General features: G+C 33.5%; 5 protein-coding genes and 1 pseudogene across 29 annotated transcripts; 2 read left to right on the top strand and 4 right to left on the bottom strand.

Annotated features, from left to right (window-relative positions):
- Positions 1 to 4,033: 4,033 nt before the first annotated feature.
- LOC147064910 (uncharacterized) lies at positions 4,034 to 22,691 on the bottom strand. Of its 3 annotated transcripts, none has more exons than XM_085958215.1 (7): positions 22,603 to 22,691; positions 12,730 to 12,862; positions 11,917 to 12,059; positions 8,216 to 8,344; positions 5,991 to 6,046; positions 5,613 to 5,820; positions 4,034 to 4,368 (listed from the first exon to the last, which is right to left on the bottom strand). In XM_085958215.1, exons 2-7 carry the CDS (start codon positions 12,806 to 12,808, stop codon positions 4,171 to 4,173), a joined length of 813 nt encoding a protein of 270 aa, XP_085814341.1. In that variant the 5' UTR covers positions 12,809 to 12,862; positions 22,603 to 22,691; the 3' UTR covers positions 4,034 to 4,170. The 3 variants fall into 3 exon arrangements, with proteins under 3 accessions (XP_085814341.1, XP_085814340.1, XP_085814339.1); XM_085958214.1 differs by lacking the exon at positions 22,603 to 22,691 and adding an exon at positions 18,540 to 18,677; XM_085958213.1 differs by lacking the exon at positions 22,603 to 22,691 and adding an exon at positions 18,631 to 18,677.
- LOC147064911 (F-box/WD repeat-containing protein 7 pseudogene) lies at positions 13,073 to 17,944 on the bottom strand (annotated as a pseudogene). Its single transcript, XR_015071942.1, has one exon. The product of XR_015071942.1 is annotated as an F-box/WD repeat-containing protein 7 pseudogene (transcript).
- l(1)G0196 (inositol hexakisphosphate and diphosphoinositol-pentakisphosphate kinase) lies at positions 18,799 to 92,310 on the top strand. 22 transcript variants are annotated; one of them, XM_085958206.1, is made up of 28 exons: positions 18,799 to 18,915; positions 19,203 to 19,367; positions 42,835 to 43,014; positions 48,753 to 48,893; positions 50,417 to 50,507; positions 51,852 to 52,006; positions 53,327 to 53,414; positions 56,079 to 56,283; positions 56,965 to 57,246; positions 58,754 to 58,942; positions 59,641 to 59,744; positions 62,598 to 62,741; positions 69,885 to 70,119; positions 71,197 to 71,405; positions 72,909 to 73,135; positions 74,579 to 74,715; positions 75,242 to 75,356; positions 75,902 to 76,029; positions 77,393 to 77,510; positions 78,708 to 78,788; positions 80,039 to 80,130; positions 80,412 to 80,605; positions 85,177 to 85,476; positions 86,652 to 86,849; positions 87,178 to 87,334; positions 87,615 to 87,760; positions 88,083 to 88,189; positions 90,027 to 92,310. In XM_085958206.1, the coding sequence occupies exons 2-28, from the start codon at positions 19,260 to 19,262 to the stop codon at positions 90,789 to 90,791; spliced, it is 4,896 nt and encodes a 1,631-aa protein (XP_085814332.1). In that variant the 5' UTR covers positions 18,799 to 18,915; positions 19,203 to 19,259; the 3' UTR covers positions 90,792 to 92,310. The 22 variants fall into 22 exon arrangements, with proteins under 22 accessions (XP_085814332.1, XP_085814337.1, XP_085814323.1 ...); XM_085958198.1 differs by lacking the exon at positions 18,799 to 18,915 and adding an exon at positions 35,213 to 35,335 and having other exon boundaries at positions 19,231 to 19,367; positions 42,835 to 43,002; positions 84,799 to 85,476; XM_085958194.1 differs by lacking the exon at positions 18,799 to 18,915 and adding an exon at positions 35,213 to 35,335 and having other exon boundaries at positions 19,231 to 19,367; positions 42,835 to 43,002; positions 53,327 to 53,426; positions 84,799 to 85,476.
- Positions 63,428 to 67,529, bottom strand: LOC147064909 (gustatory receptor for bitter taste 66a-like). Its single transcript, XM_085957628.1, has 4 exons — positions 67,510 to 67,529; positions 65,208 to 65,658; positions 64,069 to 64,137; positions 63,428 to 63,595 (listed from the first exon to the last, which is right to left on the bottom strand). Exons 1-4 carry the CDS (start codon positions 67,527 to 67,529, stop codon positions 63,428 to 63,430), a joined length of 708 nt encoding a protein of 235 aa, XP_085813754.1.
- A 1,792-nt stretch (positions 92,311 to 94,102) lies between the features above and the next one.
- Arl6IP1 (ADP-ribosylation factor-like 6 interacting protein 1) lies at positions 94,103 to 97,269 on the bottom strand. The gene is made up of 3 exons (XM_085957403.1): positions 97,135 to 97,269; positions 96,663 to 97,031; positions 94,103 to 94,666 (listed from the first exon to the last, which is right to left on the bottom strand). The coding sequence occupies exons 1-3, from the start codon at positions 97,159 to 97,161 to the stop codon at positions 94,466 to 94,468; spliced, it is 597 nt and encodes a 198-aa protein (XP_085813529.1). The 5' UTR covers positions 97,162 to 97,269; the 3' UTR covers positions 94,103 to 94,465.
- A 291-nt stretch (positions 97,270 to 97,560) lies between these two features.
- Positions 97,561 to 120,823, top strand: LOC147064906 (uncharacterized). Its single transcript, XM_085957402.1, has 11 exons — positions 97,561 to 97,690; positions 97,810 to 98,630; positions 101,382 to 101,535; positions 104,235 to 104,464; positions 105,511 to 105,786; positions 107,182 to 107,535; positions 111,448 to 111,595; positions 113,067 to 113,293; positions 115,531 to 115,743; positions 117,555 to 117,808; positions 119,766 to 120,823. The coding sequence occupies exons 2-11, from the start codon at positions 97,810 to 97,812 to the stop codon at positions 119,948 to 119,950; spliced, it is 2,862 nt and encodes a 953-aa protein (XP_085813528.1). The 5' UTR covers positions 97,561 to 97,690; the 3' UTR covers positions 119,951 to 120,823.
- The last annotated feature ends 1,744 nt before the right edge of the window (positions 120,824 to 122,567 follow it).

Below are 122,567 nucleotides of genomic sequence, written 5' to 3'. Positions count from 1 at the left end.
CCGGACTATTGAACGTGCCGGATTGGTGAACGCTAGATTACCGAGCGTTTACTATACTTTATTTTTTTATTTATGTTCTGGTGAGATTTTAATCATGAATTGATTCATAAAATCACTGAACATTATCTACCTTTATGCAATGACAACCTACAAATAACTGTTTTGGCAAACTTTTTTCACTGTTTTGTGCATTATTTATGTTAATTAGGTACTTCATAAATATATTTTTAATGTGCCTTTAGCCGAGCATAACAAACAATAGTTCTGTTTGTTATTCTTAACTGTTCTTTTAATCAAAAGGAAATGTCCGTAGACATTTTGGATATCACACTATCTAAACTCAACTTTGTTGAATTTTAACACTTTCACTTCATTTATACACTCCAAAAATTAATGCCGGTCAAATCGAACATATTCCCAATCAATATTGGCATGTCGATGTGTCAAAATTCAAACTAAGGATTTATCACAATAATTATTATTTATGATTACATATATAAATAATGTTCCCTTCTTTTGTTGTATAGCTGTTCACAATAAATTTTTTTTTTGCTTAGAATCACTGAAAGATATTAAAATTTAATTACCTAATATAACCCAAAAATATTTAAAGACCATTCTACAACACTGGTGATATGATATACATATTTTGTATCATTGTCATCAGCCTAAATAAATCCATTCCTGGATGAAAGCCTCCTTAAGCTTATTCCACTATTGTCAGTCCTGCGAATTGCTATATAAAAAATGTGATATTGCTAGATAGCAACACCATAATACATAATGTTGATTTTTTTTGTATTATGGCTGTTAACAATTGACTGTTTTTTTGAACCAATGAAAATTATTTAAATTTAATTAGCTAATATTACCCAAAAACATTTAAAGGCCATTCAACTTACTACTGTTGTGGGTCTATTCTGTACCTATCGACCGCTAAAGTGATAAAGTGATAGATATTATTAAACTTAGGGTAGGTTTGTATCAAAGTATTAGCACTTATTGTAACAATTACAATACGTTGGTTGTAATTGTTGCAATAAGCGTTACATTTTAACAGCGCCTCTCTTGCTGCTGTTAAAATATAGCACTTATTGCAATAATACAACCAACTTATTGAATAATTGTTACAATAAGTGCAAATACTTTGATACAAACCTACCCTAAGTTTGATAATATCTATCACTTTAGCGGTCTATAAGTATAGAATAGACCCACTGATATAATATACATATTTATATCATTCTCATCATCAGCCTGGATCAGGGGTTCAGAAATGTGTCCCACGTGACTTTTTGATGTGTCCCGCGAAATTTATGTTAAATCTGTATTAATTATGATATTTTTCAAGATCCCTTTTCATGTAACCCGGACGCTGTTCCCGTAAATATGTAGTTTGAATTTATAGATTTGCAAGAGAACGTGGAAACAAAAGCATCTTATCGTGATAAGAATTTATTTGAATTCTGCAAAGGACTTTCACTTGAGGTATATCTAAATATAGTTAAATATGGGCTTCTTTATTTGGAAGTACCTATATTTGCGGAAAAAAAAATTCTGCTATGAGCATTTTGATAAATTAAACTTGGGATCAAAATTAACTGACATTCATATCGCATCTGTTTTGCGTATTCACACCACAAAATTTGAGCCTAGATTGCAGGATTTACTTTCAAACAAACAATTGCAAACAAATCACATGGTGAAAATATTATTTTTTAGTATATTAATAAGAGTAGGTACTTAATAATAATGTATGTTTAGTTAAAAATATAAGTACTTACACAATGAAATATTTTTATATTTTGTTACCTTATGTTTTTTAAAAACAGAAAATATTTACAAAAGAAAGGGCAGCCCACCAAATATTATTGATTCCAAAATTGTCCCTTTGACGGAAAAGTTTATGAACCCCTGGCCTAGATCAATCCATTGCTAAATGAAGACATCTTTAAGCTGATTCCACAATTGTCGATCCTACGAATTGCTATATAAAAATCACGTGATATTGCTAGTCGTCACTATAGGATTTATTTGTCGAATATCCGTTTTTGTTGAAATCGACCTTTTAATACAGAATGATTTTTTGTATCTAAATGGACCAGAATTATAATGAATACAGCATTCATATGCTGCAAAAATAACAATTTAAATACCTCCATGTTTTTAAATAAAGGATAATAAACATTGTTTTTCGTCTCCTGAACATTTGACATTTGGTCTATTCGACAAACCAATCCTATAGCGACGAGATGGCAACAGCATAATACATAATGTTGAATTTTTTTTAATATTATGGCTGTTGACTGATTTTTTTTTGAACCAATGAAAATTATTTAATTAGCTGATAACTCAAAAATATTTAAAATATGTGATATAATATGCATATTTAAATCATTATTATCGTCGGCCTAATTAAATCCACTGCTGGATAAAGGCCACGCTAATCGAATTCCATTTCTCTGGTAATATAGTAATTATGGTAACTCACTGAGATAAAATTTTGAACATTCATTGAAGTCAATTAAATCTCACACTTCTGAGATCAATTCTCTTTCCCCAATAGAGAAATGTGGTGATAAAAATAACTATTTTTATTCCCTTGCCTACTTAGGAAAATATAAAGTCAACCCATTGTGATTTATTCAGTAGGTACAATACTGATATTCAAAAAAAATACTATTTTCTCTCCTAAGCAGAACATTTCAAGGCCACAGGGACGTTTTCTTAAAAACTTTTGGGAGAAATAGTAGTTAGTTATTAATTTGTCAACTGTCAAGTGGAAAACTACTGCGATATCAATGCATATAATTTTTATTTGATTTACTTCACAATTTTATCAATCCTTAATAAGGCCCCAAGAACTTATTTATAATAATATATATAGCCTTTATTTATATGTGAATTATATGTACGTACGTGTTAATTTCAGTAAGTATAAAAAAACTCCTGAAAAACTATTTTCCCATAGCCTGATTGTGGGAATCATTAAACAATAAAAAAAACGCCAAGCTCTCTGCAAGACCTAGTGAGACAGCTGGCTCTGCTAGTATATCATTATTTTGAATATTTTTACCTGCCGTGTCCCGTGAACAATATTAGAAACAGAAGAGATTGACACTTCTGTCAAATAGGTTGTGCACTACTACTGGTTTCGGCTCTATCTATATAGAAGAAGCCCTTCTTCAACATCTTTGGGCCCTCGTATGAGAAATTGTTGTCTTATGACTAGTTCTGTGATTTTGTTTCCTAATGTATTTTTCTTTTTGAATAAAATGTTTTACTTATTATTTTTTTTACTATATTTACGCCATATTATGATTAAATAATAATAGGTAACTATTACCAGAAAATGTTAATTGGTATCCCAAGATGATAATTCAATAAATAGTTAAAGCATTTCCTTCTTCTGTCCTTTTTTTAACTCCTGTTATGACACACCTTAGGAAATACCAATACAATAATAGATTGCCGCTAACTCTTGGTACATAGATCAATATTTTGCTCTTCGAGAAATCTTCATATTTTATCATTCAAGAACATAATCTAATGAACCTGACTATTTAAATTGTTTGCATGTTTATTTAAATTTATAAAAAAAATATTGGGATAGATCCTACGGGTAAATATAAATTTATTGTAACGCTCGAAAATATCCTTGACTGGTCACATTACCAATGAGGTTTTAAAGCCAGCCAATAAGAGCTTATAACTATGTACTTATAACTGCATAATTCATCCATATTTTCCACAATGAAAAGTATGATTTACTCCAACATAATGCAGAGGAAAGTGGAGAGCAGCATAACCAAAGGTAGAAAGAGATTTTGTTGGCTATGCAATCTCCGTAAGTGGCTCAATCTCGAAGGCGCTGTGGGGATGTTATAAGACTGACCCATAACAGGGAGGTGCACTGCAACTTGGTCGCCAAACCTTCGATAGAAAACGGCACCAAAAAAGAAGAAATGCTCCATATATTCGTAGTAAGATACATTTTGAACTTGCCAATAATAGATTTCAAACAAAAATAATATTTATTTCAAAAATATAAATTTTTATTTCAGATCTTTCATGTTATTAGATAATACAAAATTATTAAAAAACGTCTCAAAATTGAATGAGATTAATTATCAATTACATTGTCACATATAAAATAAAACAAAAAACATTTTATAAATTTGGACAAAGATTGTCATCGGCATCTGTGGATACGACCTCAGCATGCACGAGGAAAGCGTGCTTGTACTGGCCATCTCTGTGAGTATGCTCCGCACCTTTCAAAGCAGACTCTTTGATAAAGTCCACGACAACTTTCTTCGATACTACCGACATCTGTAAGTGACTTCCCCAACTGACAAGAGCGAAGGGCTGAAAATATGAACAAGTAATGAGTATAACATACCCAGTGGTGCAGTACAAATTAAAATAACTATGTGTTAAAAAGTAAAATAAAATCCATTTTTCCTCAGTGTTACATTTTTTAATGTCTGGTCGAACATTATAAGGATTCTACTGAGCTTTTCATATTAGTTATTCCAATAAACAGAAAGAAACGACATTTCTCGACATATATTTTTTTACTATGGATTGTTAGCCGGCTTGCACATCTTAACTCTTCTCGTCTGCGACACAGCCAAAAATCAAACCTTGTAGGATTGTCGCATTGCATAGTCGGCCGCGCACATAGTAACCTAGCAACAGTGACGATCACAACCTCTCGAAACGTCATTGCGTAAAAATGCAATCAGACGCCGAGACAGCTGTTATTATGTATTGAGTGCAGAAATCTGGAGTGGACAGATATTAGTGCGCTCGTCTATCATTTTGTAGTAGATATGGCGACCAGTGAGATTGATTTGACGTTTGAATTAATATGTCTTGTCTCGTAGTGGTTTGCGCGTGCGTAACTCCAATACAGACGACATTTGGCACGAGTTGCGTAAAATTTGTTGCTAGCGACACCAGATGTTTTTTCAAACTAAAATGACACATTCCAGCAGTGTGCAAAGCTCCATTAGGTAATGTGTATCTGCGTATAATGTATAATAATAACAACTGCGTCACATCGACGTACTCAAGCCGGCTTAGTCATTCATTCACCCATTGGGTCACTAGATCCAAGTAATAGTTAGAAAAACATTGTTTATTTGAGTAGATTCGAACATAATTTATTCAACCCATTGTTTGAGAGACAAGCCTTATAACATTTTCTCCATGGTGAGCTCTAAATTAGTTATAGACAACATTAATTCTTATAGATATATCTACAGTGGAACAACTTAATCTTGAAATTGCGCTGATTCAGATTACTTCTAATATGCACGAATTGCATAGAGTAAATTTAATTATTGTTTCCGACTCATCTTACATGAACCCTATTGCATTGTTTTCTCTCGTTCTAACTACGTCATATTTTCTATAAAATCTATTGAACTTCACGCTTAGGTGCTAAGTGTGTTTATCTTTATACCAATATAACTTGTCTGTTGTTTGAATATGGAACTTATTTCATCTCAGTATAAAAAATAAAAATACTGAATGATAATATGACAACTTATACTGGTAAATCTTATAACTATATTTCAAAATCATAATAAGCAACACAAACTTACACGTTCGGGGGTCAAAAGGTTGTAGGGCGTAATAACGTGCCTGTAAAGACATTTTCTCACCAGATTTTTTAATTCCACCATTTCTTTTTTGTTGGCACAAGGATGGTACAACATCACAATACCACCATGTTCCAGGTTGTGCAGCCATCTTTGCTTTGGAAGAAAGACATATTCACCCCACTTTGGCCATAAAGGTCGATGCGTTCCGCTGGAAAAGAGATGATATTCATATTATATTTATTCATTACCAATAAAATAAATTTATATATTTGGATCCAGGAATTGAGTGAATGGGATTACTCGATTACGACATCTAGTTGTAGCAATAGGAAGAAGATATTTGAATAATATATATGTAATGTACTTTTTAATACTTACAAAGTTGGAATAACATCATTGTACGATATTGATTCATTCATACAAGCATGTGCTGCCTGAAAAATAAGATAAAAATAATATTTAATTAACTAGATGTACATGCATTTCAATATACAAAATGGAAAATGCAAACATTTATTTATAATATCTGTGCAAAGACACAAAATAAAATATATTATTGAGTTAATCATGTATAAATAAATATGACTTGATATAACTTTAGTCTACAGATTATTGCTCTAGGTAGTTGTAGGTACCCAGAGCCCTGAGTTCCCCTTGCAATTAATTGTTTGGATATGAGATGTCTAATAACAAAAACCAATATCAATGATAAAACAACATTCTTGTACGTCATACATCATCGGTTGGTTTTAATGTTAGTTTCTTTTATATATAGTATGTTATGTTCAAATTGCTGATAAACGATGATTCAAATTAATTAGCTCACCGGTTAATTGGGGCAGTCGCTTATTTGGTCTAAATCTCATGGAACTGACAGTTAATTTAAGATCGTAACACATATTATGGTACACATTACATATTGTGTCACACCAGTTGTTAGGCCTGTAGGAGTCTACCACTACCAGTGGCGAAGGCTGTTAATATCCGCCATAAACGGTGCACACTAAACTTTGTCAGTCATAAGTATTTGTTTTCATTGAAATAAGACTACAATTAATTTACAGATGGTGTTTTAGTTTGGTTTTTAAAATTCAATTAATTAAACCCTGCGAAAATCAAGCCATAATAGAAAATAGTCAAAAAATACTCGTCTATCTATAAAATATCTAAATTTATGTAATTGAATTATACACAACTTTGAATATTTTATAGATTGATTAATATTTTTTATCTATTATAGTTTGGTTTAGGCAAGGGGCTTAATTAATTTAAAAAAATGAACCACCAACATGTGTATTATGTATTCTTAACCCAACGAAAACAAATAAGTACATATTATGAATGAAAAAGTGTGCATAATTTTGTTTCATAACTACTGACCACTACTGCACCATATTCACCATACCAATACATCGACTCGCATATGCAATATTTCTGTCAACTTTATTAAAAGAACATGACCCTTGATAAAATTTTATAGCCCTACATCTACAATGAATACCTGTGCTGATTTTGTAGAAGTGAAAACTTACAAAAACAAAAGACAAATTATACTCGATAATTAAATTGTATTGTAAATTAATATTTATATAGAAATAAATCAATTTTACCAAGAAAAATATTAATTTTTGAATTTGTAATGGAACTCTTTTAATTGGGGCAGCTGCATAATTGGGCCAAAATGCCCTAGTCCCGATGTGGCCCAATTAAGCGGAATTGACTGTATATGAAAAACAAAATTGGACATTTACTCATATTACTTTAAATAATCGGTTTCTGTAAACCTTTAGTTCTTTAAACTTGTTTTACATATGATTTTGGCGCGTTTTAGTTATGGAGCATCACATTATATTAAATTACACATATAATATGAACCTACGTGTACCTACTTTTCATTACATTTTGATGATATGTGTTGCTTATTAATTTTTTTGTAAGACATTGTACTTGTACATGTTAAACAGCAATTTATTTTAAAATTACAGCACATATTTATATTGTCAGGGTTTTTTACCCTTTTATTGATTCATTTATGCTCCGATCGATTTGTACCATCAGATTGTGAAAAATATGCATCTTTATTAGATTTTGGTACGTACTTCCTAACGAAGCAACCACGTCACTCATCTGCTTTATATTTCACTATATCGCAGTGGCAAATGGTGGAGGTAGGCCGGATCCGCCATAAATAGTGCAGTCTAAACTTTGTCAGTCATACGTATTTATTTTCATTGAACTAGACTACAATTTACAGATGGTGTTGGTTACTTTACCTGCGAAAACCAAGTCATAGTTTGTTTTGACATATTGTACGGTGCTGGTTTGTAAAATGTCCACACATTAGATAATCCAGCACGGAATGATTGTTTTGAACCATGGTTTCTTAGGCATTTAAAAAAAAATTTGATTCTAATAAAAAATAAATATGGTTTTTAAAGATTTCGATGCATTTATATAAATTGAGCTGGATTAAAAACTCAATTTCACTGGAAGGCACTCAAAGGCAATGATATGTCAAAATAAATAAATTTGAAAAGAAAACTAAGGAAAATGCGGATTTAAAATATTATTCATAATACATTAAAAAAACATCTCTTACAAACCTTATAAAGCAAGGGTATTGTTTGAATTTCGACAATTGGCCTGACAGAGAAGTCGGGAGTGTATTTCGACCTATCATCAAGGCAAGTGTAGTTTCCAGCATCGTCTATCCAATCCACCTCTATATTAGTCTGGAACAAAACCAATATGAACGGTTACAAATAGATAAAACACAACGATTTATTGAATAGAAAAAACAAGCTATAAATAAACCTTCAAAATAACACATTAAACGTTGGCTTTAGGTTATTCATTCCCAGTCATTCTAAATCATTTTTCGCACCAAATATCGTAAGCACATACAACTTTTCAACAGGGACAAAAGTGACTATTAGGCATAAATATAATAGGTATTGAATTATTTTTATCATTTGATGATGATTTTAGTCTGATGAATAAAGCATTGGCTTTTCATCTGGAAGTTTTTGTTTTGAGTCCCGGTGAAGGATATATAAATTTCGTAAATATGCAAGTGTCTTAAAGTACATTGTGAATTAGCAATCCTGAGATCTCACTCAATTTCTTGAACCCGAATTGAAAATACTGTGATTTCGGTATAAGTTTAATGATTATTTTTGTATACTAAATAAACATAGCTTAAGCGGATGTATGCCATAAGCCCGATAATTTTGTACGCACAACGCCAGCCATAGAAAATGAACTCGAATACACTCCTACTTTACACTCATTACACTAGCCTCAGGGCCCCGATTTCCTAACTATCGACTCGTGTGGCACCAGACGACATGACGTAATTGTGACGTCAGCCAATACACGCTCCAGGCATGCCGCCCGCGTGCAGTGCCCACCGTAGATATTACGATGAAACACCTATATGTGTATGGTGACAATGAATAGCGCCGCTGTCGGAGTAGCGTTATATTCTCGAGCGCTATTATCACTCCGGTAGTACGTCACAATGATGTCATGTCGACCGGGCAGCTGGCACTCGCAAGTTCTAACATAGGGCCCCAGTTGATTGTTTTAAATAATTTAATATCATTGTACGCACACTGCCATCTCTTGGAGTCATGGCAAATTACCTACCCGAAATACAAGTCTTTATGATATACTTTTAATATATTTCCAAAAAAGACAATATGTTTTACTTATAGAATTTCCTAGCCTGCCGGGTATCGCCATGCTAATTAATACGTCCTGAGATTTAATGGGTTAAAGGTTAAATCAAGTGACAAGTTTTTAAAATATATAAAACTCAATTGCAATTTATGTAGGTGCCTAAACTTTTATTCATGGTAAAATAATGATGATATTGTCCATATTTCAACGTTTTTCTAATAAACATGATTTTCTTGTAAGTACCTAACGTAAATTTTAGTAAAATATTTACTTTTCATGATGATAATAGGGTTTGCAACTGTATCATCATATGTATTAGACTTTTTCAAAAACAGTATTCAAGAATTCATAATGAATTTCTCACATTTATGGGACAGACAAAAATTTGGTTTCATAACTACAGATTCTCCTCATTTATAAAATTGTGTCTTCTCCAATCCCTAGTTAGAACTCTTGCATCTTGCTCCATGACACCGCTGGTTTAAAGCCAAAGACTTCATCAAATCCATGTTGTCTCCTTCACCCTTATGTGCAATGTCTGCAGACGAACCAAACGACAGCCACACCCCGTTACTTAAATTTATCCGCTGCACAGGGCTCCCCATGATTACTTTTTACCATGTCCGATCCTAAGATTATCATGAATGTGCCTTCAAAGAGTGGAGGTTGTATTAACAGATTTTGGTATTTTTTATGAAAAATGGATGTTAGCCACTTGCTTAACCCATAACTGTGTCCGAACACACAATAAAAAATAACCCAGGATTCGAACCCGGGACCCACGACATTATAGGCTGACACGAAACCCGCTGGTCCATCATGGTCTTGATTAGGAGGAATTCATTTATGAGTGATTTATTCATAACCAAATGTATACAAAAGTGAATTCGAGGTTTTGGAACAATATTTGTTTAATACAATTACCTTTTAATTAAAGACATTGAAGAAACCTTTCTGTTGTCAGATGGAGCCTCCTGTGGTTTCCCTATCAAAATTGCAGTTCCAATTTGTCGTGTCATTTTTCTATAAACCTCCTCATTTGTAATATGACCTTAATGTATGAAAATTTATAAAATATCACAACAAATGTCGCCTCGGTGTAATGAAGACGCTACGATCCAAAGCATTGAACCAACAGTCCATCAGATCCATTGTGTCATCGTAGATGGCTTGGCCATTTACACAGGATGGACGAATTACGAATGACAAAGATACTGACGTTGAAGACTTGGTCAACCTCACACAAGATGGTGTCGAATTCAAACTGGAGGGAAGCAGCTTTGGACAGACCTGGATGGAGGCTAAGACCCACATAAGGTAGGTAGTGCTAGGAAGAAGAAGAACAAGGGTTCAACCAAACAAAAAAGGTTGAGAATTACGGGGAATCTAAGCAAACGTACTGAAGTAAAATATCTGAGCATGTGAGTTGGTAGGTATGATAAACTATCCTCGATAGCAGCCTTTTGTACAGAATAGATGTGCAGGTATCGATACTTTTTCTTTCGATATGACGGCCTTTAATGTGATGGATATGTATGGAATGTAAGCGTATCAATTCATTACAACTTTGTTATAAACAGGTTTTTAAGTTTAATTAGTTGATCTGATACTTAACATTAGCATGATATGAGTAGGAATAATAAACTGTACCTCAGGCATATTATGGATTCGTGTAAACTGCAAGTAGTATGTGTAAATTACTTTAATTAGGAAATTGATTTAATGTGAAATATTGATTTCAATTCATTTAAGCGTAATATATTAGTTGTGTTTATTATTAAGAACTGACTGAAATTGGCAATGATTAGTCTGTGTAAAGAATATTGCTTCAAAATAAAACCTAACCTAACATCTAGACTTGATTCCCTATTATTTTCACTGACAGGAAGTAACATCTCGTCGCCCTAGTATTGGTTTGTCCAAAGCGACAATATGTGAAATGTTCAGGAGACGAAAAACAACGTTCATTACCTTATATTTCAATGCTTGAAGATCTTTCATATTTATTTATTTTACATAGTGAGAGATACATTATATTAAAAGAGTAATCCAGCGATATTACTCATTTAATTAAGAAGAATTTATTTAACAGCACTTTAGCAACGATCGCTTTGAATTCTCACAAAATTAATATAAAAATTATAACATATTCAAATGTGTAATGAGAACTTACCCAGCAAAGCTAGACAATGCTAATATTAGAAAAGGAAAAAGCAATCCATTGATCAATCACGTAGTAGAGGGGGCGTTATCCGCATAACAACCCTCGGCGCCGGTCCACACATTGGACAAACCAATACCGAATGATTGTTTTGTACCATGGTTTCTTGAACATTTTAAAAAATATATCTGTTTCTAATGAAAAATATATTTTTTTAACAATATCAAAGAAAATGAACTGCTTAAAAAGTCAATTTTGCCAAAAATAAAACCAATACTAGGGCGACGATGTGTGTAGATAAAATTGATAGACGTCTAAACAATATCACATGACTATTGTATTTATCTTCTTGCCCAATTAATGCTAACATCATCCCTAACTCAATGGTACTGGCTAAAATCACACCCTAATTATTATTACTCAGATTTATTTATAAACTATATTAAAGAAAATGTAGCATACATGGGCATCATCGCAGTCAGGGTTATAAACTCCCATAGGAACTCTCTTAGGAACGTCATTTTGTATCGAGTTGTCTGAAGTGGTTACCGTTGGCGGTCCAGGAAACCACTTACCAGTCCAAAGTTTTTCCGGATCATTGCTGCCTAAAATAATTCAGCATTTATGAATATAAAAGTATAGGGTGTATTGTACGTTTTCTTTGACAATCTTATACAACGTTCTATGACTGACACTGATGGTTTTGCAGTATTGTATTCAAAACCATGTATCTACCTAACAAATTAATTATAAATCTATTACATCCGAGAACACCTAATCAGTGGAAGGATTCGATTCAATATTTCATAGAAAATCAATGTTTTCCGTGTGCAAAAGAGAGATAAGTCTTAATAATTGAAAAATAAGTTGAATAATATGCATCACATTAAGGAAAATTACAGGTCGAAACAATGCCATTGAATTAGTAAACTTCAGAGAAATTTCTTCTTCGAAAGAATCTTCTTTAGCTCTCCTGAAAACTAGTGAATTTAGACTTATTACTCTTATTCTTTCGCAATACAGACATATTACAAATCTCTTCTTGGTGGAATGCAGAGGAATCTGACTTCATTTGGTGATTATGGATTTAGTATTTATGATTTTAGTGTATGTGAAATAATAAATAGTAATTACCTATCAAAAAGACATGGTGCGTTCATGTATACTTTAATCTGGTTGTCTAAAATGTCAGTTTCTTAAAAAGTTATCACCAATAAGAACTTTAAACATCTAGATATAATGTAATTCTGAATAGAAAAGGAACTAATACCTCACCTGAGTGTTCAAAATTCAGACAGGTTTGAAGGAACGTCAAAAACGCTATTAGCGCAATATTGAGCTTTATTTTAGACATCTTTGTCAGTTGAATGCAAAAATGACACTACTGCTATTTCATACTGGCAACTCACTGTAAACAATAAATACACATTGTAAGTAGTAATCAAATATGATTTTATAATTAACCAACCAGTTATCTGTAATTATTAGTCATGATTGCATTTTTATCTACATTGTCTGCAAGGTAAGTGAACGCATGCTGGCAGTGGTGGCAGGTGACTGCAATGTATGGGGGGTCGGGTTAAAGGGAAAAGAAAAATCATACATGTTTTTTGTCATGGTATATTATGAAAATAATTTACGATCCAGAACATATGGCGAACCATAAGAATTTTTAAACATAAATATTAAAAATGCTCAAATCAACTTCTCACGGAAATAAACAAAAATAACTAAATTCTAAACCAGGGATTGGCAAAACAGCATGGATGCATACGGGCAGGACTGGATTTATAATAGGACTAAAAGTGGCTGTGGCCCGGAGCCCCCAATTCAGTGGGGCAGAAAATAAATACGTATGACACCGATTAATAAAAGAATGCGATTTTATGCTAAAAGAGATAACCAATTTTTCTGCTACAAATGTTGTTTGCAATAATTGATTGTCATGTCGTGAAATAAGAAAAAGAGGTTGTGCAGAATTTATTCGGTTTCAAAAGGAATTATACTGTTGTTTCTGTATTATAAATACAGGGAAAATGCAAAATTTCTGAATCCCAATATTCCGAGGAATTTTATGAATCAATACAAGAAAACATCAAAAAATTAAAAATTGCACGTGTGAATTTTTAGAAAATGGGAGCCTGATTCTATTCCAAGTACCTTTCCAAACAATCAAATCGCTTTCATAATTATTTCTCTGTACGGCAAAAAGATATTTTCTGTATTGTTAAAAATTAGGGAAAAAACATGTAACACCACTGGCCAAAATCAACGAATTTAAATCATTTACTTGAATATCGGGTATATTAAAAATAATAGATTTTTTTAACAAGTTTGGCCCCTCTGAGCATAAATCTGGCCATGCACACGAGAAAATATAACATAAAAAGGCATGGTCTTTTTATAAAAAATTTTCAACAAGACAAGGCAACAAGACAATTGGAAATTTTAATAATGATAGGCAAAAGGTTTTGCCAACCCCTGCACTAAATAAAACAATACATAGGTACATTGAATACACGAAAAAAGAATATTTCATTTCATCACAATCATTATGAAGTGAGTTTATAACTTTAGTAACAAACAAAATATTTCTTTATTGAGCTGCTCTGTGCGGGACCACGGGAAATTCCATTTGTGAGATGGTTTCAAAATTTGCATGAATTATTTGAAAGAAATAAATATTTTTTTTTAACTATGAAAGAGTATCTGTTCGTTGCTAACAGACTGCCATTATGAATCACTAACCGTGCAATACATGAAATGATTGTTAGATACCATGAATTAAATAAAATAATATAATAATGCATTTATGGCAATGTTACTGCAAAACCAGCTGAAAGAGGAATGATGAAATATTAAAGTGAAACAAATGGGTTGTTGTGCTATCGCGTCCGGAAACTTCTACGTATGCAGTTCGCCGTATTACACTTCACCGTGAAATGTTGTATCGGAAATAGGTATATGGCCATATTTAAAGACCGTCCAACCTCTTTGGGTCGTATAGAACTGACATAAAATTCATGTCTAAATAAAACACGGTTCTTATTGGTTTACACTTTACAGGAAGCCAGCAGCGAACAAATTTTGAAAATAAACGATATACTGGATTATTTGTTAGGTTAGGTTAGATTTTCATTCTTGAATTTATGAATTTTGCCAAAATCAGCTATGAAAATTGATATTCAATCTAATAAAATTGGAGACTGTATAGTATACGGTCTTCTCTTTCGGATAGAAAGCTCACGGCGAACTGTGCCACGGTCAAAAGTTTTACGTACAATTTACATGTAACCCTGTGCTATACCAACACCTGAGAAGCTCAAATTTCAAATAAACAAACAAAACATAAAAGAACATTTATTATGCTAATATACAAAAATTGATTTAGGACATAACATGAGAATTCTCATTAAAATATACCATATATAGTGAAGAAATATCTTAACAGTAACAAGAGTATTCAACAAATGCATTCCTATCTCATAACAATCGTCGCATGAATAATTTATGGCACTGTTCAAAATAAAAAAAATTCAACTGTCACCTTGCCGATTTAGGATAACCGTAAAACTACAACAAATAACATCGTCTTCATCGGGTCACTTTTCACAATATATCACATCTGCGACAGGCCCCTGGGGTGTCGAAGTCCAAGACCATGAGCTTGGTCTCCTCCGTGCCGTTGCGGGAACCCACCGCGCACACCAGCTTCCTAGGGGAGGCCCTGATACGCCACACCACCCCGCCGGAACCGCCCGACGAGAGGGTCACTAAATTTCGAATAAACTCTCCTGTCTTTATGTCCCACAGTTTGACCGTGCCGTCGTCGGAGGAGGTTATCACAAAGCGACTGTTGGACTGGACGCAGGTCACCGCCGACTGGTGCTTGTTCTGGCCAGCGAGCGTGTGGAGGCACTGCCCGCTAATTATGTCCCATACTTTCACTGTGCTGTCCGCGTTTCCGGACATCAGAATGTTAGACCGCAGCTCCATTCCAGATGTAATCGATTGGTGGCCTCGGAGGGTGTGCTTGAGGGCGCCCGATTCAGCATCCCACACCATGATTGAGGTGTCCAGCGACCCACTGACAATGTGGACACCATCAAACTGGAGGCTGTACACCCTGTTGCTGTGGCCGGCCAGTGTGTGGATGCACTCACCCGTCTCGGGATTCCAGATCTTCACAAAGTAGTCATATGCTCCACTGACGACCAGCTTTCCATTGTACTGAACGCACCGGACGGCGGCCACGTGGCCGACGAGTACGCGCAGACACTTTCCGCCTGGGACTGACCACACACGGAGTGTTGCGTCACGTGACCCGGACACCACTTTGTCGTTGAAGAGGTGCATGCAGCGCACGGTAGAAGTGTGCCCGGTTAAAGTGCGCAAGGAAGCTCCGGAATTCGCATCCCATATGCGCAGGGTCCGATCGGTGGAGCCGCTGATTATCGTCCGGCCCCGCATCTGCGAGGACCAGACGCCACCCGTGTGGCCGACGAGGGTCCGGAGCCACCGCCCCGTGTTCGCCGACCACAACTTCAAGGTAGTGTCATCAGAGCCACTCAGAATCCTGTTACCGTGAAACTGCAGGCAGGTGATGACGTGGTCATCGTGTCCTTTTAAGATTTTAGGAGACGACGTGGATTTTTTTCGCCAATTTTTGTTAATAAGATGCTGCCTCATAAAGGCGGCCTTCCACGTGCTATCGGACAGAGGCTTGGAGCGGACACACTTCGGCAATACCACGATGCCGGTTCGCCTGCATTTCTCCTTCCAGAGAAGATTGTCATCGGCCAGGTACCTCCAGTATCTGCAGGTTTGGGCCGCCCGGAGAAGATCAGGCGGTTCAAGGTGTGCCAAGACAGCCAGAGCTAGCTCCCGGGGGAGGAGAGAGATGAAGTCTCGTTGGAAGAGCGGCTCAATGGCTTTCATCATGTAGCGGACTTGATCGGCGGCGCAGCGGCCTATGAGCAGATCAATGGCTTTTAGCCGTTCCGATCCGGACCATGATGTAAACTTGGATAGCCACTGCCGTGCTTCGGGAGGGTACTCCGGGACATCATTTGAAGCTTCATCATTACATTTTTTGCCTGAACAGCTCGACGGACTGTCCAATTTTCGTTTTCGCAGAAGCCTGAGACTTTCATCAGACAAATGCTGTTTAGCTTCGCAGTCAGACGCAGTCATTTCTTCATCAAGTGTCTGCTTGTCATCTCCCACGCTCTTGTCATCTTCTGATACGTGATTCGAAAGACAGGTGCATACGGTCTCATCTTCATCTGCTTCTCCCTCGTGATCGGAGAAAGGGATAATCGAAAAATGCGTCGAAGACGCGGCCACATCTTCGAACAGGTTTAATTCTTTAATCTTCAATTCGCTATTAGATTCTACTTCTAACGTCCCTCTATCATTAGAATTATCGGTTTGGTTGGATTTATCCGATACTCTTAGACAATCATTATTAGATGACAAATCATTCTCCTGAATGTTGAGACCGTTTTCTTTGGAAGAATCAGACTGACTATTGCTTGATTGACTTTTGCTAATATCACCCTCGTCCCGGTTATAAGAAGAGCAACCCTGTTCGTATCCATCTGGCGTGTCATCGGCATCGAATAATTTATACTTTGGTATACATGACGGCCTCATCGGCTTGGGCGGGGTGAAGGTCATGCTGTAGACATGATTTGTCTTGAGACAACAATTATCAGGGGTACTAGATTTTTTTTCGTCGCAAAGCTGGGGTTCTTTTTCCAGATTATTTACTTTAAGTCTTCGTGCAGGGTCCGTAGCATTTAAAATAAGGCTAGTTTCAGTGCCGGAGTTCAAATCGCCGTCGGATATATTCTCAGATACGTCTAAAGATGAAATAGGGTTCTGGTTGTCTTCTTTCATTTGCGGAAACGGGTTTATCAGTCGGTTTTCTTCTTCAAAGTCTTTCCGTTCTACGTCATCGATGAGATCATCCGGAGCACTGTTTGCGGTGCTTCCCATCTCATTTTCAGTCTTGTCATCAGTCTTTGTCTCGGTGAATTCTGCTGAACAGGAAACAGCATCATTCCCGTCTTTACAATCAAAGTGTTGTAAACATGGCGGCTCCATTATAGATTCAATTTTTGTTTTGTAATACATTTAAAAATAGACCAGAGTTTACGGTCTCTAATATGCTATCAACTCCTTGTTAAACATAATCTCAATTTACAATATAGAACGATTGAAATCATGGCTGTTTTTTTACTGAACACTTACAACCTAATCTAAAAGAAAATAATGTAATTTTTCATGTCAAGACTGATAGGTATTTATTTTATTACAATAGATAAAACCTATAAAACAAACTAAAAATATTTATCTCAGTTAAAAGAAATATTCACCATGTACATAACTTGAGTTGACATGGATTGCATTTTTCGCAAAACAAATAAGGCCTCAAATATTTAGAATACAATGTATTTGGGAGACAATTTTCCCTTTTATTCAGGCTAACACTGAAAACTAGGACTTGTTATTAATAGATTTAAAAAGAGAAAAAATATAGAATTATTCATATATTATATTATACTTGGAAGAACACTTAATTTTATTAAAAGCGTCATTCACCTTTTAAAGCACATTTTCTTTATATAGATAGAATAGGTACCTATGTATGTACAAAAACAAGTCTACACCAAAAAACCAAATTTACCAGTGCAGTGGTGTTATGCAAGAAAATGAGCCATGGTGTTATAATATTTACATGGTAGGTACTATGACTAGGAAAAGTTTAAACATAAAATTACGTATGCACCGGATAACTTAAAAACTTAGGTTAAGTAGGGTCATATTTCACAAAATATTTGGGGATGAAACAGGTGGCCAAATGTAATTTTGATGACCCTGTCACCTTACAACATATCAATTAACAGAATATGGGTAGGAAAGCCGTTTCGATTAGAAGATGCCATGTAAATGATGCGGAAATAACTTAAAGATAAATAATTGACAACAATGACGGGTGCGGTAGCAGAACAAAAACAAAGTTGTGAATTGTAATTGATTTTCTAATGATCAACAACGATTTCGAACTTAAAAGTTTATACATATCACTAGGGTTAATGTTCTTAATCTAAACGGTATAAGAAAACTTCTGCGAAACAATTGAATTTATAAATTACGAATATTATTTCACACCTAGTACGTAGATGATGTTTGAAGTTTCGTTTTTTTAATGCTGCCACAAGTAAATAAATTGAATTACCATTATTATAATGTTACCCGTTGTTAAAAGTTGAACCGCTGCGAAATAGTATTTTAATAGTTTTATTTAATTTCTTGTAGTCATTTGTGTAATTTTTATATTATAAATGCATTTTAATAAATTATTTCTTTAATTTGAAATTTAATCAACAAGGTTAGGTACATATATCGAAATACGTGGCGCTGACCATAGACTGGGATACAATACGCGGTCAGGAGGTTATATGAATATATATCTAATTAAATCAATTCAAAGTCTCTCAGCTGATTTGAATTAGGTATCACGCTACGGCTAATATCGAAGCAGTTTTTAAAAACAGCCTAGTTTTGTGTAGTATCGTAATAATTAATTTAATATAATATGTGTATTATTAAAACGAATGTATAAACCAAATTCATCAACATCACACCCACACCATAGTAATTAATCTGTATCCATAGATTGAGCATGTTTTCTCATCGATTCAACCGAGTATACATTTTTATGTTTTGACGTTTCTTGACAGGAAATATGAAAATCGGCAATATTACGCAAGCTCAGTCTAAAATGAATTCTTGATAAAATGTCATACAACGAATTAGAACATGGTTATCAAGATTTAAGGCATTCTTCTCATTCCCCCCAATTTTATGTCGGGGACGATGGAAATATTGTGCCTATAAGGTCATCGGTAAGTATACCCTCAAAATGACATGGATTCAATCAGTTATTGAATTTATGCGTTGCAAACTATCAGATCATTTTCGTCAAGTGTATATTGTCATTCAAATTGCTGCTTAAAATTATTATTGTATAGAAAATAACTTGTTCATGCTCATACCTTTACGCTAACCCTACATGCTTTTTTACAAGTGGACAGTGCTAATATGTCACCCTCTCACAAAACATTGATTCTAATAAACTAAAATTAGATAGGTACCTAATCATCTCATATAATATGTATTTATATCTAATAAAAAATATTTACAATAATGAAGCAAGTGGTTTTTCACACTTTGATAGATTTTTGGACAGTTTATCCTTAAATTCTAATGCATATGGACATGGACATCTTTCGTGTTCTGGGAGGTGAATTACTCGACTTTTACTAGGATTGGTTCTAAGTCATTTTAAATCATCAACCACTATTTATGGAGTGGGAAAGGTAGAACAAACCACCATTCTGTAGTTTCACATAATATTATACATTGATTGAGTTTATAGCAGTTTGTATACTTGAACCAGCTAATGGGATTAGAATCCTAGATCATGGAATCAGTAATACTAACCACAGCCTCTGCTACAGTGTGATTTCAGCAATTATTGCTTTTAAATTCTAATGGATTTAAGTTTTTTACTATTCCATTTGAGACGTTTTTTGGCCCGGGTTTCATGTGATCATTGACTTAATAGGTAGGTGATAAAGTTTTTACCTACTTTATTGTATTCATTTGTTATATAACTTAGAGTTAATAGTATTCATTGTCAGTGTGATGCCGAAAGGCGAAACCCGGGTCGCAAAAAAATACTCAAATGGAATAGTACAAAACTTAAATACATTAGAATTTGAATTCAAGTTCCATCAAGTACCTTCGGTCGATAGTGTTAATATTAAAATTATTGCTTTTTTTAAATACTGCTTCAATCGTGTTACTACAATTTCAACAAGGTATTAATTAATGTCTCATTTAGAATTTGCAGTACTTGGTATCATTCTATTATAACAATATTTCCACTACATAAATTGTTGATACTACGAAAATTCATTAATTTCCTGAATCATTTTGAGTTAATTATTATTAAGAAGTAATATAATATGCATTTATAGGTATAGTACTTACCTAAAAATAATTTTAAACTTAACACCGTGCACTTAGTTTGTTTAATTCTAACAGAAGATTATTATCGGTTAATGTATTCTTCCAAAAAATATGTAAGTCTTGCTTTTTACAGATTTCATTTAACAGGTGATCACTAATTCTTTTATCATTTAGTAAAATACACATTTATACATGACTCGAATAGAACATAATTCAAGTTTTTTCTAAATGTAAATAATAACTCAATATCGTCCATAAGTCACCTTTACAAAATATACCTATCATAAAACAACACATTGGAGGTTCATACGTTAAAATGGTAATTCTCCATAATTTGTAAATTATACGGTCATACTATCCATCACTATAATTAAGGGAATTTGCCCAACGGCTTTAGTACTATTAAATTTTATAATAAATAAAAGATCACTTCCCTGAGCTCTGAGCTCATGTTGGCGTTCTGCTAGAATTCACAAAAGGTTGTAAAAAAAAACCTCCCTAAATCAAAGACTAGAATATTTTGAATGTTTAGTTTCGTTTGATATACACATGTTGATTATCATTGAACCTGTTGGCCTAATTAATAGCGTGCCCATCTCTCAAGCTATGGGGTATGGGTTCTATCCGGTTCAAGGACTCAATGGGTTGGGCAAAAGGCTGACAACGATTCCTCGTGAGAAAGTCTCTAAATATAACCTCTAGGCCCATATGCTCCTCTGATTTAAGTGAAAATATTTGATTTTTTACCAGTGGAGGATTCCCGAATATTTTACAAAATATTTCAAGCGTTCATCCAACTAAAACAGAATGACGCACTGGTCTAATAAGTTATACTGAAAAGTTTTTTATTTGAAACTTGCATATTTTTTTTGTAGTTATCCAGTCGTATCCCTACGATACCTGAAGAGATGAGTGTCAGATCATAATGTTATAAGTATCAAAATAAATTCTCAAAACATTATTGATATTTCAGAAGAAATGAGAAATTGGTTGATACTGGTATTTGGTTACTATATTCTGACCGTAACCTTTAACTCAATTTCGGTTTGGAGTCATACTGATACCTACATTATGTCCTGTCACTCTTCATTCTATTTTCAAAAATAATTAATTTTGTTTAATATTGTCTATCGTATTTACAAATTGATAATAATATGGTATACTTGGATCATTCAAGTTATTCACTAATTCATTTATAGCCATTGAATTGGTCCCTAAATTATTTCTTCTATAGTCACCCCATATCATTTAGCAATACTTATCATATAAAATACTAATAGCATGCCTTAAATATAAATGATATTGCAACTATCCTACTCAAAATATCAAAAAGCATGGCGTAATATAAAAAGCATGTTAAAAAAGATATTTTCTCTTGTTTCCAAAAACTGAATTAATAAAACACAATAAATTTGTATATTTGCCGATACTGCCTCAGCCTACAGTCTCATTCTCTCATTTGTTTTTCAGTATGCATTAGATCTTTTTTCGACAATTAACTGAAAAATGTCAATAATTTGCTTCTTATAATTCACAATAATTGATTTTTATTCTCCATTTACCAAATATGTTAAATTAATGTTGTTTCATAAATAGACATTACAAAAATCATTGAGTCTACGTATATTAGAAAAATTGTGTAAACATTTGTAAATGGCATTGAAACACTGTATAATAGCGACAATTAAAATAATAATTATCCATCTTCTGTATATTCTTTTTTTTTAAATAATTATACAGCTATTTAAGAGGACATGACGCATTTTACTAGATCGAAGACACAAAAACAATGAATTATCAGCAATTTTAAAATAATTATACTTTACCATAAAAGATAAGACTATTATTTGTGTCTATGTTTTTAGTTCATTACAATCTTTCGTGTCATAGATAAACATACCAAATCAGAATTAAGTAGTTAGTTTTAGGCACATCTAAAAATTAATTTAATAAGAGTCTAGTACATAATTACAGCTGTTGTTTTTATCTTCATTATCTAGAATTAGGTACTCTAAAAACTATTTGCATATTTCCAATATCTTTGAGATTGGATGGACTGCGTAAACAAAATATGTAACATTCTTATCAATTGATTAGATAACGTACATTGTTTATTACGAACACATAATATTTAGTTCTATACAAATTAATAATTTTTTTTATTCGATCAATTACACACAAACTTTCTCACTGGTTTATAGACCTTCGAAGTCCCAACTGACTACTCAAAATTATTTTTAATGGCATAAATATATCTCTGAGATTTCTCTTTCATTTTAAGATTAGATAGTCATTTTGTCAAAGATAACATGATTATAAAACTGATAATATATTAACCATTTCTATGCAAGAATATTTGAATTTTTTTTTTCATAAATAACATACGTCACCGTTCAGGCAAAAGTCACCAACCCAAAAATCATCATTTAGAGATATTGTAATTTGAAAGTTTGGAGATGAAGGAAATATCAGATTTGAATGTTTAATTTTTTCATGTCTTCTTAATAAGTTATTTAAATTACTTTTACTTTTTGATGCTAATTAATACATCTGGAAAGTTTTGAAGGAGGCAAGATAGTTGAAATGTGATTTGGTGACTTTTGCTTGTTAATAATCTGGACCAAAGCGATCTTATTATGACAAACTAAAGTAACTATTCCTGTTTAGTTATTGTTGCCTGTGTCAGATGAGTATTAGAAATTTTCAAATGGCGAAACAGTAAGTCACCATATATAGTTTAGTAACTTTTGCTTCTACTTTTATAATGAAGGATTTATTTTTTATAGTGTCAATAATGTCTATCACTTATAATGACTTTTTAAGATTTTAACAAAAGTCATTCAGTGAAAAACAAATAATTCAGATTGAAGCAACATTTTACTAAATAATGTACCATGGTGACTTTTGCATCTTAAAGAACATAATTTTACGCTTCGGGTGACATACTCAATTCAAAACTGCCTTTTTGAGGGTTGGTGATTTTTTCCTGAACGTTGACGCATTCTCATAATACATAATTATCTACCTACAGTGCGTATAGCAAATTCCTTTAATTCTGATGATCATCTGTTTATCCTGATCGAGATTAATTATTTCATATTTAAATTGAATAAAAATATACCTACACACACTATTAAAATTACAAATTTTCATGTTAAGTAAAATACTAGCCTTTACTTTTAAATACCGGTAGCGAACGGTGGAGGTAGGCTCTGAAGATCCGACATAAATAGTGCAGACTAAACTTTATCAGTCAAACGTATTTGTTATTATTGAACTAAAACTACAATGTGTAGATAGTGTTTTGTTAGTTTTTAAAACTCTGCCTAATCCATGCCGTAGTAGATAATAGTAAAAAAATATTCATTTATCAATAAAATATATAAAATTATGCCATTAAACCATACATAATTTTGGTTATTTTATAGATAAAGAATATTTTTTATCGATTATGATTTTGTATAGGCAGGGCTTGTAATGAATTTAAAAAAATAATCAACACCATCTGTAATATTATGTATTCTTAATTCAACGAAAATATATAAGTTTGACTGAAAAAGTGTGTATTTTTTTTGTCGGATCGCCTATAGCATACCTTAACTATTATGGTTTAGTTTAAGCAGGGCTTAATTGAATTTTAAAAACTAACCAACACCATCTGCAAATTGTATTCGTAGTTCAATTAAAATAAATAAGTATGTCTGACAAAATTTAGTGTGCACTGTTTATGTCGTATCTTAACAGCCTATCTCTACCCCTCGCCACTACTAAATCGTAATGTGACATTTCTACATTAAAATATCTAGTGCAAAATGAACACTATCAATAATCCTTATTTCTTCATGGCATCATGGCCTGGGTTCATTTGTAATTAATTTCCATATACATAATAATAATTACAACTTATTGGTTCATGACATTTACAGCAAGATAACAGGTTCATAAAGAAAAACTTTACTCATTTTTGTGGCTATAAGTAGAGGTATATTATTTGATGGTAATAATTGTGGTTTCTAATGTTATTTTTCACTATAAAAGAATAAATGATTAAATATTTTATGTAGTAATAAATTCTATAAATAAATACTTACCTAATGATATAATTTTTAACAATTCCAAGGTTGAAATGACATCATTATAAGGTATTGATTTTTACATAATATTTTTTCATACTATTAGTTATTTGTTATTCATGAAATACCTGTGCCTTTTTTTGTAAACCATCTTTTGATTTGAAATCAAACGCTTCATTCAAAACTAGCATAAATTAGTGGTTACTGCCAAAAGTTGTTAAGTCCCGAAATCATCTAGTGGAATAATTTCAATTTGAAAGTTTGACATACCCTCTAAAATCAGTCATAATGCTAATTTCTTTCTGATTTTTATGCATGTTCTATATTATATCGGATGACCTTGGATTTTTTCACATAATCAGTTGTTAACTCTAAATATCTAAATTATCAACTTAACGACTTTGGCAGCAAAAAAACAAATAGACAGGTTTGATTTGAATTTTTTTTAAATTGCTGAGATAGACGATGCGACGCTTTCTACTCGACTATTCTATTTCTATGAATGTCCAGTCGGTATCACACTCGATTGAGAGATCGAAGTAGCCCGTTCAATCGAGTTGGATGTAGACGTGCGCCCCTCTACCTTCACCTCACCAGTCCACCACTACTATTTTGCCAGTTTACCTACCCGTTATGAATTATTATTGTCGAAGAGTTTTTTATGTTGTGACTTCGGAATGTTTTGAGATATTAAACGGTACCAGCAGTATCGATTACAATCTATGTAAGTTTCATCAATACAGTAGTTTTTGAACAGAGACAGAATATTTTTTAATACCATATTTTGTGCTTAGGTATCATGGATATAGTCAAAATGCCAATCGTTCATCACAGATAGGTGCTTCAAATTTTGTTATTAGTATAGATAATAAATGTCGTCTATTTTGAGACGCCAAGAGACTGACTATAAAATAACACATTAATTTTATGATTTTAATAAGTGAAATCTCTCCGATTTAAAATGTAATATTTTTCTCTATTTCACAATTGGCTGACCAACACTGTATGCTTTACAGAAATAGCTTTGCAATACAAACATACATGCGGTAAGATATTTGAGTTCAAATATTCACTTTGATAAAACTATTTGCTCAAGGTAGATTTTAATCAGGTCCATTTAACCTTCCAACATTAATCTGCATTAGGATTTGGTATCGGGAGATCCCATACATGGATATACTTGTAAGAAATTAATATTAATTCAAACTGACATTTACCTCGATTTGTATTTTTTGTGTATGCTATTTTAAAACGTGTAAACTTTTCCATTCTGACTAAAACTTTGAATGCTTGCTTTTTTGACTGGCTTCGATCCAAATTCATTTTATACAGTCGTTCGTCACCGGAAATGCTTGGCGTTACTAAAAAAATCATTTAGTTTATTATGAAATTCTTTTATAATATTGGAAAACATTCAAACGCATTTTCTGTTTTATTCAAGATTGGCTTTTGTGTACTATTACTTAAACTAAAAAAGAAAATTCATCACCACCGAAAAAATAGTTTTAACATTTTTAACCCCAAAGAAGAATTTTAAATAAACAGAATCATTAGAAATATGTATAAACAATATAATTTAATTCAATTCATCCAGATGATATTTATTTTGGTACAGTAGAACCTTGATATAACGGACTAATGGTATGGATATATAATTCTCCTTGGATAATCTAAGGAAGCTTTTATATGATGTGTCATTCGTGTCCAGAAAATTGTACGTCTGCAGTTCGCCGTATCACACTGGGTGACTGTCGAAAGCCAATAGTCTGTTTCATAAAAACAAACAAAATCCTGTTTATTCGTGTTCTGATAATATATCCAGAAACACCCGTTGTCTAGTGACGTTAATGTTCGACATCGACACCCTTGCTTTCGGTAATCCTGCTTTGAAAAAAGAAGTTTTGTTTGGACTTTTGAATTCTGCTATTTTTTTTGTAATCAATTCTATAAAATTACGAAAATGCGTGTAATTTAGATGAATTTCATTATCTGACGATTAATCAATAAATGTTATTAGATCATCGAGATGCCATCTTATCACTGATAACTCTGTTTTTGGGCGTGTTGTTTTTTCTTCCTCGCTATCTTCATCAAGTGCGAGAGGTATGACGAGATTATCATTCGCAGAACATTGTTTACAAGTGGTAACACTTGGATTTAAACATGTATAACATTAACAGGATGTTTTTAACAATTTTCACATTTACCGGATACTTTGTCCGTTATATCCAAAGTCCCTTAAATCGAGGTTATACTGTATTGTATTTTTTAATATTAAACGCTTGATTAAAAACCAATTTAATATTAATCACTTATATATCATGAGATCATTTCAATGAATTATTGGTCTATGCAACTGAGAGGAATTTGGCTTTCTCTAATATCCATTTCATCCACTTTGTGTCTTGATCACTCGGAGCTGGTGTAATATCTTCAAAACAGTGCTATTTTTTCAATCATTTTTTGTATGAAAGTATGTGCACCTTATATCTACCGAGTTTAAAATCAATTATATTATTAATTTAAATTTAAAATTGATTGTGATAGTATAATACTCAATTGAATTTTATAATATTGGCTTTAAGGCTATACCTCAGTTGAGGCATGGTCTAAAAAGAAAATGGATTACGGGTCGCGGGTGCAATTGACGCATGCCAAACGAAATATAATTTGTCATATAAATCCAACATGCGTTAATTAAATGTTCTGTTTATTGTTCTATTAGTAACAATAATAATATATTCATTTACATGTTTTCTTTTAGTAAATTAGTAGTTAGTAAATGGGTAACGTTTTTAGTCATCACGATTTAAGAATTAATACCCCCGTCGCCATCACGAAACAAATTGACGTGTTCTCGGCTCAACGTTCTCTCTCCGAATGGCAGCGAGTCCAAAATTTCGTCGCGCCTATAGTTGAAAATTATTTGCCGTTTCACTGATGTATCGCCTTAATCGTCAACGAGAAACGTGACTAAAGATAGCTTTGTAGACGTAAAATGGTATTCCTACTCTAATTAACTAAATCATATTTTTTAATCAACATAAAACACAATGCATAAATACTTATTCCATGTTATTTAAGGTTTAATATTGTTAGTTGCGAAGGTCCTGTTAATTGGACATAACAAATGATACATATTTATTAAGAGCCAGGGTGCTGTGTGAATTTTGAGTATCTGCGAGTTTATCCTAAATAATCTGTAGACTTGTAAGAAAAACGTATGTCATTTTTTGAATAATAAAGAAAGGACCTTCAGATGATGATTCCTATTATTAAATCGTCATAAGCTTGGTAATAATATAAATATTGGTACAGTTCGGTTATGAGGAATACAGCGGCAAACACATTTTGAAAATAGCCGATGTACTGGATTATTTGTTAGGTTAACCTAACCAAACCAAACCTAACCTAACCTAAACTTACCCAAACTAACAAATAATCCAGTATATCGGGTATTTTCAAAATGTGTTTTCCGCTGTATTCCTCATAACCGAACTGTATCTTGAAAATACGCTAAAGAAATTATGAGTCAGTTATAAAATCCATTGAAATATTTAACAAATGAATATGTGTATTAATTAAACCTGTCGACGTTGTAAGTCCGTTGGTGTGTTTTATTTATAATTGTGTAAGTAGCACTGCAGTGGTCAACGGCATTCAATATAAAATAGCTGACGATGGTGTCTTGACACTTGCGAGTTCTTAATACCTAAAATTATAGAAGCTGCCGTGATTGCTTCACACTGTAAAACTACATTTTTCAAAAAGTCTGCTTCATGAAATCTTACTGCAATGACTCTGTATTTTGTAACTACAGGCAATACTACTTTTTGGTACTTAGAGCCTTATTTAATACACGTATTCATTACTGATTTATTGACATTGTAAAAATGCGGAGTGAAAAAATCAAATGCCACCTACACGACGCTTGCATTCTGACGGCGCTGCTTTACGGTAGCGAATCATGTCACCTTACGAAGGATCAGAGCAACCGTATACTGAGCTTCGTTTAATACACCTTACGAGCCTTATTTAATACACGTATTCAAATGTATTTACTATATATAATGTTAAATTAGATGAATAGGTATTGAAGATATAATGAATGCACGTCTGGACAAAATAATAATTTAACCACTGTCATCTGATGTATTAAATATGATTTGATGTTTATAGGCCATTCATAGACTGAAACCGCATGTGTTTTGAACCGTGTGCCATTCTAAACCTATGATTTCTGTTCATGGAAATATATTTTCACTAGATATATGATCGTATATGTATCTTATCCAAATGGTTATGGTCAGACGCTTATATACATAATGAAAATATATTCCCATGAACAGAGATCGTAAGTTAAGTATGGCACACGGTGCAAAACAACATACGGTTTCCGTCCATGGATGGCCTCTTACTGTTACGGTATTAATATATTTTATGTTGTCATCAAATGTTAATTTCTAAAATGAGAAAAAACAAGGTATAATAATGACATAATATTTTTGGAAGTGTTTCCTACAAAGTATACAGATTTTTTTGGCTAATCTCACACAGTACTTTGGCCATTAAATATCGTGGAATTGATAAGTATTATATAATATCATCACTGTTCAGGCAAAAGTTACCAATCCTCAAAAAGGTAGTTTTGAGTTGAGTATGTCACCCGAAGTGTAAAATTATATTCTTTAAGATCCAAAAGTCACCACGGTATCATTAGTTAGTGAGATGTTACTTAAATCCGAATTATTTGTTTTTCACTGAATGACTTTCGATAAAATCTTAACAAGCATAAGTCATTATAGGCAGATAGACATTATTGACAATATAAAAAATAAATCCTTCGTTATAAATATAGAAGCAAAGTTACTAAACTATGTATGGTGACTTTTACTGATTTGTCATTTGAAAACTTCTAATACTCATCTGAAACAGGCAACAATAACTAAACAGGAATAGTTACTTTAACTTGTCGTAATAAAATCGCATTGGTCCAGATTATTAACAAGGAAGTCACCGAACCACATTTTAGCCACCTTGCCTCTTTCAAAACCTTCCAGATGTATCAATTAGCATCAAAAAGTAAAAGTATGTAACCTAAAGAATTTATTAAGAAGACGAGAAAATTATGTAATGTAGATAAAACTTTACAAACATTAAAATCTGTTTTTGGTAAATATGCCGCAGATGCCCACATGAGATTTTATATTTTTTTTTACAAAAACAGTTTATTCCATGTAGACAGTTATATTAAATACCTTTTCCTGTTGGCGCAGATGTTTTTCTATCCAATTGTTAATTTAAAATTTGTAATTATCTTACATTTTGATGCATCATTATCACACACTAAGATTATATTAGGTTGGGGTAGGTTAGGTTAGGTTTGGTTTGGTCTAAAAAGAAAGTTATAAAATCTCGTGTCTCTGCGGCATATTTACCCTGTTTTTTTCTTCATCTCCAAACTTTCAAATTGTGATATCTCGAAATGATGTTTTTGGGTTAGTGACTTTTGCCTGAACGGCAACGATATTGTGTTTTATTTTAATTAATACAATGCTATTTATTCCACCTAGAAATTACAGTTAAAATGCTATTTGACAGTGAATAAAACATTATTATTTATTGATACCAAAGCCAATCCTATTAAAGCAGAAAAGTTTGATGATTTTTTTTAAATAATGTGCAATATCTTTAACAAAAAAAATATCATTACTAACCAAGATTTCATTTGCTTCTCTGTATGTTAAGCTTTATCAAAGGCAATCATTGCATATCACAAGATAACATATTATTGTATCTCAGGAATGTTTGTTCGTAGCTCAGACTGTGTCGTAACTTGTCACTCATCATCACATATTAATTACTTGTTTGCATCTGTGATTCATGGTCTCTCTCAAGTACGAAAAGTATATTTTTTCGCATAGTAAATTACTGATTATTATTATTTATAAAATACAAGAGTACAGTGGAAAAGGATTAACTCAAAATGTTTGTGATATAATTATAAGTGCCTCGTATGTGTTGAAAACAGATGGATTTGTACGAAAACCAAAAGAGAACAATCTGTGTAAAAAAAAAAACAACACTTTAGAATAGTGTTGGTCTGTCAAAAAAATAAAGTACTGCCAGAAAGTTTAATCAGACCTCACTATTAAGATTTAATAAATTTGACTTCCATTTGCAAAAACAGATAAGTCCACAATTATGTTTAAACCGTAAATAGTTGGTTTTAATGTTAATATCTTATTTCCAGTGTATTATATTTTAAAATATATCAATTTTTATTAGCCAATCGACCCTTTATTACAATAAATAAAGTTAAACACAACTTTGACATACCAGCATTTGTTTTTACTGCTTTAATTAATCTATTTCTCTTATTTAGAATATATGTTATATAGATAGACTTAGATATAATATGTATGTATTTTTTGTTAGATTTTGATTATTTTATGTGGACTTATCATCTTTCTGGAAAAAAAGGCATACTAGTGAAATTCTTTTATAGAAAATGACAATGTTACAAGACTTAGGAAGAAAGAGCATTTCTTATTCAGCATGCAGTTGTACGATGCTGAAATTGGGGCTCTCCCATTTCACTATTGCAGAATTACTAAACTTCCCCGCAAATAAATGACAAATTGTAAAATTCAATGACTTGCTGGATCTCATTTTTTTTTTTTTTTTTTTTTGACCATGTCCGATCCTGATAGGATCATATGGGCCTCCACAGAGTGGAGGTTTGTATTGACAGATTTTGTTTTTTACGAGAAATGGATGTCAGCCACTTGCTCAACCTATTAGGTCCATACCCTGACACACAAATTGAAAAACAATATGTGTACTTGCCAGACCCAGGATTCGAACCTGGGACCCACGGCTTTATAGTCCAACGCTTATGCCGCGCGGCCACCGTTATTCAAATTAAACATAAAACTTTCTTACTTACTGGGATTCACAGGTCTGCCTGTAGATTCAGGTGGTTCCTGGATTCTGTCTTGATTTTTGACAGATTACTATTATTACATACATTCCCTCTTTATCACACCAGGTTGTTGACTCCTGCTATTATTATGTCCGGTGCCGTGCCTTCCGTATCCAACTAGTCCGGTAGCTAATCTTCTAATGTCACCTGTACATCTAGTGGGAGTTTTCCAATACTTGGATGGTCCATTAGAGGCCTCCATTGCAGTACCTTTCTTCCCCACTATCCTTTCGGCTTACGTAGCCAGTCTACTGCCACTTAACTCTTGCGATACAATAGACGATGTCTGTGAGTTTTGCTCGCTGCCATATTAATTTTATCCCTCAAATCAAATTTTTAACATTGATTGTCGAATTTGATTCTCGGTGAGGTCACAATATATTTATGTGATTTTCTCAAAGCCTGGGTGTTTGTAATTGTTTCTCTACTATTGGCCTCATGGCCTGTTACAGTGTTAAAAAAAATATATAAAATATTAATTGTCCTAGATCTCAGTACATGACATGTTTTGGTTTATTGAAAGTATCACAAGCAAAGCAAATATGGCAGTCTATTTCTTTAGCTGATACGAAATTGTTAAAGAAGATCCCTTTTCTATAGATATGGAGCCTAAACATATGAAAGTAAAGCATAAACATAGGACTTTGTAGAGTTTTTAAGGCACCATCTTTTATATAGAAAAATGATGTTTACTGCAAACAGAAACTGAACAAAACCACAGAAGGCTCTATTTGGTAGAGGAAGAATTTCTTCAACTTTGGCTTAATATTTGTCTCCTTAATTTAAAATTGCTTATCTGACATAATAATATTATTTTAGTATAGTGAAGTGAGTGTCTCAGTGTGTCTTTTTTATAAAATTTTAGTTATGAGGTCCTACTAAACTTTGGTCGGTAGTATATATGATTCTCGATTGATTTGCGTTGAACACATTCGGTTTACGCAAGCATAACATGCAGCAAGTGCACGTTTATATGATATTTATGAAGATTGTGCACATTGAAAACCTAATACTGCTACATTTAAAGCGTGCGTAAATCCCATGTCTTTAACACAATAGTAAAATTATAAAACCTAGTATTACTATTGTGTTAAAGACATAAAGGCTAGCCTATCTTATATTAGTATTATAAAATTTTCTCAGTTCATTATAGGTTTGTGATATATCCATTCTTTCGCAAAATAGTAAATCAATATTTTAGTACCAAAATGAGTATGTAGAACACATAATGATGGTTTATTAAGAATGATTTTACTGATGTTGATGTTTAGTCATTTACTCAACCTATTGGTACCATGCGTTAAATGTGGACATTGATTGAACAAAAATCGTGTGAAACCATGCAACAAGAGATTTAGACATTATGTTCAAACTGTATGTATTTAAAGGTTTTCTCTTTTAAATAAATTGTATTTAACCTAAGAATTATTAATTATATGAATACGTGTATTAATTAAGGCGCTAAGTACCAAAATAATAAAAACTGACATTTTTATAGAAAAATTTTCTACATACCAACGCCAATAACTTCAACTATAGTCTAAGTGCCTCAAGCAAGTCAAAAAAATACAGCAAGATAATTAAACCTGTCAACGTTGTAAGTCCGTTGGCGTGTTTTATTTATAATGATGTAAGTAGCACTGCAGTGGTCAACGGCATTCAATATAAAATAGCTGACGATGGTGTGTTGACACTTGCGAGTTCTTAATACCTAAAATTATAGAAGCTGCCGTGATTGCTTCACACTGTAAAACTACATTTTTCAAAAGGTCTGCTTCATGAAATTTTACTGCAATGACTCAGTATTTTGTAACTAAAGGCAATACTACTTTTTGGTACTTAGAGCCTTATTTAATACACGTATTCATATCTTATATCACTTTTCAATATTTCAATAATTACATACATTGAATTAATTCATTAATTGGGCAGATTTACTTTTTTATTAGAGTTTTTTCAACACGTGTTGAACCATCATTCAACCATCTGAGAAAGCGCCTTGTGAGATACTAAATGCATTATTTATATGGGTATACATAGTATTACATTATTATAAAATCAATTTATTTTATTTAATTCAGTGTAGTTACCATGAACTAACTAAAGAAATGGATTTAGGTAGTCGTACAAGAGAAATCGATTAATGTAATGTATGATAATTTGGTTGAGTGGTATAATATAGCACAGACCGATACTGAGTTTGAGACTCGCATGGTTGGTGTTACCATATTTGAATTTTGAGTTATCACTGTGTTCTTCCTCCTTCTTTGCTCATAAAGAGTAATATTATGTGTATAAATGCAAACGCCCTTCTAAGTTTTTTGAAAAAGGTTTGGTTTTGCTGATAACGAAAAAGGGCAGTGGCAGTTTACTGCGTTAATTACTCAGTTAAACCAAATGCTTTTAGACACACTTAGAAAGGTGTTTGCATTCATACATCTAACAGTACGCTTTACTATATCGTTTCATGAAAATGGTCTTTGCAATATGCCCAAAATGTCAAAGAAAGAAGAACGAAAAACACACAAAAACCTTAAAACCAAATACGTTGATACTGATCTGGAATACTAATCTAGTAATTAATGAAAGCAAGCAGTTTACTACTTTATTTCAGGCTGCAGCACTAAATTGTGAGTTACGATTATAGTGCTAGTTATTGCTTAACTTTAAATGCAATGTGGTAACTTGTTCGCAGTAAATGAATATTTTAAATATCTAATGTTTGAGACTTTCACCGTTGTTTTTTATCGTAATAGATTTTTGGGTTTCCACCGCGTGCACTTCCTTTTTTCCTCGACGTTTTGGGCTCGTTACAACTCGAAACGTCAAGGAAAGAAGGAAGAAGTACACGTGGTGGAAACTCAAAACTCTATTACGATATTTTAAATATCATTTTCTACAAATAATTTACCATATTGCATTCGAAATATAAGTAACAACTAGCACTACGATTGATATTTACAGTTTCGTGCCGCGGCATGACTATAGAGCGAAGAGTAGAGGTAGGCTGTTAAGATCTGTCATAAAAAGTGCAGATTAAACTTTGTTAGTCATACGTATTTGTTTTTATAGAACTAAGACTACAAGTTATAGATGGTATTGATTAGTTTTTAAAAATCAATTAAACCCTGCCTCAACCAAACCATAACAGTTTTGGTATATTTTGGGCTATACGACAAAATTGTGCACACTTTTTCATTCATACTTATTTGTTTTGTTGGATTACGAATACATATTCATTAATCCCTGCCTAAACCAAACTATAATAGATAAAAAATAGTATTCTGTGTATAAAATATCCAAAGTTATGTATGATTTAAATATAAAATTTTAGATATTTTATAGATAGATGAGTATTTTTGGACTATTATCTATTATGGCTTGGTTTCGCAGGGTTTAATTGAATTTTAAAAACGTACCAACATCGTCTGTAAATTGTAGTCTTATTGAATGAAAACAAATACGTATGACTGGCAAAGTTTAGTAAGCACTATTTATGGCGGATCTTAACAGCCTACCTCCATCCTTCGCCACTGATAGAGCGCCTTGACTTTGTTTACATAATACAAATTATTAATTTTTGAGTTAAACCTTTTCCACCGTACTTGCAAAAGTTTTGATTATTTTTTTAAACAACTTTATGTTAATGTATTCATAGTAAGTTGAAATGCCCAAAATGGAGTGGTCGTGGCTGAAAGATTGGTGGCGACTGAAAAAGTGGACAAAGACAACATCAGTTCCCGACGAGGACATTTGTTACTGTGACGAATGTTTTCAAAATGTCAGTTTCATTATTACATAGATTTATCATAGACTTAAGCAACCCATAACATAGTTGTAACATTTTTCATATTGCAACCCGTTCTCTATAAGAACAGATTGTGAAATTAATCGTAAACAAAAAAAAAATCATTGATCCAATAAATTTCAAGGTTTTGTGCATATATCAACTAGGGACAGCAGAAAATGTAGAAAATTAGAATTATGACTTCAATAACTGTGAACTCAAGTTAAATACTTTTTCACATTGATATTAAATACTATATGTATATATTGTCAGTGTAATTGCAATTTTGTTAAAGAACTAATTTTTTTCAATACGTAGTTTTGCTGCATTCTATTATAAGTGGCCGTGTCCGAAAAATTGTACGTATGCAGTTCATCGTTAGCTGTTGTATCGGAAACAGATGGCCATATAGCATTGAGATCAAATGCATGTCTAAATAAAACACTTAAAAAATATGTAATAACCATAACTAGAATACAAGGGAAAGACAGAAGAAAATAGGTGGGTAAATTAGAAATACAATCATATATTTATATTGAATTCAGAATGATTTAAAAGTGGGTTAGCAAGTAGGTACTCGTAAGTATCAAATCGTACTTATCAAATATTAAATTAATGTTCTTATTGAATCTAACAAAACAACAAGCGTCGTATCTAATTGGTTTTGGAACATACGCACAATTTGCTTCACCGTGAAATGCTCCACGAACAATGTGTATTCTTTAGATCTCAATGCTATATGGACATCTCTTTCCGATTCAACAGCTCACGGTGAACTGCATATGTACAGTTTACATGTAACCATAAGTGGCAAGATATGTTAATTGGTGTATGAGTAATAAAATTTCTGAATCAATTTTCTTGTTATTGGATTAAAACAATAACACGTAGGAACCACGCATATTACTTGCTAAAAAATACTGCATTTGAACTATAATATGAGGATATTGACTTCATAATCAGTTACCTCTATTTTTTTGTTATATTTTTCTTGATTCTGGTGTTCTAATACATAAACTTTCAATGTAGCTCCATTTGTTGGTAAAATAGTATTAAACTAGAAAAGTTGGTTTAAATCACCCAACTGCCATATTTCATATTTGTCAACCAACTTACACACAGTTTTTTTAATAATTTTAATGACTCTTAGGTCTTTTTATTTAGCTATTCGCTTTTTCTAATTATTTACTAATATGTGTATAAATGTCCTTGAGACTTTTTTGCGATTATCTCAAAATGACGGAATTTAAAACTAGTAGCCTCATATGGAGAGATAAAAAACTTTGTTACTATAAGTGGTTGAAATCACATTCATACATTACCTGGATTTATGTGAAAGTAATGCTAAGTGGCCACGCATGTTCTAGCTCGATGGTCTCGCTCGATCGAACATGTTGACTTGGAAGCATGCTCGTCATTGCGTCTACACGCTCAAGCAGCTCAACACAAGACGCTCAGTTAAAACGTCTCGAGCCATGGACGACAAGTGAATTTCTGTCGAACATCGAGCAAGAATTACGGTCCTTGAATCTTTTTTGCGTCGAGCCATTTGTTCAATATCGGAACAAACAAGCATCGAACAAGATGGTACACATGTTGAGACATGCTCGAATGAGCATAAAACCATTGAACAAGAACGTGCATGGGTACTTAGCATAAGCTCGCATAGTAACAAGTTATTTTTGTCTCCTGATCATTTTCAAAATTGGTTCATTCGTGATGACACTGCAGTTACACTGACGATATGGTACTTAATCCACATAATTTAATAATGATCAGGACTGATTTCGTCCACTTAAAGCAGTGGTTCCCAAGCTGTTTTATTTGGCGGAACCCTTGGGGGTTTTTTTTTTAAATCTCTGGGAACCTCTACCTGGTTAATGCATATTAAAATCCAGAGGGGTAAACTACAAAACAAACGTGTAAAGCAGTACCTACATAGTGACGTATCTAAGCAAAGTGCCGCCATTAAACATACTCAAAGTATCGTCCCTATTATTTTAATCTCGAATATTATTTGTCAATTCCACAGATTCTACTTACAAAAATTGTATTATTCACATTTAACCCATAATTGATAGCCTCTTAAGAATGCCCCTAAACAATGCATGGCCTATCAACCACCATGCTGTACTTTTTTATATTCTTGCAGAATCCCCAAAATAACTCGAAGAATCCTAGGGTTCCGCAAAACCTGGTTAGGAATCACTGGCTTAAAAAGAAATCATCAATTGATCAAATTATGCAGATTTTGTACTATATAATATATTGTTTTATTTCTTTTAATATAATGGTTTTTAACGCTGAAAAATTGATAGTTAAAGTTATTCTATTTCCTTTCTGTGTTCCCTAATAATTAATCAAGTAATACAGTGTTACTACAAAACGCCTTCACTGGAGTGCCGTCTCTGTACCATTTTTAATGTTAAGACATATGGGACAGACTTAAGACAACAGACTTAAGACATATGGGATTATTTGCCTATACGATTTCATAAACACAATGGAAGGAGACAGCGCTCTACTGAAAGAATTTCGTAGCACAGCTAAACTACTTATCTTCTATGGTAGTTTTAAAAAAATTTTAAATGTACAATAATTAAACCTAACAGAACTCTTTAACACCATTTATCATGTCATCTCAAATCCTAATAAAAATAGACTATATTTTTTCAAAAGATTCAGCGTCTTTTGCTATATAATTTTTAGTAGGTTTTCACATCCTATTCACCAAATATAGATATTGTTTCTACGACACGTGTTTTGTTTATTTAATTGACTTAGTATGTCTACTGTAAATTACATTTGAATTTATTATTGTCAATACTGTGCGTAGAAAGAGAGGTAATGATGTGTTGTAGGGATGGGATATGATTTGTATAATTAAATGGCATAGTGAAATGGAAAAGCTGGTTTTAATGCTTAAATTGTTAGTAGTGGGGAGCAATTATTGTTTAATATATTGTTTATTTATGTATTATTAATGTTAATTATACCAAGTATCTCTTTCCTACAACACATTACCCCTCTACCCCCCCACACAGTATTGACAATAATAATTATAACCCTACCCAAACTCAGATTAAATTGTCGATATCCATGCTTGAAAAAACTCAGTCAGTGAAACATTATTATGGAAACAATATTTATATGTGTTCAATACAAAAGATGATAACCCATTTTATATTATGAAATTATTATTTTTATTAAAATAAGCTGTGTTAAAATCAATATGTTTTTGTAAAAGAATATTGCTGGATAAAAAAAAATATAAATAAATATATTTTGACCCCCTTAAGTATTATGTATATTTTTTTGTTTTAACAGCTGGGCATGATTGTAATGTTGTGTTGGAATGTTTTACAAGTTATACAAATACATACAGAATTATAATAATATTATCATGTCTCTGTACTTAATGTTCCAAATAATTACTAGGTTTATCTAATTAAAAGAATTTTTAATATCTCTGTAAATCTATATAAAATTTAACATACTTTACTAAAACTATATATATTTTATTTGAATAAATATTACTACATTTAGAGAGGCTATCAGGCAGTCACTGATAAGAATGATTATTATTGTATTAAGTTTTTGGGTTATCACTGTGTTCTTTCTTCGATGTTTCAGGCTTGCCGTAAACATCGAAGAAAGGATGAGGGAAAATATACGAAGACAGCCCAAAACTAAATACAATAATGCGGCAAACACATTACAATTAAGTCAAGTGCTGGCACGTTAAGCTCGTGCATCGGGAAAAAAGTTTGTAATTATGTTTTTCTTAGTATTTAAATGTTACCAGACTAGTGCCGCCATCCTGTAGCACATTTTGAACCAAAGATCATTGTCAGTTAGTGAAATCTGCCGAAGTGGCCAAAACAACAATGTGGTACATCGCCAACCTCACAAGTCAGTGAATGTTTTTATATTTTTTTCTGCGTCAAAACACGTGCTCATTGTTTTTATTTGTTTTCTCTATTGATTCTCTATTAAATTATTATCTATCTCTGGTATTTACGTCTATTATCCATGGACGCAATATCGCAAGTAATTTTAACATCACACGCAGAATCTGTTACAATTGTTGAATTACCATGAATAATGAACATGACGTGATCGTAAAGTTGCGATTACATTGTGATCACATCACGTGCTGTCACAGCGACAAGTTTAATCTATGGTTTCGTCTTTCTGCAGAATATTTTAAATAATCACTATCTCTATAAATTCAATAATAATTATGGAAAGTGCCAACTCGTTAGTATTTTAAATTATTCATTATTCATGGTAATTTCAATTAATTATAACGGTTTTTACATGTGCGTATGTTAAAATTACTTGCAATATTGCATCCATAGATAATATTTTGAACAGAACCCAAACAGCAGACCATTGATAATAGACGTAAACATCAGACATAGATAATAAATTAATAGAAAATCATAGAGAAGAAGAAATAAAAACAAAGAATACGTGTTTTGACGAGAGTCGGAAATGTGCAGGAATGAAGAACATAATAAAAAACGTTCATGACCTCATTGCTGTTCGAGCCATTTCTGCAGGTTTTTCTAACTGACAATATTTGTTTAATGGTTCAAAATGTGCTACGGAATGGGAGCATCAATCTGATAATATTTTAAATACCAATAAAAACGACATACCACATTTTTTTCCCGTAGCGGCAGCTTACTGTGACAGCACATGATGTGATGATAATGTATTTGAACCTTTATATGTTCGCCGCGTAACAATCAACCGTAAAAATATCGAGCAATAATTATTATGTATTCAAATTATGAAGATATTTTAATTTTCTATACTTAAATAATTATATTATAAACATCCAGGAAACAAAAATTAGATGAACTAGAGTTGTGGGATGCAATATTTCGTTATGTGTAGTAAAAGAAATAAAATAGTTTTAACATTAGTTATCTCACACCCTGTTCAGAAAAGGGAGGAGTGAGGGTAAAGTCAAGATAAACAAACTTGTGAAAAAAAATTATGCTGCGGGAATTCGAATCTGTGACTTATTTGCTATATTGATATTTTGCTACAACGTTATTGATTTAGTACGGCAGACAGATATCTGTATAATATGTGATGGTTTAATTTTGAATCTGAATTGTATGGTTGTTTAATGACTGCAATATTCCGCCGGTCATGTTAATTGATTAATCTGAATATAGTATGCATGCTCGCTCAACACAATATAGGCCGTCCTTTTTGTCCAGTGCATAAGGCGCTGGCCTTTGATCCGGGGACTCCGGATTCAATTCCCGGCGACGTCAATAATATATTGAGTTTTTGTGATTGTTTCAATTCTATTATTAAATACACTACTGTCATTGGGCCTCGTGGCCTGTTGTAGTGCTAAAAGAAGAATATAGGTGTAAATAAAATGCATTAATTTCAGAAATAGTTGAAAGAAAATAATACAACATTATTTAATTATGTTTGTTTTTGGTTAATTTTTCACATTTTATACAATCCCAAGATGGCCGACTGGTTAACGTGTCAGCTTATAATGTCGTATAGTGTTATAGTATATATCACGTTTTCGTGTTAAATAATACATAACCAAATAGAACTGGCGATATTTTCACCAATCTGAGTCTGAGGTAGCTCAGTGGTAGGAAATTCGATTCAAATCAAGATTGGTAGTTCAAATCTATCTTGGGTTTTTTTTTTGCTTTTCGAGTCGGCTGTGATGCTTTTTCATTATGCGTCAGGCGGATTCACTACTGGTGACTGTACACTTGTGTCAAAAAACTTCACTTCATTGCATAATTAAATAGTATATTTTTTTTTCTTTCAACTATAATGTCTTTCTACATAGAATTAACATTAAATAAAATCAATTATACTGCGGAAGTGCAAGAGCGGGTGTTATTTTCAGCTTTATCAGTAAGCGTAACTGCTAGAATATTCTAGTCAGTTATCAACCAAAATGCGGCTACTTAGACTTCGATCGACTGCAATTTGGCAACTGCCACTGCATTTTTGCGATTCACTGGATAGTAGCCAAAGAAATTGAAGTTTAGTTTCTACTAGACGGGGCCTTTTCTACTAGATTTCAATTCACATTATAGTCAATTCTGTAAATCCATTATAATCAGCTGGGTTCAATCCATTTCTGGCTGAACACCTCTTCAACTTTTCTCGGTGCGTTGTTCTTCACTGATTTCGCATAATTATGGCAACCCTTAATATTTCATGAATCTAACATACCTTAGGGTGGCCCTTTAGTTGTTTTATATTCCTAGTATCACCGAATTGTCACATTCGTCCACCGGCCATCCTGTCTATAAAATATGTGTCTGACCTATCTCTGTTTAATAGTTTTGACATTCTCAATTAATTTGTATACTCTCGTTTGCTTCCTTATCCATTCAACCCTTTTTATGTCTTTGCGCATGATGTCCAACATACACCTCTTCGTGCCACGTTGTGTAAGTCAAAATTTCTGAATTACTCTGTTACTAAGAGACCAAGATTCACTTGCATACGTGAGCACGGAAGCATACACAGGTTTTTAGGCACAATGGGAGGTCATTCTTAAAAATTACATTCAGAGGTTCAAATGTTCTCCATGCCAATTTCGTCATACATCTATTTTGTATTCCATAAATTATTACCAATATACCTATAAACCCTGCAACTTGCATTTATCACGTATTATCAAACGTTAACTGCTAAAAATGAAACTGCTATAAACGATGCCACTATATCGTTTCAATATGCCAATTTACAGAATATTATTTTGATGTGGCTACCAACTACCAACAGGTCGGCCGTCATCAGGGAGATCGTAGCTTTGTCATTACGCAGGTTCTTAAACTACACAATCCGGCTTCGTCCTCTGCTACGCTTTCCATTGATCATTCCTTGGATGACAAATTGGGTAATGCTGCACTTTTGTCCTCTCATAATATGGCCGAGGTACTGTAGTTTTCTGGTTTTGATACTACGCAGAACTTTCCTTTCCCATTCAATTGAGAACTTCATCATTTGTCACCCGCTCAATCCAAGTAGTTTTGAGGATGCGTCTATACAGCTACATTTCGAAGCTTCAACTTTTCGTGCCAACTCTTGGTTTGGCGTTCATACTTCCATACCACAGAAAAGAATTGAGAGACCTTAACAATGCACCATACGTAGTCTCAGACCTAGGTTAAGGTCTCAATTGCTAATGAGGCGCCTCATTATGAGATTGATTTTTTTAACCATGCTAAAATGATCCATTGAGTCAAATAATATTTAAATTTCATAAGACTCCCTTTAGTATAGTCCAAGTTATATCACATGACCATTTGAAGTGGCACTCAGGGTTGTTTGATTTTTTAATGTCATGTAGCAGCCAGTAAATTAAAAATTGGAAAATACTTAATAAGCAAAAATACCCCCAGCGCATCACTGACATAAATAGACTGCAAATTAAAATGCCGTCTGCATTGCGGCCCTAAAGTATTTGTTTCGTTTATTCACAGGGCGAGCTGGACACCAGTGGAGGGAGCGACTCTGATTGCGATGTGGAAAAGAAGGTTCTGGTGGGCGTTTGCGCCATGGCCAAGAAGTCGCAGTCCAAACCGATGAAGGAGATCCTCACCCGCCTCGATGAGTTCGAATACATTAAGATGCTTGTGTTTCCTGAGGAGGTTATCTTAAAGGTTCTCAATAAAAAAAATCTAACGAAACCGGATGCAACAAAATAATCGTCGTCAGGCGTCTTGTCCGTCCTGTGTATTGTTTGCGTAGTCACAATGAATCTCTTGAATTGAAGGGAAGAATCTAGTGGATAGTTTTACTCAGTAGAAAATAGGAATCACAATCCGGAACAGAATACTAGATACCGGAATTAATATTTTTTCAATCCCGGGATTAGGAAAATAGTGAAGTTTTTAACAAAATTTTTGTGTCCTGTTATCAACAAAAAACAAATTAAATCACTACTATTGTTTAGCATGTTCTTGATTGGTGGTTTATTAAAAACAACAGTTGTATTATGCACATTTTTTCAATCCATTGACAATCCCAAAGAATCCAACATTTTCAATCTCGGGATTTTGAGATAAAGAAATAGAGCAGAATCCCAGAATTACAAACCCTAGTAGATTGCATTCTCATTGGAACTATTATAATATTCGATCTTGGCTAATTAATTTCAAAATATTCAGCATTTTTTTTGGAAAAGTAACAAAAGTCGGTATCCCATTTCTATCATTTTGTAAAGAGATCTTAACATTCATTTGATTTGTGATCAGTTATCACAAATACTCGATAATACCCACTTCGTTGGTTAATGATTGTCCGTAAAATGTACATGACCTAATCAGCAAAGTCTTCCAATCTTAATTAGTTAAACTACGCATATTATTCCACAGACTGTGAAGCTCAATATTGTGGTTATACTTTCAATTATTGCCGTCTCAGGTTGGCGTGTAGAATTTTTAGATGATGATTTTTCTTTTTTGTTTTGGACCAGTTTACCTCTTGGAGGTAATTTTCCAATTTCAATGTCGTAGATGAGCAATTATTTGTAATAAGTTATAAATTGACCTACTCAAAGTAAAAACTAGAATAATTTATTAATACAGAATAAATCTTACAATTTAATGAGATTCATTGTGTCGCAAGTAGCCGTTTGTTCATTTAAAAATATAGTAATTTAGCTTTTTGTGTAGTTGTTTTTTTAACACTTTACCTACCGCGCAAAGTAGGTAGACCAAATATTGGTTATGTTTGATAAAAACCAGAAAGAATTTCACCGTTAAAAATAAACATATCATTTGGTTGAAGTCTATTGAATGGATTTTGTGATTTAAATCAGTTTATTTAAAAAAGTTATTAAATTTATCCAAAGTACCTTTTTTAAATATATTGAAAGACATTTTTATTACTAAATATCACTTTGACACTACGATTTATGATTATATTAAAAAATTTACACACTAGCGTGTCATATAAATACAATGCAATGACACATGCCCTCCAAGTTTTACGCATTTAAAAATAAGTATATATTTATTTGAGTAAACCCATTGAAGACAGATTAAAAAAGATATATAGTGGACCAACATTTTGACAAGAGTTTACTAAAACTGTTACAACTTTTTTATCATATTATGTTTAATTTCAATATTTAAAAAAAATTTGAGTATGTATTGAAACACTTCAAATTAATCTTTTAAAATATTATGTAAGTTTATTTGTAGGGTTATAAGAAATATATTAGAAATGAAACATTTTTACTAAGGACAAACGGTGTTAAATTAACGCCGATTGTCCAGAAGCACAGCAACGTCAGATTACCGCCAATTGTCTTCAATGGGTTAAACCAAATAAAACAAAATTCTAAAGTGACTGACATCTTTGAAATAAAATGCGAAACATATTTTTCTTTTATTGTGAATTCATATTTCGTTTCAACCATCTGTTGATAAATATTTACAACGAACATTATTACAAATTTATTATGTGTGGAAAAGTGACACGTAGTTGGCGGTAGGTAAAGCGTTAATATACATAATCACATTTATAATACAAACTGAGTATTGTTGTATCTTTGATTTTGTTGCATCCAATGTATGAAGTAGTGTATTGACCAAACGCATGCTTAATCTACTTAATGCTTCACTAAACATTACCATAGGTAATATATCGCGGTGGTGGTGAAATGCCCTAACTCACAAATCATGCCCTCAAACTGAAGTTGCATTCACAGTAGCTGTTATGGAATAAATGAGTCATTTTGATGCAGAAACAATTTTTTGTGTACTTTATTGATTGTAAAAACATTTAACTAGGAGGGGAGGGGGACTGTTCGAACACTCACTCTAGTGTCAGTTTCAATATTGCCAACATGCATGCTTGTAAACATTGTATGTATATTTTTTTATTCGAGTATCTTATTATATCTAACAATTAGAGTGAACATATTATCAATATTCAACCTTTCCGACATGTGTATGTGACATGTGTAACAATGCAATTGACAAATAAAGATAATTTGACAGCATTATACATTTGTATCTAAAGCGATGCTTATGTGGAACTTAGCTTATTTTACAATTATGTAATTTTTTAAATATGTATCCAATCTGCCCACTGGCACTTCGTTAACTGACTTTCAAATGAACATGGATCTACAATGTTTTTTTTATGGTTAAATGGATTATTAGGTAATGCATTTGATGGTTTAAAAGCAGTTCATTCATAAATCATTCTTTTTTAATATGGCTGAAGAGGTGTGAATTTTTTAAGTGGAGACCTAATCTTGCATGCATATGCTTATACAGTACACTCTTAGTAATCCGCTGCTCGATTATCTGACAACTACTATAATCCACCGTTATTTTTACTAGTTGAAAGCACAAAATCAAGCTCTATAATTCTTCGGTATTCGATTGTCAAATTCAGTAGTCCGCCGCGTACAAGTGTACAACGTAGATGAGACAGGTTTATTTTGTCAACTTCTGCTTCGTAAAACGTACGTTCATCGCGAAAAACGTAATGTACCAGGGAGGAAAGTACCCGAGGACCGCATCACAATTATGTCGTGCTCCAATGCAACTGGGACACATAAACTGAAGCTTTTGGTCATAGGGAAAGCCAGGAATCCTAAGCCATTCAACACTATCTGCCTCACTGAACAACTGGTTGTGTCAAGTGATTTACTGTTTAATATTTAGTTAATAAACTTAGTTTATAAATATGTATAATTTAGTAAATACTTGATTTTGATTATAAATAAAACCGTAGTTTGCTAGTACGAATTTCTCAAAAAAATTTTAACGAAATACCTGTTTTGATTTTTACCATATTTTGTATGTGTGCACTATAATCCGCCGCTTTCACTAATTGGACACTTGTCTGGTTTTTGGGGTGGCGGTTTACTGAGAGAGTACTGTAGTGCGTATTATTATATTGCATGATATTATTTATAATTTTCGACTCGCCAAACAAAGTTTCTGAAACTGCAGTATGAGTACCCCTGTAAGAATTAATTTCATTTTGACAAGTTGTATGCCTAGATACAGAAATTTAAATACATATTGTAGAATTACTTATTATTGTTTTGTTAAGTACGACAAATGTATGTCGATCAATAAAGCGATCTCCTTCGAAGCCAGGTACTATTATATAACATTGAAAAAAGTATATATATACTATAACTTAAGTAAAGTATATGTATATATATACTATAACTTAAGTAAAGTATATGTATATATATACTATAACTTAGTATTGACACGAAAATCAATCAATTTATTGTTGCATATTAAACATCTCGGAAGGTAATATAAACACAATACGACAAGGCACTGGAAATTCTTGCATATTATGACCTCACTCAACAGTTTTAGTTTTCTATGAAATAATATATATCGTGGGTATACTGCGAATAAGCATTAAGTCAAAAATACTAGTTTTGAGATAATCGAGTTTGAAACTTTGGACGGTCTTAACTTATTTTATATATACAAAAGGTAAATTCCTTTCTGCGATATTGCTTTGAGTATGACTTAGTGCAGTTTCGCACGCAGAATTTTGTGAATATAGCCTGAGAATGAGAGAAGTAAATGCACTAAGTCCATTTAGTGCCTTTTCTCTGAATAGATGTATGTCTTTTTGACTTATAACATAAATTATCTTCGCCAGTTTTATAGATATTACAGTGTGTGTTTTTGTAGACTATAGAGCGTACTTTTAATAAGATTACCTCATCATTAAGTCAAAACAGCAAAACTTTGACTTAGTGCTTTTTCGCAGAATAACCACGATATTATGGAATCAATACACATTCATGATTTCTCTTGGCACCAATCTGACTCTGCATACAGAATTATCCCTATTTTTGTGGTGGAGGTAAATATTCTTTGATGCTAAATTAGTTGTTTTTGGTGGGGTAAAATACAATTTGGGAATACTGGCAAACTGTAAGAGTAATTTACGTCAGTAGTGAAGGATGGAGGTAGGCTGTTAAGATTCGCCATAAATAGTGCACATTAAACTTTGTTAGTCATACATATTTGTTTTTATTGAACTAAGATTACAATTTACAGATGGTGTTGGTTAGTTTTTAAAAATTAATCAAACCCTGCCTAAAAGAAACCATAAAAGTTTTGGTATACTTTTGATGATTCAACAAAATAGTGCACACTTTTTTGGTCATACTTATTTGTTTTTGTTGAATTAAGAATACGTATTACACAGGTTGTTGGTTAGTTTTTTAAATTCATTGAGCCCTGCCTAAACCAAACTATAATTGATAAAAAATATTATTCTACCTACAAAATATCCAAAGTTATGGATGATTTAATTGCATAATTTTAGATATTTTATAGATAGACAAGTATTTTTTGACTATTATCTATTATGCCTTGGTTTCGCATGGTTTAATTGAATTTTAAAAACTAACCAACATCAAAAAAGAAATACGTATAACTGACAAAGTTTAGTATGAAATATTTATGGCGGATCTTAACAGCCTACCTCCAACCTTCGCCACTGATTTACATAGTACATTATGTAGAACCGGGAAAACGAGTTTATTAAGTGTAACTTTTGACTTAGGGTTTCCTTCGAATGGATGAAGGATCAAGTGAGATTTCAATGTGGGAGTTTTGTATAATGATTTAAAAACGGACGTTCTCACGTGATCACAATATTTTTTTTTACATTTTTACAAAACGGGTCTTGTGATTACATATTATATTAAAAATAAATCTCAATTCTAGTTTACTTCCAGGCAGATAATAGTATGGACCGGTGCGGTGTACACCGTTGACACTCGGTTCGGACTCCCGAAAAAAGGTTCAAAAGTGTACAACCAAGTCAACCATCTGCACTTATATGGGCGTCTAGAAGTATTTTATTTACTCTACTCTCCCAAAATGATACAGTATTTGAAATTAAAAATTCCTGTTTTGGTGAAATTTATCAAATACAAAAATAATTTTACATACCCTAATTATTTTACCTGCGGAAGCCTTACATTTGGATATCCCGATAAGTGATTGACATTTCCGATTCACACACCGACGACGTATGTCAAGATAAAATCAGCTGTGAAAAGGCACCAGGGGGAGACGGCATACATTCTGAATTACAGCTTGACTGCAATCCAGCACTTTTTTAGTATATTTCATCTGATGACAAAGGTGTGGGAAGAAGATGCGCTGTCCAAGCGACTAGGTGAACGGTGAAATCATCACATCATCCAAGTAAATGGCGGATATGGGCAAAGAAGAAGAAGAATGATGCATTATTGTGTTAGTAACGAAAGGTTCTAATTATCACCGACTTACAGGTTGCCAGTATCCTCTATATATAATCCATACGCATGATAATTAGTTGAAATACCTGTCATAGAGTTGCTTTAATCAGGTAATTAATTCTATTTCAGATGCCAGTCGAAGAGTGGCCCATATGTGATTGTCTCATCTCATTTCATTCCAAAGGGTTTCCGTTAGATAAAGCTATTCAATACGAAAAGTTAAGAAACCCCTATGTGATAAATAATCTCCATATGCAATACGATATTCAGGTAATGGTTATAATTTTATCATTATTTTATTGCTGTCAATGTTGAACCTAGAAAGAATATAATGTAATAAGTAGATTCATAATCTATCTATTCTATGTATGTATACAAAATTCAAAATATGTTTGTGTAATTTCGTTTGTGACCCCAACTGACATCCACATAAATAAAACAATTACAAGATAAAAAGAACTTCTGATATACCACATTTTTAAATTTTCTGTTGAATCGTAATATAAACTTGACAATTCTATGTATTAATAAATGCTTTTTTTGTACTTGATAGAAATACTGAATAAATATAGAATACTGAAATGTCATTTTGACATTTCATATTGATTTTCATAGTAACGCACGTATATATTAATAATTTAGTTGCTAGGACCCCCTTAGCAACCAATAATAGTGTTTTACTTTTTACGAATTTTTTCTGAAAAAATAACTTTCCATACAAAACAGAATTAACTGAAAATGAATTCAGTTCTGCTTAACGGCCCACATGCTCGTCGTAGGTCAAAATTGAGTTTTTATTGTATTTTCAAACCATGATTCTGGACACTCCTTAAACGTTGTAGATAATCTATTTATATAATAGATAAGCCTTATTATCCTTTATATTTATTTTAAACATTTGATGACTGCATAAAGTATTTTTGTTACATAAAATAGTATTCTTTTAAACCTCTCGCTCTAATGTTTTAGAATATAGTCATATTTCGGTACATGAATGTGCAGTGGTGTTAAGATTTTTTACATTTATTAATTTTTAATCGCATTTATAAAACCATTAGTATAATTTATGACGAGATAATTTTAGTAAAATATTCACGATAAAAAATTATACTTATATATATTATAACTCCAAAAAAAATACTTTACAGGTGAGTTTAAATTGTGGAGTTAAATCATCCATAATTTAACAATGCTTCAAATTTTTTGGAATTACACCATTTGCATTAGGGGTAGATATTAACAACGGCCACTAGATAGCATTTATTATTAATTAATTAAAACGAAGTTACACATTTTTCTAGTTTCAATGACGATATGTGAAATGAACCACTATGCATACATTAAATATAAAATGCCTCTGAATTATTAAATTCTACACATAAACATAGGAGTTTGCATACAAAAATCAGTCTTCTTTTGGCTTTCCTGAAAAGTTGTGATTTTAGACTTATCTCCCCTTTCCTTTCGCATACAGATTTTACCAGTGTATTTTTGGATAATGATCACCTTCTGCATGCATTTTATGCGGAAACATTTCTTACGGTGTAACTCACGAGTACTGAAGTTTTCACCATTTTTTTATTAATAATTTTAGAGTTTGAACATACATAATTTTGAAAAACTCTTGCTGAGAAAATATATTATAACCAATAGAACAAATCTTTTTGAAAAAATAATCAGAATGGTACATTCTTAAATCTTGTGAATTATTCATTGAATAAAAGAAATAGTTATAAATTTTAGAGTTGTTTGTGGAAATTGAAAAAAATCTTAATTAACGCATGTATTTACAGGATCGCCGGAAGGTATATTCAATATTGGAAAGTGAAGGTATTGAAATTCCAAGATATGCTGTGCTAGATCGTGACTCGCCGGATCCTAAACGTAAGGAATCTGTCTTATCTGATCATCTGACTCTACCCCAGTAAAATACTTTTATACGTCATTATGCGAGCAATTTAGTTTTTGAAGTAAAACTTTTTTTAGTTGATTTATAACAAAAAACCGCCTCAACTGTTTTGAAAGTCGAAAAAGGGAAAACGCCAACGGTTGGCCTTGAACCACCTACCTTTTGGATGACAGCCAAGCTTGCTACCGATCGCACCATTGTAAAAATTTTGATGAATATCTACACACAAGCTTGACGAGGTAGACTGGAGTAAAGTGGATTACTTAAAATTAAATCGCTTGATGCTCATGTGTGGTAATGGAAATTTCAACAAGAACAGAAATTACCGATTTTTACTTTGATTTCGTACATCATGCATTCAATTCATCAGCAACAATTCATAATACATATTACGTACTTCTACTATTTTGTCTTTTACATATACAAATATGTCACAAAGACTATGTACTAATGAGTAACTTTGTATATACACAGAGAACTCTAGTGAAAGTGAAGATGCGATGGATAAATAGTGATGATTCGTACAGCAGTATTCAGTATTCGTATGAATTTCGTACAGCAGGCATGTCCAATTTCAAGTAGACTGTGATCTTCAATCTACCACACTCTCCCATGTCTTTTGGTCTTCTTTTGGGCATGTATTGCACTTACAAACTATCCTTCTATCGTGCAAAGATCTTACTGCATGACTTAATGGGAAAGTCGGCTCCGTTTAAACCACGGGGATTCACAAATTCTCTTTCGTTCACTCCTTGGCAGGCCGTGAATGGTGCAATAAGAATCAAGTGACACAACGAAGTCATGCAGACTTCCTCCTGGTATATTTGTAACCGATTTTTATGTAAAATGGTTAAAGAAATAAAAATATATTGATGTATGGTACGATCAACTAAAATTTATTGAACAGTGTTAAAATATAGAGCAAAACAAATAGTTTCAATTCTGTTGCTTGTGCTCACCATACACACTCATTTTTTTTAATAAAATTTCTGATGTTCGAAGTTCGCACCGTGAGTGTAAAACCAAGGCGTCTGCAAAAGACATTTTGGATATATTAGGGTTTGAAGTCTTCGTTTTGTTAGGAGAAATAGGGTTTCTAAAAAAAAACCATAATATTTGGTTTCTATCTACATTATATTGCATGTTCTTTCAGTTACTTTACTTTTAAATTATCAAATTCACGACTTTTGCAGTTGTTTTGCATTTAATCTCGAAATTGAAAAATTTGCAGATACCTTGGTTTTACACTCACGGTGCGAATTTACCGTGTTTGCATTAAAAATGACTCTTATTATGTTGTGTTATTTTTCTAATTCCAGATCATGAATTAGTCGAATCCGAAGACCATGTGGAAGTTAACGGAATAATATTTAATAAACCATTTGTAGAGAAGCCGGTTTCGGCCGAGGATCATAATATTTATATTTACTATCCCACATCTGCTGGCGGTGGAAGCCAGAGACTCTTTAGAAAGGTACGCATAAATATTGGTACTGTACTTTTTTTTAAAAATAAATATTGCATGTAAGGTTCTTATAATAATTGGTTGATAGAAAGAGTGGACTGTATTGATTTGGATGGGTTGTAACGAAACAGTGGAAATGAGAGAGCACGGGCACTAACCAGATTGTCTGTGGCAGAGGAAGTATCTCAGTCTGAGCGCTGGCTGGTCACAGCTTTTAATAACACTTGGATCAATTTGGCACTCGCTTGTTTTGAATCAACCCATAGTTATTATTATCGCGTGTAATGCTAGAAACACATTACCATCACGTCCCAGGCTATAAACCATCAGAACATTCAATAATAAAAACTATCAATCTGCAAAAACATATTTCATGTCCCCAGATGACTTTTAGTGGCAATGAAAATATCAATCAATAAATGGCACTGCAAATATGTCACTATCCATGAACATGTTACGTAGGAGTTAAAACGATTTTGAATTGCCTCGAAAATATCTGAAAGAAATACAATAAAAACCTTGGACCGAGATAGATTCGACCACTCACATTTCAGTTTCGAGTGATTGCTTCATGCCCTGCAGGCCAAGATCTTTGGCAGGCCCCCCTACCTATCGCTAAGATTAAAGGCAGTGTGACCCTCACTGGTAGCATTTTCTAAAAGGTGTTGAAGTTAATATTATGGGTATTCATTGTATTTTGTAATACATCAATTTGAATGTTGGAGGTATAGAATATCGACACACAATAATCAAAAATTGCATCGCTCAGCCATTTATTTTAAAATGTTAAAAAGTAAAGTAGCGCTGCAGGCGATTTTTTTCCTATTAGAACAAATTTGTGATTTATCAGTGACGAGGGGTGGAGATATGCTGCTAAGATCCGACAAAAATAATGCACACTAAACTTTATCGGTCATACTTAAATTGTTTTCATTAAGTAAGAATACAAATTGCAGATAGTGCTGGTTTGTTTTTACAAGCCAATTAAACCCTGCTTATACCAAACCATAATAGACCTAAACAGCCTACCTCCATCTTTCGTCACTGGTGTTTATCTTACTTATCTGGTTGATCCGCCACACTGGACCCTCCCAAGCTAGAGCCGTGTCAGTCCACCCTAGTGGGAGTCATGGATTGCTCCTAACCAACTAAACTACCGACCTGATTCTTCTTGCAAATAATTCTTAATAACAGTGCTATCTGAGGTGTTTCAAATTCCTATTTTGTCAATAAAAACAGTGCGTCATTCTTTTGTATATTGTCTTAAATAAAAAATAATTTCATTACATAGGGGTTTAGTAATGTGTGTTTTCTTTTTAATCATTACAGATTGGTAGCAGAAGCAGTATATATTCCCCCGAGTCGCGGGTTCGGAAGACGGGCTCCTTTATCTATGAAGATTTCATGCCCACCGATGGTCAGTATGAAAGTACAGTCCTTGTATAATTTTTTATTTCCGTTCGCTTTACTTTTACGCATTTAACGGTATGGCTTACGGATTATTTTTCTACTTTCAATAAATCATTAACTCATTATCACTAAAAGTTTATAAATTTATCACTTCTATTCTGAGATAACAAAATGTTTACCAATTCACCAAAACATTAATAACGTATGTAAATTACCTTATAATAATTAGGTTCTCACTTTTTTTCGTCTTCCTATCCAGACCTATCCATTTTCAAAACATCATTTTGTAAGAAAAGATATTGAAATTGCCGAAACAAATTTTAGTTTGTCAAAACCATGAAGAGCATAAACCATCTCAAAACTCACCGCATGCTACTCTACCTACCAGTGGCGAAGGGTGGAGGTAGGTTGTTAAGACCCGACATAAATAGGGCACATTAGACTTTATTAGTCATAGGTATTTCTTTTTATTGAACTAAGACTACAATTTACTGATAGTGTTGGTTTGGTTTTAAAAATCAATCAAACCCTGCCTCACCAAAACCAAACCATAATAGTTTTGGTACATTGGTATAAATTGTGCATACTTTTTCATTAATATTTATTTGTTTTCGTTGAATTAGATATACATATTACACACGTTATTGGTTAATTTTTAACTAAACCTAAACTAGCCTACACCAAACTATAATATTGATAGATAAAAAATATTATTCTCTCTATAAAATATCCAAAATTATGTATGATTTAATGGCATAATTTTAAATATTTTATGGATAGACGCGTCTTTTTTGACTATTATCTATTATGGTTAGGTTTAGGCAGGGTTTAATTGAATTTTTAAAATTAATTAACACCATCTGTAAATTGTAGTCCTAGTTTAATGACAACAAATACGTATGACTGAAAAAGTTTAGTCTGCATTATTCATGGCGGATCTTTATAGCCTACCTTGAACCTTCACCACTGGTACCTACATACGGTACATTTCAAAAAATTTATTTTCAAACTTGCCCTTTTAATTAGTAATGAGATAACTCAACATAATACCCGTTTATACGTGCATGGATTTACCTACTGACAATACGTATTAACTCGGCAATAACAAGAAAATGCAAGTGTGAACACGTATTACAGTGCAAGTTGTAAGATTGCATGGATCAAAAAATTTCAAAGGCTTCTGAATTTTTACGCGATAGTTGGAATTTGTGAGTTATCTGCGCCTGCGCAGTAGAACGATGGTGGCAAAATTGCCCAAAAAAAAATTAAGTACACAGAGCATTTTTGACGTTTACCAATTTCACAACCAGTCAAATAGCACCATAAAATGACAACAACACGTCTCACTTACGCTTGAAGAATGAGATTAGCGAGACAGTCAATAGCCAAAATTTGCTAGCACCATGCATTTCGTCATCATCATCAGCAGTCTGTTTCAATCCACTGCTGGATGAAGGCTTTTTAATTATCTTCAAATGTGTTAATCTTGCCCATTTTTTGAATAATAAAATGCCTAATTCTTATCAAATTTGGGATCACAGAGATTATCAATATAATTTTTTTATCGTAAATATTTCACTATAATAATGTCGATATAAATTATACTGGTGGTTTTATAAATGCGTTTAAAAATTAATAAATGTAAAAAATCTTAACACCGCTGCACATTTATGTACTGAAATATGACTATATTCTAAAACATTAGAGCGAGAGGTTTAAAAGAATATTATTTTATGTAATAAAAATACTTTATGCAGTCATCAAATGTTAAAAATAAATATAAAGGATAATAAGGCTTAAAAATTATATAAATTTATTATCTACAACGTTTAAGGTATGTCCAGGATCATGCTTTAAAAATAGAACAAAATCTCCATTTTGACCTACGCTGAGCATGTCCCCCCTTAAGTGTGGAAAAGAAACTACAGGCCTGTTTATAAATTTTTAATTGCGCGGTGCTATTTGATTGGAAAGATTATTAATTGAATTTCTAATGACCCGCTTCTTTAGAAAACTAAGCATGAACAAAGATTTTTTTTTCTAACTAATGTTGATTAATTTGATTCTAACATTTTTTTTTATTGAATGATCATAATTTTTATAACCACTAGCGATTACAGTTTTCCTTGGTTTATTGGAAATAAATCTATGTATGTATTTTAATGATGATTGGTGAAATAATTGAAATGTTACATGGTATACTATTTAAAATGTGCCAAATTATAAAATATAGTGTGGTCTAAATAAATAAATGTACTTTTAAAATGTAATGCAGACATGGAAAATTGGTATGTACATAGTAAAATATTATCCAGTCATTTTATCAATAATGCTTAATTAAAATTAATAGTGTTCCAGTATTACAATGCAAAAATAATATCATACTAGAATACACCACTAAGATATTGTGACCAGCCATAAAAACTTTTTGTATGCATTGGATAAATGTGATTCGGTTATTTAAATCTGTACAATCTTACGACATCTTTCTTATGAGCATAGTGAATAAGTTAGTTATGCAAAACGGCCACATTCAAAAGCCTTACACAGACCCTATAACTATAATTCAGAGACTAGTAATATTAACAGTCCCTATCATTTCTGATCCCCTTTTCAGGACATAATGTACGAGTAAATCGGTAAAGTTGCTATAATAATGATGTGATTGCAGGAACCGATGTGAAAGTGTACACGGTGGGGCCTGACTATGCTCACGCTGAAGCCAGGAAGAGTCCGGCGCTCGACGGGAAAGTGGAAAGAGACTCTGAAGGAAAAGAGATCCGATACCCGGTCATTCTGTCGAATCAGGAGAAGCTCATTTCGCGTAAAGTCTGCTTGGCATTCAAACAGACTGTCTGTGGATTTGATTTGCTAAGGTAATTTTATTTAGTTATTGGTAATTAATTATAAAACATACATAATATGTTATTTGAAAACACTTCTGAGATATATATTATAACCACTACAAAAAATCTTTTTGAAAAAAATACACACTCGAGAATCACGCCCATGTGCACTGACCACAATGCTATAGATATCTTATCTAGTTATGACAAATTTTAACAATTGGCTTTTTACAATACTCTCTAGAGTGCTTTCTAAATTGCCTAAAAGTCCTACTGTAGTTGGTATATCGCTACCCGAAAGCAACAGCGAGATGAAGTGAAAAAAGTTGATTTTGAGACAAGTATGCCAACCGATTGCTGAAAGCTATACCTACATAATGAATCACTGAGATTTAAACAAAAAAGTTGTAACACCCCATTAAAAATGTGCTGTTAGATCAAGGCAACAGTGGATAACTGAAATAACCTAATGTTAATAATGTTATCCAAAAAATCTTACCATTATCATCTAGTATAAACCGCAGAAAAAACTAAAATAGACACAATATAGTTAACTATTTGATTTGTATTAAACATACGTTAAAGTTCAATTATCTCGAAACTTGTATTTTTTACTTATCCCACTGTTGCGTTCAGGTAGCGATCATATTATAATATGTGCAGCTATATACTGTCATGCAATATTTTAAATGAGGCAATTTATATTTTTAGAGCCAATGGAAAATCGTTTGTATGTGATGTAAACGGATTCAGTTTCGTGAAGAACTCGAACAAATATTACGATGACTGCGCTAAAATCCTGGGCAATATGATCCTGAGAGAGCTGGCCCCCACACTTCACATTCCATGGTCGGTGCCCTTTCAGCTAGACGACCCGCCCATCGTGCCCACAACTTTCGGGAAGATGATGGAGCTGCGATGTGTGGTGGCAGTCATCAGACACGGCGACAGGACTCCGAAGCAGAAGATGAAAGTGGAAGTCAGGCATCCTAAGTATGTTGAGTTTATTATTATGTCTTGCGAGTGAAATCAATGATTCCTAATACAGTCGAACTTGGTTCCTACAAGGAAGATGGGACCGACTTAATTTGCTCGTTGTATTGTTATATAACATTTTTCGCACCACGTTCTATTTAAGCATAGAACATAAAAAATCTGAAAACCATTGTAAAAATCCCCGAAACAAGCATGGCATTCATACACTACAAAAGAAGTTGTTTATTGTAATGAAGTGCTGAGCCGCCGGCACTGGTAGGTATCTACTAACTTCACAAAGCTTGGATTTACATGCAATTTCAACTTTTTCAATGTTATCGGCGAAAATACCAATTAGGTACTTGACACTTAACTAGTGTCATAAACGTAATCCGATCCCGGCGGCATCGGTCTATTTAACTGCCCGGTTAGATTTTATTGCTTTGGGTCGAAAATATTGTTTTTAAACAATTGACACATTAACAGTTTTGCTCGGTATACCCGAGAAGTAGCTCGTTGTAAAAGTGAATAAATGTATGGAGAAAATCATAAATTAAAATATCAATGAATGTTTCCTCATTACATCCGAGATCTCGCTATTTCCGTGATCCTAATAACCAAGTTTGACTGTACTTACTTACTGGTATTTAGTCCATTTATATCAATCTTGATTTATTATTATCCCACATGCTTATACACCTATTTTAAATCTGTGTATGTATTAGACTAAGCAGCATGGACGATTAATTAATTGTACAATCATACTCAGCATTATAATCATATTGTATTATCCATATGGAATACGCGCTGGATTATAAAAAACAAGGACGTAAGGCATTATGCTGGTTGTTGTGATCAGTGTTGCCAACTGTCGTTGACAAAAACATGCCAGACGGGATACGAAAACAAGCTATTTGGCAGGAAAGAACGGTAGATTTTGTAAAAATAAAATTTCAATAACTTTTTTTACCTATCGAAAAAAAGTGCAAAAAATCACAAGACATTTTCCCAGAAACTCATTTCAAAAAATAATTAATTAATCTAACAACCTACGATAAGTAATAATTAGGTAATACCAGAGAGTGGTCAATCCGATGGCATATGCCAAAGCACACATTAAATTATAATATCTGATACCATTATATCACTATAACGCCAATAACGCTCCTATTGTTTAATTGTTTTATTTCTCAAGTACACCTTCATTAATATCTGAATATATAAACTAAATATCTGGCTTATTTTCTTCACATCTAAAGCTGTTAAAAGCATGAAATCGCTATAAGCTAGATGCAATTTTTGCAAACTATTTCAAAATGCTAGACCTGGCAAGAAAAAAGCTAAGTTGGCAACGCTGGTTGTGATCAGTCAGAAATCTGCCAGTCTTCTGATTGTTCATGCACACCCATACAGCGCTACGGCCATAATTTCCAGATTGTTGATTGGCCGATTAATTTGTTCATGATATTTCCTTTCTGAGGTTTTACAAAGTTATGTATGTTTTTCATGTAATATGTTTATTTAGGTTTTTTGAAATATTCGAAAAGTATGATGGCTACAGGCACGGTCATGTTAAGTTAAAGCGGCCGAAACAGCTTCAAGAGATCTTGGACATTGCTCGAGGCCTGTTGGCGGAAATCCACACGCGGCATGCTGATCCTGAAATCGAAGAGAAGCAAGGAAAGCTCGAACAGCTCAAGGGAGTCCTGGAAATGTAAGTCTTATCCATCAGTAATTTCCGTAAATGGCGACATCGCGACTTTCCAAAATTATTATTGGCTTTTTGAGTCATCAAATCACCGATAGTTATTTCGGTTAAAGTGTTTTATAAATAATCAACCACTTTCATTGTCAATTGGCCAGAATAGTTTTTTGTGGCTTGATAATTTCGACTGCTCCAGCTGATTATGACCATATCATCAATGCGCTCCTTTAAAACGGGTGTTTTTTTGTAATTCTTTATATGAATGGCAACTCATAAAGTTTGGTGGATGATGTGGCACCAAAGACCTAGGGACCGAGAAGAGTGGAGAGTGCTAGGGTAGGCCTTCATCCAGCAGTGAATCGACCCCGGCTGGTGATGATGATGATTATGGTGATATAAAACGCAGAAAACTTTGTGAGGGGGATTAGAAATTTAAAAGAATTTTATTTAAATTTGGGACGCCATTTAGGAATGAAAATTAATATTGTACCTTGATTTAAAATTTGAATGTAATTTAAACTAGTTCATATGACGCATACTTCAGAAATTTCTGCATCGATCATAATTGTATCAGTAGCTTAATCGATCAAAGATCAAACTCACCACCCAAATTGCGATGGAGGCGGGATCAAGTTTCATTTTTTTCTAATCGGTATGTTTCTTATGTTTCACTTTATATTATTTAATGTAATCGTGTATGTATGCAGGTACGGACACTTTTCGGGCATAAACCGCAAAGTCCAAATGAAATATCAGCCACGCGGCCGCCCTCGAGGGTCCAGCTCAGACGATGGTAACACCACTATAAGCCGTATGACACTTTCCTTTTTATTATTTTATGTGTTTCTTTTTATTGTGTAAAAAAGGTTTTTTTACAATGTGCAAATTTTACCCTTTCATTCTTTTGTTGGGCTGTTTGATTTATGTGTCATGAACAATCACTTTGAATACCTGTGGTCTCTGGTCTCTGGTCAATTTATGATATAAGTGCAACACTGATATTTTTCATCGGAAGAGTTTGAATACTCCTCTACTGAGAAATGAAATTGCAATAGTAAATTTGATGGAATTAAACATTAATTACTATCAATTTTGATTAATCAAATGAAAGACATCACAAAACGTACTAAAACTGTATATTATGTATCACGAAATTATCAATTGAAATTAAACAATTATCATTAAGGGCCTGATGCATAGATGGCATTTTACCGAAACAGTCAATAACAACATGGCAACATCGCTTTCTGCAATCAAAATTGTTGCCATATTTTTAATTAAAATTCACCATAAATTGTTGAAATGTTTTTTAATTGACAATAGTAGAAGTATGAAAATTGTACAATATAAATTGAATAATCTTAAATTAATAGTCAATATGAACTTTTTATAATTCAATGGTTACTTAATCAATGTTTTATTTATAATTGATATGGCAACACGTTCTCCGTGTTCATTACTATTATTCACAAAATTCTTCATTGATTGAATGCTCGCAAATCGTTAATTCTTGTGTTTGCGTAGATAATCAGTACTCAATACAATCTTTCTTTATCTGAGACTACATTTATTGCTTCTTTTTACAAAATTATTTTATTATTTGACAGTGACTGTCAATGTAATATTGGGCCACTTGCGGCGCCACTTTTATTGCTATACGTTTGTTATTAGTTCATATTCCTAAATATGTAAATCGACTGATAAGTATATGGACTGACTTATTTAAATAAGTTCCATTATGCATAAGGCCCCAATTTACCAGAGATCAGATATCATTTTTACAATGTCTTTGTTACAATGCAATCCATAATAGGCACCTTATTAAATTATTGTGTAAAGCATACCATACAGTGAAACCTCATTATTAAGGACGCGGATAATTCGAAATTCGCCGTAATAAATGATAAAAACGTCACTTCAACATTATTTTCATATAAAACCATACCTTTAATTCGAATTTCATAATACTAAATGATTTCAGAGTCCTGGTATTTAAAAATATTCAATAATTCGTAATAAATATTTCATGAGCCAGTCATTGAGACTTTTTTTAAAACATAAATTGATTATTTTATGAAGGTAATAAAAATTATCCTGACATTTATTACCCATAAACACACCAGTGGCACAACTGCACTCCACTCAAAGAAAAAACAATAACTCACATGTTTCAGGGCTGTAGGTATTTAATTGTTGATTGTTTACTGGATTTTCACATAGTTTTACTAGAAAACAATAATTGTGTTGACAAATCGGAAAAATTAAAAATATTTCATATTTTTTTATAATTTTAGCTCAACGCATGGTGGTAAATGCCTACCTACATTACTTAATGGATTAATGACATATGGTATTTGCACAGATTTTAATTGGAAAGAATTGTATCGAAATAAATGAATTTTTTTTTCAAAATTTTAGTATTTTTCCACATTTCATATTTTGTAATACGATTTTTTTTCGATTTACGGTCCCGTGGAATTCGTATTAACGAGGTTTTATTGTAGTAAACTATGACTAGGATGGGTCAAACATTTGCTTATGTTACTAGCAGAACAGTCGACAATCTCTGGTTGTGCCCGCCAGTTTAGAATAATATTATCACTAACATTAAGTTTTTTCTGTAATAATCTATTCACAGATACGGCATTTGAATGGATAGTGCATTTGCAATAATATGCTATATTTATTTTTATGAATGGAGAGCTGTATGTTACGCATGGCAAATTAATCACAATATAATAAACATAATTTAATAAATTTTGTTTCTTAATGCTATCGAAAAAAAACTCTTAATAGATAATTGTCAATGCACGATTTACCAATTTATGGCTGTTAAGTTTGTTCAATTATTGTGTTAATGGTTGAATTTATATAAATATATGCAAGTAGATTACAAATATATAGGAAATGTAAATAAATTGTGGTCTAATAATCTAACTATGTACCTACATATAAAACATTTTGAAATTAGCATAAAAAATGTCATTTTGTTTCATTAAATGTTTCTGACCTGTCATGATTTTTTTATTAAGAAACATTATTCTGTATTAAGGCAATGTATAGCGCTACTCTACTACTAGTAGAGTAGATTCCCAACCTTTTTTGAGGCATTTTGTGAAATCTCAGGGAACCCCTACCTTGCAGACACATTAAGGTCTAGAGGAGTCAATTACAAATGATATGTATATGTCCATATTTGCCATGCCATGCCATGCCAAATTTGGATTTCTAAGAAAAATGCTGGCCCTTAAACAGACTCAAAATGATGTCCCTAACTGTTTTTCTTGTCAAATTTAATGTAAATTATTCATCTTAAACAGGTAGGTATATACAAAAAGCTTGAATTTTTACAAGACCCGCATCTGTTTGTGTCACATGCGAAAATTTTATGCCGTTCCTAAGCAAGCTTCAACATTATTTTAACCTGATAACCAAAAAAGTTTCAAGGTGTAACGTTTTTTTGGAAACGTTTGCAAATTCTCGCGAAATTGTTAACATACTTCATGAAGGCTCAGGATTCCGCAGAACCTGGTTTAGGATCACTAAACTGGAGATATCATGCGACAGAATACGTAGCATGCAATTTATTTTTTTTAAAACCTGTTATAGAATGTGCATTTGTTAAAAATACTAATGAAGATGTTGTGTATTATTTGTTGTGAAGCAGCTGACGGCCCCGGGGATCCGTCTCTAGTCCTCATCCTCAAGTGGGGCGGCGAGCTCACTCCTGCGGGAAGGATACAGGCCGAAGAGCTTGGAAGGATTTTCCGCTGCATGTATCCTGGAGGGCAGGGCAGACATATTGGAGGTTCGTTTTATTTATCAATGATAATGTTGAATGTATTTGTGATTTCTATTAAATCGATCAGCATTTAATTATCATAATGTACCCATTAATCCTTGATATCGTAAGAGAAATGTCTTTTGGAAATTTTGTATTACGGTAGAGATACCAGTAGTTGACACTTTTGAATTAAAAATCAGTTTAATTAGCTTATTATGCATTTAAAAGTAGTGACAATTATTACAACTTATAACTAAGTACTACCGTCTTGTGAATAACTTTGAAATAAATAATAAAAATAATTGTCCAAGGATAAAGAGCGAGTCATTTTCATTGTGTTATGTGTCCGCGTGGATTTTAACTAAAAGACGTAATTGATTGTCAGAAGTTCTGTCTGTATTTTCAATTTTATTTTCTAAATAATGTTACGTGCAAAAATAATTATTTCGTTATTCGTAAGTACCGAAAGAACGTTGATAATAAGCTTGACTATCGCCGGATGTTAGTTACAATTAAGTTAGTAATGTCATTTACCTTAATTGATTACAAAACTTATTTTTAAGCAATATCATTGGTCGATTATCTCTTAAGCGTGTAAGTGAATAGCAAGCGGATTACAGAGGGATGGAATTTTAAATGATTCTATACAATTTTCAGTGTCAATTTTTTATGTGATAAATTTTTCGCCAATGCCTAAAGTATCAGTGTGGTCAATTTTTATTTTGACTTCGAGCGGATATATCAAATTGTATCAGGAACACAAGATACGTTGTGACGGCTCCCATTACCATGTATAGCACGGAGAAATCCACATCGAAGAATCCGCACGCTGTGAATTCCACTTTCTGGTGAACCATTTGCAGCGAAAACAATTCAACCTGTAACAAATGAGATAAATTGACTGGTAATGCTTTTAAATTTAGAATTTTTAAATTTAAACAGTTTATTGGTGAACAGAACTGGTTGAAACCGCATTTAAAGTCACAATGCACGATTGAAGTACGAGAACAAATCTTATTATTGTTTGTAGAAATAGCAATTCATAACAATTTCCGAACCGGAGCGATATTGTTCCATTTCAAGCGCTGCTGCAATGTGTAGTCACTCATAACTAACTTGATGAGTGGACCAGTGGTCCTATTTATTGCTTCAGTTTTATACATTTAGGCTCCATCTGTATAGAAGAAGGTTTTTTCAACATCTTTGGTTTTAATACTAAAATTAATCTAATTTACTTTGCTTTCTAGAATACTAATACTTACAAAGAAGACTAATAATATTAATACTATAAACCGAAGGTACTTGATGGAATTTGAATTTAAATTCTAATGGATTCAAGCTCTGTACTTACACTCGACCGCAAATTGTTGTCTACCATATCTATATCCATCTTATGTAGCGAAATACTTGCTTCATCAGCCTGTAAAGATTAAAAGTCTATTTTTACCAACACATAAATTAACGAAATAGCATTATTTTGAAAAACCTCAGAATCATACAAATTAGGAAAAATTGGACCGAGTGGGATTCGAACTCACGGCTTTCACTTTCCGGGTGAGTGTTTTGGCCTCTAAGCTCTGTTGGTCCGTCTATGATTCATGCGAATTATTTCTTATACAGTCGAACTTGGTTATTACGAGGAAGATGGGACCCACTGAATTTGCTCGTTATAAGCGTTACTCGTTATATCAGAGAATAGGTATTTTTAAATGAGCAGTCACATAACACAAAAACTCGAAAATAAAAAATAGAACGTAAAAAATCTTAAAACCATCGTAAAAATCCCCGAAACAAGCATGGTATTCATAAACTACGAAAGAAGTTGTTTATTATAATGAATGCTGGTAGGTACCTACTGACTTCAGCTTGGGTTTTTTACATGAAATTTCAACCATATGCGTGGATACTTTTTCAAGTTGTCTGCGAAAACACCAATTAGGTACTTAGACACTTAACTAGTGTCATAAACGTAATCCGATCCCGGCGGCATCGGTCTACGGCCGGATTTTATTGCTTAGGGTCGAAAATGTTTTTAAACAATCGACACATTAACAGTTTTAAAAAAGTTTTTGACGATCTTTTTGCTCGGTATATCCGATAAGTAGCTCGTTATAAAAGTGAATAAATGTATGGAGAAAATCATAAACTAAAATCTCAACGAATGTTTCCTCATTACATCTGAGATCTCGCTATGTCCGTAATCGTAATAACCAAGCTCGACTATATTTAATATTGAATCTCTTTATGGCTATGCATCACGGTACGATTCAACGATCTTAGTTTCGGCTGTCCAGGTCTTATCTTGGCCTTGGGGGATGCATACATACGGCGCCTCGCTGGTAACGCTTATGGCAGACGAGAAAGTGTACAGCAATACAATGACATCAATACCATTTCTATTTTACAGATTGGTCAGGCTTAGATCTCTAACATGAGATGGGTAATTATAGAGAATATCACCAAATATCAATATAATCAATACGCTATTACCATTTCTTTAGTCTTGGAGCAGCCATATGATATTACATACATTATTGTAAAGAAATAGAACCCCCAGAACAAGGTACCCCACGCTTTGTCAAGCGTCAATTCGTAATCTTGATTCGTACTGAGCATCAGATAGATGTTGTAAAGGTGTGTCACGAGGACCACAAACGTCAGTGTTATTGTCATCAATATCAAGATGGAATACATGGAGTTCACCTCCTTCGTTATGTTGCACAGTTTGTCGTGCATTTCACACAGTGAATTGACAATTTTTGAACTTGACGGTAACGCAGGAATATTTTTTGTCGACAGAATTTCGTCTCCGACAAATGCGACGTTATATATTTTGTTGTTTTTTGTTAGCGTTTTCGGTTTTGTTTCGACTTTATTTTTACTGGTGTCATCTATTGCCGTGCTTGGAATTTGCAGGAGCCGCTGGTTGATTAGTGCAAATCTGTAATAAATAATAGATACACATTGGTTTTTTAATGATTTATCTACAAAAGACAGTGTCAAAAACTCAATTCTCAGTTTGTAAAAATTAGCAGTTCTAAAATATTATGATCTATACATATTTATAAAGATCAACATAATAAATGTAGGTTGCTATAAAATATATAGAGAATAAAATATATGATATCGTCTCTGTTCTGGCAGAACACACTAACTGGAGAATACTAGTTTTGAGTAATTTGACTTTGAAGTTGTTAAAATGTTTGAAACGGTCTATCATGTGAGCTTATTAAGTAATCGTAAAAAGGATGACTTTAAAATAAAGACTGTTTATTTATTAATAAAGTTTCCAGACGGTAAAGTTTGAAATAAGGAACATTTTGGTATAACTAACTCAATATGTCATTTTTTCGAATCAGTGTTTTCTGCCAGAACAGTGACGATATATAGAGAGGGCCTATTTTTCGGCAAAATGTAGCTGTGTTTCTAGTGTACAATGCACAACGATTTTATTATTATCAACTTAACTATGTAACGTTATACCATCATGTTGCTTCTCAGTACGACTACCAAATTTAAACACAACATAGTTAACCATAATTATGTTCTATTAAAATAACTAAAAATAATTACCACTAATTTTATATTAACACAAAAACAATAAATTTCAGCAACACCTGCTCGCAGTTTTTAAATGCATGTAATTAGCCAAATCTATTTATTCCGGCGACGTTTTCAAATTTTTTAAATTCAGCCGTAGAAATTCTATCTTACTCTAACGCATAAAGCGGAGATATAAGTGTGCCGAATGCTTACTCACTCGCACTTATGGTTCGTTTTTGTTTAGGCTTTGATTTTAATAGTTATATTATTTGATATTTGGTACTTCTTTTTTGCTATAATATGTTTTGATGAATACCGGTATTCAATAAGAAATTCCTGTAATGATATATTCATTCAGCATTGCATACCCTACTTAGGATATGGAAAGACTCAGATTCGCAAAAACAACATAGTATAATAATGGCAGGCTGGAAAGTACCTACATTAATTGTTTTAAATTACTACAATTTCATTCTTAAAATCGACACAACATAATATAAAAAACTCAAAAATAAATTGAATTTATTTTTATTTATATAAGTATAAACATAGTTTCATAAGTTACATACATTATAATCATGTATTAAATTGACATGATTTGCGATTTAAATTAAATTTTATATAAGAAAATATATTAATTCACTATCGTTACTTGACAATAAACGCATTACGCTGTAATACCCCATTTACACGTGCATGGATTTACGAGCAGTAAATCCATGCACGTGTAAATGGGGTATAAAATTCCCTAAATAGAAAAAATGTCATTTACAATATTCACAAAGGGCCATAGTGTTTTTAAATATAAATATTTGATAATAGGTACTTTTTTTTGTAACCTTATAATCGTGTTAAAGTAAAAAAATCAGTGTTAAAAAAAATAATTTGTCTGTTTTCCTGGACCTTGCAAAAAGAGAATCGAGTGTATTCTGAAATTTTCGAGTTAAATTGAATATTATAGCACATATTTTCTTTATCAATTATTTGTGGGGTGGGGTGTTACTGCCAAAAGTTGGTAAGTAAGTCTTGAAATCATGTTTTGGAGTAATTGCAATTGGAAGTTTGACATGGCCTCTAAAACCAGGCATATGCTAATTTCTTTGTGCTTATTCTACATATCAGATGACCTTTTCTTCCATATATTTATATATAGACACATAATCCGTTGTTAACCCTAAATATCTAAATTATCGACTTACCAACTTTTGGCAGCAATCTCAGCAAAATACAAATTTTGTAATAAACTCACCTTTTATATAAGAGATACATATAGCATGTAAATTGCATAATTGCCACAACATGAATCAAGAACCCGAAAATGCACACAGACCAATATATATAGAATATAATCATGGTACATTTTAGTGTAAACACCGTAAAATCAAACAATATAGACGTAACAATAGCGGCATAACTGAACACGATGGTCAATGTAATCCGTTTATACATAGCTGTGTAATCAATATGTATTCCGATTCTCGTCATATCCTGATCAATTGCACACATGTCCTGCATCAAGGCACATGTTTTCCTACCGTTAATCAATCCCAAGATTATCGCCATTCCGGCCATGAAGAAATTACTCCAAGTTCTTGAAAACTCAGAATAGATCGTATTAGAAAGTGACGTTTTTATATATTTACTTTGGTAAATGTAAATCGGTACAAATCCGGTTATTAGAATGGATAATATTGTAACACTGCTTAATATACCGAGTTTGCTCCAAGTCCATTTATAATTTGACTTATTTCCGGTTATTGAATAAGGCGCTAAGCCACATATTTTGGATACATAATAAACCGTTATAATACTTTTATAAATGTTGTCTATCTTTATAATAGTAAACATTCTTTTAATATTTCTATCACCTGTGTGTTTCAAATATTCTGATCAATTATTATTACTTTCGATTATTGATTTTTTTTTAAATGCTTTTCATTCAATGAAGTAGGTAATTATATTCATTAGGGAATTTATCCATTATCATAATGAAATGGCAATCATACATACTACATATTATTGTTTATAAAGTGAACGTTTTTATTCGTTATACATCTGACATGCGTGTGATAGATCAATAATTAATTTCAACTATATGGGACAATGATGATTCATCATTCCATCCCTCATGATTGATTGACTTGACATGAATACCTAATGAGGACCTAATGCATATTAATACTTATTTCAATAAGTGAGTTTAAATAACGCATACTGTCGAACAAGATCTTCTTGTCAACATGTTAAAACTATGAACCCTCCTACTTTTAACCGCACTTCGACTGCAACGACTTCCAGTTATTGACGAGTTGTCCACGTGTTAAAACTGTGAACTAACAAGCCCCTCCTATTTAGTTAATCGCACTTCGACTCCAGCGACTTCCGGTTATTGCCTAGATCTTCTCAGACAGTAACAATAAGCAGGTGACTCCCATCATTGCTGCTGTCAGAAAATAATATTTTGTAAACAGAAATCAAGTAAATAATGTTTCAGACTAATGAGGATTGTATTGATTACCGATTATATAAGCACACACCAACCAAAAAGAAATAAATAATTTGCATACATTTAGCTGTAACTGCAAACCTTATAGATATAGATTTCACAAAAGTCGCAATGTCTGGCTTACCGATAACATTAAGAAATCAATATTGTTAAATTCGCATTTTAATATTAACGTCTTGCTTACTCAGTATTGAGAAATCGATATTGTAAATTCTTCATTAAAATATTAACTCCGATTGTTTCGCAACTTTGTAAGCGATTTCTCAAGTCAGTGACCGATTGACGAACTATTAACGGACGTAATCATTTACCCGAAGCCAATTAGCAACCTCACAACACTTTCTTTGTTCCAAAACAGTATCAAACTTTATTAACTTTTTGGTAATGCTTTAATTTTGATAATTGACAGCTATTTTGAGATAATGAACCCATTTTCATAATGGTCGACTATTACTGATGTTGGAAATTCAGACAACCTTTCAATTTCGAAATTGGAAATATTTCAAAAATTGGAAATTGATGCACACCAATTAGTTTATAATTGTCCATTAATTAACTGATTGAAAACTTTATTAAAATTTTTTACAACGTTTTTATTACCTCGTATTCTTGTTTGTCCGGTGGTTGTTTGTCCAGTACAAATCTTGCAATCGATTTTTAACTAACTTTCCGACTAGCTAGACATTTGAAACTTCAGTTCATTTCTAATTCGCAACTTCATTTTCAGTTAATTCTGTTTTGTATGGAAAGTTATTTCAGAAAAATCCGTAAAAAGTAAAAGACTATTATTGGTTGCTAAGAGGGTGGTCCTAGCAACTAAATTATTAATATATACATGCGTTACTATGGAAATCAAAATGACATTTCAGTATTCTATATTTTTTTGTGTGTTTTTTATTTACTTCATATCAAGTACAAGTTTGAGCATATTGAGCATAATAATTCAACAGAAAATTTAAAAACGTTGTATATAAAAAGTTCTTTTTATCTTGTAATTATTTCAGGCATGTTTAAATCCTCAATGCAACACAGATACGATTTGTTTGTACATGTATACATTCCCAACACAGTTAATATCATACTGTTGTGAAATAACACTCATTTGATTATCGCTTCAGGAGAATACACAGGAGCGCAAGGTCTCGGTCTACTGCGTCTCCATTCAACATTCCGTCACGATTTGAAGATCTACGCGTCCGACGAGGGCAGAGTCCAAATGACGGCTGCCGCCTTCGCCAAAGGACTACTCGCTCTCGAGGGAGAGCTCACTCCGATTCTCGTTCAGATGGTAAAGAGCGCCAACACGAATGGGTTGCTGGATAATGACTGCGATTCCAGTAAATATCAGAACATGTAAGAAATATTTAATTATACTGAATGATGTAGTAAATCAACTAAAATCTATCCTGACACATGAAATAATGTGTGTCGAGAACTTTTACTTTTAAAACGGTCATCACAAAAGAATGACCAAAGTACACATGGGTTTCTATTGTATTTCATTGTAGATAGTACAACTATCTGAAGTAATCAAAAATGTCGTCTTCACTAGCAATTGTTACTTTAATTGTTTCCAGTGTACAACTTTTGTGCACTATAATGTATTTAAAAAAATATGTCATTTTTATAATATTTCAAATCGATTAATAGAAATAATTATAAATGAATTACTGTATTGCTTGATTGGATAATATAAAATTTATCGACCACACATAATTTGAAAACACCTGTGAGAAAAGAGAAAGAATCTTTTCTTGAAAAAAAAATACGACACCCAGCAGGATTCGTACCTATGTGCCCTGACCGCTAAGCTATGTGTGTCCTATCTAATTTACAATACAATTCTCACTACATCGCTTTCTAAATTACATTATTGTTTTATTTTTTAAATCAAAATTTTTTCCTTAATTACTAACCGGAGTCAGGATCCCTCCAAATTTTTGTTATAAAGTAGGTACCTACTTGCACTTAGTAATAATTTAATAAACTTAATTTACTACCTCACACATTTAGTGCTTTGTGAAAGTGCAACCAGCAGTGCTGACGTTTAGTGTGATCGCAACGTTTTTTTTACTATGATGGTACTTATCGGGGACAAACAGATAAACGTTAGCCAGAATGGTAGAAATCTAATTTACTCTGTGAATGTAAGAATAAATCTTTAGTCAAATACATAAAAAATGTGTTCTAATTTTTAAACTGCATTCTTTGTCTTAAAAATAGACACCTCCATACCAACCTGACCCGCACCACAGTTAATCTTAATCGACTATATCTCGCTCTCAACATATATATATGATTAAGACATTGTCAAATGTCGGTGTCTCTGCGGTCAATACTACAATACGGTCAAAACAGTTTTCATTTAGGATTTATTATAATATGTATAAGTCAGCTGCTGTTAAAATGCCGAAACTTTTTGTATTCCAGGGCAAAGGCTCGTTTGCATGAGCTAATGCAGGAAGACAGAGAATTCTCCCAAGAGGAGAGAGCAAAAATAAACCCCGGCAACGCCCTGAGCATCAACCAGGCTTTGGACTTTGTCAAAAATCCAGTCAAATGTTGTTCCTACGTGCACACACTCATTCAGTCACTCATGAATATTGTGCACATCAAAAAAGATGACCCCAAGACGAAAGGTATGTTGAATCCCAGATTAGCAATATTGAATTTATTGTGCATTTGAGGAGGAATGGATCATGTCCATTTCGTATTATGGAACCTCTATATTTGTGTCAGGGTTTTACAGAAGTCAAGACTAATAAAACTGCCCAGTTGAAGGAATCTAGATTTCCGCACGATTGAAAAGCCAATGAATAGTGTTGTAAATATTTAAATTCATTAAAATATGAAGGCAACACGTTATAATTCTTATTTCAGCTATAGTAGAACAACTTTATCTTGAAATTGTGTGATTTCTTCTTCTGCACATGAATTACATAGGGTAAATTATTTATTGTTACCGTTAGACTGCTCTTACATGAAGCCTACTGCATCGTTACTCTCACACGGTATCACTATAACTATATCATATTTTTTGTCAAATCTATCGAACTTCACGTCTATGTGGTATGTTTATAATTAAGAGGCAAGAGGATTGAACAAATATAACTGTGTAAGTGACCAAGCTAAGTGAGTCAGCTTCAAAATAAATATATAAGTTTATTTGACAGATTTACAGGTATAGTTTACATAGGTACAACGATAAAAGATAACAACAAGGTAGGTATTTTTGCCTGAGGCACTATGATACTTAGTGACAGTTCTCTACCAAGATAAAATGCCGACTGAGATATTCGTTCAATCGTGATAGCCTTTTTATTAAAACCCATCACGATTGAAAAACGGCTTACACTAAGTATCCCAGGCCTTCGGTGAGAAAATGCATTTTGAACTTAATAAATATCAATAAACATTGCTGAGGTGAAATTCGTATGCAATCGCCGTATCACACTTCACCGTGAAATGTTGTATCGGAAATATATGGTCGTATATTAAAGACCGTCCAACCTCTTTGGGTCGTATAGTACTGAAATAAAATTCATATCTAAATAAAACACAGTTCTTGTCATTTTACAGGAAGCCAGCGGCAAACAAATTTTGAAAATAGCTGATATACTGGATTATTTGTTAGGTTAAGTTAAGTTTGGTTAGGTTAGATAAGGTAAAATTGGAACATTATTGTCTACAATGCTCCACGAACAACACATAATTTTTTCATAGTATACAGTCATCTCTTTCCGATAAGAAAGCTCATGGCGAACTGTGCTACAGTGAAATGTAATACGTACAATAAAATCTACATGTAACCGAAAAATATATGTTATAAAGAATATTATTTTCGGCGTTTCTCACTAAGTCAGCATTATTCGAAACTGCTAACGGCCTGTGAACAATGTACAAACAATAATTAAATAAATAATATCAATTTGAGAACTACTATGTCAGGATGTTGCTGACACTGCTTATTCTCATGGGCCTCATTGATCGCCACACACTTGTACTCCTTTATTCCTCAGCCTCTCAATTATGTATGTTTTATTTTAATTATCTAATACAATTTCTCTGGTTCAAGAACTGAGAGTTGACACTGTTATAGTGAAATATTGAAATACCAATAAATTCTCTCGTTGTCGGATCAGATGCGATTTTATATCACGGCGAGACGTGGGAGCTGATGGGACGCAGGTGGGGCAAGATCGAGAAAGACTTCTGCACTAAGAGCAAGTCGTTTGACATATCCAAGATCCCCGACATCTACGATTGCATCAAGTACGACCTGCAGCATAACCAGCACACACTGCAGTACGAGCAGGCCGAGGAGTTGTACATCTACGCCAAGTACTTGGCTGACATTGTCATACCACAGGTATGCATAAACTTTCTTTCAACTACAGTCTTGTACAATGCAAACAAATTATGTATGTAAGCCCTTGTTATGTCCATAAAGAAAGCTTTGTTTAAAACTCAACGTATGTCCATACCTGTAAATATCGCTATCAAATTAAATGTATGTTATATACAATCCACATCGTAATAATTTGCGAGCTTTAATGAAAATAAAAGTCCACGAGATCACGTGTTACGCTGCTTTTGGTAAAAGTGTAAACATGTTCACATTCGCTTGTTTGTTAGTGAATTTGTACACTTGTTTAAAATAAAAATGTTTGTATACAGTATCTCTACAACTAGTCAAATAGTTTTCATACACTGTTTATTGGTTTTCGGACAGATGTATGTTGGTCTGTATCAGGCTTTAATGATTCCATATGTCATTTTCTTAATAAAAATTGATTTTATTTGTTTTCTTTACTAATGCCTTAAATAGTACTAAGGTTAGCTCTGGGACTAGTATAGCTAAGCACACTTGAGTGTGTGGCAGCCTCAGTCTTGGGTAATTGCTCCTGAGACACTCCTAGGCGTAGAAAGTGCTCATGCCTCACACCCAAATGTAGGGTTTCGTGATGCGCTCGATTAAGCCTGAGAGTGGTGCGGGGCGGGTTGGTTTGGTAGGTCTAGTTTTGTGTTTGGACAGATGATGGACATCACTCCCAGGAAAACAAAACAAAATAAAATTATGTAAAAAAAGATAATAATAATAACCAACTACTACAATAATGAAGTAACACATTATCACCGGCCTTCCGCGTGTGAAGCAGAGATAGCAGGCCATGATAACGTCAAGGTCAAAGCGGGGGTGGGAGACAGAAACGCTGCTGATGCTTGGCATCCGAGGCGATGCTCGCTGTCCGATGGGAGATAGGATCGGGGCTTGCGGCTTGGCGTGCTGCCGATGTGGTCCTTTATTTCCTGGAGATGCTTGAGAAGTCTGCCGACGCGGTCCTTTTGGCAGGATATGTATCTTGGCTTCGCGTCCGAGGCGAGCAGAGATGATGCTCGCTGTCCGGCGGCCAATCGAAGAAGGAGCTTTTCGCGCGTGTTCAACCGTCAGATTCGGCGTCATCCCGCTCTCGGTCGCGAACCTCCCTGTTTTACCGACAAATTGACCGGTGGCGGCGCTATCGGTAGGCCGCGTCTGTTTTGGCGGGATTCTAACGAATTTGAATTTCCGGTTGAGGCGGGCTTCGCTCGGCCGAGGGTTGCGATAACCGCGAAGAGTGGACGTAGGCTGTGGTATTTTGGGAAATATGATGGTTCGGTCCGCCCTTTGAGGTGGTCTCCTGTGGGAGACCTTCATCTGGTATCAACATCACAATATTATAGTATTATCTAATTGACCTGTGTTCAGCAGTATTACAAATTATTAACTAGTAGGGGGGGTGTTAAACTGATATCCACTTTTAATCCACAGGAGTATGGTCTGACTGTTCAAGAAAAGCTTACAATCGGCCAGGGTATCTGTACACCGTTGCTGAAAAAGATCAGAGCCGATCTACAACGGAATATTGAAGAGTCTGGAGAGGAGACTGTCAATAGGTTGAATCCAAGGTTAGCCAAGCTCTATTTTTCAATAAAATTATTATTATTATCATCTTCAGGAGTTTGACAACCTGTACAATAGTACAAAACTTAAATCCATTAGAATTTAAATTCTCTTTGTCGATTCATTGTCACAATGTAATGACATAGCCAGTGCAGTTTATCAATCTTTATTTATTGAACTGTGAACAAGCCGTAAAAACATACGTTCTATTTTCGTTTCTAATTATTGCCATCCTTGATCGGTTATACGTACACTGGAGAATTTTTCATTCAAATATGTTAGGAGTCACTCATTCCACAGAGTTTATATCCAGGTGCTTGAGATGTAAATGAGCACAGGCTTTATAACCTATGTTGTAATGCATGCTTTTAGTTTGGCAAGATAGGCGGGAATGTAAAATATCATAATAGACCAAAATATGTAGTATTTTTATTGATATGTCTCTCGTTAATTTCCTACTGAGATATCATGTTCACTACAACCTGTCGATTAATTAATATGATTGTTAAAATATGTTCATTTTATTTCCAGATATAGTCACGGTGTGTCTAGCCCGGGACGTCACGTGAGAACTCGTCTATACTTCACAAGCGAAAGCCACGTACACTCATTACTTACTGTCTTAAGATACGGTGGACTATTAGATGTAAGATATATTATGTAGTCAAACTTAACTATGTATATGTTTTCGAAATACGCAATTTGAAAATTCCATTTTGATTTGAAAGTTCTCAAACTTCAAGCAGAAAAAAGCTATCTACCTGATTCTGTCTGCCGTGTTAGAATTATACTCCGTTTACACGTGCATGGATTTACTGTTGGCAGTAAGTATTATCGCGACCATTACAAGAAAATGTATGGTTAAACATGTATTATTCTGCAGTTCAAGCTTGCATGCATGAATCAAAAAAGTTTGGAAGCTTCTGAATTTTTCTGCCGGCAAAAAAACGAACTATACTCATTTTGGGGTTAACGGATTTTCGTTACCTGTCGAATAGTACCATAAAATGACAACATCGCGTCTCGCTTACTCTTGAAGAATGAGATTGGAGAGACAGTTAATACTTTTACGTGTAAACAGTTATTGTCATAATAGTTTAAAATACGCACTATTGCTGCCAGTAAATCCATGAACTTGTACAGGCGCTATTAGATAATAAATCAGTGTTTCTTGGAAATCTATAATTGCAGATAGTAACAGATGAGCAATGGAGGCGTGCCATGGAGTACGTATCGATGGTTTCCGAACTCAATTACATGTCGCAGATTGTCGTTATGCTGTATGAGGATCCGACAAAAGACCCATCTTCAGAAGAAAGGTTTGTCTATCAATCGTCATATTTGTTCCTACTTATAGTTTATTCTTCTTTTGTAAATGTACTTCTCACGTTACTTGTATAGTGCACTGTTAAATCCTGAGGTCTGTTGGGAGAGGGAATCTCATATTTCATTTGGTCACTTTGTCACTTCAAAGTCGAACATGCCTCGTGTTCCAAATGGTTAATGTACAAAGTAATTAAAAAATACATATTAATAACAGATTGAAGTTACAGATTTTATCAGCTGTACATTTAATAACATATAGAATTGAATATACATAATTTGAAAACATCTCATGCATATACACACTAGAAAAAATCATTTTGTAGAAAAAAAAAATATGACACCCAACGGTACTTGAACCTGTATCTGCTGGATTCGCGCCAGTATGCTTTTCCGATTAAGCTACGGGCATCTTATTAAATTACGACGATTTTACAACTAGTAGAATTGTCTTTATCTCAAATTATGTCGAAATACTTGCAGTTTTTGAGAGATGTGCGTGATAATAGTGTAAAGTTGTACAATGCGAAAAATGTGCATATAAATTCAACATTGGTCCTTTTTTCAGCAGCATTTAATTGAGTCATTTACGTTAACCGTTTTTCAGGAGCTATAAAGTTGAAATTAAAAGAGGAATTAACAAAAATAATAAATGCAGTGGGTAATGAGTAAATCTCCACTAACTATACCGATACTTAACCGAGTGAGTTAAAAGAGACCCTTTGTAAGAATTAATATAATAACATCAACTAAACTCGTCCTAATTCAATTTGAATATATCAATACCCATAGCAATTTCAATGACACAAGACACGAGAATACTCAAAAAAGACGACACTGAAACTAAAATTCCAGCCAGTATTTATCTAATGTATTTAGATGGCAGCTTGCTCACGGCAAGACTGCAATCTCTCAGTTTCAAAACGTTCGCTACTAAACTGAAGAGACGCGACATGCTAGTCTCCCAGTCTCTCAGTTTCCAGTTCTCCATAAAACAGTGGTGCAAATATCAGAAGATTCGATGAAAAATCATATTTTGAATATTATATTATAATAACAGACGTCAAAAATTAAACATGGTCGAATGGTTGAGAGATACTCCTGGCTGTATAATTACAGTCTGCTAGAATATTCCCGTAAAGATATTACGGAGAATGAAGTAGAAAAGACAATGGGTTTGACAGTTTGAGGTTATGAGATTATTATTGCAAGTGGGTTTTAGTAGTGCCGTGTGCGAAGCATCAGTCATTGGACAGTTTATGAGTTCCATCATCAAGCAGTTCGTCGGATTTTAGTTTCTCTGTGAGCGAAAGGACTTAAGTAACTGAACCTACTTAATATGGTATCATTAATTTTTAGGTTTCACGTAGAACTCCACTTTAGTCCGGGCGTCAATTGCTGTGTGCAGAAAAATCTACCTCCCGGACCTGGATTCAGGCCGCATAGCAGAAATGAATCTTCCAATGCTAAAAACTATGTAAGTACCTCCTCACCAAGCGCCCATATCCATTTGACCATACTCTGCAAAGTAAATTTAATAGTATTGAGGGTAATTACAATGTGATATAGTTCTGTTTGATATTTTATTAGACTCAAGTACCTATTCTTTATTGGCTATGTACAGAAGCTGTAATAATTAACGCAATATGTATAAAGAATTCGAATTACCTTGTTTGAGCTTATATACTGACACTCGCACAATGATTAATTACTGTATTGCACACAATCAACAGCATGGCCCCCACAAGGGCTGCAGGGCTCTAGCCTGGGGGCCCGGGCTTAAGTGGCGCTTGGCGTGACGGATCGACCAGCCAAGTGAGATAAACACATCACAAAATTGCACTAATAGTAAAAAATGTCCCTGCGGCGCGGCGCTATTTTACTTCAAGCATACCAACATTTCAAAATATGTACTTGTGCGATGCAATTTTCGATTATTGTTTGTCGATATTCGACAACTCCTCAATTCAAATGGGTGTATTAAAAATACAAAAAATTGCTATAAAATACCCCAAATTTTACCTTGAACACTATTTGTATTACACAACTGTAGATTGTCACACTGACTTTAACCTTAGCGATAGATTGGGGGGCCTGCCGAAGATTCTAGCCTGGGGGCCATGATCGACAGTCACAGTCAGTATAGTTCTCCCCAGAAACAGAATGCACATGCCACATGTTTCAAAATTCAACTGTTAGGATTGCAAGAACCCATCTGATCTTAATTATTAAGTGCTTTCGGGAATGCAGGCCCGCCACACCCTTACGTACAATGTGTACAGCCTTTCAAATGCTCAATAAAAGTTCTCATCTACAATTATGACTAGTGTGAATATAGGTATACGATATCAGTCTAAATATAAACAAAATTTAAATTAGTGAAGTTTGTCAAATTTTTAATTGGTAATTTACGTGTATCGGCCTAGTAACTGCTTAGGTGTGCGTTGTAATCTCGAGTCTATGCAGAAAAATATACCGGAGAAAAATGTTGAGCGTGTAAAGTCAGTTTACTTTTGTGTGTCTTTGATAAATTAGCCCGGCCTGCTTGCGGCAGCCCTGATTGGGTGATCTATGTAAAATAAAAATATATCATAACGGTTCAAAGTAATATGTTTGCTCGTGTTGCATGGATATTTTTCTTCAGGATTCCTTTATAATGGATATTTCTTTACAGAATTGCGACGAAGAAGTGAAGTGCATTGAAGAGGAAAGTGAAAATGATGACACAAACGCCAGTCAAGAAACTTTAATGGGGGTCAGTATTCAATATATGTACATACTAATTAGATTTATCTGGTTTGAATTATTTTAAAAACTATCTGTAATTTATATTCTTAGTTCAGTGAAAACAAACAAGTATGACTGACAAAGTTTAGTGTGCACTATTTATATCGGACCTCCACAGCCTACTTCCACCCTTCAGCACTCTTCCGAAGTTTTAAAAATGATCTATGTTTATAACATTCTGCTGTGTATGCAATCTTGTTGATTTCATTTGTTTAACTAGAGACCGGATTATATGCATTTGCATATTTAGTCCATTCTCACCGGTTATTGCATATTTTACGTAAAATCTAGTGATGATGCATATTTTTGCTATTTTTTACAATATTGTGTAGTATATAATTATACGCTGTAGACGGCCAAACCTATTAGCCACACGGCTCTTAGAGCGCACTTAGCAGCCGCGCGTCTATTGTTTTGGTAGGATAATATTATTATGAGGCCAAGTAAAACACAGACTCATGCGAGAAAAAGACGAAAGATACCGTTCTGCGACGTGCTCGCCTATTGCAGCACGCCTCCCACTATGCAAATAAATTACGCATGTTATTGTTGACGCGATCATTGCATCAGTTTAGTTTTTTATTTATTCGTGCAGTCTCCCGAAAAAAGTGTCTCTTCGTGGATAGCTGACTATCCTGGAACATTTATATACGACAGAAATGTTTTATATTGCGAGTTTCAGTTCATGAATAAAATCTGGCAAGTGAACTCTGCATTGCCAGTATTCCCACGTAAACTTTGAAAAAAAATTTAAAACATTTTGAACAATAACCCAGGCTTTGAACCTTTGTGTCAAATTGATCGTTTTTTAATGGGACGGGTGAACTTGTGCCATAAACAATAAGTGCTAATATAGCACCCAAATTCAAATACTGCCCAGTTACCTCAGTGGATGTGGAACGGTCCTTTTCCACTGATAAAAATATTTTCAGTGATCGAAGACACAATCTTACTACCGAACATTTGGAACAGTACCTACCTGATTGTTAAAGTTCACAAGAGTAACAACATGTTAAATAATTGATAATTATCGTCGATACTTACTAATTGTATGCTGATTTTAAAATAAAAAAAGCTAAAAATCACTATTTTTCTATTGTTTAATGTTGCATATTTTGACACTTTTCAATTTCAAGCTTTATATGTTGCATATAATCCGGTCTCTAGTGATAACAATATTAATGCACTGTGTTTATTTGTCGTTCCATGCAAGTACAGCCTGATGCCACAGAAGAGAAGAGGCCTCGTTCGCAGACCAATCAGGGAAAATCGAGAATGCATATACGCGCATCGGCTCCTATTCCCATATGGTAATGTACTTCCATGACTTGTTTCATTGTAATTCAGGAGTGGAAAACCTTTTCATGTTGGAAGGCCGCATTAAGTTTGTTGTGACGTAATAAAGATAGATTCGAGTAAGGTGTACTTCAAATTGTACATTATTTTATAAAAATATTAACAATACAAGATTTTCAAAGGGCGTTGATGTAAGTATTGACAGCTTAAGTGCCTTAAGGGACAAATGAGATTGGTTACACTAACAAAATGTTGGTCTATTAACAAAAAAAAATATTTTTCATATATGCAACAGCAATATTCATCATACTGTGAGTGGTCACGAAGCGAGCGAACTGGCAAAGCGGCTCACCGAAGAGTTGCAGAGCTCCAGCCACAGCATTCAGAGCATCCTGGAGAAACCGTCGCCCTCTCGCCAGATATGCCCCACCTCCCCGGAACCCAGGGCCCGCAGTCTCGACCAACAGAAACCGGGCCGCGAGATCTCGGGTAAGCATACCCATTATGTATCTCCATACGAAGAATCTATAATTTCTCCAAAAAAAAAACAATCCGTTTGCAATGAATTGTTTATATTTGTCAAATAGCATAAGATCAACTTGACATGAATTATTTTCATTATCATTCTAGTACGGTCTAGATATAATTAAAATTTTATAGAATTCCCGGAACACGATAGCAATTAGAAAGTGGCAGTTCCTCTAGAAACAGGATACATAAGAGACAGAATCTATAACATTAGACATTAATATTCACAATCAATTAAAAATCATCTGTAACATTAAATATTCGAATGACATTCTTTTCACATGGTTGCCATTTGATGAAATGTTAGGGTTACTCTATCCACAGCTTGTGTATCTATTCAATTATTATACCACTGTTAAAACACACAATAATTCGAGGGCTTAATGTCAAACAGCACTATCTACAAAAGTGCAACTTTACGCGAGAGCCAAAAAACTTTTTTTTAGTTTCTTGTGACTCAACAAAGGAGATATTTATTTAAAACCATATCATATTTTATAATTTATTGTGTATTGTACATTTATCTTCCTTATGGTGATGTTAAAATTTATAGGTATGGTTTTAAAAAATATGAAAACAAGAGTAACTTTATGTAGTTAACATTAAACTTTACTGACGATTTAAGAAGAAACAAAAGATTGACATAAAGTTGTTTGACTATCATGTAGCCGAGAATATAAAATAACGTTATCTAAAAAAAAAAAAACACTTTTTTCTAGATAACGTTGTTTGATTTTAGGTACTCGAATTAATCTATAAGTTACAATATTAACTTACCGTGTATTTATAATTATTGAATTTGTATTGTACAACTTTTGTACTTTTGATGGAAAAAATTTGAATTTTACTGCTCGCAGCATTGCTGTTCTCAAAAAGTCACTCTTATTCGTCGTTTTGCTAAAAATTTTATAACTATCGACCCTGCATCGGGATTGGATTTTGAAATAACTACAGTCTCTTAGTTAGGCTTACATAAAGGTGACATCTCTGCATCTGGTCCTAGGTTATCGCAAGATTCCGGCTTGTATTGGTCAAGTCATTAAATAAGTTAATAGAATTAACTAACACTGGAGATTTTTCAGTTGGGGAGAGCTTCAAGGTATCCTAAGAAATACAGTATTGTGTTAAATAGGTGATTCTCAACCAGGGTTTTAGAAGAATATGCAAAAGCTTGCGTCAAAAGATGTCATTTGTTATCTTTTGTGTAATGAACATAAAACATAAAATTAAGGTTTTCATGAAAATAATGAAATATTTAGCTTAATTAGATATTAGTGAGTTAACAAAAAATGGTTTACACAAATTTTTTTCAAACTATTTCAAGTTTTCGTTCAATCAAGAGTCTAATCCAAAATCTTATGACTTTATTGATTACCAAAGTATAGTGGTAGAATTGTCTAGCAGATCGCTACAATTATTATCCAAGGAAAATACTGAGTTAAAACTTTCATTATCAATAATTCTACGTTCCATATTTTCAATGAACATATCCGTGTATGGCGTAAGTATGTTGTGTCCAAAAACTCAGTCTGTTGTCTCAGGGCAACTATTTGTATGTTTGGCTTCCTGTGGTAAATCAGAAATGTTTTTAAATTTTAGTTTGTTGAGAATTTACAAACATTTCATTAAAATTTAAAAACATAATCTGATATCATATTCATGCCATACACAGATATTGTCTATTTGAATCCATGACACGGGTAATCTTCTTTCTTTCTCTCAATAATAAATATGCATTGGGATAATGGCTAATCAACCAATTAAGAGGAACACATTGATGGGTTAGCGTACAGGTATTGTACGTCCAGTTTTTACTAAAAATGAGTTACATATCACGTTTGTCTTATTATTCATTTGTATTGTAATAATATTATATGTTCAAATAGGGTAATTGAGAAGATATTTTAATAATGCAATAAAATTCGCGGCGTGCAAGGTACCGCCATACATACACCTACCGGCAGTTAAATGGAACCGTTTACGCTTGAAATGGAAAAAGTACATTTATATTGAATTGTGGACATATCGGAATTTAAAAACAGACGCCTCATAATATGTAAATTTTTAACCGATTTGAATCTCTCAAATACAATTTTCTCAAAACATGTGAAACAGGACATACAATGTCTGTGCGTTATAATTATTCTAGAACCATCATATCTTCGCTACAATTTTATAGTGCCACATATTCAGTGGTAAAGACTTTGTCGGGGTGTATAAATATACCTAAAATTGCGGGCAGATCCCTAGTTCTATAGATCGCTGCTAAGCCATGAGGCGTATAATCTATTGATATATGAAGTAAAAATAAGGAGAGTTCGGTCAACATCGCCCCCATTCAGTAGATACCTTCATTATTTCAATGTCATCCATATTTATTTTGGCATGCGTAGATTTTTTAAATATTTTCTTACTGTTAAATGTGTACATACGGAGGTGCATGTACATTGTAAAATACTATTCTATGTTACATAACCTTCTAAAGTATCAACGGAATACATTAATCTCGGTGTTGTCTATTGATTCTTTATTGTATTAGTATTTCTTTCCTCATCAATATTCCATATTATTATTTTAGCCATAAACGTCGACGCATTTAAAAGACGTTACACTTTTTGCCTGTGTATTTATTTATTCCCATTACTGTTCAATTCACTACATTTTTAATGCTTTAAATCACATTTCAAATGGCTTAAAATATAATAAAATAATATGTAACATTAATTTAATAGCATATTATATGATTATAAAAAAATATAACTAAGTATTAGATGTTTACAATTAAAATGTCTAATATTAAAAAAAATACCATCAGCATTACTTTTCAAACCTCTATGCTACAAAAATATAATGTTAAAATCAACCAACTCCAATTTAAATAATTGTTTGAGCCAAAAATGTGAACTTTGAAGGTTTATAAAACGTGAGCTGATGTTGTTTATAAAATAATATATATATCTAATGATAAAATTAAAAAAAAACAGGATATTAATCTATCATTAATACACTTGTCTGTCACGTTTTTTAATTAATAAAAATAATTATTTTTATATTGCATACTTATGCCATGCTTTGTTACGTTGAGTGACTTAACTTTCATAACTTAATTAATTTTTTTAAACACACAATACTTATAATATGCAAACATTGCTAAAGACTTATTGTGTTTTAAAAAATTAATTTAAAATTTTATAAAACCATTAAAAATACTTGTAATGATGGACGAATAGATATTATCTTCGCGTTCTCAGTATTTTTTTCAAATACGTTTTAAATTTAATTTAAATGGCATAGTTAATTTAGTTTTAAATATAAAAAGTGACGATTTATTGCGTTGATTGTATGAAATTTAATAATCAATGAATGCTCAGTGCATTGATTGTAAAATCTCACATTTTTAAACGGAATAAAAATATGTGTGAATATTTTTTCAACGCATATTAAGAGTATGCACCGCTTTTGTATATTTTATTGTTATCATGTACAAATAATGGAGCAAGCGTCACGCCACGCCCTCATCCGTTGAGTTGCAGACTTGTGTGAGATAAAATGGCTGTCAAAGCTTCGTCTGGCCGGTTAGTGCCGTCTTTCTGGAACCCAACACCAACCACTCTGATCTCTTCATTCCGCTCGCCCCACTGAAGCCTACCTTTTTGTAGTGTTTTTTTTTTATTATTATTTATTACCTACTGTCTCTCGTTCACCGGCCACCGTACATATCTACATCTACTCTTGAATAGTTCAAAGTAAATTCTTCTATGGTATCTGCGGACTATGGTATTTTTTCTCTTTTCACATTTGCTATTTTATTATGGTTTTGTTTTTTTTTTTTTTTTTGTATTGCAATATTCAAAGCGCTGCGTCATCGTAGCGACGCTTTTTATAAATTATTATCTAATTTCAATCTTCTCTTTTTACCTTTTTTTTTGATAATCTCTCCCCTCATAAAATGAATAATACGATCATTCGCATTAAAAAAATCTCCTCCATTCTATATGTGTAATGTGATGCTTTTGTGCTTTTCGCTTTTGAACGAGTAATGTTACGCGGTCGACGCGCCGCATCTCTGTCTGAATGCGTAATATTGTAATTTATTTCTCTCTCTATCACGCACATGTGTCCGTGTACGTTCGGGCGCGTTCCCAACTCACCAGCATGCCCCGTCAAAGTGTGCCTGCCGTTGATCCGGTACGAAAGTTGCGACGAAGCGACGCCGGATATCAACACCGAAGGCATACCCGAGTCGTCCACTAACGAACTCCCTCTCTCCGCTATCACTTTTAAGTTCAACGGCAAGTCCCTCGAGCCCGTGGAAAATCCGTCGGCGACGAACGAGTTACCGCTCTCGTCCCCGGTGTTCGCTAGGCACTCTATCAGTCTGATGCGATCGGAAGACGACGACGGTGACTTCGAAACGTTCTTCCTCGATTTGAAAGAGAAGAACCTTTCGAAGGCGTCGTCCGAGTCTGACATCGGGCCCCGTGGGCGCCGGGACGAGGCGGACGCTTCATCCGATGAAAATGTGTTTAAAGGCGGCGGGCCGAAATCCAACGCGCGGCTAACAAACGAAAGCGAGCACAGTGTAGTGGGTAGATTATCGCAACCCTCCCGTCCCCCCTTCTCAGAGACGGGCGGTGTGCGGCGCCAGAGACACAGCATTGCCGGCCAGATGAGCTATTTCAAAATGCTGGGCTTCGGTCTGGGCGGCAACAAGATGAAGGCGGGCGCGGGCGGCGGCTCCGCCAACTCCCTTTTCAGCACGGCCGTCATCAGCGGCAGTTCCTCCGCCCCCAATCTCCGAGATATGATCCCCAGCAGTGTTTCCGCCACAAGTGAGTTGCCTATTTCTACTTATAATAACCACGTCTATAATCACACATTGAACGTATTTTAATATTTTAAAAGTCAAAATCACACTCATATTCATTCATAACCTTTGCCATCAATGTTTAATTCAATTTATAATAATGTAATTTATTATGTTGCTCTTAAATATTTAAAAGGTAATTAACCTTATCACTGCCAGCCAATTTTTACTAGGTGGACACTTGTAGGCCAGCTATTTTCGGAATAAAATAAATCCTTTAAAAAATATGAAATAGGAACGGAATGATAAATATTTATGAAAACTTAGCAATACATGTTTATCAAGTTTATCGTGAATATTTTCGCACTACAATGATAAATATTGTTTATAAAATATACACAGAATGTTTATTCAGAAGTTATGACGTTTACAAGAACCCGCGAATATATTCGTGCGTGGCCTGACGCGGCATACATGCTTTGGTGAGTTGATTCGTCCGTGGCATGATCAGGTTAATTGCAATTTTCCTATATAGATTTTTTTACAAGAAATGGTTGTTAACCTATTTGCCCAAACTATTGGGTCGCTCCTCCGGATCACATGCACATTGAATAAAACCAACATGTCAATTTAGCCAGACAGGATTCAAACCTGCACACCTTTAGAGAAAACTCTACTGTGTGTCTCTAAATATTAATTAATAGTCTATATTTTTCAGCATGGTGCATATGCCGTGTGTAAATAAATAATTTTATGAAGAAATATGATTGTGAATTTGAAGAATTATACTTGATACAGCAAACAATATCTATAATACTGTTAAAATCATAACAGAAAGATTATGGAATAGTTTTAAGTATATGTTATGCCGGGTACTCATTAGCGAGCCGTAACTGTGACCGTTGCAGATACAGTAACCAGTATGGACGCCAAATAATTATTTCGCGAGCCTAATAAATAATTATTACATTATCTGAAACGGTTACAGTTGCAGCTCGCCAATGAGTACCCGGCTTAATATGTATTTATGAGAAGAATCGTATGTAGCCGTTACATTTAAAAAAATATTATTAATTAATGTATTTAATCTTTTCAATAAATTTCTGAGAATGTAATCTCATATGTAGTGAGTAGTTATTTACTTAAATTATAACATCTCATTGAAACAATAACGATTGATGTCTGATTAAACTGCTGCAGCTTTAGAAGGATTCGGAGGTGTTCCTCCCATCAGACCGCTGGAGACTTTACACAACGCCCTCTCTCTGAAGCAATTGGATATTTTCTTGGAGCAGATGACGTTCACGCCTCTCTTTCGAACGCCCGCTTCTTCCCCTCCCAAGCATCCCTCCACTCCACTGCCCATGCAGCAGAGGAAACATCCGTCACCGACAAACAGTTAGTCAAATTATTGTTAACTATGTGGATTAAAAAGTTTAAAAGAAAAGGTTAAAAAGATTAAATTAGAAACAAACATGTAGTTTTTTGTCAAAAATCATATAAAAGGTAATCCCAAATCCTAGGATTCTAACAATTTTAATTAAAAAGAATCCTAAGATTTCAGGATCATAAAAATCGAGCGATTGCAAACCTCAATCATTACTGGTTTAATTAAGTTTTTTCTGTTCTTCTGCTAAATGGTACGTATGTATAATATTTTTAATCAAAAACCATTAATATGAATGATTTTTTTGTAAAATTAAAAATTAACACATGTTTTTTGAAGGTTTTGGATGGAGCGGTCCCCCCAGTCTGATGTCGAGTTCAGGAGGCCCGCCGAGCGCCGTATCTTCCAGTGGACCTTCCTCACCAAATTGCTTCTCCGACTTTTATTCGAGGGGATCCAGTGATGTATCAGCCAGCCATACTGGCAATGATAATGGGTGAGGCTGTACTGTTCATCTTATTGACAATAAATTATTATGAACTAGCGGAATACACTCTTCATTCTTGTCAGTTTATATAGTCATCAATCAAGTTGGTCTTAAGCGATTGTTGCGAAGACTAGATAAATTATAATTAATTGTATTTACATTAATTATTATAGTATAATTAAATTAATAAAAATATTAAAATATAATTTAATTATTTAATAACATATGATTTATATTAAATTTCCTATACATTATAACTTCTGATGCTAGCCTAAATTAATGTTTACAGGTACACTGCCTTTGGTATCCCGTCAATGTCCCACATATTCCCTGAGCTGGACCAAGATTTGAGTTCCGTCAATGTGGAAGTAGACTCCGAACTCTATCCAGGATACGTTTGTCAACCGCATGGCCTTGCACTGTCTAATAATTCAGGTAATTTTTCATTTCTCCTGTCGAACAACTTACAGAAATATTACCGTTAAACCTTATCAAAGTTTGTCTCTTCAGATCGTGAGAATGTCAGTTGGGCAGAAGATATTAGACAGACCTATCTTTATTCACACTTGTGGAGAATAACATGCAACATTACCATTGCTCAGAAATTTTGAAAAAAATCTTCCTCTATTGAGATGGAGCCTAAATGTATGAAATTACTGATTAAGTTAGCTACAAGTCATTTTCATTCTTTCAAAGATAAATTTTTTTTTCTTCTTTCTATTCACTGTGTATTTTTTTTTTATTTGTCTGAATAAAGGAACGAATGACCCGTCCAAGAGTACGTACGGTGAAATAACGCCCGTCTCATCGGATGTGGAATGGGCGTTCAACTCGAATGAAAAGACCACCAGCTCGCCATCTGAAGTAAAATATTATTTTTATTATACTATTTACTGCTCGGTATCATTTTTCAGTGTTACCATTCGTCAAAAATAAAAGAATACGTCACCATAATAAAATTGTCCACTTTTAGAATCCAATGATTTTTTAATCCTACTCTGAATGATTCAAGTATTTGTATTAATTTGAAATGCCTTTCACAGAACTCTTTACTGATTCAATATTTATCAACTAATAGGTACTAATATTTGGTGCATTTATGACCAAGAAGTTGAATAAATTGACTACTTAAAACTTATATAATATGCAATTATAAAATCAACGTAAATGAGATATTATTCTTAAATGACCCATCATCACTATTCCAAGAAAACCAATTATATTCAAATTAGATATGAGTCGCTTACTCGTTTTTTTGAGTTTCGAGTAAATCACGAAAAACTGTTTTGTGCATGTACAATGTTGTTGATGCTAGTAATGGTGATGTTTGTATAGCGATTTAAACGTATGCTAAAAATCATTCATCGCGTCGTCTGATTGCTCGCCATGTACAGCGGATTTAGTAACCTGTTATTTAACCTAGAGCGGATTTTGCAACTCAAGTCAATATTCATTTTGATTTTTTGACGAAACAGGGCGGAATTTAAAACTCACACCTCGATAGGCTGGTAAACCTATCGATATAGTTCATACATACATTCAAAACTAATTTTATTGAAAAATCGCCCTGAGCTGGTTTGGGGACTAATGTTGCGATTACATTATGATCACGTCACATACTGGCATGGCGACAAATTTAGTCTATAGTTTCATCATTCCACAGAATATTTTGAATGATCATTATCTGTATAAATTCAATGATGGAGAGTGCCAACCCTAATGTATTAGTATTTTTAATTATAATTCATTATTCATGCTAATTTCAATTAATATTAACAGTTTCTATGTATGCGTACGTTAAAATTACTTGCGAAATTGCATCCATAGATAATAATTTGAACAGAACCCAACCAACAACATAGATAATAGACGTAAACACTAGACATAGATAAGAATTTAATAAAAAGTCTATGGAGAAAACCATTAAAAACAAGGATCATGCATTTTTGATGTGAGTAGAAGTAGGCCTGCAGAAAATAGAAAAAAAATTCACTGACTTTTGTGGTTCATGATGTAGCGCGATATGCGTAAGGTGACCTGATTATTGTTCATTGTTGATTTTGCTAACTGACAATGTTCGTTTAAAGATTTGAAATGTGCTACGGGATGGGAGCATCAGTCTGATAACATTTTAAATACCAATAAAAACGATGTTACACACTTTTTTACCGTAGCGGCAGCTTACTGTGACAGCACATAATGTGATGATAATGTATTTGAAGCATAAGGCCCCGTCCATTGTAGGTGCGTTCGGCGGAGCATTGAGCGGCGCGCACAACTCAAACGTATAACATGTGTGTTCATAGACAATGTCTTTTTTTGGTTATACGTCTGAGTTTCGCGCGCCGCTCAACGCTCCGCCGAACGCGCCTACGCTGGACGGTGCCGAAGCGACTCATGTTTCTAAGAAATAATGATATTTTATGCACAAGAGTCTATAGAGTTTAATCCAATGTTTTATACAAAGCTGTTACATGTTTGAGTTACATTTTACACATAAGTGTGGTGTTATGAAAACTGATGTTTTTTTTACTTGTACATAATATGTAATTTGTACTCTTTCAAAGTATAAGTTAATAATCCTATAATTTTCTTGTAAATACATATACTTCCATGGACACAGCCTTATACCATTATGATGAGAGTTGTCCCTCGTAAAACTGAGTTCAATCAATCACTTAATCAATGTTACATATTGCAGGGCCTCGACGAAGAAGAAGAGGAAACAACAATTTCAGCGGAAACCTTTTTCGCTGTCGAAGACCAGGAAATGTCTGACCAAAAACGAGAGAGTATAATTGCCGCCTCATCCCTCGAGCGTTCACTCTCGGCCAGTCAAAGTTCCTTCCACACGGGAGACTTGTCAAGGAGTGATTCCACCGATTCCTATCATATATCTCAAGATATCATAGATGCTCCTAGAAAATCAGCTAAATCATCAGATAAATGCACTGTACGTGATCATTTAAAATTGAAAAAGACATCATCGACTGAGAGGGGTTTACCCGGTACTTCGGGAAGTATCGATCAGGTCACGAAAGATTTTAGTAGCACATCCATTACGCCTCACGGTGACGATGGTAAGACCGGTTTTGAGTTTCGTCCTCCTATTGATACCCAAAAATTAACTAGCTCGAGACCTATGATCGAGAGTTATATCGAGCCATATAAAATGACAAGGATATCAAAAAGCTTGCACGGGAAACCAAACGTTGTGGAGAGCGTTACGCGTCGGGCAAGCGAAGGTATCACAAGTCAAAACACAAAAATAGAGAAAACACAGGACATTAGTAATACTGTTTTACCACCAGGTAATATAAATAAAACTGTCATCGATCCCAAAAAACCAGTGAGTAGGTTTACGACAACGCCGGTGAACGAATCTTTAGCCTACGCATCATCAAATCCTTCGTCAACTCAAAGTTCCGTGTCTTCATCGCGAGATATGGTCAACGAAAGTGATTAATTGAATCAATTATTTAGATATTGCATAGTTTCTTAAAATTCTGTACCTCTGTGAGGATTTTTGAATGTGATACATATTTACAACAGATTTTTTTAGGAAAATGTTTTGTATCGGTTTTTTAAAAAGTGTTTTGCCATATTGAAATCTGTACCTCAAGAATAGTTATGGTAATCTGCACACGAAGAATAACTGACACAATGTCAACTTAGTCTGAATTTAAGAGTCAACCAAAATACTTTTATGATCTTACACGCGAACACAATTTTTTCCTTAGTCAATAAATAGACTCAACTGTCAAACTCTCTAAACACCATTGATTTGAATACCATGAGTAAAAACAATAATTTTTCCTAATTAGTTCTAGTTAGTCCATGTTAGCTCTATAGTTAAGAGCATATTATGGACACAACGCGGTGGCGTCATCAAGAATCCCTGTTGCTTGCAATCTTCTTGCGTTTTCCCTGCTCATGCTGGCAACCCATAGCTCCGCCATTTACACCCTGTGGATATTACATGACCTTCCAGGATACCGGAACCGGTTGGCCTGATAGCAGGCCTGGTTAAGACATCGGTAGCACATGGCCAAGCCTCTTCGATGTGGCAAAAGGTTGTATGGTATATTATATATATTGTATGCCTTCTCATCTCCTCATTACTCTTATTTATGGTCATACTACGGACACTAAGTATCTGCTGCAAGCGTCTGTTATCGAGGCTCAGTATACAGTTGCTCTAAACCTTCGTATTTGCCATGATTCACTACTGTAAAACAACATAAGAATGCTAGCTTTTGGTTTTAACCTAGTACAGTCGTGAGTCTCTGGCATTCCGCATCGAATTGTATGTTGCTCCAGCCTTGCCCATTCGAATAGTGATAACTAATGAATCTCCATTGATGTGCACCCAAAGGGAAATTGAAGTTCGGACAAATGCTATTGCAAAAAAATGTTGGGTTTTCATCACAGTGATTTCGAAAACATTATTATACCGCCTGTCCATTGGCTCTTGAATGCCCCCGATTGAGTTACCGACAGGATAATATTATCGTCATATAAGTTCCATATAAAAAGTACACAATTTAGTTGTACGGGCAATCTATTTTTTTTTCTGGTCGACAAGGTTGAGTTAACTTTTTATAAATGTTAACTAAATCACATAGATAAAGTTGTGGTTGTGTCAAGTTTATATACGCTAATCTCTAGAGTTGTTTTGTCTGGAGATTATTAGTTATTACAGAAGGAATTTTCCATAAATAAGTAATACATATTTTGTTAAAAATCTCATTATGCATGTTTTATGAATTAGAGATTTTTGAGGTTAACAATTTTATATGGTAGTTCTTGCGGACGATGCTATGTGACTTAATCATCTTTACAAATCTAGGGTACAGAAAATAAATACTACCTGACTTATATTTTAGTAGATGTAAGCATTGAAGTTTTTTTTATAGAAATGTTTTCTTTGTTATTGCACATTTATTGAAAATATAAATGTATTAGTACTTTAATAAAGTAATGATTTAGTAAAAAAATACCCGTGTTTTAATGTCATTTATTTATAATTATACCCAACGTGTATGTATAAACAGCGCTCGAAATATACCACAACGCCGGTTCATGAAATTCTCTAGGATACCTAGGAATCCTCGAGGACAGCGAGCTGTCTCATAAAAACCATTTAACCTCGACAGAATATTTAATCTGGTGTTCCAGTTCAGATTGTGTTGAAATTTAGGAACATGAATTAGTAGATAAAAATAATAAAATAAATTTCTATAAAAAATAATTTTACTGGTTGAGTATCTCTGATTTTGAATGGGCCAAATTGTTCTTAGATATACATCTAGGTATACTTTTTTCCATCAATGTATTGTTCAGGAGATATGGGTACAGGGAACTGAAATACCTAACGGATGTGGAGAAACAGGCAACCAATCTCGAGTGTGGAAGAATATGGGATAAACTTAAACACGGGTAAAGAAGACGCTTAATGGATCAAAAATAAAAAAATTGAGTATGTAAAATATTCAATATATTATAAACACACATTTGGGAATAATCACTTACAATACAATCTAAAAAACAGTACATACAAAGTAATTATTTAAATTAAACATTTAAAATAATACAATAATATGACTACATTTAGGTATGTACACACGATAATCATTAATTCGTGAACACGTAACGTAGCTTTACAGAATTCAAATTATTTTCTATGATTAAAATACTATATTTACATTATAATTTAATTTTGGCTCACCTTTACATAAGTTTAGTTTTCAATCTCACAACATAATGTTTTGGACCATACGTAAATTAAAAATAATATTAGATGCACTTATTATAAATTTGAAAAATACTTTCTAAAAAAGTATTTTGCTAATATCACGATGATGGTAGCGCCAGAATCGATCGACAAGCCAATGTCATAATTAAGTAAAAATAAACTATACGCTAAAATGGCGTGACCATTAAATAGGGTCAATATAATAGATTAGAGGAAATCGAGTCTGATGTTTGTAATACACTGCACGCCTTTGAGTTATTTTGTATTTGTGATTTTAATTGTAATAATTGTAAGTGATAAGGGTACATAATATGCTACACTTAATAAAGGAACATTGAAAAGGGAGAAAGACAAACAATTTGCACCACTTGTACAATGTACATGCCAATTTAACCAACAATTATGAAGAATATACTTCACTACACGCCATTCGTATTGTATACTTCCAAAGATATATAGTTTCAATGACATATTTAATTGGTGTTGCCATTAGTATATTATATCTTGAATTGAGAACTAGTCGCGAGCCTAATACTAAAAGGTTCTAAGTGTTCGTCCTTGAGAAAAGAAATCCAACAATAAAGTACTATTCTTAGCCGACTCATTGTTACTTTTGTTTCGCCAAGGACAAACACTTAGAACCTTGTAGTTCTCCACTCGCGTAGTGTAAGTCAAAGGAAAACATTACATAATATTAATATTATAAATTATATTTAATCCTGCAGGTTGATTTTTTTAAGACAATAACTATTTCAGGTGTAGTATTATTATTAAGACTAGTAGTTTTATAATAGTGATACAACCGAAATGGCTATTGCTTGACTACAACCTGTAGAATTCAACATAGTTATTTGTACATCATTTTGTAACTAATTAAATGTTAATTCATTGAGAAAACCATGTATAAAGATTTTTAGGCCAATTCCAGGCAATTTTACTGTCACAAATGTAGTGTTTCTGATATGAATGGACTCATCTAAGGAAAACAAATTTAATTGTAAAAAATATACAATAACAGAATTCAAATATTCAATCTTATTTTCCGGGAATATTAATTAATAGGCTGTTTTACAGATTCATTTTAGTCTAAAGGTTCTCTATGCCATACCCTAGACTTAAAACACATATCAATTGAACAACATTCATGAACGTTATTCAAATCCATCTCACAGAAGTGATACATGTGCTAATCTTCCGTTAAAACACAAAACTTACATGAAATTAAAAAAATCGATAAACTTTAATTATCGGTCGAAATCACTTTACTATACAAACAAGAACAAAACTAAATAGGTTGGAAGTCTTCCATCTCTTAGTAGAAAACATGTGCGCAGTAAGAGTATGGAAAAATCACTCGCATTGGTACGAATTCTTCAAGCAACCGTTTACTTTTGCTTTTTGAAAATGCTCAAGACGTCGCGGACTGTGTGAATTTTATGACACACAAACTTTCCAATCCTCTCGTCGTTGATGAAACCGGGTAGCAAGGAGACAATGAGCAGACTGACATACATTATGAGCAAATTGTCAACGGTCGTGCCAATCCATGCAAATATGCTGAGAGCTGCAATGAGTGCCGGATAATACTGGAAAGAAATATGATTAAAATCATGAAAATATAAGAAACGATATTATACAATAATATGGCGTGCTCATGGGACATGTAAAATCAATCATATTTTATAACAGAAATTCATAGCTTAATTTTAATATTTGCATTTTTTGAATGTTTTAAATTATTCTATTAGCGCCGCGACGGACGCATGTGGTTGGCACATCAAAAAAACAATAACCACATAAAAAAAAAACATATTCTATCAAATAAACATTTTACGTAAAATTTGTTGGCGACTTGATAAAAAATAATCATTTGGAAAAGTTCACTTGTTTTTGTGTATCCCAGGATTCAAAAATCCTGAATTGGTTTGTTTACCAATAGTTACCCTTTGTTTCGGCCTAATATATTGGTCCAGTGACCCTCAAGCAAACTTAGAATACCGCCCCGCCCCCTTTGTCTTAAAATTTGTTAGGCACCTACTTACCATTATTTATTTTCGGCTATCTTAAACAGACAAATAAATATACTAAAGATCTTTAAATTTGCATACACACCACCTACGTACTCAGAATTAGAACATTTCCACGAAACCTACTCTCACACAATGGTGGTTTTAGGTATTTATTTAAGAAAACAAAACATTGTGGACATGAGATTTACATTATAACAAATATTAGACTCAAGAGATAATAATAATAATAAAAAAACAAAGTACAATTTTATACAGAAAAATAAAATTTCAAATACAAAATAAATATCACGTCACCGAAAATATCTATGTCTTTGGGGAGCGCATTGACTAGTCTTGCACCCCTCACTAATGGTGTCTAATAGACTTGATACGAGGAAACGGTTCAAATAATTGACTGGCGCATGTAAATTCAAATCTTTTAGGACACCAGGATTGAAAACCATCCATAACGATAAACAGGCAAAAATGTTTCAAGAGCAGAAGAGACCTACGAGATTCAAGAAAGTGAAAAGTAAGCATGCCTTGTAGAAAGGCAGTCTGAAAATAATCATTTGACGAATTATCGAAAGAAAAATAGTTATGTCTTAAAATAAAGACATTGTAGAAACTTCTTCTGGACGCGTTCTAAAATAAGCTTATAGGAAACCTCATAAGGACACCAGATATTCGGGACATAGAGTGTGTAAAGATCTGTGGCACTGACAAGGGGGCATGCTTGTCAAAAATTTTGCCTGCGCTATAAACTTCCATTACATTATATATTACAATACAACAATAGTAATGTTGTCGGAGTTTTTTATGTTTCGATTATTTTATAAACTAAGATGTCGATACTCTCTAATGAAGTGAGCATCATCTTTTTCAATGAGAGTTTCGCAAAAGTTGTAATATTTGTATTCATTCAGTCATTCGCCGCCCTTTATAATATGCTACCCCTATGCATTGCATGACCTGCTTACCCCCACGGGACATCACGGTCTTGGTCTCAGTATCAAATGTGTGGCATATTTATATTGATTACTCGACAAGTATTGCTGAATTCGTGCCATATTTGATTTGATACATTGTACACTTACACATTTTTTTATGATATGCTAGATAGGTATTGATACCATGTAAAGATTGGATCTTGTGACTGGTTCTCAGCCGTCGCGCGCTGCCATCTGTCAGTGAACACAGTGTTGCCATGCCAACCAAACTATTAAAAAATTATAGTAGGTACATCAAAAACACCACAATTTTGAAAAATGGAATTTGTTGAATTTGCCGGTTAGCATGTGTTGCCAACCGAACTATTAAAAAAGTATAGTACTTAGGTACATCAAAAATACCACAATTTTGAAAAATAGAATTTGTTGAATTTGCCGGTTAGCATATTTTTACATTTTCAACACGTCCTATAATTTTTGCGAAATACAATCATTTCTTGGACCGCGTACTATAATTCGATGACAAAAAGATAGCTGAATTCAACAATGGCGACTGACGGTGGACGACCAGTCACAAGCACCTAAAGATTTATTAACGAAAATAAATAAACCAATATATTTACCACAAACGGTCTCGATTCTCTCAAATCAATGAATGATCTACATAGCTCATGTTTGGCATTATATTGATGCACAAGAGTTCGGCAGATATCTTCGTAAGTCTTTTCTTTATGTTTCGTCCACGTGTTTACATAAAAATTGGCAATTAAGGTCGGCATGATAAAGTCTGCCAATGTCCACGATATCCCAGCTAACGCAAACATCGTCAGTATTGACATTTCTAATAGCCAGACCAAAAAGAAAGCTGCACTTATTGTGGTAAATATTAGCGCGCGATCCAAATCGTCAGTGCACGTGAGAGTAGAATGCAGATTTATAATGACCTCGCGCCATCCTTCCAATTTTCTCTTGAGTTTTTTCACGTCCTTTTCCTAAAAAACAAAACAATTGAGATAACCACCAATATTTAAAAGAATCTGGGAGTATTTACCAAAAGATAAGGAAACTGTTTTAGATTGAGAAATTTTAAGATACCTCATCGTTTGTTAGGAAGAACACCATGTCTGACACTTTCTTTCTAAAATGACAAAATTATATTACTACTTCAACGCCATTAGATAGATCTGTCAAAGTGTCGAAAACACTAAACAAAAACATTAACCTAATGTTGCCAGTTGCTACGACTACGGTTACTACATAAAAATGTACTTGGACTTGACTGACGTCACGTAACAGTAGATAGGTAGGTACTCTATTTATAAAAGTTATTCTAACAATAGCAGCAAAATCAAAAATACGTATGAAAAACTATATATTTTAATTAACGCACTTAAAAAACCATATTATTTTACAACAATAAGATTTTTCTAATTATTTCAAGAAAGTTTTATTAGGGTTACTTGTTATTTATGTCTCATGTGTCTTGTAACACTCTAATAACTCACAACTGTCACTAGTGTCACTTTTTAACTGAAATATTTCAATATTTACCATACGTTTTAATGTTTAGGAAACTTGCAATAAACGTCATTAATTCTTTTCAAATTGATTAAAAAACTGAAAACGAATAATTTTAAAATACTTTGTTAATGTAAGTACAAGTAAGATCTACATTTATATTTTTTTAAGTGACTGAAATGAAAACATAAAATTCATTATGATGATAATAATCGACACAGTTTTTTTATAAACTACCTATTCAATTTTTAGATGGATTCCGGCAGGAAAAGACGGTCGTCAGAAAGAATTGGTGCATTATCACCTCTTAAAAAAGTTAAACTGTCACCAAGTGAAAACGCAGAATCAACTAATCTCCATGAAACCATTAAATCCATACCTTCAACAAGAAAGCCACCTCAAAGAAGGTTAAAAGCTCAAGAACAAAAATACTTCGACACATCATCAGACGAGGAATCCATTACAAAGAAACCAATAAAAGTGGTAAGGAAAACTGTCACAAAAAAACCTACGAGAATAAAATCATCATCCGAAGAAGTTATTGTTTTGGACTCGTCTGTTGATGAAATCGTGAGGAAACCGAAAAAACCTCCGGTTAAACGGGCTACAAAGAAACTAACACAAAAAAAATCAGAAGATGTAATAAATTCAGTTACACAACCTGAAGATGATGATATAAAGCCTAAAAAAACTCTTGCAAAAAGGACAGTTACAAAAAAGGTATTAAAAGAAATAAATTTGGATGCTGCATCAGCTGATTGCGATGATGGCAGTGATGGAAGTGTTGCTAAACCTAAAAAGCCGGCCACTAAAAGAGTTGCCACAAAGAAAAAATCAGACAAAAAGACAACCAATGAAGATGAGTTTGATAATGAAAACTTGAGTGATAATGATAATAATTATGTGTGTGAATCTGAATTTCCGATATGGGACGTGCCTGGAATGCTGTCGTATCTAAGCGGCACACCGTTGCACGTGGCACAAAATTTCTCCAGGCTTATCGAAGACGATAACACGCTGCCATTTATTGCCAGATATAGAAAGGCCATGGTTAACAATATGACTCCAGAAAGGTAACAGAAGGATGATCAAAATGTTATAAAAAAATATAAAATTATATTATACAGTCGAACTTGGTTATTACGATCACGGAAATAGCGAGATCTCAGATGTATTGAGAAAACATTTGTTGACATTTATTCACTTTTATAACAACCTACTTCTCGGGTATTCCGAGCAAAACTGTTAATGTGTCGATCGTTTAAAAACAACATTTTCGACCCTAAACAATAAAATCCGACCGGGTAGTTAACTAGACCGATGCCACCACGATCGGATTACGTTTATGATACTAGTTAAGTGTCTATGTACCTAATTGGCGTTTTCGCTGACAACATTGAAAAAGTATCCACGCATATGGTTGAAATTGCATGTAAAAATTCCAAGCTCTGTGAAGTCAGTAGGTACCTACCAGCGCCGGCGGCTCAGCACTTCATTACAATAAACAACTTCTTTTGTAGTTTATGAATGCCATGCTTGTTACAGAGATTTTTACGATGGTTTTCAGATTTTTTATATTCTATGCTTAAATAGAACGTGGCGCGAAAAATGTTATATAACGAGTAATGCTTATGATGAGCAAATTCAGTCGGTCCCATCTTCCTCGTAATAACCAAGTTCGACTATACTTAGTTACATATTAATACCTTTTAGAACTCACGTACTGATAGGATTCTTCATTCAGGTACTTTGATGTTGAGAGAGACATTTCAGGGGTTGGCAAAAAGTATAAAATTGATAACACAGATTTTAGGTTGTATAGCGGTCGCGTTTATTCATTGAAACAAACACTACAGTTACACATGGGGGTAAACATTGATTCAGTATGACTAAGGTAAATTGTGGTTATTATAGGGTACATGATTGGTGCTAAAAGGCATTAAATTGGCGTGAGTTATGAGGTTGATTATGTAAGGGCACGTAATAATTAATCGGTTGGCACTTCGCTTTCATTTTTGTGCAGCACTGCCATTTTAAGGGAGACAAGCGTGGCTTTGCAGTTTGCGTTGAGAAGAGCCGCTCGGCGATGCCGAGCGCGTGGTCCTAGGTACGTTCCACTTTCGCGGGAGAATTTGTACTACTTTTAAAATATCTAAATCTCCTCAGGGTGAGGGGTATTTTTACGCTCGGAAGGCGCTGGGGGAGACTTAGAAATTTTTGGGAATCTAATGGTAAAACTCGCCCAGGTTGAGGTTTTAGGGACAGACAATGGTTTTGGGCGCAGGTATAGTAACTATCTGCGACAGGACACAAAGAAGCGTAATAGTGTTCGCGAAGTATTTGTTTTCGTAATATTATTTTGTATTGACAGAGGTTGCGAACATTTGCAGGGCTGGTAATTTATGATTTGCATAGAATTATGATGTGGGATTTGGGGCGTTCTTTTGGGGGGGGGGGTAACAATATATATATTTATTTTTTAGCACTAGAACATGTCATGAGGCCCAATGACAGTAATGTATTTTGTAATAGAAAACAAACACCCAGACTTTGAAAAAATCACCTAAATATATTGTGACCCTGCTGAGATCGAACTCGGGGCCCCCGGATGAAAGACTAGTTGCCTTACGCATTTGAATATGAAGAGGCATATCTCCCCCTGGCTGGATCAAATTATCAAATTGACGTGTTTTTCGTGTGTACATAGATTCAAGGCATTTTGCAAATACCCAGCAACTATTCCTCATGTCCGGAAACTGGTGGTAGTATAGCATTGAGATCAAATTCATGTCTGAATAAAACCAGCAGAATACAAGGGAAAGACAAAAGAAGAAAAAATTAGAAATACTTACAATAATTGTATCGTATATATTTATATAGAATCCTGAATGATTCAAAAGTAGATTAACATGTAGGTGGTTGTAAGAGCTTGTCCAGATGACGCGTGTCGCGTACGCGCATACCGCTATAATATGTGGACAGATCAATGAGGTCACCTGTACCTCAAACGCGTGCGAGAAGTGAAACGTGGCGATTACATGTGGACGGCTCAATGAGGTCACATGTACCTGGAGTGTGCCCGAGTTTTTATGAGCGAGTCAAATCGCGCCATCTGGACATGGTCTAAGTATCAAGTTGTACCTATCAAATATCTGATAATAATGTTCATATTGAATCTAATAAAATTGGTACACTACTGTGCAATGCACCATGAACAATGAATTATTTTTTATCTCAATGCTATACGGCCATCACTTTCCAGTACACCAGCTCAGTAATAATAGTAAAGTAGCTTTCCAGTACAACAGAGCTTGGGCCTCCACAGATTGGAGGTTATCAAACTTTTCAATGGTTGCAAGCCATTTGTTTAAACCTCAGAGTAACAATATAAGAGAGTGTGTATTCTTCAGCTATATGAAGCCATGTTTCTTGTGTATAACGCACAATAGAACCTCAATTTTATTATTATTAACTTAACTATGAAACGTTATACCATCATGTTGCTTCTCAGTACAGTTACCAAATTTAAACACAACATAGTTAACCATATTTTTAGTAGAAATTCTATCTTGCCCTAAGGCGTATTGCGGAGAACATAAGCGTGCCGAACGCTTTCTCACTCACACTTATGGTTCATTTTTGTTCAGGCCTTGGTTCAAACCATTGGGTCCTCACACTGAATGCGGGGCAAACATTTTAATTTCATGCAGCTGCCAGTTTCAAAGCAGCACACCTCATGGATTTAGCCCGACATTTATAATACTTAATTATCTTCAAATAATCATATTATTCTTTCTTCATTTATCATTTATTTTTGTTTTTAGTTTACATGATCTTCACAGCAGTTATACAAATATATGTGAAATGAGAAAGAGGGCTCTAAAAATCCTGGATACTCTTAAAAAGAGTGAAAACTTAACACCGGACTTGCAAAAGTCTATCGTAAATGCAAAGTCTATCTGTGAATTGAATATGCTGGTGAGATTTTTTAATTCAAATACAGTAAACCATTGTAAGTTAAGTGGACTGACTTTCTCGATTTGAACGTTTCGATACAATAAATTGTATCAGTGACTAATGGCGGAGGTAGGCTGTGGAGATTCGACATAAATAGTGCACACTAAATTTTGTCAGTTATATTTTTTTTTCTTCATTGAACTCAGAATACAGCTTGAGGATGGTATTGGTTAGTTTTTAAAATTCAATTAAACCCTGCCTAAAGCAAACCATGATATAAAAAATATTCTTCTCTCTATTATGGTTGGGTTAAGGCAGGGTTTGGTCGAATTCTAAAAACATTCTGCAATTTGTATTCTTATTTCATAGAAAACATAAGTATGATTGACAAAGTGTGCATTATATTTGTCAAATCTCCACAATGTAAGGTTGGGTTTATACCCCGTTTACACGTGCATCGATTTACTGCTGACAGTGCATATTATCACGGCCATAACAAGAAAAGACACATGTAAACACGTATTATCGTGAAAGTTTTTGAATTTTCACGCAGTAGTTGGTAGGTACCTACTTGCATGGTGGTATGCAGTGGCGATTCTCCCTTGAGAGCGTTGGAGCGGTGCACACCCACCCACTCAATTTATGCGAAAAGACTTTTTTTAAATGAGTATTTAATTTATATTTGATTAATTAAAAGTGTTCTAATCTATTACCGTAGTCATTAATTCATATACAAAAACAAATTCTAATATGTGTTTTTAACCGGCTATTTTAAATAATAATATTATATGTTGATGTGAGCGATATTCGCCATCGCTCGACCAAAGCGCCCAGTAATCTAATTTCGATTTCTTTGCAATGAGAAAGAGCGTCGTCTGGCGCGTGGAACAGCAATACGTAAATATTTTTTCTACGTGCTCGGGAGCGACAGTTCAAGTCGCTCTCGGCCCAAACGCAGATTCAGCCCGTATCAGACGTACAATTATTGTATGACAATTTTTATTCAATATTATTATAAAAATAAATTCTTTTCACAGTACGCATTTAAATTTCTGCACATGTTGACAACATTTCTCAAATTTAGGCGAAGTACAATTTAAAAATAAACTTCAAGTTTTTTTTCAGTTTGATAACTAAATTCACAATGTTTATCAATTATGATATCTCTTCAAACTAGCTCTGTAATACGTCTGACTTTTGAGATAAAAATAAACTCAAAAATGAATTGTCTGTTATTTACAGCTTGGATAATTTTTATAATGCTGATGGCGCCTCAGCATTATAAAACATTTTAATCGAAAAAAATCTCATTGTCACATTTACGGAAACGGTTTTACTATTAAATTTAATTTTTACTATTCCGATGACATCAGTGGAAAGCGAAAGATGTTTTTTCACACTCAAACGGATCAAGTGTTTTAGTAGAAACACCATCGCGCAATCAAGATTGAACGCATTATGTATGCTCAGTATCGAAAAAAGAATGATACAAGAGATTCCTGACTTCAACAAACGCGTAATTGAAAAATTTCAAGTCGAAAAATTTCAAGATGAAAAACAGAAGAATGGATTTCTCATACAAATGAACAATAAATCCCGGTCACTGCCAGATACGAGATATTTCGGTACTACTAATAATTCGGTCAAAACAAAATAGTTTGTGTTAAAGTTTAAAATCCATTTTTTTTTCAAGAAAAACTGTTTTTAGAGGTACAACAAATAATAAATAGTGAGTTATTTGTTATTTCTTTTAAATGTACTAAATTAAAAAAACCAATAGTTTTTTTTTTTGATTTTTTGGTGAAGTTTTGATGAAGGCAAATGCCTTTTTACGGCAGTCAAAAGGTGAAAAAAGTGAACTCCCAGTAAAATAACTCACCGGTCGCCACTGGTGGTATGCATTCACAGTAGAACAATAGTGGCGAACCTGCCGGAGGAAATACGAAATACATCACACAGAATATTTTGACGTTTACCAATTATCTACGAACCTATCAAATAGCACCATACAATGGCAACATCGCGTCTTACTTACGCTTGAAGAATTAGATTGGACAGTCAGCACTTTTACGTTTAAACAGCTATTACTGTGAATCCAAGTAAATCCATGCACATGTACAGGCGCTATACCTCTACTGTTATGGCTTGTTATAAATAGTGCAAACTAAACTCTGTCAGTCATACTCATTTGTTTTCATTGAACTAAGAATACAACTTGCAGATGGTATTGGTTAGTTTTTAAAATTCAATCAAACCTTACTTATACCAAACCATATCGGTAGAGGTAAGCTGTGGGGATCCGACAAAAATAATGCACACTTTGTCAGTCATATTTATTTGTTTTCATTGAATTAAGGATACAGATCGTGAGCCTAATACTACAAGGTTCTAAGTGTTCGTCCTTGAAAAAACAAACCCAACAAAGAAGTAGTATTCTAAGCTGACTCATTGTTATTTTTGTTTCTCCAAGGTAAAAACACTTAGAACCTTGTAGTTCTCCACTCGCGAAATTGCAGATGGTTTTTAAAATTCGATCAAGCCATGCCTAAAACCAAACCATAATAGATAAAAAATATGTCGAATCTCCACACCCTACCCCAACCTTCGCTACTGTCTAATATAGTATCTTTTTGTAATTGTCATTTACTAGTTGTATTGTTTTCATACTTCTGATTGTTTATACATACTATTTTTTTTTTACATACATTTTGTTTTTTTAGTATGATCCTTTTAAAACCCAAGGCAGAACCCTGGCAGAGCGTGCACGTAAATTAGGACTGGAACAAGCCGCTCAGACTATCCTCAGCGGAGGACAAATTTACATTTCATCACTGTGTGATGCCAACGTTGACGGACTGCGTAGTGTGGAAGAAGTGGAAACGAATATCATTCACCTCATTGCTGAAACCATTTACAAGGATTCCCGGGTTTTAGAATTCATACGGAAATTGTGAGTATGAGCATTTAGAACTTGTTCCTTTTTAATCTATATCACCTCTTTACATATGTATTAAGACCTAAGCACACTGGAAGTGACGTGCGTGGCGTAAGTATGCTTTGGCTCTTACATTTCACTGTGAGCTGTCTACTGAAAAGAGATGGCCGTATAGCATTGAAATCAAAAAATAGTGAATTTTTCGTGGAGCATTGCAGACAATAATTTTCCAATTTTATTAAATAGATTCAATAAGAACAAATATCTGATTATACCGCTGTCATTATTATCAGATATTTGATAGGTACAACTTGATACATACGAGCACCTATCAGAATTTTATATAAATATATACGATATGATTTTATTTCTAATTTACTTACCTACCGATTTTCTTCTGTCTTTTTATTATATTTTGGTGGTTTTTATTATGTATTTTTAAGTATTTTACTTAGACATAAATTTGATCTCAATACTATACGGCCATCTATTTCCAATACAACAGATCACAATGAACTGTAACATAGCCAACTGCATGCATACGAATATCCCGATATGAGTTTTTTTAATGAGGAATAGTTAGCTATCTTTTGGGGGGGAAGAAAATACCTTATTAGTTATTGTGTCCGGAAACTTGTACGTATGCAATTCGCCGTATCACACTTCACCGTGAAATGTTGTATCGGAAATATATGGCCGTATTTTAAAGACTGTCCAACCTCTTTGGGTGGTATAGTACTGACATAAAATTCATGTCTAAATAAAACACAGTTCTTGTCGGTTTACAGGAAGCCAGCGGCAAACAAATTTTGAAATTAGCCGGTATACTGGATTATTTGTTAGGTTAGGTTAGGTTTTCATTCTTGAATTCATGAATTTTGCCAAAATCAGCTGTGAAAATTGAATTAGTGTTTAAATTGAATCTAATAAAATTGGGGACCGTATAGTATACGGTCATCTCTTTCCGATAAAAAAGCTCACAGCGAACTGTGCCACGGTGACAAGTTTTACGTACAATTTACATGTAACCAAAAGTTATAACATGTTTTATTTCATTTTAGAAAATCTGACACGGTCATATATATTGAGAGCAGCAAAGCGAAAGCTGTCAAGGCGAAAACCAAGGTTGAGAAACCTAAAAAAGATACGACTGTCAACCAAAAATATCACAAGGACAGTAAAAATGATGCCGATAAGTTTAATTTGTATTTGGAATTTAAAATGAAAGTGAATTACTTGAAGTCGCACCAAATACTGGCGCTGAACCGGGGAGAAGCCGCTAAAGTTCTTTCGGTAAAAGTCTCCATTCCGGATTGGTTTTACCATAAATTAGAAGGGTAAATTATTTTTATATTCTTATTTTGGTTACAATACGTGTAAATAATACGAGATTACAGTTCCACTTAGATGTAAATACAAAGGTATATGTAACACTGCAATGGCGAAGACTCCGTAATCCTTTTTCTGCCTTTCTTTAATTGATTTATGCCACTAGATGACAACCTCACACCACTAACATCCGCCATCTTTGTTCTGTTTATCGTTGTTTGTGGATTAAGCAGTTTTCAAAACCTTACAGCACCATCTAGGAGTGAAGGAAAAACCTTTTCGATACATCAAAACGTTCACAGGGATCTACTTATCATTGTTCTATACTTAACTCAATATGCAAAATATGTGCCGTTTATTGTCAATTATAAATATATGTATATTTAATTAATATTCCAAGGACATCTGTCTGTAAGTATGTATTATAAATTGATTGTCGACGTGGTCAACCAGACGGCAAATAGCAATTCCCCTAATACGTAATAAGCTATTATAGCTATAACACAAACACAATCTAAGAAAGCCAAAGGCTTCAACTAATACATTTCACGGATACAACACATACAAACGATTACGCATGTATTGTAAAAAATACACGCACACAATGTTAAAATCTGAAGCTATAGGTACATAATCCTAACATGTTTTTTTATATAATATTCATTAATTTTTTCGCACTAAATCTGATCCGAATCGGTCATTTCGATAAAACGCTGAACTATCGAGACAGTAAAATTTTACTAATTTTATTGCTTGTTGCCTTTTTTTCGTGAAATATATATTATAATAAGGTAAAATACAATAATTTTTGTTCAGTAAAAAACGGAAGATGAATAAATTCAAATTTGAACAAACATAACTTGAAAACATTTCACATATTTGAAAAAAATACAAAGCTCGATAAATTTTTTTCAAATATGATTTTTTCTAGTGGGTATATATTATGTGAGATGTTTTCAAGTTATGTATGTTCAATATATGGAATGTTACATTTTCAAAATCTTGTGAATTATTCCTTGAATATAAGAAATAGTTTATTAAAAATTCAAATTTATTTATTATACAAATAATGAACGTCATGACAAATTATAAATTCAAAGCGTTCAGTATATGATATTAACAATAAGTGTTTACAATATTGAAATAAAAATACGGGGTACACAATATGAGTAAATAATAAAAATAAAAGTACATGGAAGCACACTAGAGTGCACTAGGTAGATAAACCCTAAAATCTTATAAAACAATATCCACCTAAACTCAGCTCACGTAAGTGGAATATATCAATATCCGAAGCGATTTGATTGAACACAGTTATTGCTCTCCCAATTGACATTACTTAACTTATGGCAGGTTACTCATACAGCAAACCGAAATTCAGAGAGATGTCCAATTTATTTCAGGTTTTGTTTGTCACTTTGGCGAGGCAGTTACATTCCCAAGGCCGTGACCGATGCATACAACCGATATATCAAACCGTGGCTATCCCGTCAGGTGAGATCTGATCTGAGTGCGAGGGCTGAAAAAGAATCCATTGCCGTATTCTCTTCCAACCTGAAGAGATTACTGATGACCGCTCCGATCAAAGGCCACACCATTTTGGGTATAGATCCTGGATTTGCAGCTGGCAGTAAAGTGGGAATCGTAGACAGTTCTGGCAATATCCTTGCTTCGTTCATCTTGTACCCAAATTTTAACACAAATGCATCGTTTGACCCAGAATCAGACAAGATTCACAACATTGTTTATGAATATAAGTAAGTCAGTTAATAGTGTTGGGAATAGTGGATCGTTTAGAGATCGTAAATTATCAACATAGTTTTATATATATGATTAACTTTATTTATTATCAACTTCATGAATAATAATGTACAGAGTTAACAGATTACATTTTGTTATGCGACCGTTACAACAGACCTTCGAGTACTCACTAATATCACGCCGTTCACACAGCTGAAACATTAGAACAGTGATTAGTATTAATTAGTATTTAGCATTGGCGCGCAGCCAGTGCCATAGTTAAACACGTATTTATTTTATTCTTATATTATTACTTATAATATTTAATTATGTTGTTATATTAGACGGCTATACATCAACAAATAGATATATTGTAATTGCTATTGCTAAGCAATGAATTACTAATGCAATCTAAAAATGAAGCAGGTCGGCAACCATTAAAGTGATCTTTGCTTTATTTTTGCTACCCAGAACAGTGAAATATCAGAATGAGTTGTGGAGATTTCATGCTTTACCGTCCATATTCCATATATCATTCTCACCTCTATCCACCTAGTAAAACCTCGGTAATCTAAACAACTATAAGCCGAATCTAGCAGCAATTGACATTTTCAGGTTGTAGTACCGATAATCTATAAATTTCGATCCTTTTAATTTAGAATTCACAATGTTTTTTATTGATGGATAACATACCATAATTTATTGGAGTAGCAATTCTGAAAAAAAATTTCAATCACTAAATTGGCCAAAAACAAGAGAAATTTGGCCCAAGCCAACGTAATGTAAATTTAGTAAAAATTAACAAAAAAATTCTATTAATAAGAATGGAATGGCGTATTCAACATAACCTGGAGCTCTACAGCCTCTTCCAAGAAGAACTAACATATTTTGAATATACATCATTTGAAAACATCTCATGCATAGTAGAAAAAATACAACACCCGATGGGACTTGAATTTGTATCCGCTGGATTTGCACCAGTGTACTTTTCCAATTAAGCTACGGGCATCCTATTTAATTACGACGATTTACCTAGTAGTTATTGAATCGAATTGCGTGATAATGTTGGCTATCAGTTTTAGTATATTAAATTAAGGTAGGTATCAATTACCTTAATTACTAACCGACGTCTCGGATAACTCGATTATTTAGTTTTTATAACATACTAGCTGAAGTACCCGGCTTCGCACGGGGTCGCTTCGTGGTTATATTTATCTTAGATATTTGAAAAATAATAAGAGGTAATTATTTCTTTAATATTAAAATATCTGTGTAATACAATATGGCAATATGAAAATAATTATAATAGGAGTAAAGGTCAAACATAAGAACACTAAATTAATATCGAATCCAAAATATGAAAACGTTATTAATGTTATAAATATGTAGTAAAAAAAAAATCAAAATTGGATGGAACAAACAAACAACAAACTTTGTATGTTATATAATAATAATTTAGAAACCGCACACAACTGACAAAAGTTTCATCGCAATCGGATGAATGGTATAGGAACGCATACGAATAGTATAAGAAGATGATTTTATAATTCAGAAACCTTCGTGGGCATGCGCATGACAACTCACCAAAGTTTCATTGCAATCGGATTAATGGTATAGGAACGCATACGAATAGAAGAAGAAGAAGATGGTTGTACTAATTCAAAAACCTTTGCGGGCTTGCGCACAACAACTGGTCAAAATTTCATCACAATCGGATGAATGGCATAAGAACGCATACAAATATAAGAAGAAAAAGATGATTGTAGTAATTCAGAAACCTTTGCGGGCAAGGGCACAACAACTCACCAAAGTTTCATTGCAATCGGATGAATGGTATAGGAATGCATACGAATAGAAGAAGAAGAAGATGGTTGTACTAATTCAGAACTCTTCGCGGGCGTGCTCACAACAACTGGTCAAAATTTCATCGCAATCGGATGAATGGTATAAGAACGCATACAAATAGAAGAAGATAGAATAGAAGAAAAAGAAAATAGTTGTAACAATTCAGAGACCTTTGCGGCGTGAGCACAACAGTTGATCAAAATTTCATTGCAATCGGATGAATGGTATAGGAACGCATACGAATAGAAGATAGAATAGAAGAAGAAGATGGTTGCACCAATTCAGAAACCTTCGCGGGTGTTGGCACAATTACTGACGAAAAATTTGTTGCAATCGGATGAATGGAATAGAAACGCATACGAATAGAAGAATATAGAATAGAAGAAGAAGAAGAAGAAGATAGTTGTACTAATTCAAAAACCATTGCGGGTGTTACCACAACAACTGACGAAGGTTTCATCGCAATCGGATAAATGGTATAGGGACCATACGAATAAAAGAAGATAGAATGAAGAAGAAGAAGAAGAAGATGGTTGTACTAATTCAGAAACCTTCGCGGGTGTAGGCACAATTACTAACGAAAATTTTATTGCAATCGGATGAATAGAATAGGAACGCATACGAATAGAAGAATATAGAATAGAAGAAGAAGAAGATGGTTGTACTAATTAAAAAACCATTGCGGGTGTTACCACAATAACTGATGAAGGTTTCATTGCAATCGGATGAATGGTATAGGGACCATACGAATAAAAGAAGATAGAATGAAGAAGAAGAAGAAGATAGTTGTACTAATTCAGAAACCTTTGCGGGTGTTGGCACAATTACTGACGAAAATTTTATTGCAATTGGATGAATGGAATAGGAACGCATACGAATAGAAGAATATAGAATAGAAGAAGAAGAAGAAGAAGAAGATGGTTGTACTAATTCAAAAACCATTGCGGGTGTTACCACAACAACTGATGAAGGTTTCATCGCAATCGGATAAATGGTATAGGGACCATACGAATAAAAGAAGATAGAATGAAGAAGAAGAAGAAGATGATGATTTTTCTAATTTAAAAACCTTCATGGGTATGCATACAACCACTTGCCAAAATTTCATTGCAATCGGATGAATGGTATAGGAACCATACGAATAAAAGAAGATAGAATGAAGAAGAAGAAGAAGATGATGATTTTTCTAATTCAGAAACCTTTATGGGTGTGCATACAACCACTTACCGAAATTTCATTGCAATCGAATGAATGGTATAGGAACCATACGAATAAAAGAAAATATAATGAAGAAGAAGAAGAAGATGATGATTTTTCTAATTCAGAAACCTTTATGGGTATGCATACAACCACTTACCAAAATTTCATTGCAATCGGATGAATGGTATAGGAACGCATACGGGACAGACAGACAGACAGACATTCATTTTTATATATTAGTATAGCCTATACTCTTCCCGCAAGTGCAAGCAATAAGTTTACAAAGTTTTATCGCAATCGGATGAACGGTATGGCTGCGCATTAAATACGAACAAACAAACACACAAATATTAATTTTTATATATTAGATATAGACTTGGTGATGTTTTCAAATTATGTATGTTCAATATATTATAGAATGTTTCATTCTCAAATCTTGTTTCTTATTCGTTGAATAAAAGAAATAGTTTATTAACATGTTTTAATAAGTTCCATTACCGCCCATGACTGATCTATTAGTGATGGTTTGAGATTGTTGGTTAATAAAAAAAATTAGTTTATTTTTAAGAATATTGGATGGAGTCCGCATGTGCATCTCTATGCTAAATTTTAATTTTCTGGCTATACGAAAACGAGGTGAACATTTTAGTGTGATAGAAAAATGTTGCATATTTTAACTTACTTATTCTTGTGTAAAGTATAGATTATAATATTATTTACCAATCCGGTAATTGCAAATCCACATGCATTGAGAATAATATGATATTTGTGACATAGGGACAATCAATAAATCCAGCGCGTCCCGGCATTAACATCCTATACCATATATGTATTATATATCTGTAAAAGAGTAAAATTGTATATTTACTTTGACAATTTCTCAGATGTGGTGTAATTGCTCTGGGCAATGGAACAGCATGTCGAGAGACAGAGCATTGGCTAAGAAAATGGGAGGTCGTTAAAAATATTCCTTTGGTGATCGTCCCTGAACAAGGATCGTCTGTTTACTCATGCAGCATTGAAGCAGCTAAGGTATAATATGTTTATATTACATACAAGTAGCGAAGGGTGAAGGTAGGCTGATAAGATCCGCCATAAATAGTGCACATTAAACTTTGATAGTCATACGTATTTGTTTTTATTGAACTAAGACTACAATTTACAGATGGTGTTGGTCAGTTTTTAAAAATCGGTTAAACCCTGCCTAAACCAAACCATATTAGTTTTGGTATACTTTGGGCGATACAACAAAATTGTGCACACTTATTCATTCATACTTATTGGCTTTCGTTGGATTAAGAATATATATTACACATATTGTTGGTTAATTTTTTTAAATTCATTCAGCCCTGTCTAAACCCAACTATAATACTTAATAAACTAAACTATAATACTATTTGTTGACTATTATCTATTATGGCTTGGTTTTGGCAGGGTTTGATTGACGAAATATTAGTCTTATTTCAATGAAAACAAATAAGTATGACTGACAAACCATAGTGTGCACTATTTATGTCAGATCTTAACAGCCTACCTCCACCCTTCGCCACTGTTATATACATAGCAATGCAATATTATTACAAAAACTAAAATTGAGTTTGTAATATTATCAACTTTGTATTCTATATCAGAAGGCAAAAATATCTACAGTAGAACGTCGATTATCGGGATCAAACAGGAATTAAGATGGACCCGATAATGAAAATCCGGATAATCGAGAGTAACTGTAATCTGAAACTTGCTAAAGGCTTTTTCAAAAATTTGTTTCATGTTTTTTTCAATGTTGACACATCTAAAGAATTCTAACTGTCTGTTGCCATGACATATGTAGTAACAGTCCTTTATTTTGTAATTTTGAATCAATATCGGATCTTCATTCATAGACAATGTCAGGATCTCTACAGTTTTAATGTACCTATTTGTACTCGTTAAGAACGTACTTCAGTGAAATAGCAAATAATTTTCAACAGTCGGTGCGACGAAATTTCTCACTAGTCGCCAATCGGAGACCGACAGTCGAGGTGTCCGCACGTCGATTTGTTTTGTCATGGCGTCGGATGAAAATATTCTTAAATCGTGTAAAGATGACTAAAAAACTTTACGTATGTACTTAAAAAAGAAAACATGTCAATGAATATACTATTATTATTAGTAATATAACATTAAATGGACGCATGTTGGATTTTTATGACAAATTATATTTCGTTCGGCACGCGTCATTTGCACAATCCACGATATTTTTAGACCATGCCTCAACTGAAGTATAGCCTTAATAATTTATTTCTTAGACTATTTTTTTATTCAAGGGATAATACACAGGATTTAAGAATTTCATTGTTCATTTAAAACTTATCAATTCACTATAGTCATAAGAGGTCTGCTATATGCATATTTCTAGACCGCATTTATTTTTGGAATGTGCTGTGCAAAATCTATCTTCAAAATGATGAAATCATAATTATATTTTATTTCACAATATCTTCATTGAATTCGATATTTATAGGAACATCCTGGAATGGATCCTAAACTGATATCGGCTATCTCCATCGCTAGAAGAGCTCTGGATCCCCTCAGTGAACTGGTGAAAGTGGAGCCAAAGTGTATCGGTGTAGGTCTTTACCAGCACGATGTCTCTGCCAAACTCCTCAATGAAGCTCTCACCGATACTGTGGTCAGCTGCGCTAGTTTTGTGGGTGCTGATCTCAATACAGCATCTCTTGCTTTGCTAAGGTAATGAATCAATTCGTCATCTGATTTTTGATTGTTTCGTTGATTTTTGATTTTCCATGTTAACAGTTTAGAAAAAACAATTGAGGTACTGAGGATTGAAGGAGTATAAATGACATTAGTAAAAAATTAGTTTCGAGCAGTTTTCATATTACCACATACAGTGGAACCCCGATCTACCGTTCTCGCATAAATCCCGCCAAGCACCCATAAGAACAATGTTAAATAATCCCGCATTAACCGTTCCCCGATTTATTGTTTTCCTCTATCTATCGTCTAAATATTATGGACCCGTCACAAATGTTTGTGTTACGACCGTTTTTGTTGAATATTTTTCATTTCGCTTTCGTAGAATTGTTTATGATACATAACCTACAGACCTTTCAGTCACGTCGCTTTATTTGCACAGGTTGGTCGGCGCTCAGGCTTGCCTCGAATCTCTTATCACGAATTTTTATAAGTCGCAACTAAAATGCCCCCCATGGAAAAAACTAGAACTCTAACTAAGAAACTGAAAATAATTAAAAAATCCCGCATTTATTGTTTTTTTTAGGGTCCCTTGAAAACCGTAGAATCGAGGTTTCACTGTACCTATATTATGTGCATGAAAAAGGATTCAAACATGTAACTGCTTTGTAAGAAAAAATTATAAGAATTTTATTCCTAAAATTGGATTACAGTCCTACAAACTCATCTAAAGAACAGTCAAAAATGAAACTACGGACTATCATATGGACGCCATTTGAAAACGTCATTCGAATGTCAGATTCTTTCAAGTTGCGAGTCTTGATTGGGTAGTTTTTGATGTGGCTCCCCCATCCATTCTTTAGATAAGTTAGTAGGTCTGTACCTACATTACATGAACTCTTTTGTATAAAGTGTAATATTTTCATAGCAACCTTCCTTTGAACGTTTTTCTTCGACTTATACCCCTTCAAATACTAAAAACATTTAGAATTGTAATAATGGATCATCTGAGAACAAAACCTCATTTACAGAATATTGAAAACAATTGGTGAGGTTAATTTGGTAGTAAAAATAGGCAAATTTTTTTAATTATAAAATACAATACGGCAAAAGAAAAACTAACATTAAAATCAATCTAACAGAAAACTGTCATTTACCACAAATATTTGAATGTGACATGCTCAGCGTAGGTCAAAATGGAGCTTTTGTTCTTTTTTCAAAGCATGATCCTGGACATACCTTAAACGTTGTAGATAATCTATTTTTATAATTTTGAAGCCTTATTATCCTTTATATTTATTTTAAACATTTGATGACTGCATAAAGTTCATAATAATTATTGACCTAAGAATAAGGTAGTGATTTTTTGAAATACGCCATTTCTTTTGGCATTCCCCAGTGGTTAAGCTACAACATACGGCCGTAGCCATAAATTTACAAACTAAAATTGAAGGATGTCCAGGATCATGCTTTGAAAATAGAAAAAAGCTCCATTTTGACCCACGCTGAGCACGTCCGCCCTTAGTGTTAGAAAATGATTTACTCAGATTGGTTACCCGTGAACTTCGGTCATTTTAATCCTAAGTTTATCAATTATGAATTTAGAAATGGAATTATGTAATTATGGAATGTATTATGGACTGTCGCAAATACAGTATGGTATGAAAAATAATTTAAGTAGACATATCATTGCACTTTAGGCCTTTCACTCATGGAGAAACTAAAATTCGACGAACTAGCCAATGACTGATGCTTCGCACACGGCGCTACTGAAACCCACTTGAAATAATAATCTCATAACTTCAAACTGTCAAACTGGATCTACTTCATTCCAAGCTTTTTCCGTAATATCTTAGTTATAGAGTATTTCTCAACTTCTACGAAAAATTTTAAATCGGTTCGCCCATTTTTAACTTTTGACGTCTTAACTTGTTATTGCTTGTTCAGTTCAGTGCTACCAATTTTGGTAAAAAAATATAATTTTTCATCGAATCTACTGATATTGGCATTACTGTTTTATGGGGAACTGGAAACTGAGAGACTGGGAGACTAGCATGTCGCGTCTCTTCAGTTTAGTAGCGAATGTTTTGAAACTGAGAGATTCCAGTCTTGCCGTGAGCGAGCCGCCATTTAAATACATTAGCTAGATATTGGCTGGAATTTTAGTTTCAGTCTCGTCTTCTCATGAGCGGAAGGCCTTAGTGGCTTAACAGCATATGCTAATGGATGGAAATACCAAAATCTTCAAATGAAATGGTTTAATTCTGTTGCAGGAGAATTGCAGGACTGACTGAAAAACGTGCTGCCGCAATTTTAAAGTACAGAGAGGAGCACGGTGCATTTCTGGACAGGAACCAGCTCCTCAAAGTGACCGGGATCGGACCAAAGGTTTTCAAACAATGCGTGGGATTTTTGAGAGTTCCCCAAAGTAAAAACAAACTTGATGACACTTGGATACATCCTGAAAATTATAAACTAGCACACAGGTAGTAAAATAATCCCATACTCTCGATTAATAGACGCCAGTTGTACACTTTCTCTATAGCGGTATTGAAAATTTTTTCTACAAATTCGATACAGATTTTGTTTATTAACCGCTTCACCCGCGGAGCATTTAATTACCACATTTAAATAACATGCCAAAAAAAATTGCATTCATTCCGATCATAGACGTTCCTATCAAATTTCTGATACAATTGAATTCTTTCAAATTAAAATCTGTCCTATACCATGCGTCATTAAGCCTTTTCTTGAAGTTACCAAATAATGTAGGTAGGTATTTACCAGTGGCGAAGGGTGGAGGTAAGCTGTTAAGATCTGTAATAAGTAGTACACATTACACTTTATTAGTCATATGTATTTGTTTTTATTGAAACAAGACTACAATTTACATATGGTATTGGTTAGTTTTTAAAAATCAATTAAACCCTGCCTAAACGAAACCATAATACTTTTGGCATACTTTGGGCGATACGAAAAAATTTTGCACATTTTTTTCATTCATACTTGTTTTCGTTGGATTAAAAATACATATTACACATAATATTGTCTGTTTTTTTTTTTTAATTCATTAACCCCTGCCTAAACCAAACTACAATAGATAAAAATATTATTATATCTAAAAAATATCCAAAGTTATGTATGATTTAATTGCATAATTTTAGATATTTCATAGATAGACGAGTATTCTTTGACTATTATATATTATGGGTTGGTTTTCGCAGGGTTTAATTGAATTTTAAAAACTAACCAATGCCATATGTAAATTGTAGTCTTATTTCAATGAAAACAAATACGTATGACTGACAAAGTTTAGTGTGCACTATTTATGGCGGATCTTAACAGCCTACCTCCACCCTTCGCCACTGGTATTTACCACCCTGTCTTGAGTTAGACTTATAAAAAAAAATATGAAAGATTTTTTTATTTCTCAATTTCTCAACACAATTTTATTGTTTGGCATTGGTTGTTTAGTGAAAATACAACACACAATTAAATACATCCCTGAAACATGTACGTTATTGTTTTTCCTTTGAGTGGAGTACAGTTGTGCCACTGATGACATACCACACCACTGTGTATGTTGATGGGTCATAAAATATCAGGATTATTTTTATTACATTCATAAAATCACTGAAATTAATATGGACGAAGCATCTGGAAAAAAAATGACACTTACTTTTTTGTCGGGTCTGCCGAATGGCATAATCTGTTCTAACGCCATTACAATAAAGGTGATATTGCTATAAATTCCCGATGCTTTTTGTCGGGTCTGCCGAATGGTTCGGTTCGAACGGGTTCGCTCAAATGAACATTGACTCTAGAAACACTGTTCTAACGCCATTACAATAAAGGTGATATTGCTATAAATTCCCGGTGCGTGATATTGCATAATGGAAATTGCGTGACGTCTACCAATACATGTGCGAATGTCGCTATGCGCGAATTTACTTGCTAGCTACTGTATTGAGTGCGTTGTTCATTAATAATGTCATTGCATAAAATACACAATTATGATGATTTAAAAAAAGTCGAACAAATTTCAATGACTGGCTCATAAAATAGTGTACTTTATTATGATTTATTGAATATGTTTATGTCAGGATTGTGAAATAATTTCGTATTACGAAATTCGAATTAAATGTATGGTTTTATATGAAAATAGTGTTTGAGGGACTTTTTTTTTTGTGAAGATTTCGTTTTACAGAGAATTTCGAATTATCCGTGTATTAACAAGGTTTTACTGTATTCTTAAATGATTACATGTTATACAAATTTGACTAATATATCCTTTTAGAATACTTGATGAAATGAAGCTAGATGTAAAAAACCTAGGCAAGGACAGTTTCATAAGAGATGTAAGGAGAAATATTTCTGCAGTTAGCATTCCCAGGATGGCCGAAACTCTGAAATCTGCCGAAAGTGATATCCAGTTAATCGTGGATGCCTTTACGACTGCTCCTCATGAAGATCCTCTGAGAAATACTAAACCGGTGTACTCCATCGCTGTGACAAATATCAATCAAATCAAGGAAGGCGCCAAGCTATCAGGTAAATTTTTTTTAGATTAATGTTATAGGCATCTAAAGAGCAGAACTTATTTTGACCTAATTTTTTTTACGAATTTAATATAGTAGCCACCACAGAACAGATTAATGAGATGCGAAGCCAGCCATAGGACAACTTTGAAGCCTACGGAATGCGCAATTTGTATATGTGACAAACTTACAATGCACATTACGAATTGCACTATTGAAAATATCAAACATATTCCATTACGCATGTTTAAGTTTATTCCATATTTCTCCACACCCAGAATGTAACCTGCTTGCCAGTGTAGGTGGAGGTAGACTGTTAAGATACGATATACTACAATTTACAGATGGTGTTGGTTAGTTTTTAAAATTCAATTAAACCATGCGAAAACCAAGCCATAATAGATAATAGTCAAAAAATACTCATCTATCTATAAAATATCTATAATTATGACATTAAATAGAATAATATTTATACATATATATTATGGCATGGTTTAATGAATTAGAAAAAACTGACGAACATGTGTAATATACTAATATGTATTCATAATTCAACAAAAACAAATAAGTATGAATGAAAAAGTGTGCACAATGTTGTTGGATCGCCCAAAGCATACCAAAACTATAATGGTTTGGTTAGGCAGGGTTTAAATGATTTTTTTTTTAATTAACAACTACATCTGTAAATTTTAGTCTTAGTTCAATAAAAACAAATACGTATGACTGACAAAGTTTAACCCTTAACCAGGATGGGGGATACAGTAAAACCTCGTTTTCGTAATACGAATTCCACGGGACCGAAAATCGAAATTTTTTTGTTTTGAAAAACTGTTTTATTTCAAAGCCTTTCATAAGTACAAATCACTATTTGGAATAACTTTACTATTTCCAGTTTAACGAGGCCTGGTTAAGGGTTAATATGCACCACTTATGTCGGATATTAACAGCCTACCTCCACCCTTCGCCACTGCCGCTTCCCTTATTTTTGTGTTCACTGGTTCACTGTGTACTGAAGCTGTTGGTCGCAGGTTCGAATCACACGTCTGGCAAAAAACATGATACTTATGTGGTTCTTTCAATGTATCTTTCATCCAGAACAAGGAACCAGTCGATTAACAAAATAAAGCTGAATCTATTAAAAAGATAATGGTTAATATGTATATAATATATGATCAACCTTTTCTATTATTAAGTACAAATCCCCCCACTAATAAATAATCTATTTTCAGCCACAAAAGTGGCAGCTTATGTGCCAATAATGTAATGAATTAATATTGACACATACGTAGAGTTAGGTATTTCCCGAGAAAATCTCAATCTCGAGATTCGGTATTTCCCGAAATTATGAAATTTTGAATTCTCGAGATTCGGGATTTCCAGAAAAGGATTCTCGAGATATCGGGAAATTTAAAAAAACCTGTAAAAATCCTAAAATCAATGTAAAAACAGACAGATTCCAAATAACTATGATTTTTTTTTATTTTTAAGAAGACAAACAAAATAGAAGTAGGAAAACAAAAATAATTCAAAACATTACTTATTAAAATAGTATTTCAAAAAACACAAGACTGTCAATCGCTGCGTCTGACAATAGCGTACGCTTTTGAGACACAAAATTCTCTGATGTTGGAAAAATTGCGCTCATTTTGAGTCTGCGTTGGCTTAATTGTGTTAAATGCCCCGATCAGTCTTTTAATGTTTTGTGTTTCCTGTCCACTTTTGTCATATTATATAAAATCGTTTTTCAATTAATATTTGATAATAAAGAAATCCCGAATCCCGAGAAAAGATTCTCGAGATCCGGGATTTCCCGAAATGTTAAAATTTCTCGAGAATTCCTGAAACCCAACTCTACACATACGTATGCTGAAAAATGCCGCCACATCTTTTATTGTGCAATCCATATCTCGGTCAGGTGAAAAGTAGTATCTCATATACGTATTACTGAAAGTTTGTTTAAACTGTTTCAGGTGTCGTTAACAATGTCACTCCGTTTGGATGCTTCGTGGATTGCGGCACAGGGCGCAACGGCTTAATACACATCAGCCAAATGGGAGGATCAAGAATCCCGCAATTGGGGGAGCGAGTCATGGTCACCGTCATTCCACCTCTCACCAAAGATAGGATGCCACTCAAGCTCGATGAAATATTATAGCTGATTGCAAAAAATGTAATTTTTTTTTCAATCATTTTCTCTCATTCAGTATTGATTCATCATGATAATATCATGGTGGAAGAGTGACGAAGACTGCCTATTGAAAAACCCAACAATAACAATACAGATGGAAATAGAAAATCGAAAAAAAAATACACAATGTATGGCAAAAGAACTTGAAATATTGCAAATCGCAAACACTGTTTCAGATACAATTTCTTTCAGATTAAGATCAATGGTAACTATTAAGATGCATTCATCGAATTAGTGGAAATCGCTGAAAATGAATTTTGGCAAATATTTCAATTTATGGCGAATTTAGAATTAACTGTGATCCTAATAAATAACGGAGTTTTACTATACTCACGAAATCGCGAATTCTGTCATTTATCTCATCAAGGGGACCGTAGACCCCAAGCAACGAGCGCGTTGATATCTATCGGTCTCTTATTTTTGATAATACCATAGGCCGTCCAAATTTCTCCACGGAGTTGCAAGGCGCCCATACTTAGGAAATTTTCTCCGACTTTCCCCCCTTCACAATCCAGGGCCAGACTTCAAAAAACTATTTGAACATAATTTTAAAAATTTTCCTCCTTGCTATATACCTATGGGACATAGAATTTTTTTTTTTTTTAGTTTTCCTTTATAAATTTAATAATAGTGGCATCCGCCTGAATAAATTTTATTTTATCTTCGACGTCCATCACTTAATATAAGGAAGTGCCAACCGACCTCTATTGACAATGGACTTTAGATTTTTAGTTTTTTTTATTAATTGTGTTCCGTATCTCGTTAATAATTTGACTTTTTTTTTGTGTTTTATTTACTTTAATAAATGGTCATCGTACTACCAAGTGACGTCCAAAATAACTTTTTCGTGTTTTATTATTTGCTGATTACTCGACGCCTGTACACCTACTCACCTTGATATAAGCACTCCTTTGTCCACTGTTCATGCGATTCTTTAATAAACTTCATTGACCGCCCGAAAATTTCCTGAGCTAGTCGGCGGGCGAGTAACGACCCCTGAATACTCTGTGAAGAAAGTTATTGTCAATTTGGCGCCCAATTAAAACAATCGGATCAATGTATTCATAATATATCTGCACTAAACAGTAACCACGTGGTAATTTGGACTATTAAATTCGCATTGACTTGAAAATTTCAGAATAAAATGCATAATATTAGTTAAAGAGTAGGTAGTTTTATAGTGTCACTACTGTGGAAGAATTTAATCATAAACAGGTTCAGATGCGATTTCTTCTAGTCCGCAGGAATTACGCAGGGTGTATATCATTATTGTTACAACTGCTATCTGTAACTATCGCTTTCTCACCGCTGTCACTATATATTTTATTTTCTGGCAAAACTATCTAATTTCACTCTTGTGTCGTATATTTATAGTTTCTCATGTTGTAATTTCAATAATAATTACCGGTATAAGTTATTATTACCGATGGAATAATAAATCAATCTGTGGCAATTTATTACCTTGTAGTATTATGGTTGGAAAATTCTTGTATTTTGTTTATATTTTATATCAAGTGTTCAACCAGTGTTGTAGATTTAAGTAATCCAATAAATTTTTGTAATCATTTATACTGGAAAAATGTCTGTCCCAATTTTTGGATATATTTTGAATATGAACTTATATTTAATAAAACGTAACTAATAGGCCATCCACCGAACTAGGCTGTCAAATGCCGTTTATTACCATATGCAAACTATTTGAGTGTTCATCCAATTATGCGCGAGTGTATACGGTGTTTGGATATGCTCGTATATTTCGAAGTATTCCTTGTACATAAACAGAGGAGTATTTTTCTCTATGGTCACTCAATTATAATGAAACACGGAAGAAAACAAGTATGACAATTAACAACAAACGCGAGCCGTCAGTTGCAATCGGGTTGTTCAACTTATGGTAGAGAGGCATTCAGTGTACGGCCACGGTCTCAGATGTTTATGTACAGAATTTTGATGAACCCAAATCATACGTTCCATATGCCATGTGGCAAGATAACAGTATTAGGTTTTGGTGGATGAATGTCTTAGTGCCTTTACTGCATACTTTATGTTATCTGTGTTAACTAAGTAAAGTTGACTCTTGATTTAACGGGGTAGTAATCTAACACATCAATGAAAATGTTCAAAACATCAATTATTGCAAAATTTTTACCCGATTTCATAAAAAAAATTATTACGCTTACCACATTTCAGTAGAACTACCACAAACAAAATTAATTAAAATTGAGAGCCTTATATTTAGTTCAAAGAAAATGTTCCTATTTTAATATGATGATTATTATAAATAAAATGATTCAAACAAAGATTGTGCGTGTAAATATTTGTTTTATTAATGGCACCATGTTTTTTCGACTTTTAAATATAATTTTATATAGGTATTATGAATCCTGAATACATAACACAATAAATTTAAAAGTAACATAAAATAAGATATGACAATAAAAAAAACCCATGCAATATCAAATTCAATATAAAAGAAGGTTTTAAAGATTTCTCTCGGCTACAATTTATACAACAATGGAAATTTCATTTCTCTGGCATGTTGACCTGGATGAGCAACCTGCTGATGATGCGTAAGATTATCTGC

The sequence above is a fragment of the Rhyacophila brunnea genome, unplaced genomic scaffold (assembly GCF_057557595.1).
Source record: "Rhyacophila brunnea isolate RB1 unplaced genomic scaffold, BYU_Rbru_1.0 scaffold_7, whole genome shotgun sequence".
Taxonomy (NCBI): domain Eukaryota; kingdom Metazoa; phylum Arthropoda; class Insecta; order Trichoptera; family Rhyacophilidae; genus Rhyacophila; species Rhyacophila brunnea.
This window is presented reverse-complemented; position numbering and strand designations above follow the sequence as displayed.

Bases quoted from the DNA above. Each gene is read 5' to 3' on its own strand.
- LOC147064910 (XM_085958215.1), bottom strand. From the start codon at position 12,808: ATGTCTAAAATAAAGCTCAATATTGCGCTAATAGCGTTTTTGACGTTC. The intron at 12,060-12,729 runs GTGAGGTATTAG...GAATTATTTTAG, and splicing joins TCTGAATTTTGAACACTCAG to GCAGCAATGATCCGGAAAAA. The intron at 4,369-5,612 runs GTAAGTTTGTGT...TCATATTTTCAG, and splicing joins ACCTTTTGACCCCCGAACGT to CCCTTCGCTCTTGTCAGTTG.
- LOC147064909 (XM_085957628.1), bottom strand. From the start codon at position 67,529: ATGTATCTCTTATATAAAAG. The intron at 65,659-67,509 runs GTGAGTTTATTA...TATTTATTACAG, and splicing joins ATGTATCTCTTATATAAAAG to ATTTGCACTAATCAACCAGC. The intron at 64,138-65,207 runs GTAATAGCGTAT...TAATCTTTACAG, and splicing joins GCTCCAAGACTAAAGAAATG to GCTGATGAAGCAAGTATTTC.
- Arl6IP1 (XM_085957403.1), bottom strand. From the start codon at position 97,161: ATGGTGTTCTTCCTAACAAACGATGAG. The intron at 97,032-97,134 runs GTATCTTAAAAT...TTTGTTTTTTAG, and splicing joins TCTTCCTAACAAACGATGAG to GAAAAGGACGTGAAAAAACT. The intron at 94,667-96,662 runs GTAAATATATTG...ATTTCTTTCCAG, and splicing joins GAGAATCGAGACCGTTTGTG to TATTATCCGGCACTCATTGC.
- LOC147064906 (XM_085957402.1), top strand. From the start codon at position 97,810: ATGGATTCCGGCAGGAAAAGACGGTCGTCAGAAAGAATTGGTGCATTA. The intron at 105,787-107,181 runs GTAAATTATTTT...AATTTATTTCAG, and splicing joins TTTTACCATAAATTAGAAGG to GTTTTGTTTGTCACTTTGGC. The intron at 117,809-119,765 runs GTAAATTTTTTT...AAACTGTTTCAG, and splicing joins GGAAGGCGCCAAGCTATCAG to GTGTCGTTAACAATGTCACT.